Consider the following 144,179-nt stretch of genomic DNA (forward strand, 5'->3'; position numbering starts at 1 on the left):
CCCTTGTGGAGGGCCGCTAATCTCCCCGAAATTCCATCCCACCAGCTGGCATATAAATCGCTGGTGGGATGGCATATGTGGTGGCGCGATTTGCCGAAGTCGCAGAAGTTTCCACTCAAGGCGACTTTGGCAAATCTAGATGGCATTTCGGGGAGATTAGTGGCCCTCCACAAGGGAGATTTGTCGCAGAGCGACTAATCTCCCCGTGTATCACAACCCTTAGTCACCAACCTCATTCATGTCATCTAAAAAACTGCCACCATTGGCAATGTCATTTGCCACTCTGCCAAATAGCATGGTTGAGCAGCCTAGAAAGGGTTGCACACACAGATAAAAAAAACAAATCCCAATTGTAAATGAATTACAATTTTTGAGGTTTGCATTTCTGAAAAGCCTGAAGGAACATGTGTCTATAGGTGGCCATACACGGGCAGATTTAAGATGCTGATTCGGGTCTTTTAAAATGATTTGGAAGTTTATCTGCCTGTTTGAGGAGTTCCAAGTGATATCTGGCCTAAAATTGGCCAGATCTCGATCAGGCAAGTTTGATTTTGTCTGATCAGGGACTGCATTTGCTTATTGATGTTGTCCTTGCTCAGACAGGTCCTGTCATTGTAATTCGATGGTTTGGCCACCTTAAATTGTGTGTAAGATCACATCCTCAAGGGAGATCTTGTTCTTGCTCTTAGGGTGAAGACACACAGAGCTACTAGTAGCAGCTACTTTTTCACCGCTACTAAACACCAGAAAAAACCCTGCCATAAACAATACTGAGAATTACCGCCGCTAAAACACACGCAGAGACAATTATCAGTAAATGATCAGCTGCTAGTAGTAGCTCAGTGTGTCTTCACTCTTACTTTTCCTAATTTGAATATCTAAACATTCTCTTTACAAAACAGATTATAAATATAGAGAGAGCCTGGTATTCTTTCCATACTGTTGGTGTGAAATCTGAATTTTCATATTCTCTGTGATTTCCTCCAGATACTCAAGTTTCCTCCCACACACTAAAAACATACAGATTAATTGGTTCTAAATTATAAAAAAAAATATGATAGGGACCTTATGATAGGAGTGCGCCTTAACATTCTTGGAAACAAAAAGATAATTACCTGACCCGGGGGCAGGTAAAATATGTGTAGAAAAATGTACAATAAAGATTGAAATCTGATCTGTATTGTCTTTTTAAAATGCTTATAGGAAATGTAAACTTTACATTTTCCTACCATGTATATAAGTTGGGCACATCACCCCCGCCCCAAACCGCATAATTTGTACTGCATATATCCCCTCTGATCACCAGAACCATCACACTTTCCTAAACCAAATAGCAGCTTTCACTTGGTGGCCATTTTCCCTCCGACATCAGTAGCGATGAACAAATCTGTTCCATTTCACTTTGTTGAATAAACGTCAAATTCAGGAAATGCCAAAAATGACTCGCATCAAAAAAATTCCATGCGCAACAGTTTTTGTCACGCACTAATTTTTGCACCCGTTTTGTGAAAAAATCTGCCAATGGCAAAATGCAGAAATTCGCAATGAATGTTTACTAGGGATGCACTGAACCCACCGTGATGGATTCAGCCGAATACAGAACTGAAAATTTGTTCCCCCCCTAACATTTAACCCTTCCATATGCTAATTAGCATATGCTAATTCGGATTCGGTTCGGCCAGGACCGTGGATTCAGCCGAAACGGAACCCTGCCCAAAAAGGCTGAATCCTATCCGAATACTGAACTGAATTCTGGATTCGGTGCATCCCTAATGTTTATGTCAGAAAACAGTACATGTTCAGTATAAACTTCAGCAATCAAGAATGCAGGCTTACACCGGCATAATTTACATTAACAAAGTCCTAAGCACTGTAAGGGCTCTGGCACACGGGGGAGATTAGTCGCCCGCGACAAAACTCCCTGTTCGTGGGCGACTTATCTCCCCTAGTTGCCTTCCCCCTGCCATCCCACCGGCGAACATGTAAGTCGCCGGCGGGATGATTTGTGCGAAATCGTGCCGCCGCGTCTGCCATCCCGCCGGCGACTTACATGTTCGCCGGTGGGATGGCAGGGGGAAGGCAACTCGGGGAGATTAGTCGCCCGCGAACAGGGAGTTTTGCCGCGGGCGACTAATCTCCCCGTGTGCCAGAGCCCTAATAGTTAAGCTGAGCTAAGGAGAGCAGGTTGGGAGAAAAAATTGTAACAGACAGCTAGAGCAGAGTTTCTTTGGGAAACAGCAGTGCCATCTCTTCATTAACTGCTAGACTGAAGGGCGTGTCTGGTTCCTGGCTAACTGAGCATGCACAGTTCTTCTCAACTCAGGTTATCAAAGTTAATTCCTAAGGGAGGGGCCCAAGTGGGTTAGAAGAGGATAAAGAATCCTAAGTAGTTAAGGGCATGCTGCAGCCTTACTATGAATCTTTTAACAACCAGAGTGGTAGGTGTTAACATTTTTCAAAGAGGCTGTTCAATGATTATATTTTTTGTGGTGGATTTACATGGTTTATTACATGATCAGTCACACACAACATATCAGGAATAGCATGCCATCAGATCACTGAGCCGGTCATACCATTCATAATAATAAATTCAGTTAAGTCAGTTTTTAATATAAAAGCCTTTATTTTAAAAGTATTACATATTTTACTATATTGTTGATTTTCCAACATTTATTTTATGGATTCCTGATTGTTTTCCCCGATTTAAAAAAGTACAGCTTTAATATTAAATTTCGAAATAAGCACAGAACCCCACATGTATTAAGCCTTAAAGTTTGCCTTGGTACAGTAACCTATAATAACTAATAAGATGTTTTCTTTTAAACAGGTGGCGAAGAAATGCTAATTGGCTGGCATAGTTCATAAGAACTGTAGCTAACTTTGCACCTTGAATTACATAACCCCCAGAACTCTAGCAACCGTAAAGCCTAAATTCCAATCTGTCTAAATGAAAACTGCAGGATAAAAACAGTAAAATCATTTAAACAAAGCTAAAAAGCTTTGCCCTGAGAATGCATTTTTGCAAATAGAGTGACTTGTACTATCATTTTAACAATCAACACACCTTGTAAGAAAACATGAACAGCGCAAAAATAAAACCAAAACACATTGCTAAATTCAGAAACCGTGGATCGTGGAATATCAGTTTTATTGTTGGTCTCTTTCTATAGCTCTTAAAAGAAGCTAAGTAACACAGTTCTTCATGTCCACTACTTTTACAACTGGCACAGGACAAATTCGGTGACATCATATTATGGGCAAATAAATAGTACAGCAATGGTTAGTCTAGTGCAATGAGGCCTGAATAAGAAATCATATACAGATCATTAATTCAAGAAAGCTTCAGCCAGTTTGGTCCCCTTTTCTTTCAGTTTGAATGTGTTTAGCAACATCTTCACAAGTCCAGATATGTCTTTTTAATCCAGCTCAATATTATGGAAACCTAACATGTCAAGTCAGAAACCTATATAGCAATATTTTGTGCAAGAGAGATTTGTCTTTAAGAAAAAGGTCTATATTCTGTGCTTCAGAGCATTACCTAAAGTGGTACAGGTATGGAACCCATTATCCAGAATGCTCGGGACCTGGGGTTTACTGGAAAAGGGGTCTTTATGCAATTTGGATCTCTGTATCTTAAGGACTGTGGCACATGGGAGGAAAAGGTGAATTATTTCATTAAAATAGAGTCTATGAGAGACAGCCTTTCCATAATTCGTAACTTTCTGAATAACGGGTCCCATAACAGAACTATTAAAAGTTAAGTATTTTAAGTTTTATCCTTCATTTAACAATATCCAAAAAGTATATACATACAAAAAATACTTTTTTCATACTTGAAGGGGTGGGATTTCCAAGGCAACAACCCAGCTACCTTTGAAGACATAAGCCGGGTCTATGTAAATATTTTCCTCCTCAATTCAGAAATTCTGTTTTTTATAGCTCAGTAGATGGGAGAAAGCAGAAGAAATCGCTCCTCTTCAATTTAAACCCAAATTGCCTGTAATCTTTCAAAAAGCAACAACATGGAGTAAAGGCTTAGAATTTTCTCACCTAGCTTTCCCCCCCAAGTTGTTAATAGTCCACACTATTGTTGCCTATATAAGAGTGAGTTCGGAATACTAAGAAGGGTATTGTTTCAGTGTGGTTTAAAGCCTCTGCTACAATGCCATTTTAAAAGATATTAGAAGATGTTCTCTGAAAAAGCATAATTTGTATAAAATATTCACAAGTTATGGATTTGGCTAAAAATGTACTAGTGAATACAGGTAACTCTAAATAGCAAAGAAAATGAATGAGGAAAAAAATAAAACTCCCCTTTAAGCTGGGTACAGAATGCAATGTACAATTTGTTTACATTCCTTTTACCTGGACTGGTGGAGGCAGTATAGTAAGGAATAAACTGGTATGGACCCATACTATAAAATATGAAATTGGTGTTGCTGGCCTAACAATCTATGGATTTTTTTATTTTTTTTTTTAGCTATGATCTAATGCCATGTCAGATTATCCTTAAAGGGGACCTGTCACCCACACATACAAAGCTGTATAATAAAAGTCCTTTAAAAATTAAACATGAAACCCACATTAATTTTTTAATTTAATCATCCATACCTGTTATAAACATATTTACAAATCAGAGCTCTCGATCATATATTGCCTGCCCTGCCTCTATGCCTGAGGAGGCAGGCAATATATGACTGACAGCTCAGATTACAATTACTTTAAAGGAAAAGTAGCACTAAATTTTTTAAGTACAAAATCTACTCTACTCTGCTCCAATAATTGCCCTATCCTGCACACCATTTATTATTTTGAATGCTTTATTAGAAAATACCTGCTAAAACTTGGCTTCCGGTCATTTGAGATAGGGCAATACGGCGATGCAGGGCAGAAGCCACTATGTGACGATCGATTGATCGATCCTAGCCTTCCTTCTGTATAGGAAGGAGTCAGGCTAGGCTCAATCAACCGATCGTCGCATAGTGTCGCTTAGTGTTACTTTTCCTTTAACTTTCCATTCATCACTTTTAGTTATCACGTTGATGGCAAGTGCATAAGATTTTGGGGTGATACAAAGTTTGCCTTATTAACAGTGTACATAAGTGCCTGCTTGCTGTGACTGTAAATTCCATGACTAAAATGAAAAAAAAAATATATAGTGAAGTTTATTTTGCTCAACTAGTATGACTCAGGGTGACAGGTCCCCTTTAAAAAGAGGAGCAGCAATATTACAATAATTATATAAAAATACATTAACTGCTGTCATGAAAGTTCTTGCAGAGAATCAGATAGCTAATCTTTAGTTTTTAATAGCAGGCATCACATGCCTAGATAGCGAAGTACAAAGCATTTACATGCCTTAATACACAAATACATATTAAATTGCCTATTTTATAAGCACGATGAGCAAAAAGCCTTTTCTGAAAACTCTAATTACATAATTCATTTATCAGCACTGTATAATACAGGTGGTGCTATATTAGTATAGTATTTCTGAAAAAAATAATCACAAAATAATTTAGTTACAAAGGCACATTGAGGAGAAATATTCAAGGATACCACCAGGATATAAGTTATTATAACAAATACAAAGATGGGCATGAACTGTATTCAAAGCTCTGGAATCATCAAGAAACTCCTAAATTGGTTGGAATGGTTTCCTCCAGAAGACTCTCTGTATGTGTAGTTTTATAGTGGCCTGTAAAAACAGCACTATGTCTTGGAGAAGAAGAGACACAAAACATTGTTTTTAGGTGCTCAAGCGTCTTTCTGGTCTTGGAACACATTTGGTAATGGCAACCCTCCACAGTGCAGGAGCTAGCAAAAGGCTTAAGGTCGTCACACTCAAGATCAGCAGGTAGACCTAAAAAATATGACAATCATTTACTGTTCTCAATAGTTAAAATAATAATTATAAAGTGGAGGGCAAAAACGCTCTCTCCTGTGTACCCTTTTCTTCTATTCAGCAAATGGCACAAGACATCTTTCCACTGGAGGAAAAAGCTGATCCTATCCACAGTGATGTGTTTGTCACTGCATATGCAAGGCAAATTTCAGTCGCAAAATGCCCCATTTGCCTAGTGACAGGCAGATCACATTTATTTGTCATTTATTATAAAGGGTGGCTGCTGACAGGATAGGACTTTATTTTTCTGCTGGTGGATGCATCCATTCATTCAGACAGAAGACAAAGCAATAACACATTTCCATTTAAAACTTTCAGTATTATCAAAAAATAAAGTGCTTGGTACTTGCATTAGAAATGTTTCAGCTTAAATCCCCTTCAGCCCAGTAAGAGCTGCTCTAATGTTTGAGACACCAGTGTGACAGATGCAACTGGCTCTTGCGTCCAGGTGCATTCATCTGAAATCTACAATAATCTTCTTTCTTAATAATTCTCAATCTTTTCATTTTCGTGCTTTGAGATATTAACAGTTTTATCTAAAAGCTACACTTTCATCTCAAAAACTCCTCAGTTTGGGTCAGTGGCCCTATATTTAACTAAATAGTTCCCTGTGGCATTAGCCTAACACACATGTTGGGTTTGTGATCAGATCTGCTATACTAAGTATCTTATGATCTGTTCCGCAATACTCTTTCAATAAACTGCAGGTTCTTTAATAGTAAACAAAATACAATAACCCACACATAGGGGCACATTTATCAAAGTACGACTGATTCCGAATACAAAAAAATCATATTTTTTCCAAGTTTTGGATTCATTAAAGCTTCGTTATTGTGACTTTTCTTTGGCCAGGTTGGAGCTGCAGAGTGCCATATAGTCCTATGGGAGGCTTCCAAAAAATTGCACAGAAGGATCACAGTCAGAAAGGTTTTCCTGCTGTTTACATGAAAATTTTGTGACTTTCGGATCGCCAATACGATATCGTGACTATTACGATTTTTTCGTAAGCATTTTCGTGACATTTCCAATCATCATATCTAATCCGAATTTTACCCAATTTGGGATTCGAACTCGTACTTTTATGAATCTGCCCCACAATGTTAGACTAAATTAAACAATTAAGCATTGTTGTTACTACTAAAAACAAATATAAAAAGATACCATGGTTCAGAGTACAAGATGTTTGAAGGAAGCACTGACCTCTCGGGATATTATCCCTGATCTACGCGCCCTGCTTCCTAGTACAAATGAGAATTCACTGACTTGAGCCAGACCAGCAGATACAATCCATTTAATATACTGACTGTTTTTTGGCAGAATCAATGACAGTACAAGTACAGCCAATACAAACTGTTGGAAAATAAAAGAAGAGCTCTGTGTTTAAACATGCTGTTTACTGCATTTTACTCTCAAATTACTAAACTATTTGCAAACAATACTATAGTTAGTCCAAAAATTTCCATACAAAATAGAAAGGCTAATTTCCTTCATGGTCAACTAGATTATTCTTTTTTAGTTAAAAAAAAAAAAACATTAGTGTAAAGCATAAAGCTCATATATGGGTAAAAAACTGGATAATTTTGTGACCAATGATTGGTTTATTTGGGGCCCCTCTACAAAATGACTGGTGTCTGTTACTATGTAACTATGAAGATGTAATTCTTGACCAAGCCAAGAAGGGGATGAATAAATTGCTACAACACTGGCAATTTACTAAAGACAAGTACAACAACTTTTGGTTAATTATCTTCGCACTTGTGAGAATTTTCTTTGCTTTGGTTTGAATTCACATCTTTTTGCCATTTTTAGTAAAAGCAAAAGAATCAATTGTTGCTAAAAATTTCTCTACGTCGAGGCTGGCAAAAGATAGAGCAGACACTTTTGCATCTCATTATCTAAGTCAACGCCTTCATTTCACACATCCATTTTCTTCATAATGGAAATTCTCTAGTTTCACGTACTAAAATTGTTCGGGGAAAATACACTAATGAATTTTCACAGAGAATTTATGCCAGGTGAAAATTTGGCACATTTCTCTCAGTACTTTTTTTTTTCTAAATTAGATGTATTGTAAAAATGCAACTAGCGAATCGAGGTGAGCATTGGTGAAGTTAGAGAGGGAGAAAATTCATACATTAGTAAATATGACCCTAAGTTGTATAATTACTGCAGGGTCACAGTCAGTAATCCTTACTGAATAAAAGCATATAGATACTAAAATGTTTACACATTTTATACATACAGAAAAAAAACTAACCTTCAAGATCACCACAAACAGGGTCAGGAACAACAGTATTGTTAATTCATATACTACAAATGTGGGGAACACGTGAAGTCCTGTGGGGAAAAAAAAGTAATTAAGCATTCTTGAGTAGTGGATGAGCAATTTTTTTTGCCAGGCATGGATTCGCAGCAACTTTCCACATTTCGCCATTGGCGAATTGTTTCACAAAACAGGAGTAATTCACTCATCACTATTCTTAAACCAATACAGAACAATGGAACAGAAAAACAAGTCATAAATTAAATGTGTATTGTTAAGTAAGTCTAGATAACATTTCTACTAATCTATTATAACATGGCATGTAAAATTATAAGACTGCACTCTCAGGAATGGTCAGTTCCTCTATGAAGTGCCCAAATGCTTTGCAGACACACAGAGAAATATTTTATCGTACAGTGAGGTGGAACATGTTGGTGCTTTGGTGGATCTGATTTTCAAACAGATCCACAAGGAGCAACAACAGCAGCAAGGAATACAAGTGAATCAATAGGTGGAATTTCAAATTCAAACCGCTTTCCTTTCTCTGTATATCAGCACAGCAGCTCATTTGGATCAGACCTCAGTCTGATCCAACTGTGATGCTTTGTTGATATCCGGAGAAGATGAAAATGTGTGCACCACAAAGATATGTCTCATTCTCTATCACATTCTAACCATTTACTATACTTCATATGGAACTGAGCATCTCTCTTCTTCTAATTTAAACTTTAAAATAACTTGAGAAATTTGCCAAATAAAAGTGAGAAATGGCAGGAAGGTATGAAAAAATATTTCAATCTAGTGTACTTTACGTATGTGTACTACACTAGCGTGTGTGCTGAAATTCTTGTCTGATTAGACAATGTCTTGCACAATAAATGCAGAGGAAAGTGGATTCATTGGTAAATTATTTAAACCTTATGGTCAAAATGTTCCAATAGTTTAGTTGTGGAAAAGCTGGTGGTGCAAACTAGTCTAAACATGTATGGGATTGTGGTAATAGATAGATTAGGCTAAAAGGTATAGTTTGTATTGTTTATTACCTATAGACGCAAAGAAAATTATAGCTAGAAAATCACGTATAGGTTCAATGACGGACATAATTTCCTCTGTGATCATATGCCCTTGAGATGAGATCAGAGCTCCAGCTAAAAAGCACCCCAATTCCATAGACACATCCAGTAACTCTGTAAGCTGTTGAACAAACACAGATTATAAAATGTTGCATCAAATCTTGCTAAATCATAAATTGTGTCCCATTTTTATTTAAAATGGAAATACAAAGTTACAATTACAATTTAATGCAATGCTAATGTAAAATGGATTAATACATCTCCATTAAAGCACTATAGTTTTGATGATAGGTCTTATCACAATGGATATGTAAAATATACCCCCATTTTGGCCCTCTTAATCCCTTGTATCAGTTATTGATTGCTTTGTATGTTAATTTGTATGTAATTCTATGGGGCACATTCATTAAAGTACGAATCCGAATCACGAAATCCAATAATTTCTGAACATCGCAAAAGTCACGAAAATTCCTTTCGTTTTAATACGAAGATTTCGTACTTATGATCCGAAATTTTCGTGTTGAAACGATCGTTTACGACTGGCAATCCGAAAGTCGCTAAATTATCGTATCCAAACGATCGGAAACTGTGGGAAAACCTTTCTGACTTTGAACCTTCTGTGCATGATTTTAGAATCCTCCCATAGGACTCAACTGCACTCTTCAGCTCCAACCTGGCCCAAGGAAAGTCAAGATAATGAAGCTTAAATGAATCCGAAACTTTCATACTCGTTGCGACAAATACGATTTTGTCACAAAAATTGTTGCGCAAATTGTTGCAAATTACAAAAAAGTCACGCAAATTGTCAAAAATATGCAAAAGTTGTAAACTTAAGAAAAAATACGAATTTTTTGTAATCGGACCTGTCGTACTTTAATGAATGTGCCCCTAAATGTATAAATGCTATTATTGTACAGTGCTATTGGCGCTTTCTAAATACATGCTTCATAATAGTAATACATTTCTAAAATAACAAATATATATATATATATATATATATATATACACACATTAAGGGGCACATATACAAAGTAATAATTTCGAAATTTATGAATGGGTTTTTACCAGAACTCAATTTTTTCATTATTGTTCCAAGAAAAATTAGAGTTTTTCGAAAACAACTCCCATAATTCGTGATTTATTAATGTTAACTTTTTTTTGGAAAAAAAAAATTTGGAAGGTTTGATCTGTAAAGGACAATTGAGTCCTATTGAGGTGTAGAATAGTAGAGGAATCGAATAGTCAGCGACAGCCTGTCCTTGACACATTTTCAAGGACAAGGTAATCCCCTCATTGTTTTCAGTTTCACACTTTTCCCACCATTGCTTTCTATTTCACCAGTTTCAAGTGGAACGTCCATTTAAACTCAAATTTTTCGAGTTTTAGCAATGCTTTCAACTAAAAAAAAATTTGGGATTTTTTAATGTAAACTCGAAATGTTCGTACGAACAATTCAAGCATTATCGTGACATTTTATAAATACAGCAATGATAGAGTTTAATTCAAATTTATACCATGTCAAGTTTATACGACTTTTAAAGCCAGAAAAAAATTGAATTTTAGTAATTGTGCCCAATATTGTTGTTTTAAACAGACATCTGATTCCACAGACTGAAAGGAAACCATGATAGTCTAGTCCCAATACTCATCAATTCACAATGGAACAAAGTGAGGGAAGGGCTGCATTACACTGAGACCTAAGATACCTAAGGGGTACCAGTCCCAGTGAGTACACAGACAGCCCTTTAGATTGTAAACTCTTTTGAGCAGGGCCCTCTTAATCTCTTGTATCAGTTATTGGTTGCTTTGTATATATATATATCTGTATGTTCAATGTATACAACCATTTATTGTACAGTGCTGTGGAATATGTTGGCGATTTATGAGTGCATGTTAATAATGCTAATTACGATTTCCTTTTGATCTGTGAAATCAGGTAGATTTAGATTTATATTAAATACACTTAATTTATTTTTTGGACCTTCATATAGGTAAAAAAGATGGATAAATACTATTTCTAGGTGATATAGTTTGCCTTTAAATTTTCAAAACCATTTTTAAGCACATATAAATTCACAGTTGTTAGTGACTTTAATTTTTTAAAGACGGACGTGAAGCATAAGATAGTTTTCTATGTTAATATATTCCATATTTTATAAAGGGTTGAAAAAGACATGAACTTAATGACTTGAATGACTTCATGATAGTGGCAGCACTGGACAGCAGTGTTATAAGAGACAGAAACACAACTGTTCACTGTAATTTATTCAACACAAGCTGTAAATTATGCAAATCCCTGCATATTTGCTCCAAAACTGATCTATGGGAATAACTGAATAGGAAATTTTAGGAGTTCTCTACATGCAGAAAAATTCACTAAGCTTTTAACATTGTGACCACAATTCTGTACAATGTGATCATGTCAAACACTGAATTAAATGTTTTAAAGAAAAAGGCTGAACTTTTTTTTTTGGTTGAATTTTAGAACATTTAAAAAAAAACTTTAAGTTTTATTTAAACAGAAAATAATAAGACCCTTTATTAAAACCTTTTTGGAGGATAACCTTCTATATAAAATACACTCATGTGATAGTTAAAATTACCGTTAACATTAGAAAGATGAATGCTGATACTCCCATAACAAGAATTTCTTTGTTCCCTTTGCTTTCTGTATGCAATTTACGATAATATGGTCCAATAAGATAGGTCTTCATAATGACACATACAAGAAAAGTAGCGACCAAGGAAAAGAGGATTTGTCCAGTAAGTGAAAGGATTCTCAGTATTTCCAGGAAAATACTAGTGGAAAAATAAAATGAAATCTTAGAAGTATAACACATAAAAAAAAAAAAAGGCAACCTCATAACACATGCAGTCTCAATAAAGGATACACAAATGTATGTTGATTATGGCAAATATGATGTTACTTCAGAGTTTGCAGGAATGCTGCTGGGAACTGCAAATAAATGCTCACACCATCAAAACAGATTATTTGGCCATCTACTTTGTCTGCGATCAGGTTGTACTTGACTAGGACAACATGGCTCTGGCAGGTGAGGATGACCAAGGAATGCAAGTTCTCTAAAGCTGTCATTGCCATCACTGGCATACAGCAACAAGTTCTACTGCCAAGTATGACAGGCAGGTGCTGATCTATATTATGCTTACTAATGTTACTAGTGTTGTTGAGTGACTTGCAACCTTCACATTGGAAATGTCATCATTAATGTGTCAGGTGACGTCCGTTACACTGCAGGGTCCGACTCCAGTACCCAGTGGCCCCAGCCTAATAAAGATCAACTGATGGACTTTTACCCGAACATCTAAAGCAATCATAAAATGAAATATATTTACATCTTACAAAATAGGTTTCAGAAGTATTACCTTGAATAGGTGTTTCCACTGGCTTGAATTAGCATTGGCATAACAGCAATGAATAAGCTAAGTTGAACATCCTGCATTACTAGCATGCCAAGTAACACACTACTGTAGTCAATTTCACCTGCATAAGTAAAATAATCAAGAATTATTTGGTTTGTAATACATATCCAACCAGCAAAACACATTCCTGCATCTCAAAATCTAGCTTGGTGTCATCAGTTAAAAACCATGTGCAGCCAATTAATCAGAAAGTTGTTCAGAGCGTAGGAGCTATGGGCTTACACCTGGTGTCACTGTGGCTAAGTGCAGGAACCAGAAAGTTAGAATGAAAATGGCAGCAGGCAATTAGCAGTAAGTGGACAAACAAATATGGATCAGCATAAAATGTTAGGAAAGGCCAGTGCAGATATCTTACAACCAAAACACAAACACATTAGGCATAAGCAATTTATATAACCCTACTAAAATTAAAAAATATAAGGCAGACACAAAAATTTACTTAAAGACAGTCAAATCAACTATAGAAATATAGTAATTCAGCTCCAGGTTTCCAAAAACACTTTATTTCAGTGTAAAGTTAGAAGTCTACAGTCTTTAGCAGAAAAGCTGCAGCAACTGTCTTGCAGCATGATGCTGAAAAAAGTAAGAGACATATTTATCAAAAGGTGATAAACAGCATTTTGCTGGAAGAAACATCAAAAGTCTCTATTCAATTCTCTAGGCTTTTTTTTGTCATGAAGTGTGAACATATTTTCATAAAACATTTTAGGTAAATTGGGTGTACAATTATTTCCCTTAGGAACATATGAATAATTAAATTATGTGTACATATGGAGGGACCAATTTATTGTTGCAATGTACATTCCTACTTTTGTGCAGTTCCATACAGATTACTGTTTTCTTCTATGAACATACCATCTTTATCTCCACGAGACCCTCCGCCAAGGAATCTGGATACCAAAGGTGTGCTCGACAATGATAAACAAGCTGAGATAAAGACACTCTGTGTTAGTCTGATTCTCAGTAAGTGTCCCCAAAGTAAGCCAAATGCAATCATTAGGACAGTCATATAGCAAGGTCCTTGAAGAGCTATTTTCCATACCTGAAGGAACAGAAGCACATAGTAAAAGAGACCTTGAAATGCTGTTGACAGCTTTTTATACTCACTCTCATCACAATTATTTTTATATATGTATTAATAACTTTATTAATTTACACATTTTTACCTAAACCATAATTTAAAATATTTACAAAAAGGTTGTTCACTTGAAAATTAAATTGTAAAATAATTTGCAGTTGGTCTTTTTTTTTTTTTTTTTGTTCTGCAGTTCTTAGGTATGGAAAACTCCATCTAGTTTCTAGGTCTTAATTATCTAACTGAAATAGAATTAGTAAACTAAAGCATCACACAGTCAGTCAATCTGTTTGTTTGGGTCAGTGAACCACTGACCACCAGACAGCATTTTCAGCTGCAGGCTAGAAAAATATGGATGACAATTTAAAACAATTCAAAACCATACAAAATAAATTAGTGCTGGGCGGTATACCGATAAAAACCGAACACCGGTTTTTTTAAAAAAAAATGATATAAATTTTTAGCATACCGCCATACCGGTGTCAAGTATTTCCGGGTTGCGCGCGCATTCAATACAGCAATTCCGGTTTCTTTGAGCGCCAGGAAGAAAATTAGAAAAAAGCCGCTAGCGAAGAAAAGAATTCAGGAGTAGCGAACACAGCTACCTATACCTTAGAGCGCCAGGAAGAAATACGGAAGAAGCCGCATGCAAGTAACTTGCGGTCGCTATGTGACGTCACTTCCGAAGAACTGAAGACCAGGAAGTGACTGAAGGCAGCGCGTACTTAGGGAGGAAGCAGGAGCTGTCAGGTTGTAAGATGGCAAATCAAAGTCTCTCTCTGTATGTTTTCTTTATTTTTATCAGTATAATAAATTGCTTTCTTTCCCTCCCCTTTTGCTATCAGTTTCATCATTTCCCCTCCTCTCTGTATCCCCCCACGCCCCTTCAGAAACTCCACCCACATTTTTGCCTAATAAGAAAATTGAATTCTAACCACTTGTCTAATACACTACAATTAACCAATTTAAATAGTTTTAAAGTTCTATTTCAGCATTATCTTTCTGGGGGGGGTTGGGGCCCTGGCCACCAATATTTATTATTTATTTTTTATTTATATACCGTCAAATACCGTGATACCGATATAATTTTGAAAAATACCGTGATATAAATTTTTGGTCATACCGCCCAGCTCTAAAATAAATCATGGGAACCAATTACAGGCCCATCTAGAACACTAAAAGCTAATATAAAAGGTGAAGTATAGCAGAGGTAGCCCTCTGTATTTCTGTAGAGCACCTTCCCCTGACACAAGTTCCTCACTTTTTGGGTCAGCCTGCAATGCTCTTCATGAAAAATATCACTCTCACAATTTAGTTCTCTAGTAGACTGGTATCAGGGAAGAGAAGAAGAAAATTGTTGCATGTAATAAAGATCCCCAAAATACTACTGCCTAACATTAGAATCACTGCAAGTAAAAGATTACCCAGGGTGATCCAGCTTAATAACGGAAAAAAAAATCAAAAGACGACATTATTCCGCAATTAAGCTGGATTGACGGAATGTTTTACCTGCAGCGATCCTAATGTTATGCAATGGCAAGGCATTCTCTGGAGATTTGTTATACAACAGTGCACCCTGAGGAGGTAAGAAAGGGTAAAGCAATGCTGTCATTTCTAATCTCAATCTATAAACCACGTACAATGGTTCCAGGAAAAAGTTAACCTTTTTAAAAAGTGATGAATGTGATCCTTAACATACACATAGATAGAGAATGTGTGTATGAGTGAATGTGAGTGTAATACTGCAGCATTTACCTTTCTGAGCCGTTCAGGAGAAAACTCCAAGCCAACAACAAAAAGGGTAAAGAATACACCAAACTCCCCCAAGGTCTCCACTTGTACAATAGACTGTGAGACAAAGACAAAGAAATAGAGGGGTAAGAGTTACATATTAGAAAACTTGGAAAGTTAACCAAAAATCTGTGACCATACAGAAGAAACCTACAACACACTGCTTTGCTGCACAATAAAGGAAGTGCATATAAAAACAACAGTGTAAGTTTCATACTAGTAATTTCACCTTGATGCTGTTTAGTCCAGAAGGGCCCATCAGTACTCCACACACAATATATCCAAACATGGTTGGAAGGCCAATCATTGTACATACCCATCCACATGGAAGAGACAGCATAACAATGGTAACAATGTCCTAGAGAGAAATAAGTTTTAATTGTAGCAGGGCCGTTATTATCAAACAAAATTAAATTTAAATGTAACTTGCCAATACAATCTGGAAAGGTATTATACTATATTTAAGAACAACTGCCAATGCACCATACACTGGCCAACATGGTGCCTACATGATCCATGTTTCAAGGATAGTACATGCTTGATGGATATGCTATCAAAACCATTGCAATAACTTTCATTTAATATAGAGAATTTATATTTCTTTCAAGTATGTGATCAGTAACTATATTGAAATTATTTGAAATAATTCAGGAAAAACCTGGGTTATGGTTACAACAATACAGTCTTATTTGATATAGTTTCCACAATGCAATAAGCTTTTTTGAGGTGCTAAAAACATCATAGAAATACTTGGGTACTAACTCAGATTAAATTAAGTGTATGAATATGGATACACATTTGAAAAATAAAGTAGAGAATATTTATGCACAGTATTTCAGTACATAAGGGTGACGACTGTTGGTCCACTAAAACAGGACTGCTGGCAACAGAGAACAATGAGGAAGTAAATAATTAGCTAAATAATTTCCTCATTATTTACAGCGAAAAATCAATAGCAGAATAGAGGGCTTACCATAGAGAAGGATTTAATTTATTTGACAAAAATTTTACTTTGTGTAGAGATGCAGCAAACAAACATACCTTTATAAAGTGGTGGTCTGCACGGGGAATGGTAGAATCCCTTGGTTTTGTCAGAATATATTGGTTATTCTGAGAGTCGATTAACATACTAAGCCCCAAATCATCCTCTACTTGTCGTTGAGATGTATTTCTTTTGACTTCATCCTCTTCCACTCTGAGGACTGCCTCCACATTCACGCCTCTAATCTGACACGCAAAAAAATTCAGAATTAATAAGAAAAAATAAAAACCCGATTACAATATACTGAAAACTCCATTTGTAGCATCGTTTACAGGGGTGTGAGTTTTCTTTTTTCTGAGCGCAATATTGTAGTAGACAGTCTAGGCCCAAAGGATAGCCAGTTTGTTTTTTTTACTTCACAGTTCAAAAAGTTACCTTTTACATTTAGTAAAGTCTGAAAAGCAATCTGTATGTAAGTTCATGAATATACAGTGGATATAAAAAGTCTACACTCAGTACACAAAAATGAGACAAAGATAAATCATTTCAGAACTTTTTCCACCTTTAATGTGACCTATAAACTGTACCACAAACTGAAATCTTTTAGGTGGAGGGAAGAAAAAAAAAACTAAAATAATGTGGTTGCATAAGTGTGCACACCCTCTTCTAACTGGGGATGTAGCTGTGTTCAGAATTAAGCAATCACATTCAAAATTCATGTTAAATAGGAGTCAGCATACACCTGCCATCATTTAAAGGGCCTCTGATTAACCCCAAATAAAGTTTAGCTGCTCTAGTTTGTCTTTCCTGATATTTTTTTAGTCGCATCCCACAGCAAAAGCCTTGGTCCACAGTGAGCTTCCAAAGCATCAGAGGGATCTCACTGTTAAAAGATATCAGTCAGGAGAAGGGTACAAAAAAATTTCCAAGGCATTAGATATACCATGGAACACAGTGAAGACAGTCATCATCAAGTGGAAAAAATATGGCACAACAGTGACATTACCAAGAACTGGTCGTCCCTCCGAAATTGATGAAAAGACAAGAAGAAAACTGGTCAGGGAGGCTACAAAGAGGCCTACAGCAACATTAAAGGAGCTGCAGGAAAATCTGGCAAGTACTGGCTGTGTGGTACATGTGACAACAATCTCCCGTATTCTTCATATGTCTGGGCTATGGGGTAGAGTGGCAAGACGAAAGCCTTTTCTTACAATGAAAAACATCCAAGTCAGGCTACATTTTGCAAAAACACATCTGAAGTCTCCCAAAAGCATGTGGGAAAAGGTGTTATGGTCTGATGAAACCAAGGTTGAACTTTTTGGCCATAATTCCAAAAAATATGTTTGGCACAAAAACAATACTGCACATCACCAAAAGAACCCCATACCCACAGTGAAGCATGGGGCTGTTTTTCTTCAGCTGGAACTGGGGCCTTAGTTAAGATGGGGGGATTATGAGGGAATTATGAACAGTTCCAAATACCAGTCAATATTGGCACAAAACCTTCAGGCTTCTGCTAGAAAGCTGAACATGAGGAGGAACTTCATCTTTCAGCATCACAACGAGCCAAAGCATACATCCAAATCAACAAAGGAATGGCTTCACCGGAAGAAGATTAACGTTTTGGAATGGCCCAGCCAGAGCCAAGACCTGAATCCGATTGAAAATCTGTGGGGTGATCTGAAGAGGGCTGTGCACAGGAGATACCCTCGCAATCTGGAGTGTTTCTGCAAAGAAGAGTGGGCAAATCTTGCAAAGTCAAAATGTGCCATGCTGATAGACTCATGTAATAAAATCAAAAGGTGCTTCAACAAAGTATTAGTTTAAGGGTGTGCTTAAACTTATGCAACCACATTATTTTAGTTTTTTTGGTTTTCTTCCCTCCACCTAAAAGATTTCAGTTTGTTTTTCAATTGAGTGGTACAGTTTATAGGTCACATTAAAAGGTGGAAAAAGTTCTGAAATGATTAACTGTATATACTCGAGTATAAGCCTAGTTTTTCAGCACCCAAAATGTGCTAAAAAAAGACACCCTTGGCTTATGCTCGAGTCGGGTGCCATGGGTCCCTCCAGACTAGCACCCTCTGTCCTTTGTGTGCAAATTAGGTCACCCACAACCAGACCCTCCAGTACCCTGGCCCTCTCCCAAATTCATCTTCATCTACCATCCTCACCTGTCCCATTTTGCACTAGACATTGCACTTTATATTCTATATAAACTATACATAGTTTTGAAGGATTGTAACTCTTTGTGTTTTAGCTTGGTTGCTGATTGAGCTAGTTTACTGTATTTCTTTTAAATAAATATTTAAAAACATATACCCCACTGATACCTCAATTAATGTAATTGTATTGGTATTTATTTTGACTATTGAAACTTAGCGGTAGCTGCTGCATTTCCCACCCTAGGCCTATACTCGAGTCAATAAGTCTTTCCAGTTTTCTTAGGTAAAGTTACGTACCTCGGCTTATATTCGGATCAGCTTATACTCTAGTATATACGGTATCTTTGTCTCATTTTTTACAGCACAGGAACCTGACATTTTATCAGGGGTGTGTAGACTTTTTATATCCCCTGTAAGTGTGCCCATAGCCAAACAAAAGAAAACCTTTATGTGAAATTCCCAAGTTCTGTTTTTTAAACCAATACTTAAGGGGAAATTAGAACACAAAACTTTGCTTGCTAGATATGACTATGCTTTTTTGCATGTTACTTCAATCCAGTGTATCACATTATAGTCACTGCTTCCTATTAAGAACATGTCTGTTAATTTTTTATCACTGTGTACTTTAGCCTACTGATAAAAACTGGGTGGACCTGCTAAACTGTGATCATATATCATTATTACTATTTACACTGAGTAATGCATAAACATAAAAACAGTGTAACAGCTGTTTCAGTCCTTGATTACCTTGGCCTGTAAACATTGCACAGGTCATTTCTCCTGGGAGAGTGAAATAACTAAATTGTTCTAAGATAGCCAATTTCCTTTAGGCTAGGCACTTGTCTGCACAGATGGATAGGTGCCATGATTGCCATTACTTACCAAGGGGTGCTTCGGACTGCAGTGGCATTTTCTTCACCTGTGGCCTCACATCCAAAAAAATAATGTGCCATGGCTTGCACTGTCACATTTGTAACTAACTGTCCTGTTAAATTGTTCAATTTATTCTTTCCATAAATTAATGGTAAGTCCAAAAGGGTGAGGCTTAGTCTTAAGGGTATTCCGTGGCTTCCTTCTCAGAATTACTTCTGCTTTGCATACAAATGAGAAACTCTCCTTATCCAAAACACTTTTCTATTGGATCCTTTCTATTTATAATTACATGGTAATTATAAATTAAACATATAGATCATATATTATATATATATATATATATATATATATATATATATATATATGTGTGCCTCTCGAGGAAACTTCAGAAAATGAAGAGACGCGTATGCCATCCCACTGGCGATTTACATTCTTGCCGGTGGGATGGCACTGCATGGAGATTAATCGCCAGCGGTAATGAAGATTTGTCACAGGACGACTAATCGCCTGTTTGCCACTGCCTTAAGTCATTAGCCTCTTTATTCTACTATTTTTGTTCTTGCTTTTAAATGCTTTTATTTTTATTTGAGCCCTCTATTATATTCCATTTGGTCTAATGAAACAAAACTACTCCTTTATTAGGCTTGCAGGGCAATCAAATTACATGATATAATATTGTGCAAAACTTAATAGGTTTTGCAGAAAAGCAAGATATTAACTTTGAAGAACTATCCAGATATTTGGTAAAGTACCTGAACTGAACAACAGAAGTAATCAGTAGTGACTTACAGACTTATTATCATCAAAAGCATGGTCTTCTATCTCCTCCTCTAGTCGATCAGCAGCCTTTCTTACATCTTCAAGTATCTCATCTAGCATGGACAGACTTTTATTCTGATGCTGCATGTTCTTGAGTGCTTCGACTTGGTGTTTTTCAGCTGCCAAAAGCTCTACATATTCTTTTTCCTCCTAAAAACAAAAAAAAATTACACAGATATTCTGAGTTACAGCTGCTATACCATTTGAAACTACTAACCCTCCAATTAAATCATAAATTTAATGTATAATATTTTATTTGTGTGCAAGTTTGCTTTGGTGTGTTGGTCACATATGTAAAATGTTTTGTTAATATGGAAGGCTGACCAATCCCATCTGGCTTCACGCACACTGTAGGTACACTGGTGTTCCTGAGTTCTCCTGCGGTGTATTTTTAGTTACAGTTAATACTGTCATGGGAAAACACATTTTTTTCAAAACACATCAGTTAATTGAGCTTCTTCAACAGAATCCTGCATTGAAATCTGTTTTTTAAAAGTGCAAACAGATTTTATGTTTAATTTTGAAATTTCACATGGGGCTAGCAATATTCTTCATTTCCCAAGGTGCCACAGCCATGTGACCTATGCTCTGATAAACTTCAGTCACGCTTTACTGCTGTAAAGAGGCCTTCGGTGGTGCCCCTACACAGGCAGATAAGCTGTCAAATTGTTCTAAAAGGACAGATATCAGCAGCTGAAATGGCGCCGTGTATAGCCACCTTTAGGCTGCCTTTAACTTACCTTGAAACCAACACAGGAAATGCAGATAGACATGCAAAACTAAAAAAAAGACTTGCATAAGCATGCACATGTAAAAAGTGATTCCAATTCAAATTCACCTTAATGAGGCAGTAAGCATAAATTCTCTATGGACATATGGTAAAACTAAAAACAGGTCATGCAGCAAGACAATGATCTTAAACACACAAGTTGTTCTACCAAATAATGGTTAAAGAAGATTAAAGTGAATGTTCTGGAATTTATTTTTCAATAAATATAATAATTTTTGTTTCACTAGGTTTTTTTCATCTAATTTTAGGACTTGTTTGAAAATGTTATGTTTTAGGTCACATTCATATAAAAATACAGAAAATTTTAAAGGGTTCACAAGCTGTCAAGCACCAATGTACAAACTAACTGCATTCACAGTTTGGAGTCATGTCTGCTTCAGTGAAACACAACCCAATCACCACACCAGTTTGGCCTGGTTGAAGTAGGTCACTGTGCCAGTTTGCACTGTGATTGTCATTGTGCCTGTTCGTGTCAGGCTATTATTTCTCTGGGCTGGAAGGGGGTGGGAGTCACTACACCAGTATAGCTGGTGTTTCAATGCCAGTGGGCTACTGCTCATGTATAATCTGGTGCTCATGTCTCCAGTAGAAGCTGGGGGTCACTGTGCCAGTACTGGACGGTTGCTTACTGCAACAAAAGCAGCACTTCATTGTATGTGTGCCAGTTTAAGAAATAAAGGTTCATAATCCCAACTTGTTACCACAGGCAGTTAAAAAAGCATATGTACTACAAACAAAACACTGATGTTTGAAATAATACATTTTAAAGAAATATATAGAAATAATGGAAGAATATCTTACTGAAAACATATACACCATATACTCTTAAAGCCACAACAACAAAGATATTTATGGTGGAACATACACTATGACAAACTCTGTTTTTATGCATCATTTATTTAATCCCCGTAGGGCATGGAGTGTTCCAACAAACATTCTTATGCCAAAAGGGAAGATGTTAAAATCAGCACTAACCTTAATTGCTGCTTCTCTTAAAGCTTCCAACCGCTGCCTACTGCTTTCCTTCATGTTTACTACATCCTTGTAATCACCCTGCAGAGCTCTGCGCAACCCATGAACTGCCTGAAATACAGAGTTCTCACTTTCATTTAGTTCTTTCTGGAAAATTTCAAAAGTGTGTACTTGAAACAACTTCTCTTCAGATGACAACCCTGGATCTTTCTCTACAGCTTTAATAGCATTATTCAGCTTGTTCAGCACCACATTCTTCTGATGAAGGAGGCCAGACAGCTTTCGGCAGTTGTTAAGAAGCCATTCCTTTCGCTGGCTGACTGTGGCTCCTTTGCCTCGATGTAGCTTTATAGCATGCTGAGCTACTCCATCATGCTCTGCAGTGTGTACTAGGTGGTATGACACCTGTAATGCAAGAATCCATAGGATGTTGGTAGGCATGGTTGGTTTCATCACAGGGGGCAGAACTGAACAAAATAAGTGTCTGGATACATGAATTACTCAAGTCCCTTTGTCAAACATTGCTGATGTTTCCACAGCACATTTAAGCTGTAAGAGAAAGTTTGTAAAGAGGTTCAGAAGAATAGATAATGAGTCTTTAAAATATTAAAAGAGAAGAATGCATTAGCCTGTTTGCCTGCAAAATATTAAAAATTATTCTGCAATACTTTCTTACTTTACTAAAACAAAAGCTATTTAAATGTTGTTAATATGAAATCATCAGAAATATTAGTAGCAAGTATCTCTTATACACGTTCCTCTTCCCATAGTGAATAATGTTGCGCACACTTGTATTTATGTATTTACTTCCCTTACAATTCTAGTGTTAATAAATCATTTGTATGTCTGTCTATTCTTCCCTACTTATTCCCATGTGTTTAGCACAGTTCCACAGGTATGTACCAAAGTAACAATGGATTTATAGATCTCTGTCCATATAAAGTCATTTCTGAATATTCTACAAATTAAAAATTCTGTTTCTGACAGGCCAGGTAGCAAACAGCATCATGCCATTTAGCAATTATGACAGTATCCTGATGGAGTAAAAACAATGGCAGGTATTTGCCACCATAGTGACCTCCAGCTTGTGGATGTGCTGCACTAAATTGCCCTGTTCCGCCCTGGTTATCAACGTCAGCATTCGATAATTGATATCTCTGCCTTCCCAGCAGCTGTCAGGACCGAATGTTAACAGGAATTAGCAATAAGCGAGACTATATAACCACACCTATATATAGAACCACCCAGGAATGTCTTTTTTTAAAGCGGATAGGTGTGACTGTTTTCAGGCTTTAGTTATTTTTTATGCTTATCTGGCCCCATTATGTCACATTTACCAGAGAAAGTTCAGCCTTAAGAACATGCATTATGCACTGCAGAGCAACTTACAACCCTGTTTGGGAGCCAGGAACGGATATGTTTCAGTGCAGTTCAGCAGTAAAGAGTGAGTGAAGTTTATCAGAGCACAACTCACATGGCTGTTGCACCCTGGGAAATGAAGAATATGGCTAGCCCTATGAGAAATTTCATAATTAAATATAAAAAAAATCTGTGTTTTTGAAAAAGAGATTCAGTGAAAGATTCTGCTGGAGAAGCTCTATTAACTGATGCATTTGAATAAAAAAAAAAAGAAACATGTTTTCCCTTGACAGTATTCCTTTATTTATACAGGGGTGTAAGCAAAGGGTATAGCTTAAATCAAATTCCAGTAATTAAAAGTGGTATCTGGATTCTTTTGGCTGCATATTGTCATAAGTTACCCAGCACTCAGGAAAGGAGACAGTGTGAACCATGGGGGGGGGGGGGGCCCAGGTTGCATGTAAAGCACAGTGGAGCAATTTGCTGTGGGGACCAATAATATTCATTTAAAGGAACAGTAACACCAAAAAATGAAAGTGTATAAAAATAATTACGACATTATGTACTGTTGCCCTGTGCTGGTACAGCTGGTGTGTTTGCCTCAGAAAGACTACTATAGTTTATATAAATAAGCTGCTATGTAGCCATGGGGGCAGCCATTCAAAGGAGAAAAGGCACAGGCACGTAGCAGATAAAAGATAAAGCCCCATTATATTCTACAGAGCTTATCTGTTATCTGCTATGTAACCTGTGCCTTTTCTTTTTTCCAGGTTGAATGGCTGCCCCCATGGCTACACAGCAGCTTATTTATATTAGCTATAGTACTGTTACTTTAGCAAATACACAACTTTACCTGTGCAGGGTAACAGTACATTATATTTTAAATACTTTAATACACTTTCATTTTTGGCGTTACTGTTCCTTTAAGCCAATGCCACCAAACAGATATAAATTAAAGGGTCGGCAGCAACAACAACAACAATTTTACATGCAATTAAATACAATGTATCGTTACCCTGCACTGAAAAAACTTGTGCGTTTGCTTCTGAAACCCTATTAAATGTTTATATAAATAATTTGCTTTATAGCATAAGGCAGCCATTCAAGTAGAGTGGGGGAAAAGGCTCATATTTACACAATAGATAACATATTAGCTTTAAAAGGGTAATGGCACACAGCGCTTATGTAAGCAGCTACTTGCCCTGGCTACAAAATGGACAATACTGGCTGGCTAATAGTAACACCATGGGGCACATTTACTAATCCACGAATCTGAATCCGGAATGGGAAAAAATCGAATTGGAAACGAAAATTTTGCGACTTTTTCGTCGCTGTCGTGTTTTTTTCATATTTTGCGCAATTTTTTCGTCGCCGTCATGACTTTATCGTATTTTGCGCAACTTTTTAGTCGCCGTTGCAATTTTTTCGTATTGAGCAATTGTAAACGGCGGAAAAACCAATCCGATGTTTTCGCGTCGGCGACGAAAAAGTTGCGGAAAATATACAATAAAGTCGTAACGGCGACGAAAAAATTACGGGACATACGAAAAAGTCGCAGCGGCAATGAAAAAGACGCAAAAATACTGATCGTTACGAAAAAACGTGTTCGGACGCTTTCGGTCCGTTCGTGGATTAGTAAATGTGCCCCCATGTGTCACGCAGAAAGACGAACGCCATTAATGGCTCGCTGCAGGATATCAGAAAAAAAACCTGTCACGAAAAATAATTTGTTGCCAAGAAATATTGAAGTTTCTTTGTAGGTGCTGGAAGAACAGATACTAACTTTAAACACACACACACATATATATATATATATATATATATGACAATAAGCAAAGTAGAAAAATGTTGTCCCATTAGCATTTTAGCAATATTCCCTAAGAGGGGATAGTCATTTACTTTAGAAAAAGATGCCCCACAAATTAGACATAGTGTTTTTTTTGTTTTTTTTACTAGGGGACCTAGTCCCCTTCAGAATGGACATGCGGGAAGGTCTGCGAAAAAGCTAACTACCACACATTGTATAAAAACAAATATTCATACCTGATATCTAAGGAACACCGTTATATAACTTTAAATATATTGGCATCAGCGCAACAGAGCAGCTATGAGTCATATGGAAGCATTTCCTTCATACTATCGTTTCACTACTGCCAACAACAAGGCGCCATTCCAGGCTGAATCCTTCATGGTTAAGAAGAAATATCACAGAAAATTCTGCTAGTCCGACATACTCTCTCATATGCCCCAGCAGCAGCTTCTACGCTGAACTGCCAGCGTCACCAGGCGGGGCCACCGCTAATCAAAACTCAGCGCACCTCAGTGTGCCCATACTGTCTCGACTTCTCGTCTTTGTCATCGGGATGCGCGTCGCAAGGTATTTTGGGAAATGTAGTTTTAGTCGGAGCTGTAACTGCTGAATAAAAACTGGCGCCAGATTGTAGTATGCATAAACAAAATCTGTTTATACTCTGTTTACTAATGTTCAGTGAGTTTGTTCATAACAGCATAATTTGTGTATCGCCTGTGCATGCTGGTATAACGATACTGTTAGAAATGTTTCCGTAAATGCTAACAAGCGGGGCTCTGTCTTTTAGGAACGCATCTTGTCAATTGCGTCCAAATGCTGGGGAAGGCGTTTACTCTAGGTATAGACTCTCAAGCAACAACAACACGGAAAAGACCTACAACTCCCGGCATCCCCCGGGGCACTTCGGGTCCATGGAAGGAGGAGGGAGCGATGAATTGGGTTGCTGTTGCGCATGCGTGGCCGCCTGCTCCGGGCTGAGAAGTGGTGCAAGCTGCTAGGGATAAAATGGTAAGGTGGGGGTAGGAATCTAAAGGATTTAACTAGGTTAGGGTAAGACTTAGACCGAGACACTCCAGGGGGGTAGGACAAAGGGGGGCGAGAGAAAGGGTGGGAATACTATGTGCGCAGGAGAAAGGTCAATTCCAGGGACACCGGTGATACAAGGACCAAACCGGGAAAGGAGGCAGCTAACTTTGTGCTCTGGTACAACAGCCTCCCTCTCCCCCTAAGTATATGTGCTGTCACAGTGGGCGGCGGGCTGACCCTCTGAGTTCTCCCCACGGCGGTCCTCCGGCTGCTGTTGGAAGATTACAAGCAGTGTATGAAGTTGTAGTTCTGCAACTGCTGTTACGCTACAGGTTGGACTGTATTATCCGGTTATAAAGCACAGAGCTGGATATGAAAGGCCGGCTCACTAGTGCATGGGAGCAGGATGAGTTGCTATAAAGTTTGGCTTGGCAGGGGCTGTGACAGCAAGAGACGCAGGCACAGGGGGACTGACAGGCTGGAGGAGGGGATTTGCTGGTATTTTGAGAGCTGTCACATGCAGCTTCCACCATTGCCTTTTTTGGCCTGCCCTTTAGTTGTATTGCTATGGTAGTTCCAGGGCCTCTTGACTCCAGTCCCACTCCTTGAGAGGCCCAAGATTCACAACACTGTTTGGGGGGATTCTGCTCTTGTAAATTAGAGGAAACAGGTAGGGCTTGAGGGATCATCTTTGCTTTTCAAGGGGTGTGGGGGTTTGTAGGGTTGTTACCACCAACATGGATGCAACTATTGTTTGCATTCTTTCATTTTCAAAAATATTGAATCTTGATAGCTGCTCTATAGTTATGTTTTTCACTTCTCAGTCATTCAAAGTAAAAACACTCTTCCAAATATCTTCTTTTATCTAAGGGCTGGTCCCACATGCAAAATATTACATATCTGCTTCATTTATCTTTTTTTGATGTTGTGTTTCCAAAATGGCTTACCCATTTTACTATGTCCCGTTTCATTTTGTGTCATGGTTGCATATTTAGGCCCTTAACCTTATTCACAATCTTATTTTAGTACATCAGCCCTCACATTTGGTCATGGGTCCAAATTTCCTCATATCAAGGTTACATGTATTTGAGAATACTGTATGTCACCCCACAGTATTTGAAAGAACTTCAAAATATCACCCTATTTATTTGTCAGACCGGGCCCCCCATCACCTGGTTTTGATCCTTGTATGGTATAAAACATAGGTTAGTCAGACTTGATTCAAGCTTTCCAGTGCTTTCTTTTATTGATGCAGCTAAACTCCAAAAGGTTTAGTCTGAAGCATTGCTGAGGGTTCAGCGAAAGAAATGTGAGGTAGATGATTTTAAAAGGGGCAGTAAATGTTGCTTTTGAACAAATATTTAGAAACCGCTGTACCTCCAAGTGTGCATGCATGTAAGCAGTCACACGCCAAATTACATATCTACACTGATGACCTAACAAATGAGTTGTTTCATATTGAAATTATTCACTATATTTCTACAGAATCTTTCCCTTATAAGAATAGTCATGGCTGTTACATTTATTTTAAAGTTATTTTTGAAATTACTGGCCAAATATTCCAAATTTATAAACATTCCTTGGAAGCTCAATTGTGAACAAAGTATACATCTTTTACATTTGTGACTATATTTCTTTGGAAGCTACCATGTTTGCCTTGTCTGATGTATTCTTTCAAGGCAGAAATGGCAAACACACCATTTTTGTCAGTTAGCGATTTTGCATTAACCGTGTGAAAGTCCATTTGGCCTGCAATGCATTTCGTTTTTGCTACTTGCACATAGAAGAGAGATTATATTTTTGCACATTTTTTTAAACTTCTTTTTCCATCCTGTGGAGAATGCCACAACAAGCAATATGGCTGTTTTCACTGAAGCAGATATGTAAAAGAGATATGTTTGTGCAGGTGGTAGGCTCGCCTTACCAAATATATAAAAGAAAATAAATGAAAGGTTAGCCCTCATTTGCAAAATTGTAGGGCTTACCCTACTTTTCTTAGGATTGTGATACCAGTAGGAAAACTCATTCGTCATACTTGAGTGCAGCATTACTACTGTATCCCCTCTTATTCTAAACCCTCCTACCAGCAGTCTCGAGTGTGGCATATATGATCCTAAATTTCAGAGTTGACCTTAAATCTTCTCCTATTAATATAGGATAAGAAGGTATATGTGAAAGTACATGTGATCTAAGTACTGTATATTTTTTTCTATTATATAGTAGTAGTGAAAACACTTAACATGATTTAACCCTGTAGTTTACATGCTAGTTTAATGAATTCTTACTTGCAGAGTTACTGGTGTTTGGAAATATTGCAATAGTTAGTGTGTAGCAATCTCTTTTTTTATGTTTTAGTTTAGAATTAAATTGTATAGTATTTTTTGAAGCAAGAGTCAAATCTGTACAGGTATGGGATACCTTATCCAAAAACCCATTATCCAGAAAGTTCCGAATAATGGAAAGGCCATCTCCCATAGACTCCATTATTAGCAAATAATTCTAATTTTAAAAAAATATTTCCTTTTTCTCTGTAATAATAAAACAGTACCTTGTACTTGATCCCAACTAAGATATAATTAATCCTTATTGGAGGCAAAACAACCCTATTGGGTTTATTCAATATTTAAATTATTTTTAGCTGATTTAAGTTATGAAGATCCAAAATACAGAAAGACCCCTTATCTGGAAAACCCCAGGTCCCAAGCATTCTGTATAACAGGTCCCATACCTTTACAGGAAAAAGATTAGTATTTTAGGCTGTCTGGAGAAGTAGCAACTTATTGCCATTCATGGGGCTCAAGGATTTGATGCATGCTTTACAAGTAAGGATTTACTTTAGCTCCTTATTATATGTGTGTGCAAATTTAGTTAAGCATCATTTGAGGACCAGGAGTAAAGGAAAAAATTAGTGGAGGGCACTGCCAAAAAAAGCAACTCATTAACAGTATATGCTGCTCTGATAAGGTCAGTCATGTGACTTATATCCCAAACCAGTATGTAAACACTCCCATGTGAAAACAAATCCATGGGCACAAGATGTGCATAGTTATATATAGTTACCAGGTCACAAGTAATAAGAAATAGGAATAACATATAAGATAGGAGCACAGGATTCCCTTCTATTTTGGGACTCTACCCTTTATTATAGATTAAGCGTACATTTGCTGTTAACCTGGTGTCATACGAAAATGATGTTGTATACATATACCAGTAACCATAGAAAGGAATGTTTATAGACTATGGGAATACCTGGATTTGTGTTTATAAGGCTCACAGTTGAGAAACCTTTACAGTGTTTTGTTATTATGCCCACAACACTACAGTGAAATGACCCAAGGATCCATAACAATTGCATGGAGACCTCAGCATAAACATCCAGTGTAAGATCATTCCAAAAAGTCATAGTCATATAGCTTTTGTCTTCTTTCATAAAATAATACACAGGTGCAGCATGTAGCAGAAGAGCATTTAACAATATTTTAATAGAATAAAGCCCATTTTTAATTAAAGCGAAAGTAGAGGGTTTTATTACTACCAGTCCTATTCGTATTTCTTAGACCTCACCACATCTGACAGTGTGATCTTTGACCCTGTAGAATGAGAAGCACATTTTGCTAAATAGATTTAGGTAAGGAGAAGATCCAGAAAACTTCCGCTTAGAGGAAACATAGCTAACATTAAAGTTGTGCAATAAGTTGATGTCTGTTTAAAGGATACTGAAATACACCCAAAATAACTTTAAATTATTACATTTTGTATATATTAAAATAAGAAGGTAACCTTAAAATGAATGTCCTGTATGAGTTATACAGAATAAACAATAAATTATAGTTATGTAAGGCAATAAAGCAGTAGGCATTTTTGTGATTTTTCTTTTAATCATTTCCATTTTTTTTCCTCTGTAGCCCTCGGATTTAGCATTTGAACTGGTATTGGTTTCATTTTTTTATGAACATTTACGGCAAGTTAAGTAGAGATGGTGCATTTTGTAATAGAAGAGACTGACTGACTGCTGTAAATTTTTATAAAGGCTCACCTGGGAATAGCAGGCCCCTAATTCTAGGCAAGGGCCATATGAAAGAAGTTTGCATAAAACCAAATTGCTTTCAGGAAAGTACTCCGCAGAGTTACCCTATAGCTGCAGCCAAATATATGAGTCTCATTGGAGACTGCTGAATGTAGACACTTTAAAATGTAAAACAAACTTTTATGTAGTTGCTAACAAAATTTCAGCAATTTTGTTGTTGGAACTCGAAAACCAATGATGTTTTTAAAGCTGTATGTTTGCAATGCATGGGATTAAAATTAAAAATGTTACTCATTCATGAAATATGTTTATACTATATATAAAAATTATTTTTTATCATTTGTAATCGTACCTACCAGAGCAATACATAAAATGTGTAATTAAGGGATGCTTATTTTAGGAATCTGAAGTCTGTTGTTTGATATTACACTTTTTCAGGAGCCTGATTTTACGAAGTTCTGATTTGTTTTTAATAGATATATATAGAGGCTTTCTTTTGAGTTTGCTTTGTCGTCTTATGCTGTTATAAGAGATGATAGTGACATGAAGCATATACTGTATATACGTCAAGAGACCTAAGTCTTGTTTATGAGTAAGCTAAACCTAAAACAACTTGAGTCAACTGAAACAACTTCTGCTGCTTCTTTTGCATTCTTAAGCATAAACTTAAATCGTCCCAGAAGGACAAGGTGCGTCAGTTTATGGCATTTACCCAAGCTGGGGAAAGGACTGCAATATATTGTTTAACGCAGAATGACTGGAAATTAGAACTGGCAACTGACAACTACTTCCAGAACACATCGTTGTACTGCAAAGAATCAATGAAAAGTACAGTAGACAAAAAGAAATTGGAGCAATTGTATAACAGGTACAAAGGTAAGAATTCTTAACTGTTCATCAGCATGCATGTGTAAACCTTGTAATTCCTGTGCCTCTTGCAGGAAAAGTCTATAAAATTTACTATGTGTAAGCATATGGCATGCCTGTATAAACGCATTTACTCCATATGGCACACCATGCAATTTGGGTGGTTTGACTGCAGAAGGAATTTGGGGAAGAAGGCCCAGGATTGCTCCTACAAATTTCATTTCGATGGAATACCCTAGAGACTGAGCCTCACTCACTGGGTTTTAAAGCACAGCCAGGGCAGTATGCTAATCTGATTCCCACCTGCAAACTGGTTTCCACCTTGTTGAGAAGTGCAATGTAGAGTTTTCCAATCAGCATTTGTAGAGCCAAGGATATGGCAGGTTTTACAGCCATGTTTTTCACGATCAAAATATCAGCACGTTACCTCCTCTTGCTTCCTGTTGTCAGTAGAAATCACATGAAAATTATCAGTGTTAACCTTTTTACAATTTCATTTGATAGTGATGTGGAGCTTCGGGGTGGTTCAACACTTGAGAAATCAGCAACTTGAAATGTGTCTTTAGGCCTTTTCTATACCTGAAAACTGAAAGACAAAAGTAATCTCTCTCTCTCTCTCTCTCTCTCTCTCTCTATCTCTCTCTATCATCTCTATCTCTCTCTATCATCTCTATCGCTCTCTATCTCTATCTATCTCTCTCTCTATCTCTCTCTCTCAGATGTTATAAGGAAGATGCCAGTTTGGGAAGTCTGAACAGGAATGGGTTCAGCAGTGGTGTTAGGGCAATATCAGTGGGATAGCAAAGTCTGAAATGTGGATGAAAAGCTTGAAGTGAACTGTCTGTCATATAAAAATATTTTAGAACTACTGCACTGTGTTACTGACTTACCATATGGGTGAATTTACTAACAGGTGCTAAATTGCACCAGTGCTACCAGATCTTTGCTTTACATTTTTGACCAATCAAACCTATCTGCTTATTAGAGTAATTATTGAGGCTAATGAGACTTCTTCTTGTTTGTTGTTACAGATCCCCAAGATGAGAATAAAATAGGTATAGATGGAATTCAATTGTTTTGTGATGATTTGCACCTGGATCCAGCAAGTACCAGCGTATTAGTTATTGCTTGGAAGTTTAGAGCGGCCACACAGTGTGAATTTAGTAAAAAGGAGTTTATTGATGGGATGACAGAGCTTGGGTAAGTATGAAAGGCAAATTAGGCAAATTGGTTTTCAGCTTTTCAGTTGTATCTCACTCGACCATATGATTATAATGTTGTGTACCTTCCTCATAAAATGTTTATATTTTGGTATGAATATTTGATTAAAAAGTAAAAGTAAATAGGTAAAATTACTGAGTTTTTTCTTCATCTAAATGTGTGTTGCTATCAACAGGTGTGTTTGTGTGTTTTGCAGCAAAATATTTGACTGACAGACTAAAGACCAAAGCCTACTCTCCACATTACTGTACAATAAAACATATATTGCACACTGTCGGCGACATCATATAAAGCAGAGATAACAATGCAGGTATGGGATCTATTAACCGCAAGGCCTAACAATTGGTGTATCACATATTAGGGTGAAGACACATGCGGGGTTTAAAAAAAAAAAAGTCACGGCGACTATTCCGTGCTGGCGATTAGTCGAAGCAACTTATATCGTAACCCATGGCAGGTAAGCCTCGACCGGCTTTTTAAAAAATTGCGGTAACTAATCGCCACATGTGTCCTCGCCCTTAAGGCTTTTTCCAGATAATATATCCCATACCTGTATTTTAATGCATTTCCTATGTGTGAGCTACAAATAAAAATGGTCAGTAGGCAAATAGTTTTAAAATTCCATTTACTTTTATGTATTTTTCTTATCTTGTATTTAAGTATTGAAGGTGTGCATATTATTGGTAAAGTTAAATGTGCCATTCTTCTACGGCAGGTGTGACAGCACAGATAAATTAAGGGCTCAGCTACCTCGGCTAGAACAAGATCTCAAAGACCCCCTCAAATTCAAAGACTTTTATCAGTTTACATTTAATTTTGCAAAGAATCCTGGGCAAAAGGGACTAGGTATGTAATTATACCACTATACTAATGCTAGAAATGAAAATATGATGATTTGTTGAAACTGTTAATTCATGTGGAACCACACAACCATAATGCTTTGGTGACACATTGTCAGATATAGCCATTTGACTTCACAAACAATAGAGTGGATTTGTAGCCAGCTTGGCCATGCAGGTAAGCTAGAAAACCGGAGGTACCTGTTTGGTGCAAGTATACTTTTACTGTTGTTAGAGCAGTTTAGCACAGCTGTTTACTCAAATGTTTCTTAGATTAACCCCCTTCACTGCCTGGTTTTGTTAGGTTAAATTGGCAGTAGAGGTAACATACTTTTAGTAACTAACAGAGGTACTGGATGAAAGTGACGTATTTAAAACTAAATTTTAAATTCTAATCTAACCGAACCCTTGTGGAGTATTTGTGACCATTATGCTACCCCCACACCCCTTTTAAACCAAGCAATCCTTTAGGGCTCTGGTACACGGGGAGATTAGTCGCCCGCGGCAAAACTCCCTGCTCGCGGGCGACTAATCTCCCCGTGTACCAGAGCCCTAAATTAACAACTAATTAGGTCATCTGCTCTCTCCAAATTCCAGAAATAATCCTACTCTCCAATACCTGATCTGCAAAAACAGAAATTTGTAGCAGGTTTGGAAGCCATCATGTTTGGCTTCAGTTCTGGTCCCAGGCTCCCGGTGCTTGCATGGTAGTAGCCAGTGTAGTAGTAGTGGTACAGGCAAACATGAAGGACGCTAACCCCACTGTACAGCTTTACATTTTTAAATAAATACAGCAAGTGATTGGTTTATGTGCTCAGTTGCAAATCTATAATTTGCTTGTTAGGAATAGCTGTGCAGATCAGCAAAATTGGGGGTCTTAATAAAAAAAATCCATTCAGATTGCTGGGTTTACTAAATTTAGCAGATAAACTGCCAACAATTTTTACTAAAAAAAAGTACAGGTATGGGACCCTTTATCCAGAATGCTTGGGTTTTGCGGATTAGGGGTCTTTCAAATTCAGCTCTCCTACTTTAGGCTGATGCCACACGTGGCATTTTTACTCTGGGTATTTTCTAATTTTCTCGGCGGCTGAAAAACGCACATTATCATCATCCTTAGAAATAACTTGAAATGACTCGAAGCAAACCACACAATGCGTAAATACGCTAGAAAACGCCTTACCACGGATTTTCAAGCATTTGCCTAAATACGCCAGTATTTGCACAGCAAGCTATTCCTATGTATACACAAAGGCAACTGCCAGACCTAGCAGAAATACACAGCGTTTTTTACTATTTCGCACTATTAGCACCATGGAAACGGGATTTGCTACGTCACCAGTACTAGGCTGAAAAACGCTATAGTCAGGGGCTGTGTGGCTTGTGCGGCATTTTTAGGCTGAGAAAATACGCAGCATAAAAACGCCACGTGTGGCATCAGCCTTAAGTCTGCTAAAAAAAATTATTTAAACAGTAATTAAACCCAATAAGATTGTTTTGGCTCCAATAAGGATTAATTATTAAAACGGTGGTTCATCTTTAAATTAACTTTTAGTAAGTTATAGAATGTCCAATTCTTAAAGGGGAAGGAAAGGCTAAGTCACTTGGGGGTGCTAAAATGTTAAGCACCCCCAAATGACTTGAATCGCTTACCTTGTACCCCAGGCTGGTGCCCCTGTTAGGAGAAAACCACACCAGCCCGGGGCACCTGGGGCGATGCGCTTCCTCCTTCCTGCTCCGTTCAGCCTTGACTGTGAGTCAGGTGCATGCGCAGTAGAGTGAAAAAGCCGACTTATCTGTTAAAGTTCGGCTTTTCACTCTACTGCGCACGCGCGCGCGGCAAAGAAGGAAGGAGGAAGCGCTGCAGGTACCCCGGGCTGGTACTGTTCTCTCGGTACAGGGGCACCAGCCCGGGGTACGGGGTAAGCGATTCAAGTCACTTGGGGGTGCCTAACATTTTGGCTTTTCCTTCTCCTTTAAGCAACTTTTCCATTGGTCTTCATTATTTATATTTTATAGTTTGTAAATTATTTCAATCCTTCTTCTGATTATTTCCAGATTTCAAAGGGGGGTCACTGATCCTGGCAGCCAAAAAAGTATTGTTCTTTACTGCTAAGATTTTATTGTTATTGCTACTTTTTATAACTTATCTTTCTATACAAGCCCCTCTCCTGTTCACATATCGGGCAATCACTCAAACCATTTCCTGGTTACAAAGGTAAATTGGACCCTAGCAACCAGATAACTGCTGAAATTCCAAACTGGAGAGCTGTGGAACAAAAAGAAAAATCATTAAAAAACTACCAATAATAAAAAACGAAGACCAATTGCAAATTGTCTCAGAATAACACTGTCTACATGATACTAAAAGTTAACTTAGAGATGAACAACCCCTTTAAGTTATACAGTAATTTTTAACTACCATCATTGTTCCTCACAGCCAGAATACGAACTAATGGCGTGGCAGGTTTTGATTATTTCAGGGTAACATTTTAAGTTTCATTTTAGATTTGTATTTACGTTTACATAAGAAAAAAGAAGAGAAAGAGCAGAGAAAAGGTTGGGAATAGATTTAAGTTTAATGTCTATCTTGGGTCACACACCCATGACAGATAGTGACTTCTTTAGTTATTCACATCAAGCATATGGTTCAGTCAGTGATTTTCCTTGAAATGCAGTGATCAGATGCTCCATTATAATTATATTGTAGCTAGAATGTTGGCTATAAAACATGGCAGAACTGCTGCTTTGGGAGAAAAGGGAAGAACACCAAACCAACAGATTACAAATACAAACTGGTCAGGTCTTTACTAGACATTATTAAACAGTGTTTTCTGCCACAAATTAAAACTTCATTCTTTGATTTTATGGGTTTCTTACATAAAATGTATAATCCAACTACAATAATTTTTGTGTGTTTATATTCAGATTTGGATATGGCAGTTGCTTATTGGAATCTAGTGTTGTCTGGAAGATTCAAATTTTTAGATCTTTGGAATACATTTTTGTTGGTAAGTTGGTCATCTAGCATATTTTTTATGATTTCATATTGTCTTTTTCTTAATAATTAGTGGTAATAAATTTTTTTATTCACACAACAAGAGGTGATGCAGGATGAACACATGCTATGTTACATTCAGTGGTGCTAAAAGCCAAGCGCAATAGCTAATAACTAATTAGTATGGGGCCCACGGATTTCTGATGTAGGCCCTAATAGGGTGGATCACAGGAATCTTCTGTTCCAAGCAGTCCCATTTCATAATCATGACTCCTTCTGGAGTTTGTGCCTGCTGAGAGTGTGATTTCAAACAAGTAACAAAATGGCCCATGTGCTTTTACCCTCTCTAAAAAATATCCCCCTTTTTTATTTAATGTCTTTTGGTTGGGTTTATTTAAAAAAAATATATAAATAAGCACTGAATTACCAAAATCTATCACTTCACAGGGGAAGAAGGGGTTTAATGTCTAAGAGGGGTTGTCAAATGCTTCCTATGATTTTTATAGGTAAAAAACAATACATACATAATTTTACTTTTGCCAGTTCATTTGCTTATGTGCAGGTCAGAGTGCAAAAAAACGTGCACAATCTACTACGTTTTTGTTCCCTGTCCGGCACATAGAAAAATTGCTTCAGGTCTCTGTGCGCATGTGTTCCCATGAATACAAAGCAGTGTATTTAGCTCCAACCTGTCCATAAACTCTTTTTTTGTGTTTTTTTTTTTATTTATTTTTTTGTTTTTACTTAAGCCCGAGTGAGCTAATGTCAAAAAGGTTTGTATTTTTTCTCTCTAAAGGGGGGGATTCACCTGCAAGTTAACTTTTAGTATGTTATAGAACGGACAGTAATTAGCAACTTTTCAGTTGGTCTTCATTTTTTAGTGTTTTTAAATTATTTGCTTTCCTATTCTGATTCTATCCAACTCTAAAAAAGGGGTCACCCCGGCAGCCAAAAGACTTTTGCTCTTTGTGGCTGCAATGTTATTGTTATTATTTCTTATTACTTATCTTTCTATGCAGGCCCTCTTCTATTCATATTCCAGTTTTTTCATTCAAACCACTCCCTAGCTGCCAAGGTCATTTTAACCCTAGCAACCATATAGCTGCTAAAATTCCAAACTGAGGATGTTTGAATATAAAGCTAAATAATTAAAAAATTTGCAAATATTAAAAAAATTAAGACCTATTGTTTCAGAGTAGCACTTTATAAAGCATACTAAAAGTTCATTTTAAGACGAACAACTACTTTTAATTCTCCTTTGGGAAAGTTCCAGCTTCTGTTCATCATTTTAATTCATAAATCAAGTTACTGAACTTTTTTTTTGGTTTGTTTGTTTTTCTGAAAAATGCTAAAGCACGCTTTATATGCATTTTGCTGGGTTAGTCATAAACACCCTCTTTAGCTCTTTATTTGGGTTTGGTGGTTCACTAAATTCTAAATTCTAAAATTCTAAAAGACTAACATAGTCTTGTCAATTATTTGATTGCCACTGTGCTGTAACAGAGAAACTTATCCCTGTAGGAGAATAGTTTTGCAGGTACCACTTACTTTTTTTATTCCAAAGCAACACTGGCCTACATGCTTGGAGAACTAAATGAACAGTGATCTCTGTGGAAAAGTAGAAATGGCACTAAACCTGGGCAGAGGCGGCAGTTCCAGTTTGCCTACTGCTTTTTTCATATAAAAGATATGGCATAAACCGTGCATTAAACAGGAGCTGATATGTCTGAAAATTTAGCTCCTCTCAAAATTAGTGTTTTGTATGGGGAAATAATAGTGTGCATGTTTCACTAGACAACAGTGCTATGTCCTTACAGAAAGGTTCTGCATTGTATTAGTAACTAGTGCATTTAACTGGAAATTCGGCTTGTTGCAATTGTCCTTTTCCCTTTTTATATTCTGTATGTGTTTTGCACTTAAAAAGTTTCAGAACTGACTCATGGCCAGGATTGGTACCAATCTAACTACTTCATGTATATGTCTCACAGACTTCAGGTTTTATTACTGGATTACTCAGTACTATTCCTCATTGTTATTTGTCATTTTTGTGTATATTCCCATACATTATTATGTTTATTTGTTTAGGAACATCATAAAAGGTCAATTCCAAAGGATACATGGAACCTTCTCTTGGATTTTGGCAATATGATTGCAGATGATATGTCTAACTATGACGAAGAAGGTATTATATTCCATTAACATATATGCATTTGATTTGTGGTATTTATTTTAAAAGGTTTGCATACATAGGACAGCTGTTCTGTATTTAGTGGCATAATGCTTTAAATTCATAATGTTATAATTGTTATTCTTTATTTGTTATATAATTTTATCTTATGTGCATCATTGATTATTTTCTAAAATAACAACTTAAAGATAAAATGCTACAATTTTAATTACTGAATCTTATTTTCCTCTGCTGTAGCAATAAAGTTAAGGGGCACTGGGGTATTCAACCCAATCTCTAACTGCTTTAAGATCCTGGGGCTGGGCAAGCTTGTCCTCTGCAGGAGCCTTTAAATAGTTAGAGGCTGCCATGAGTTGGTGTGCCAGTAGTTTTGTATTCTTAATCTAAGGTGTGCAAACCAGGACGGAAAGGTATAAAAACATAACAGAGGAAGCAGACAACTGTGGCCATATTTCTACCACATAAAAGGAAGGTTAGCATAGGTAGGTAATACAGCTTTTCTAAATTAAAAAGCTCTGTATTTGTAGTTTATTGGAAACCTATCTTATTAGAAAACATAATTAGTATTAGTTTCACAAACCAACAACATAAAAAAACAGGGTTTAAGGCAGTCAGTCCAGTTATCCAAAAGTATTTCATATGGTTCAAATGATTTTAACCAAAATATATTTGGGAGGGACTCCACTGAGCAATGTATTGTGCAATATATGTCTTAACTGTTTACATTCTCTGCACTCCTACCTCAGACTTGTAACAATGCTGCAAGCATTAACTGTTTAAAAGACCTAGAGAAGTGCTGTTACATTGTTTTTAGAGCCAGACCCAGAAAATGTTTACATTTATAAATAAAGCTATTGAAAATGTTTTAATAAATCTATATCAGAAAGTTGCCCAGAATTACATTTTTTTTCTCTTCTAAGCCACTTTTAAATGAGGAGGTATATAAATAAATGGCATGCTTGCCTTTCTGTATTACAATATGATAAGTATAGTTAATATATCTGATACAAAAGCAGAAATCAAATTCACAACCAAATGGGAAAGATCTCCAGTGCATGGGAATATTCGTGACCTATTTTGACATCAAAATAACTATTACGACAATATGATCATCAGTGCTTAGAGCAAGGTGAATCTTAAATGTTTTCTTATAGAAGTTAAGCCTTCTCCTGTAACTATTAGATAGGATTTTATTTTTTTTATAGCTAGAACTCACAGAAGGGATTCTTTGTATTTGCGTAGCACAAAACCTATCCTACCATGATATATATATCATGTAACAAGCAGGGCCAGTGAGAATGTGGGCGTGGGCTCATAGCACTTGACTTATTCATTAAGCTCTTGTACATTTGGTGACCTCAATAAGCAAACTGCACTGGGACATTGAGAACACAGAGCGTATGCTTAAGGTGTTTCATAGACTGAATCATAAGTACATTTTTCCTTGATAGAAATGCATTCAGCTCCTTTTAAAATTTTAATAAGAAATCAGTTCTGTGCACACAAACGTGCACATCTTCTAAAACTGTAAATAAAAGAGACTCACTTTCTTTTTCAGGGGCATGGCCTGTTCTTATAGATGATTTTGTAGAGTATGCAAGACCATTAGTCACAGGGGGAAAACGTAAACCTCTTTAGCTAAAGGCTGCTAAGAAGGACTAATGATGCTTCGCCATTTCATTGGATAATGAAGACTTTATTTGGTTAATGGCCGAGACCGAGAAGACCTTGTGGCAGATAATTCTGGCCCAACAGAAAATCCTTGTCAGAATTCTGCCTGAACCATGTTGGTGGGCTGCTCTTGGACAGGAATTTGCCCTAGTGAAGGGCACTGGCAGTTTGTGGGATGCTGGCTTCATATCTTATATTGGTTGTATCATATAGGATGTAGAGAATGCATGATTTTTTACTTTGGAGCAATTAAAATAGAGGCCATTTTATTAAAAGAAGAAAATATTTAATGAGCATGCCATTCCGTTTATGAGCCAGAAGTAAACACCAGCAATTACTTATCAGCTGTATTATATTGTAACTATATAAAAAGCAGTATTTGTGGTATAAATTCTATCCGATGAGAACTTGTATGGCATGTTGTATTTTTTATCACTAACCCTTTGATACAATAATAAAATAATATACAAAAGGCCAGGTGACCCTTACAAAGCAAAACCGGAACAGACCTTAATTTGGCATTATAAAGCTCTTGTTCAAAACCAGGTCCACTGTATCTTCAGTAAGCCCTCTCATGTACCTAGGCCTTGGGTACAGAAATGAAGTTGTAAGCTCTTCGGGGCAGGGATTCATTCTGACTATGTCAATGTACAATAAACATAAATTATAGTGTTAACTAGCTTTAATGTATAACTCATGCCTTTGTTTTTTATTTAAATTGATATCTAATTAAATAATATTTAAACTCTATTTTGTATGTTTTATTGCAAAGTTATTAGGCATAGTTTGTTTACTCCTAAGGTAAATATGTGAAAAAAGTGCATAACAAAATTTAGTCGACTAATACAATCAAGTACTACTTGCAGAGTCGGCTTTACTTTAAAATATGGATCTAAATATGTTACATGAAAAAACATGCTATCACATGATACATCAAAACTGGTTTTCAAAACTGCAGCCGAGGACCGAATATCGTCGAGGTCTGTTGATACATCTCTGCCAGCCAGCATCATCTAGACAAGTTACTACCCACAAGTTACTACCTACCCATATGTAATATAAGGCACTATATTTGCCGAGTTTGCTGCCTCCTTTCCCAGGCTGTGCAGGGGGGCCAGTAGCACTTAGCACACTGCACTGCACAACAGCTAGGCTGACCTGAAGCTTGTCTTTGCTTGTGTGACTGCAGGGTTGTGATCGGCTTTCCCCCTACTACTGTGCTTCTGTTGGTACCGTTAGGACACACCTGCTCCTCATTTGAAACACAGACAGGGACCTGATAGGATCTATAGGGAGCTCCAATAAAGGGGCCATTTTAACAGATAGTATTAATTTTTAGACCAAAGTGAAACTGGCACTATATATATATATATATATATATATATATATATATATATATATATATATATATATATATATATATATATATATATATATATATATATATATATTCATAATTGCCTGCAAGATTAGAGGTTTTTTGTTTATCCTATATGTCCCCTTTAATTCATCACTTATTTTCCATATGCACTATGGTGTCCCATGCAATGTTAAATACAACAAGCAGTGAAAACAGCAAGCACCATTTGGGAAGGGGCACAAATAGGGTGACTCCTGGAAAACATTGCTCGAGTCTAAATAACATATTTATAAAACGTGGTTGAAGCCCTCACAGCAGGTGCTTTCTCCTAAATTGAGATTGACACGTGAGGTAATTGTTCTTAAATTATTCCCAGGAGTCAATGGCCTGGACTAGGCAACCCTTTCAAATACAGTCATCAGAGCAGCACAGCTACTCAGAATAGCTTATCTATCATTACCAGCTCATTATGCACATACATGCAAACTAGTTCCCAAGGGGATTTTTGTTTGGTTTCTTTTTTGTATGAAAACTTCCATGAAATACAGGAAAAAGTTTTTTGTTTTTTTTAATTTCTTGTGCTCTAAGCAATATTTTTGATAGTCCTTTATCAAAGCCTTTTCTTCTCTGTCAATTCTCCAGAACTGGCAAATTCTATATTATGGGTCTTTTCAAAAAAAGAAATGCATGAGCATTTGTCAAAGTGTCAGATGCTGTCTCTGTCAGTGTCATTGTCTAGCAGTTTCAGTTGGAATAAAAGATGAAACAGCAGTGATGGTTTTGGGTGACTCTCAGCCAGCTGATAGTATACCTGCGGAGAAAACATTTCATGTGCCATCAGCCTTTACGTTTATTTCCATTGACTTCGCTGCCATGAAACCATGTACATTCCCTTCTATGTGAACAAGAAATATTTACATATGAGTTTACATGGTTTTTTTTTCCTATCTTTAACTCTTAAATATTTCTCAATGCGGAAACAGGCTTGCTAAGCTTAACATGTAAGTGCCATGAATCTTAAAGGTTAAACCTTGTTTTTAAGGGTGATGGCTCTCCTTCTGCATTAGGAACAATGCCAGGAAAAAAATGCAATATTTAAATTCCTATTTTAGTAGAATATCATTAATGACTTACTATTTTTATCTTGCTGTTTGGAAGCATCAACAAGAATTAAAATCCATCAGAATGCCTTGCTCTCATTCTAGTTCACTAGGTAATCCCTGGTGGTATTGCATTTCTTGATTAAGGTCATAGAAGCTCCTGTAGCTAACACATGCTTTACCATTGCCCTGTGAGGAAAGCAGCATGTTGCTATACAAAGAAAAAGGCTGCAAATGGTAAACATGTATTGTCATTGCCTTTGTTGAAACTACATTCCGACATTTTATTTTTTTTTAAATACATATTTTTTTGCCATTATAAAGCACTCATTTGAATGTTGAGCTATTTTCATTGAATATACACATTCTATTATAAACAGGTCAATTTGTTCAGAGCTCCCTATCTACCTTTGAACAAGTAAACCCCTCCTTTCTTTAAACTGCAACTATTGAACAGCTCATCAGAGGCTTCTCAGTGGACCAGTAATTAGTTTTATCAACTCCTCTGGGAACAGGAAGTGCTGTAACTGGTGTTATATTTGTTTCCAGAAATAACAGAAACCATAAATAGTTCCTAGTTAAGACAGTAGGCAAAAAGTATTTTCAGCACAAGCCCTATTAATTGAGCTCATGTTGAAAAGGGGTGTATACTGTTCCTTTATAATGATACATAATCCACATAACAGCTCCATACTGCTGTCTCTTTATGCTCCTCAAATGAACTCCTCCTATGACCTGGCTTGCCCCAGCCACTGCAGCTGTACAGATGGAGCAGTTCTAAACATTTGATTTACATGACTCACCATGCTTAATATGTTTCTAAATTAGAAAAAAAGTTATAACTCATTGTAATAATTCAAAAGAAAACCCTCTTTAACCCCACTTTCAGCACCAAAACCTTGGTCAAGGAGCAGTTTCAGGTGGCACAGACTGGTGTGTTGTATAGCTGTCCAAAAATGCCAAAGCAAGTGGATACTTTCGAAAAAGTTTCACCAATGTGTTGGGCCTATTAATTGGGCAGATCTCGATCGGGCAGGTTTGATTTTTTGTTAAATCGGGACTGTATCACCTCGTTTAAGTGGTCCCAGAACCAATGGGTGCCTATACCCACCGTTATAATTCGATTGTTTGGCCCCAGGTAGGATCGTTTGGCCCCATAGGTGGGGATACCGGGAGAAGCGTGTATGGCCACCATTACACTGGCATCCTTTTTTAATGTGATTTGGGCTTCTTTATAATTTTTCCACTATAACAAAAAATGCATTATGTTAGAGAGGGAGCAGTAGTTTATATTACCAAGAGCAGGCAACATTTAAGATGTTTGTGAATTACAAATCCCAGAATCCTTCAACCTGCTGACCCATTGTGGGATGCTAGTAGTTGGAAGATTTAAAGGAACAGTAACACCAAAAAATAAAAATGTTTTTAAGTAATCATAATACAATGCACTGTTGCCCTGCACTGGTAAAATTTGCACATTTGCTTCAGAAACACTTCTATAGTTTATATAAAAAGCTGCTGTGTAGCCATGGGGGCAGCCATTCAATCTGGAAAAAGGAGAAAAGGCACAGGTTACATAGCAGATAACAGATAAAACACCCTTGTATTGTACAGAACTTATCTGTTTTCTGCTATGTAACCTGTGCCTTTTCTCTTTTAAATGGCTGCCCCCATGGCTACACAGCAGCTTCATTTACTAAACTATAGTAATGTTCTAAAGCAAATACACCAGTTGCACCAGTGCAGGGCAACAGTACATTATACTGTAGTTCCTTTTATACACTTTGATTTTTTGGTGTTACTGTTCCTTTAAGCACTGAAGTTTGCATGTCTCTATCCTAGAATTTTACTACAGGTATGCAACCTTTTATCCAAGATGCTTGGGACATGGGACATGTTTTCCAGATAAGGGGTCTTTTTGTAATTTGTATCTCCATAAAGTTGGCTAAAAATCATTTAAACATTAATTAAACTCAAAAGTATTGTTTTGTCTCTAATAAGAATTTATTATAGGATTGTGTACATTGTTCTGTGTTATTATTACAAAGAAAAAGGAAATTATTTTTAAAAATTTGAATTATTGGATTAAAATGGACTCTATGGCAAATGAATGTATTAATCACATTTTGTGCATGCAGCGCTGTACACTAGAATAATACATTCATAAAACAAACAGGGTAGTACAATTATACAATAAAAGATATATACAAAATATAGTTACATTTAAGTGCCAAGTGTTAAAGAGACAAAAGGAAGAGAAAAAAAGGTGATCCTTGTTCTAGAGCTTACAATTTAAGAGCTACAATCTGAGTGATATAAAACCTTTTAGAGAGAAAACCTGATAAAACAAAAGCAGTCTACTAAAAACCAAGTGTCTGGAATATATGTTGATTTCACATGAGGCTGGTAGAAAAAGCATTAGTAGTTGTGATTAGGCAGTGTACAAGTGGAGGATGTGTCTCAGATAAGAATAGCTTTGCCTTTTATAGCAAGTAAGATTAAAGGGTTCCTACAACCCATAGTGACACTAAAGTTAGACCTGGCTATTCTCAAACAAAAGCGAAGTTGGACCCTGCACAAGCTCTTGCCCTCGCCATGGAGAAGTTTAAGGCTGCAATGATTCTAGCTGGGACAGGGGATGCTTTGGGCTATAAGAACTTCAGCTGGGAAATGTGTGCTTCAGGTGTAAAGATCCAAGAAGAGCTAAAACAACTTGGAGGATTGGAAAATTTGGTTCTGCCAGCAGACAAATGGCCAGTGAGTAACAATACTCTAATGCACATAGCCACGGCAGAATCACTGGTCTCAGGTATGACTTCTATTTGGTACTTATTTTACACACAAATACAGTTATAGGATCTGTTATCTAGAAAGCTCTGAATACGGGAAAGCCACCATCTCCCATAGAGTCCATTAAAAGCAAATAAAATTATTTCCTTTTTATCTGTAATAATAAAACAGTGCCATGTACTTGATGGAAACTAAGTGGCAAACCAATCCTGTTGGTTTATGTAATGTTTAAATGATTTTTAGTAGACTAAAGGCATGGTATCCAAATTACAGAAAGATCCCTTATCTGAAAAACCCCAGGTCCCAAGCATTCTGGATAATAGATCCTATACATACATGTATATATATACATGTGTGTATAGGATCTATATACAAACAATATTAGCTGTTCAAAAAAAAAAAATGCTTGTAGCATTCTAAACAACCAATTTGTGCCAAATTGGTTGTCAAATGGTTGGTTGCCATTTCCAAGATTTGGTCCCTAAAGATTTAGTCCTAACAGGAATTGTAAATAGCACAGAACTGGGTTTAACAATATATAATTAAAATAAACATAGGATTCTTTATGTATGTAGTTATTGATTTTAATATGCATGTACATGCATACTTTGGTCATAGGGGAACGCAAATACAGTCTGATCTGTATGGCAACCTTATATAGTGCCATAATCCGAATAGCTTTGGGTGTTGTACCATTTGTTATAGACTCTAGATGAATGTACCACTGTGATCCCTGGGAACTGAACTAGTTTGTTACAGCACAGTGCTTGATTAGGAATTTCACTTGGAGAAGTCCATTGGAGGGTACAGAGCAGAGGTGATAGCAATGAATCTTATGTCCTCAGATATGTTGTTGACCAGTCTTCTAACATTTATAATTTGACTTTATATTATATAAGACATTGAAATAAGGGAAGCGAGAGATTAGCAAAGTGATCTAACAACATAGAAATGTAGTTGGTGAACGCAGCTGATATAAATAGTTAGAAGCGAAATCTAAAGTAATTGTTTCATTCTCTGTTCAGATTAGGGCTATATTTGGCTATCACCAGACTTGCATACGGTAACATGGATAGCATGGATTCCAACAGCTAAATGGTGTTTACTAAAATGTATTGTTAGATGGAAGAGGAGTGAATTGAAAAGGAACCCAGGATTGGTTGCCAGGGTGAGGGGAGGGCCATAAAAAACTTGTATTAAGAAATTTGCTTGATGGGTCAAGAAAAATTTCAAAATTTGGATACAGCACAGGAGAAGTCTTTAAATAGGTTAGTGCAATGATCCCCAACCAGTGGCTTGTGAGCAACATGTTGCTCACCAACTCCTTTGATGTTGCTCCCAGTGGCTTCAAAGTTGGCACCCATTATTAAATTTCTGACTTGCAGGTATGATTTGGAGGCATAAAGACCATGTGTACTGCTAGAGCCTCCAGTAGTCTGGCAGTCCACATTGAGCCACTAATTAACCAATCCGAGTCCTTATTGGTCACCTACTAGGAAAAGGTTGCGGATCCCTGGGTTAGTGTGATGTTAGTTGGTACCAATAAATTACATACAGAAGGAGCTGGTCTGATGTAGTTAAGTAAAAAGATCATTTATGGAACAAGATGGAACAAGGGATGTGTGAGGTATGTTAGAATTGGTAACAGTCAAGGTGGAAAATATGATGGAAAGATGATGGTTTCAGCTCTCTGAAGCTATAAGACATTGGATGAAGCAGTGATGTAAAGGCAATAAGATCTGGAAAGAACACAAATATAGCAAACAAGAAATCAGAAAAAAATGTTATTCCAAAACAGCAAGCTTGGATGTCAGTGCTGGTATTGGTGACACTGAGGTTGTGTGGAGGGTGTTAAAATGAAGAAGATTGGGATATTAATGGGGATATTAAGAATTTAATTTTAGCAAGGTTTCAATTTAATTCAAATAATAAAAGGACATAGAGGAAAAAATGACAGAAAGGCAGAAAGAATATGAGATTTGGTATCATTGGAACAGAATGAATGAACTGATACATGCCCAGATTTGACCAGGCAATCCTATTGGATCAAAGTCACTATGTCCAGATTTAAAATGTCATCTTTATATACATTCTGAACAACAACACTCCTGTTTTGTGACATGGCAGAGATGCCATCTGCCCATACACCTTCTTGGCAGATGCATGGAGCATGGAAAAATGTGGATGAGAAAGAAACTGCAGTCTCTCCTCATCTCTTTGAAGATTTCTCCATTCTGGTTGACAGGCCAGATGAGCAGAACAATAGTATTTGGCCAACCCTGTGTACGGCCACCCATGGGCAAGTCAGTCAGAATGCCTAAAGGTTCACCAGTATATTACTTATATATTACAGTATATTAATTATCGAGAAAGCTCCGAATTAAGGGAAGCCTGTCTCCCATAGACTCCATTTTAATCAAGTAATTCAGATTTTTAAAATTGATTTCCTTTTTCTCTGTAATAACAAAACAGTACCTTGTAGTTGATCCCAACTAAGATATAAATCATCCTTATTGGATGCAAAACAATCCTATTGGGTTTAATTAATGTTTTATTGATTTTTTAGTAGACAACATATGGAGATCCAAATTACAGAAAGACCCCTTATCCGGAATACCCTTGGTCCCAAGCATTCTGGATAACGAGTCCAATACCTTTGTAACATTTGATAAGATTCAGCAGGTTAAAGCAGGAGAGCTGGTACCTATTCAAATATTCAACTTTTTCAGGACAGCTGACCTCTATTGTCTAAAACCAATATGGATGAGTAATAGGAATAATAACATTTTAGCTAGAAATGTTTGATCTTTTGTAAATCTTGCGCAAGACATAGTGACAAATAACTGACATGAAAGTGACTTTGCCCTCTGGCAGCACATTATGTGATGATGAATTCATGTCAGCTTGTCTTTTAACCTTCACAAGTAGCTAAGAACTGGTTTTACTGTTTATCTTCACAGAGGCAAAAAAAGCAGTTTAGCCATTAATATTTTTTACATTTAGAAAACACATTTCACACAATTTAATGCTGAAAACATAATGGACAATAAAGCAGTGTTGGACAGATATAGCACTGACAGTCATCAAGCAGGACCATGACATTTGCTTAGCGTAAAGGGTTTTGTTATCTCATATAGCAATGTATATACACATATAGGGAGAGAGCAGAATGGAATGTCCTCCCTCTTTTGTTTGATAAGTTGTGGCATTTGTTTTAGTGCCACTGTTTAATCCTCAGCCAAGAATGACCTAAATTTAGCACCAATATTCAGTAAGAGGGAATGTTAGCTATCTAAATAAAGCTCAGTCAAGCATAAAAAGATAAAAAGTCTTTCTCTTACAATATGAATAAAATCACAAAGAAACATTCTTGTCCTCAGAATACAGTCATTTATGTAAATGATATACTTGTCATAGGAACTGATGTATGGATAGGAGTTTTTTTTTTTTAATTTTTATCCTCCTTCAAAACTCCTTCAAAAATTTTTTAGCTCTAAAACTTCAGAATTCAAATGTTCTGTATGTATTAAGCAAAAAAATGTTAGAAACTTGAATGTAAACCATTGACATCTAAAAGCTTTGAGTCAATGTAGAAGTCAGTGGGAGCTGTCGTAGGCAAAAAGTGTTTCCATTTTTTCAGCATTTTTAGACTTATAGAAATCAATGAGTATAATATGAATTTGATACATTTGAGTTTTTTAGGGTTTAATTTAATTTATGTTTTTAATAAATACCACACATTTGAGTCCAGTTAATTTAATTTTTTTTTTTTAATAAATAAGCCTATGACTGTAGACTAAAATAAGTGTTTGATATAACCTAATATATACCATTTTGACCTTCCTATACTTCAGTGTATATCCAAATAAATAGCATTAGTCCACTGGCAATTTCACATACTCAGTTTCCTTAGGTTGTCAAGGGGTCCCTGTCCCGCCTAAATAGGTAATAGGTGTGTTCTTGTGTTTCATTATTACTTATTTAATATCGGCATATCATTTTGTTGCTTTACACAAACTTTCCTATAGGCATTGACTTCCTTGTGGTATTCCTTGGCTTTTCTGATTATATAGTACAGGTATGGGACCTGTTAACCAGAATGCTCGAGACCTGGAGATTTCCACATAAGGGATCTTTCCATAATTTGGATCTCTATAACTTAAGTTTGTTAAAAATCATTTAAATATTGAATAAACCCAATAGGCTTGTTTTACTTCTAATAAGGATTAATTATGTCTTAGTTGGGATCAAGTACAAGATAGTGTTTTATTATTACAGAGAAAAAGGAAATAATTTTTAAAAAGTATAAATATTTGCTTATAATGGAGTCTATAGGAGATGGCCTTTCAGTAATTCAGAACTTTCTGGATAACAGGTTTACGAATAAGGGATCCCATACCTGTAATAATGTCTCTTGTTCCTCTGCCTTCTCTAAATCCAACTGATATGTCTGGCAGTTTTCTTTTTGTAGGGCTGGTTCAATGATTAGTCTAATTTTTAAGATATATAATTGCATTCCCTGTGAACAGAACAACTAGAATACAGTGGTTTAGTACTTTGTGTTTTAAGCATAATTAGTACAGTGTTTTAAGCTTAAAAGAGAAGAAACTAAAGACATTCAGGGAAGTAAGGAGTGGCGATAGGGCTTTCTACTGAACTCACAGTCTCACTCTAATTCAGTGTTCAGGGCTTGTTTGCAAGCCAATTCTAAGAGGGATTTTAAAAGATTTAAAAGATTTTAAAAGGTTATTATAAAAGAATAAAAAGTCTTTAAGAGATAACATTTACATAATGAGCAAACTGTGAATTTAGAGTTTAGTCATAAATTTACAGCAACTCCAAGGGACCGATATCCGCAGCTACAATCGGCCCGTGTATGGCCACCTTTACAAGATTAATAAGCATGGTGAGCGAGGTTAGAAAATGATTGCTGCCTTTACATGGGGCAACTTTGCCTAATATCCAATTGATTGACCAACAGGAAAAATTAGCTCCTTGGTACCTTTAAAATCTGTAGTTTTATAAAGACTTAATATATATTTAGTAATAGAAAATGCCCAATTATTATTATTATTATAAATATAGCGTCATCAATTTACGCAGCGCTTTACAGAATAGAGGGGTACAAAAGACATAACAGTTAACATGTACATATAAACAATTCACAAAAATGGTTTGCAGTTACATTTGGATGAGGATCAGAGACACTAGGGGGAGGGCCCTGCTCGCAAGAGCTTACATTCTAAAAGGGGGGGCTGAGACATAAGGTCAGGGTAACTAGCATGGTGTTAGAGTTCCTGTAGGTGTGTAAAGTGACAGTAAGTGCAGAGTGAGAGGTTAAAACTAGTGGTTAGTGAATGTTTGGGGGGGGTTAGGCTATAGGCTTGAGTGAAAAGGTGAGTTTTAAGAGACCGTTTAAAAGCTTGGAGAGTCTGGCAGTGCCTAATGGGATGGGGAAGTGCGTTCCAGAGGATGGGTGCAGCGCACAAATAATAATAAGGGCTCAAAAATCAAATGGAAACAGTGGTCCATACGCCCAGAAATCTGAGAGGATATCTGCAGTTGTTTTGGTTAATTAAGCCATTTGTATTTTTGATGTTTAGTTGTGAATTAAAATGCAAAAGCGGAGGCTTATGGGATGCAATAATGCTCTTGCTGGAAATTAGGAGGCAGTGCTGTAAAAAGAAGGATTTTATGTACAGCTTTAGTGGTCTATGGCTGGAAGGCAGTTGTGGATGCAAATGAATTGTTAAGGACTGCATTTACTTACTGTATTCGTATATACTTTATGTTTATGGTTCACAGAAGTAACTTGGTATCATATGAGGCTGGGTGATTTCAGATGTGTTATTGTTTTTCTTCAAAAGAAAAATAAGAATCAATTTCCACATGTAAGGCTTTGTTAGGAGAAGTGCTGAGGGTTTTTGGAAGATAATAACTGACAGAAATAGTAGCAGAGATATCAATAAAATAGTAAGAGAGGAGGCTTTGTAGTTTGCAACCACCAACGTGTATAGCAGCATTAATGAATGATTAAGAATGAAAAGAGTTTAGGGGTGCTCTCACCTCTGCAATTAAAGGGGTCAGAAAAAAGGCAAAAGAGGAATTAGAGGAGAAACAAAACAAATTAATGGAAGCAGAGAAAGAATTCATTACCCATACAGGCCCAGACACCCTGCGTACTTTTAGGGCGGCACAAACCGCACTAGAAGAAACCAGGATCAAACTAACACAGAAAAAGCTGCTTTATGCTACACAGAGAACATTTGATCAGGGGGAAAAAAATGGTAAGATCCTTGCTTATCTCGCCAAGGCCCAAGCCCCCTCTAACACCATAAATAAGATCACCTCCATGAATGGGGACATAGTCACTAAAGCAGCTCACATAGCCAACATTTTTGCCCAATACTATCAACAGCTTTACACTACTAAAGCTGACTATACCCCACTGCAATTATCTAACTATCTGGACACTATTCCAATCCCCCGGTTATCCCCTCTACTTAGGGCCCAACTCAACAGTCCCATCACACTAGAGGAGGTACAAGAGGCAATAACCTCACTCCAACCTAACAAAACACCAGGCCCAGATGGATTACCCGCTGACTGGTATAAGGCATCTATAGAACTTATTTCCCCCTGGCTTCACAAAACCCTGCTGGATGCGACAGAGAAGAACAAACTCCCTCGCTCCTTTAACACTGCCCTCATTGTAGTCATCCCTAAAGAGGGCAAAGATCCACTGGAGTGCGGCTCCTATAGACCCATCTCTCTCCTCAATGTGGATGCAAAAATCTTTGCGAAAATCCTATCTAACAGACTCAAATCAGTAATCAAAGAACTGATTGAGCCCGATCAAACAGGCTTTATGCCAAACAGATCCACTAATATAAATATTCGCAGGCTATTTACCAATATTCATGCCAACCATACTAATAAAGGTTCACGCACAATAGTCTCACTTGATGCAGCCAAAGCCTTCGACTCTGTCGAATGGCCCTACCTTCTGAAACTTCTTGAGAGGTTTGGCCTTGGCGTACAATTTATTAAATGGGTGGGAATGCTATACGAAGCACCAACAGCTAGAGTTAATGTAAACAGACGTCTATCCCCAGAGTTCTCTCTATCCAGAGGTACACGACAAGGCTGCCCACTGTCACCACTCCTATTTGCTCTAGCAATAGAGCCCCTTGCCATTCTGATCCGACACTCTCCAGCCATAACAGGTCTCAAATTGGGGGCTGTGGAGGAACGTATATCTCTATATGCTGATGATGTCTTACTATATCTGGACTCTCCGGGGGCCTCACTACAGACAGTTTTACGCATAGTGAAACACTTCGGGTACTTCTCTGGTTTGAAAATTAATTGGGACAAATCTAGCATATTCCCCATAGACCCAAATATGGATTCCAGCATGTTCCCTCCTACTCCCCTGCAATGGGTTGATGCATTTAAATACCTGGGCATTCAAGTACGAAGAGAGCTGAGCGACTTTATTCCCAACAATTTAGAACCTATTCTTAAAACCATGAAAGAGAAACTGTTGATATGGGCCAATCTCCCTCTATCTATCTGGGGCAGGATCAACCTGCTAAAGATGATATTTCTCCCTAAATTTCTCTACATTTTCCATAACTCACCTATCTCCATCTCGCCCAAATTTTTCACCTCTCTAGATAAAACACAGACTGCCTTCTTATGGGCCAACAAACCTCCCAGATTCTCCAGAGCCAAACTTAGAGCACCAACTACAGAGGGCGGACTAGGCCTCCCACACTGGCAATTTTACTTCCTAGCCGCACAGGCTTACTATGTCCAGTGGTGGTTCTCTCCTGATCTTACCAACCCCAATGTTCCACTACAGGCAACCCTAGCTAGCTCAATGGAGTCATTGAAATATATCCCATTCCGTAAACTATCAGATATCCAAACCAATCACCCAGTTATTGTGACACCATACAAAGCATGGCAAAAGATACTACACCTATGCATACTGAAGCCCCCAATCCTGTCCCCCGGCCTGCCACTGTGGGGAAACTCCTATTTACCCAACTTTCAAAAAATTGCCCCATACCGAGTGTGGCCTCACTGGGGCATACGTACACTGGGTGATGTGACCAATGCCGGGGCCCTGTTACCTAGGGACCAGATCAAACATACAGACACAGGAGAGTTGCTACCCTGGTTCTCATACCTACAACTCCAACAAGCCTTCCGGCACCAGTTCCAGAGAACCATAGTCCCTTTTGTGCTCACAAAACTTGAAACTACCCTCCGAAACCCCTCTTCCAAAAAACTGACCACCACATTATACTCCCTGCTCCTGTCTACCCTCCAGTCTCCCTTTCTCACTGCTCAAAAAGTCTGGCACCAAGACATACCGGAGCTAGACAGGGAAGATTGGGAGGAAGCGACAGACAGGGCTTACGACTATCTGATCTCTACAAGAGACAGGTTAATCCAGTTCAAAATCATACACAGGCTCCATTTGACCCCTCTACGTCTATATCGTATGGGAATCCGCAACTCATCCCATTGCCCTAAATGTGGTGCCCCTGAGGCCAACTACCTCCATTTAATGTGGTCATGCCCACAAATACATCACTTTTGGAATCAGGTCCTAGACCACATCCAAAACACAACATCCCTACCTAAAATACTCAATCCCAAGGTTTGCCTACTCGGCATTGTGGATAATATAATTCCCCAATCAGCATCTCGCATCCTCTATAGAACATTACTGTTCTATGCCAGAAAAAGTATCCTTCTTCAATGGATGGCACAATCTCCCCCGACAATCGCCAGTTGGCTCAATCTACTTAAAGCTCTTCTGCCACTGATACAACTCACCTATATAGCAAGGGGATGCCCCCAAAAATACGACAAAGTATGGGGAACGTGGGTTGAAGCCATGGAATAATTCCACAGGACCCCCCCGGGAACTTGAACCCTCACCGGTAATCCCAAATCCTCCCCGCCTTTAACAGAACTTGAACATTACCCCGAGTAGGACCACCGACTACCCAAACCAATGTACCGTATATATCCTGAACAAACACGCTTGTAGAACCAATGTCAATGTTTCATGTTGTTATATGTTTTAAATGCATAAATAAACACCTTTGGAAAAAAAAAAAAAAAAAAGAATGAAAAGAGTTTTGCATTCAAAATCCTATGCATATTTTTTTCATGTTTCAGGTTAGCAAAAACATTTAAAAATACACAGATAAATGTGCTGGTAAACCTTTCTAAAACTCTCTCTTGCAACAGATTACTGGAGTTTAGAAGACCTGTACCGTGAGATGGTAAAACATTATGTTGATGTTGTTGACAAACTGCAGGGGAGGCGGCCTGATCCAGCAACTATTGAAGGATGTGCTAACCTTAAACCAGATAACTACCTGCTTGCTTGGCACACCCCATTCAATGAAAAAGGTTTGTAAGGTTGACACAAAGCCTGAACTGGCAAATGCCTGAGGGGCTTCTGTAATATGTAATAGATAGTCACTATGTCTGGAGTCTGTTGGGGCTGTTTGGGCTTTTGTGTACCTTGCCAGGACCTGTTTGGCATCTCAGTATGGACCTGATGTTTGCATGAATGTTTTTTTAAAAAGGAGTTTTTTGGAGCAGGGAACCTTTAGCTGTACACTGTAGTTTGGATAAAATGTCTGTTGTGTCTACAAGTCATGTTTTGGAACATGGTACCCATAACAGTAAGCCATGTATAAATGGGAGGCTTTTATATAAACAATTTTTCCTGATTATTTTGCATCGTCATTTAATCAAAAGGTAAAATGAGTCATAAATTATTGATATTCACTCATAGATTGTTCCACTCTTTCACAGAAAATGTATCCTTGTATATCTCAGCCAAAGATAAACCTGTTCAGTTATTAATCTTACTGTTGTTTTTCATACAGCGTATATGTATTACAGATTTATGGGGAATGTAATAATAGATCGGAAAAATCATAAAAAAATATTTGCAATGCAAATTTTTCTTTTACACATTTTTTTAAGCAAATTTTTCTTTTACAATCCTGGAAAGTATTTTGTGACCTCATCCACCTTTGGAACAAAGATCGCAAATTTTATCGTTTGAACCAATGCGCAGTGTGTGTAATAATTTATTTTTTTTAAATAAAAAGAAAAGACTCCATATAACAATGTAATATCACTCTTTAATCACATTTTTAAGGCCTGACTTTTTACATTTTATTACTTAGATTGAACACTGTTGCAAATTTACAGTCCACTGGTCCATGGAATCACTAAGTACTTTCCAAGTCTCCATAAGTTGTATTAAATTTGTGCAAAAGTATAATTGTCTTGCAAAGGAATAATTTTTCCACATTGTGAATACATTGCTATTAACTTTCATTACATCCCCCCATTAGGATTAAAATTTTGGAATTATACTAAACTAAAAAGAAGGTTCTTTAGAAAGACAGTCAGTGACTCAGTTATTTCTTAGGTTCAGGCTTTGGCGCTGCAACAAAAGCCATGTGTATTGGGATGAAATACTGGAAACCAGGACGATTGGAAACACTGATTGAAGTCAGCATTGAAAGTGGGAGAATGACTCATAATCATCCAACAGGTACAACATACAGAAAATGTCATCAACAGATCATTCATACAACATGTGACCTATCAAACAATGAAACCACCCTATAAAAATCTATAAATATTTCAGTTTTATATCTTTTACCTACAGCCACCATTTCATAATGGTCTGCGTGTTTGCTCATGTAAGTTGATCAACCTACTATAGTGAACTGCATCATAATAGGTAGTGATGAGCGAATCTCCGTTTTACTAATTTTTTTTCAGTTTTGTGAATTTTTCACTGAAACAGCCAAAAATTTGACTTTTTTGACCCGCACAATTTTTTTGCCATTACTGCGCCTTTTTTGACATGGGCACACCCTTTTTTTTATGTGCCCGCGCCTTTATTTGATAGGACCCTGCCTTTTTTGCAGAGGTTTTGTGAAACAATTTGTCAATGGCGAAATTGCGGAATGTCGCTGCGAATCCACACCTGGCGAAAACATTTGATCATGACTAATAATAGGTTAAAATTGAGATTTATTTCAGGGATGTATCTTCTGCTTAGCTAGATATTTTGATTAACTCCTCCCTTGGAAACAGCTAAATATAAAAAAGAGTCTATTATAGATAAAACCAAAAAGGTCTATCAACATATACAAATGTGTTTTTTATTGCACCATTGAGATGTCCATTTTTTATGTATTCTATTCCATATTATAGCATGGCATTAACATTCAAGATGGTGCATGGTTCAGAATGACTGAGATTTTCTTACATTACATCCATCATAAAGCTATGCAAAGGAAAACTTCAGTGATGACAGAATATCTTGCAGCCAAAAACTCTTGGTGGGCGAAGTCACCTGCTAAATAGAGATCTACTGGAAATGTCACAGCAATGCCTGAGTGGAAAACTCAATAACAAATACTTGTATGAGAAAGGCACATACAGCTGTATATATAGCTGATAACATTCAGATTGCTTAAAGGAAAACTATACCCTCAGAATGAATACGTAACCAACACATAGTTTATATTATGCTGAGTGACCTATTAAAGAATCTCGCCAAACTGGAATATAAATATCAATATTGCCCTTTTACATCCTTTCCCTTGAGCCACCATTTAGTGATGGGCTGTGTGCTCCCTCAGAGATCACATGACCGGAAATAATGCAGCTCTAACTGTAACAGGAAGTAGTGTGGGAGTAAAAGCATTCATTGGCTGATGTGATCTAACAGTATGTGTGCCTTGGCTTGTTTGTGTGCACTGTGAATCATATGATCCCAGGAAGCGGGGAGAACCCAATAGCACAATAGCACAACTAAAAAAGTATATTTTTATGAAAATGGAATATTTAGATGAAGCAGGGTTTTACATATGAGCTTGTTTATGCAAATATATTTTTATAGAAACCTACATTGTTTGGGGGTATAGTTTTCCTTTAAGGAATATGTGAGGTATGATTTACAGGGAGTGACAGAGCTGACACTTGCTACAGTTATTGGTGCTTCACACATAAATACCCATAATGCAAATAATTTGTATTCATTGTACTACTGCAACATTTCAGGTAACAATGGGTAGATGTCTTTGGTTAAGGAAAGGGATGTATTAGGAACATCAGTTAAGGTGGCCATACACAGGCAGATTTAAGCTGCTGATTTGAGTCCTTTAGACCAATTTGGCAGCTTATCTGCCCGTGTATCAATCAAACTGGCTGAGTTCGCTCATGCACTTTCGGGGGGGGGGGAATGAACCGGGGTGACCTAGGGGTGCCTGGAAGATAAATCTGGCGCGGGTGATGAGCAAATCTGTCCTGTTAGCTAAACGCATGGAGGTCAATAGGTGGCATTTTTTAGGTGCAACAATTTTTGCGCACAACAAATTTTGAAGGGGGCGACATTTTTTACGCACAGCTTTTTTTCTTTACTCCAAATGCATTAAAGTCAATGGGCATTTTTTTTGGGGGGGGGTGACTTTTTTGTCTCAGTGACAGTTTTGTCTTGGTGACTTTTTTGTATTGGTGACTTTTTTGTCTTGGCGATTTTTTCACCATTAGTGAAATGCTGAATTTCATTGCAAATCCATGCCTGGCAAAAAAAAATCGCTCATAACTATCAGGGGCTGCATCGGCTCATTTATGTGGTCCTCAGTTCAATGGCTCCTATAACCATTGTTGTGATTTCATAACTAAACACTGGTTTAATGAATAGAGCCCTAGTGGCAGTTGATGGGATTCTCCTACGATGTGACCCTGCAATGTGACTGATATTCTGGCTGGCTAGTCTGAACCTGGCACATAAAACATGTAAAGCTTCTGCCATTAGACAATATACTGTAAGAACCTTGCATCAGGCAGCATTTTACCAAGGCCAGGAAAAGTCTGCCTCTAGACAGTTTAAAAGCAGGATTTTTATTTTATAAGGAAATTTCCATGCTTTTAGGAAAAAAACACTGCAAGGAATGGTATGCAGAATAGTTCCTCTTTGAAAAATACCAATTAATATCTTGAAAAAGGCATTATATAGGTTATATATAATATAGCAATATAAGTAATAGCTAAATATAAAGCCTTATTAGTGGAACGGGCAAAAACAGACAAGATTATGTTTTATATGCTAATAGGGTCTTAGTCAAATCAACTAGACTTGCAGTGTTTTTCTTGAAGTGGTTTCGCCAGTTATCTGACTGGCTTTCTCAGTTCAGAATGACTGTACAAAGATCTGCCTGGAATTAAATACCCTTGAATATGGAGAATTAAATTGAGAAAGCCAGTCGGATGGCTGGAGGAACATATTCAAGAAAAACACAGCAAGTCCAGTTGATTTGACTTGTTACTACAGATATACTATGACCTGGATAAATAAGGACTTTCACAGACATCTTATTTACTATGTTTCTATACTTTCTATTTTTAAGGGTTCCTTGGGTCCCTGTGCACGGCCCTGTTCACTTCCTATGCAATTCAAGAGAAGCCAGTTGTTCAGTGGGGAAGAGACATGATGAAGGTGCTACCTATGGCTGAAGAGTACTGTAAGAAGACTATACGGCACATGGCAGGTACATTTATTAAATTGATTTCGTTTTAGATTTTTTTCTTTTAATAACCATGTGATTAGGTTTACAACAAGTAGTGATATTATAAGAAATCGTACATTGTAGATGTCAAATGAATCCTGGAAAGTACTGTTATAATTATATACACTTCCTTCAAAATCACATTTGTAGATGTTTGCTGTAATGCCTCTCGCACTTGATAAAATACTCAGTATATAGAAATATCATAAACCATGGTACCGCAACACTTAAACAAGTGCTGCAAAATAATATATGTGAATCCATTTATAAGGTTCTATTCTTGTCTGTTTGCAAGTTCAAATACCATCCTCATCAGTTGACAAGTATTGTTGTGTGCAGTATTCTATAAGTGCAAAATAATTTGTCCCTTTTAGAATATCAGGAGCATTGGTTTTATTTTGAGGCTAAGTGGCAATTTTACCTGGAAGAAAGAGAAATTGCAGAAGAGAATGAGAATAAGCCTAAATTTCCTGATAAGTATGATGCAGAAGAAAGAGACAAGGTAATCATATTCATAATTTTGTAGTATCTTCATGCTGTGTAGAAAATTGTAGAAAATTTACAGATGTTAGAGATGTCTAGTGTTAGGTCATTCAAGTGATACAAATGTTACAGTTAAGGTGCATTCTTTTCCCCCCGCCTATCCAACAGACATACAGGAAATGGAGCTCAGAGGGAAGAGGGGGAAGAAGAGGACATGATGCCCCTATGATTGCATATGATGCTCTTCTAGGGGCAGGGGATGACTGGAAAGAACTTTGTAATAGAGCAACGTTTCATGGAGGTATGTGGATGTGTCTGTGAAATCTGATAGTTGTAAAGATAAACTTACCCAGCAGAAATCTCTCTTTTATTAGCCTACAAGTATCCTAAAGTACCTATGTAAAATCCAAGAACTGCCTTTAGTTTAATAGACAACTATAAATATGGTCCCTAAGCACATTACTGTGCTTTCATAGCTCCACTGGGCAATTACAAGTCTGAAGAGGCTACTTGATACAGTTAAACCCTAGATTGCAATAGCAGCGGAGTTATCCTGTCTGTATTTGCCCTGTTTAGCTTAAAGAGATACTGACATCTCAAATTCAGCTTTTAAAAAAATATATCATAACATTGTCTTTGAGTGCGAGTTATAATTTTACCATAAAAATATTTGCCCAATGCTTTTACGTTCCCTATCATATTCCCCATGTTCCTGTATGAGGGGGCTGCCATATTGTGCAGCAGTAATACGTTAGCATTAGAAGCTATGACTGACAGGCTAAGAAGGGACAGTCAGGTTGTCAAAACAGTCAGGTTTAGGGACTTCAAGTAACAATTACTTACAAAAGCAGCTCTATCAGTGCAAAATGATCAACATGACCTATAGGTAACTTTTTATGTAGATTCATATTTTGAAAAGAAGTTTTTTAGTGTCAGTATCACTTTAAGAAATAAAATAAACCATAGTATTTTTTATAATGATTAAAACAATGGACAGCACAAGCATTATTCATTAAAATGGAGGTGTGCTGCCCAATAGAGCACTGACTGAACTTAATCATAACTGCTTCTTCCCAGTCTTCTTTACCATGGGATTTTAAAGATTCTCTGCTATTACTCTGGCAGTTTAAGCAACTAGATGGATCATTTCTGTCCGAACAATGAAAATACAAAGATTTTTGTATTAGTTTTAGGTACAATGGAATTGTGCTACATTTAAATCTCTACATTCTAGTAAATGGTTTTAATTGTGTTGCAGGAGAAGGTGGTGCCACTGGGTCCATAGCAGGGTGTCTTTATGGATTGCTCTATGGTATAAGTAAAGTGCCTAAGAACTTATACGAGCAGCTAGAGATGAAGGAAAGACTTGAAACCCTTGGCGAGAAGCTCTATCAAGTAGCTACAGTGGAAAAGTAAAGCAGTTTCTACTAATTTATGTTTCCTATATCTAACTTCCAAATACTATGGACAGAAATTGACTGTTGTCATTAGCTTTCTTTTAAAAGATTTGTTTTCATTTTTCTTTAGAGAAAACTTGACATTATTCTTTAAATATTTTTAATACAGTGAGGATACTGGATACAGTGCATCTAACATGATGCCTAATGCCACACTAACATTACATTAAAGGGGCACATTTATAAAGGTAAATAAGGTTACACAGCATTTAACATCACTTTTCACTCCAGAAATTCTTGGCTGCCTAAAATTGTCCTATGGGAATTTGTTATTAGTTCGCTGTAAAACAAAAATTCACATCTTTATAATGGTAGTTAGCTTTTTTATATGAACTATTTCTGTGATTATGATGCATGGTGGTATCTAACACATAGGTACTACACTGGAGCATTTATATTTTCTTGGTGTAAAATATTTTACTCACTTGTATAAATGTGCCCTAAACCTGTTGTTTGTCGCTGAATTCAAAGGCAAAGATTTGAGGAGTTTTCACTTTAATTTGACCAGTTAATGCATTTAGTATAGGGAATAATTGTAGTTAAACCCCTGGCATAAATCAAACGATTCAATTCTCTGATCTTGAAATAAAGTGTGCCATTACAAATGCCTTTTAAATTACTCATTAACCATCCTATGGTTTTCTTCCTTATACCTTTACACTTTTCCTTTCTTTCACAAATTGACAAAAATTAGCCTACTTTGTAAAATTCACTGTAAGGAATACATAAAAGAAAAGAAGGAAAAAAACAAATACATATACAATATATCAGGACTGAATGAATGAAAATCTGCATAGCTGCAGACCAATACAAAATCTCAGCAGGGACTGAGAACTTTATTTTTTATTTTAGATATATTTTACAGGTTTAATTAACCAAGAAATTTAGGTCAGCTCTATTCTAACTGTAACTGCAGTTACCTACTTTTCTTATGCAAAATGTTAAACTTTAAAATAAGTCCCTATCTTTTCATGCTTATGGCCTACAAAAAGTTCCATAATTGATGTACTTCCCACTAAGTTTGCTCAGGTGTAGTAACCTATAGTAACCAATCAGCAGGTGGAATTTATTGGTCACCTGTTTCAAAGCAAACATCTTATTGGTTGCTATAAGTTACTGCTACTGGGCAAATTTTGTACCTTTTATTACATATAGGGTTAAGTCATGTTTGTTTTGTTGGGAATTTTTCCTTGGATAAACAGTGTAAAGAAATAAGAACATTTACCCGTCCTGAACATTTTTAAGGGCACAGGTCAAGTGTATTTATACAGATCAGTCCGACCTTTTTTTATGTAGCGGGAAGATTGTTTGTTATACCACATACTAAAAAAACAGATTATATTAAAACAGTGATGTCCAACAAAAGAATTCAGTGGCGCTCTTAAGCAGGCTGGGGGGCCTTGTAGCCACTTGGATATGAAGCCCAAGGGCTTCCAACTAGACTGAGCGTTAAATGTTAAAACACCAATAAATACTGTGGCTACATTATATAGAACTGTCACTCTAGTAATGACTGTAATTGTGACTGGAACTTAGTAATGCTTGTGTACTGCTAAATATTTGTGTCTTTTGAAGTGCAACTATGTTTTTACTTATCTTTCTTCTTAAATCAGCTTGTGATTTTTCTGCTTCTGCCTTAAGTACTTGTATATAACTGAGATTTATATATATATATCAGAACTTTAGTACTTTAAACTCAGGTTGGGTGATGCTCTTACTTTAAGGTGCATATCAGCACATGCAAATGTTTATTCAAAATAAATCTGTTTCCTTTGTCTATGCTTTCATCTCTTTTAATCCAAGCAAAATAATAATATTTTTAATTATGAACTGTGCCTTTTGAGTTTTGCTTCTGAGTTTTATTGATAACAATGAAAGATTTAGAATTGGTTTGTATGATTTTATTATAAAATAAATACAGTACTATTAGCAGCTATGTTGTTTCTTTAGCATGGTGTTAAGATTTGAAATTGTGCCAGGTACCTTAATAGTCAGTCTCTGGGAGATAAAGCAGAGCCATTGGTGCCTTGGTACAAACAAGTGGAGTCTGCGAGGGACTGGCAAAATATTATTATATTGATATATAATGTATATTGTAAATATAATTCTTTTGCCACAAATCACAAAAAATTAGGCATAACATTTAGGGGGCCATTTACAAATGGTCTGATTTTGTTCTGATTAGGATTTTTTTGTGTTAAAAGTTGCAGGGAAAAGTCTCAAATTTTTCGATTTTTACTATGCGTCAAAACAGCTAAAAAGCCAAATCCAACAATTCACCAGATAAAACCTGCTGAGATCAAGAAGTCAATATTAGATGCCCCTTCCCTGGAGGAACCTTCTTTTCCTTTCGAAACTTTAGAAGTTTCAGATTCTTGACACAGATTTTTTGTGCAACAGTTCGAAAAAGTAGAGGTTTGGGTGCAACAATTTAAAAAAAAAAATGTATCTTTTTTCAGTTCAGACTTAAGTAAATTTCAGACATCCGTGGAAATGAGATAACTTAAAACTTTAAATGTGCCCCTAAGTACCATATCTAAATCAAAGTGAAATTAAAGCTCACTACAGAAAAATTCCACCACTCTCAATTTAACAATGGGTATAAGTTAGAGTTCATCATTTGATAAATATGCCTCTAAAAATCCTATAGAAATGAATAGAGAGCAGTGGAATCTTACTGTGTTGAGCTCATTTCACACTTTGATAAATTTGCCCCTATATGTAAAGGCTTTGGGGTGCTATTTAGGAAAGGGCATACACCCGAGTTAAGCCAGAATTTAAGCTAAAATAATACACTTTACTGAACTTGGCAAAATACTTTCAAGTTTTAGAAAAAAAGATGCCCAACTCTAGTACACCTGGGTAGAAGCCACCATAGTTAGAAGCCACCATAGTTAGTGTAAATGCCTAAGAACTTATACAAGTTACATAATCTAATTATCTGCACCAGTTTCTATGTAGGTTTACTATCCACCTAATTTTACAAAAGCAGAAGCTTTAAGGCTGTGTTTTCATGGTAAGGACGCAGCAAAAATGAGAAAAGAAGGGGGAGCACTCACTAGGATAGCCTGCTATCCGTGCTACTACACTTTATGCCGCCCCCGATAGGGCCAAAATTTCCAAAGAGAATTTATAGAAAAGCGGAGCACAGGATAGCTTATAAATAAAAACATAAATTTATTTCCATCAATTAAAAATAGGTCAGAGCATATTCACCTCTTGGCTTAACGCGTTTTCGTGGGGCTTCTGAGTAAGTGGTTTAACCACGAAACGCGTTAAGCCAAGAGGTGAATATGCTCTGACCTATTTTTAATTGATGGAAATACATTTATGTTTTTATTTATAAGCTATCCTGTGCTCCGCTTTTCTATAAATTCTTCATGGTAAGGACGCTATGTAAAAAATTAGGACAGAAAGTTGTATTCCCGAAACACTTGTTGCATACTTTTATAAATATGCTCCTAGTTTACAAAGAGATGACATGGGAATTGAACTCAGGCCAACCCAGGGCAGTGGGTTAATCCAGTCATCACTTACACTAGTGTAAGTATATGGCAAATTAAATCTTACTGCTATATAGGAGGACAGGAACCTTCTAGGGCAGGGATCCCCAACCAGTGGCTCATAAGCAACATGTTGCTCACCAAGTCCTTTAAAGTTGCTCCCAGTGGCCTCAAAGCAGGTGCTTCTTTTTTTTATAGATACACAGTTTTACTCCAAGCTGAGCCTCCTGCAGGCTAGCAGTCCACATAGGGCTACTAATAGCCAATCACAGCCTTTATTTAGCATGCCTACTAATTATCTGTCCTATACACTGTCTGTAGACAGTGGCAGTGTAAAATACAAACCAGGTAAGGCTATGGCACATTCTCCCCCACATACCACCCCCCCCATGTGTAATAAAAAGCACTAACTGCCCAGTGCAGTAACCTTTAGAAACTAATAGGATCCTTGCTTCTAAACAGGTGGCTAGTAAATGCTACCTGCTGATCGGTTGCTACAGGTGGTTAGAACTGTAACAAAGCTGCACGTTCTATTACATAACTCCCATATGTCTATTATCAATGATCAAAACACACTACAGACTACTTCCTACTGATGGCAAAAAGAATGGGTAATTTGAGTAGTCCCTGACTCCTGTAACTTTGTATTCTTAGTTGGCGTCAGGTTCTTGCATATCAATATCTATTTTATATGGGATACTATCATTCTAATCATTTGAATTGAAATAGTAAATGAGAGCCATTGCTTCTCATCTTATATTCAATATGGATCTGGATATCCTGCTACTATAATTCTATAGAGTTAGTAATGGCTGTTCCTACTGTTCAACAGGGGGCACTTTACACATATGGGTATCAGAGAAGTAATATAACAAGTTGTTTGGAGTCCTAGGGCCCACTGATTTTGATAAAAGTACAGTGCCCTACCTTCCCCCTTGGAATACTGAAAAGATTGTGCCAGACCTAACATTTCTTCTTTAGAGTTGGTTAATAAAGTCTTTTGTTTACACAACATGAAAACTAGAAAGCTATTCTGTCTGAAATAATTGTAATTTTTCACTTTATATAATATATTGATATACAGATATACACCTGATAAAAAACTGCATAATTTTTCACTGAAATATATTTTATTGAATGTGTATGTAAGCACTAGTATGCATCTTACCTGCTACATTTACTAATACATATCATTTTTAGATTTGCTCAAAGTAGTATGTCATTAATGTCAACAAGGGTCCTCCATTTTCTTTTATACAGTGCCATAAAGTCAGTGCTTCATGGTGGTAAGATGTTATTAGATCCACTGTTCCTGAAGAAGAAGATTAACAAGCGGTTGGACCTGGGAGTATGTATTGTTCTCAGTAGTCTGCTAGATTACATTACAAGCCTGAATGATGGGGGTTCCATGAAAGAAAACAATCACGAGCAACCCATTCAAGCTCAAGAAAAAATGATTAGACACAGCAAGCAGGATGAGGCCCTGTCAAAAAGTAGCAGGAGTCCCACTCGATTTCAGCTTCTGCAGTCAAAGTTTATGAACCCAAACCATGAGCCTCCAATAAAAAAGCCTAGAGACATAGGAAAATTAACATCCGATGAAAGCCCATTTACTGTTCGATCAACAAGTAGTCTCATTAAAAAATTTAATTGTGTAAAAGACAAAAATGAGAAAGAAAGGAAGGAGTTAGCATTGCGTAATGAAAAATCCATAGGCAATAAATTCACTGGAAAAAATACAGTGAAATCGGTTTTGCAGAAATTTATAGCTGCAGAGGAAAAGGAAAATGATTCAAAATCTCAAGTGGCAAATCTTGTGAAGATGAAGAGCAAATCAGCAAAAATACTCAATAAAAATTCTGTTTCTGCTTTAAAATTAAAGTTTGAAGAAAATCCCCAAATCTGTTCAGTGAAGTCTTCTTTAAAAAAAGTGAACAGAACCAAATCTTCCTGCAGAACAATGAATGAAATAGAAGTAAAGTTGTTAGACACCCCAACAATTGCTGTAACCATTCTGGAGAATCCAGTTCCTGAACATGCATTGGTAGCAGAACAGGCCAGTCTTATCACTGGTATTGCGAGTGTCGGTACCCGTCAGGGAGTGTGGATGGCCTGTGATCACAACAAGCCTCAAACCTGCAACACTGAGATCTCTGGGTTCAACTGTGACAATCTGAATATTGATAAGAGTGAAGCTGTAGATTATGCAGATAAGCATAGTTGTCCTCTTGATAAAGAGAAACCATTATATTCAAGCAAGGAAATATTAGATCCAAAATCAGAAAGTTCTAACCATTCTTTATACTCTAAGGAAGAGATACTAGTATGTATGGATGATAAACAGATTGGTGGTCAGTGGGCTATGCAACAATCACAGGATCCTTCAGGACTTTCAGAAGAAGACAGGACAGAAAATATAAAGAATGGACTGACTACAGTTGTTAATGGACATACACCAGAAAGGACAAATCATGAAAATCTTTCTAATACCTTGAAAATGAAAGATGTTGAAGCTAATAATATAGCAACCAAGACAGAGAAGAATCATATTTCTCATGTTACGCTACACAACAGTGAAGAATCTCAAGTATTCAATACGATTACTAAAAACCCTTGCTGTACAATGAACAATAGCAAAGATAACAGTGACATCAAGCAACCAACAAGCAATGATGGAAATAATGCAAAAACAGATCTTTCTACTAAGGAGTCAAGAGCTACAGAACAAAAAGAGTCATATCTGATAAACAAATTAAATATGGAGGAAAACCAAGTGTCTACTAATGGGACCACTCCTGTTGTGCCAGTTTCTGAAACAACCAATTCTTTGCACAATCCCAAAAAAACAGGAATTAGAGAGAGCAATGACATTTCCAAATGTAAAAAAGTAAAGGGCAGAGGCTTAGGTATTAAATTGGAAATTAAATATGCTAAGTACTTGCCAGTAGATGATTTTTTTACAATAGAGCTTAAAGACATTCCTTCAATTATCCCTTTAACTAGAAATGGTGTATGTAGCACCGAATCTAGCTTTCAGATTGAATGGGCAACATGTAATACTCCAGTCTTGTATGAAAGCCCTGCTGTGCATTCTTCCTGTGCAGAGGCTGTGAATAATCACCCACCAGAGACTGGAAGGAAAAGAAATAGCCCTTGTCAGAGAAGTGAGCCTCAATATCAAGATTCCAAAGAAAACTGTTCTTTGCACGCAACCCCAAAAGATACATTTGTGGTCAAGAACACAGAGGTCAAGTTGCCAAACCCCAACAAGGCAGCTGGCAAAAAGGTGCTTTCCAAGTATCATATCCCATCAGCAAGAGATATGCCCAGCAGTGAAGATCACACAAAACTGAGTGGCAGCAGGGGGCAATCCTCAGATTACACAAAGATGGCTGATCTGTCCAAATATAAAGCACAAAGTTATCAGGACATTGAAATGTCACAGAAACAGTCATTCAAACCTCTAGTGATTACAGCAAGTGACACATTTTAATGCCACGCGTGATTTTCCTTTTTTAAATATTTTACATTTTCAATTCATATGTCCCCTGCTAAAATAATTGTTTCCTTTAGCTTGATCACATTATATAAGATACAATTTACCACAGAAACCTGGTAAAGCAAAGATCTTTCAGTGCCTCATATTTTGTAAATAGTTGGGGGGGGGATTCAGTCAAAACCTCACCCTCCATAAAACAGTCAGCCAAGACTTTAATCCAACCCCTAAAGGCAAAAAGAGATGGATCACCTTCAACTGGCCAATGCTTTAAAGGCATAAAACATTAATGGGGTTATGTAATAAATGGCACTACCTAATCGGCATACCTGCTTATTAGTTAGTGACATTTATTACATAACCCCATTAATGTTCTCCTGGTCACCTGTCTAAAAGTAAACATCTTATTTTTTGCTATGGGTTACTGCTTCTGGGCAAACTAGAGCATAACATAGAGCAAACATATGGGGGTAAGACTGGATTTATAGGCTGGGAAATGCAAATCCTACTAAAATTGCTGAAATTCAGACTAATGGCTGAAATGCTTGCCTGGCTTTAAGTGGTAAAGGCATATGAATAACTGTGTATCATATTTAGTGCAATGTTTTGTAATGAAGCTTTTAGTAAATATGTATTTGTGTGTGTGTGCTGTTTTTTCCCATAATGTCAGTATCTTCCAACATGAATATTAACTTTATTATACTTTGTGATAAAAATCTATAAATATATATATAGAAATATATATATATTTTTTTTATTGAAAATAAAATAAACTGTTGATGCAGTTTTCACCCCAAGAGCCTGCATCCCAAAGGATGCTAAATGATTGAAGCAATCCGATATACCCAAATGTGCTTATCTTTCAGTGTATGGCCAAATTTAGATATCCTCTTCTATACATATACAATGTATATACATAGAAAAGGATATCTGATGAGGATATCAGAAGAGGATATCTTTGATTTTCATGACAATATATGTAGAAGAGTTGAAGACAAACCATAAGATTTTCCTATTTATGCTGTAAGAAGTGCTTTTTTCCCAAAACGCAAGTGTCATTGTGGCCACATGTGGGCATTGCGCCTGACATTTGCGCTGCATCTAGTAAAATTACATCCAATTCTCAAAATGAACACAACTGCAAACGTGTTTCCTTACAAATAGGACACAATTGCATGTCGATCTGGTGTCATTTCTGGTGTTTGGTGTGAGAGTGACGTCTGTACCCAATTCTTTAGGTGCAAGTGAACAGTGCTTATTGACAAAAGGGAGCCCTGGAGCTACTGCCACATCCTGACCAGGCGATTCTCCTGAGTCAATGGGCGCAGCAGCGCCTGATTCGGAACAGAAGGCAGTGCCCAGCACAGCTATAGGGAAATGTGACACAAGTAACTTTAATAAAATTGGTTTTACATGCAGCCAATTGTGGAGAAAAGTGCAAGTTGCTGACTGTGTTTTGGGCACAAATAAGTCCTAAACATTAGTGACAGGCAGGAAGCATGTGTACAATTGGAGAGAGAATGATTGGTGGTAAGCGAAAAAATAGAGAGTGTCAGGGTGAGTTTGGGGCCATGGGGACTGAGGATCAGTAGTGGGGGCTGGGGCTTTCCTGTGGATGAAATAGGGGGAAAGGGGGTTGGCTGAGTGTGGGACAGGGGTAGACAGGGTACCACCAGGCCAAGTAGCATTGCCTTGGACACCTATACTTTTTGGCTGAGACACAGCATCAGTAAAACGTAACCATTTATTGGACCTGTGGTGGGCTCTTTGGGCCTCTGTGTACTTAGAATTCCAGGATCCCAGTAAGGCCTGCTAACAGCTCTCTATCTCTGGTTAGAGAGTTGTTGGCCCTGATGCCAAATTATTATACTGATGTGGTCCAGCATTTTGGTGGCCAAAAGCATAAAGATTTGTTGTTTTGGCAATTTGCTAAACTAGCAGAACTTACAGCATATGTTCAGCATAAGACCTATCAGAATCATCACAACAAAGTAAAGGGGGCAAGTACAGGTAGAAGAGGCTCCTTTGTTCCTTATGTTCCGCCTAGGTTAGAGTATCATCACATGACATTGTGCTACTACTGGCCACATTGGGAGGTTTATTTATCAAAATTCAAATCTGTGAATTTTATCATTTTTTTTAAATTCAAATAAACTTGAATTTTACTGGACTCAAATGTTTTGTTGTTTATTAAAAATGTTGAATTATAAAGACCGCGAAAAATACATCAAATATGCATACTAATCATCATTTTCAATGGGTCTACAAACTTTTTTGGATCTGAGGGCCCAAACATGTTTTTCTATAGAATAAGTACAAACAAATGCTGTGCAATCCACAAATCCAAAACATGTTACTTTTAAAACTGAAAACATTCACTAGCTCATTGGCTCCCCCCAGTGGCATGACTTAAGTTTACAGCAGCAGAAGCAGATTGTGTTACTGTTTGTTGGAAAACTACTGTAATATTGGTAAGAATGCAAAAAAATGAAAAATTACATCTCTAGGCATTTTCATGATGCTACCTGTAACCACTGGCATAACTACAGAGGAAGCAAGGGCCCGGGTCTGCTTGCTCTGTATGGGAACCTATGCACATGGCCAAACCTGTTTTAAAGTATTTGGTTCAATTTAAATGTTATGGATTCTGGGAATTCCTACACCTTCTCTAGTTCTCTGTGCTCCAGTGTAGGGATTTCTTAAACAATGTTTGTATCTGTATTCCGTTCTTTACTGAAGTATATTGCTGCTACACAGGAACATTACATTATACTTACAGAATGACCTGTGTTATACTGAACTTTATGAACAACAAACAATGGCATCTAGTGACAGCACTATTTAACATATAAACAGTGACGTGACTCTGCTGAGCACTAACAGTGCGTGTTTGAGTTATCCAGCTGGAACGTCCCATAACAGCTATAAAAATGACATACTTCAGTTCACTTGTCTGAGATATATGCTTAAAATTCATCCAGGTACTAAGCAACCTTAGTGTGCAAATATTGATGCTGGGGGAACCATGAAGGCAAAGCCATCCAGAACCTGGCTACATCTCCAGGGTCCCCACAGTGGGTTGCCCCAATATGCACATCAGACTTACTTCCCGGTGACCTGGATGTAAATATCTTATAAACACACACACCAGAGGTAATATAACCCCCAAATGTGTATGAAACAGCAAATTGAATCCAGAATTGCATTTTGGGCACTGCACTTGTGTTCATTAATGACCCCTTATATTTAGCAATTCTAAATGGGAGTGAAAATGTGTGGAGATTTATAAGTTTTATTTATGGGAACAGAGAAAACTACAACTCAAACAGATAGTAAATTGACTCATAATCAGAAACTTGGTTAAAGAAAGTTACAGTAGCTAGGCAACATAGGGGGATGATGATTTGCTTTGTTGAGGAACTGCACATGTATTTGACATAATCTACGCAGGTAAAACAGTGTATTTGCTACAGTTAATGAATATAAGCTGCTGTTTAGCCATATGATCCAGACATTTAAGCTTAAATTGGTCTAAAGGACATGTAGTTATATAGCAGATAACAGCTCAGCTGTGTAGAGTAGAATTATTGAATTCTTACAATTCTCATTACTCATAATAATAATTCATTGCTTTGTAAAAAACTATAGAATGAAAACCTCTCAAATAAAATAAGATATCTGTTGCTAACAGAGCTAAGTGTAAGCTAAGTGCTTCACTGGCATCAACTTTTATAACTCCTAATGTAACGTGCCACACTGGCTGCACATCAGGAAATTGGTACATTTTGTACAATTTTCACTGAATGGAGAGCATTGGGTGTTGTTTATAAATGAAGATTAATGTTTATAATAATAAAATGAGCCCCATATTTGTCTGAGAAGCGCATAGTAGATTAGACATTGATCCTGAATGTATTGCACTGTTCTTCAAAATATTTCTTAAAAATACAATTGGGGGTGGGGGATAAAGCTGATTTCTGTTATGCAGTGTGCTGGCTCCTCACTCCAGATCAGGGAGAGCAGCAGTGCATCGTGGATTATCCTTGTGTTTGTAGCCTGTGGCTCCTTTTTACCCTCTTTTCCCTGTTATTTTACATGGCAGAGAGCTCCAACATTGTAGCCTCTCCTCTGCTATGGACAGACAGAAACAAGCCAAAGTACTTATAGAAAGTCATAATATCCATGAAATAATGAACTTGCTTGGTATGAGTCTTTTTCACTCCAAATAAAAATATAAAAGCTATGTAGAATTAGTTATAGGCACTTGCACCAATAGAAAGGCATTATGGGGAACTACTTTGTGCATTGTGATCCACCTTAACACTAGCATTGTGAGTTTCATGATATTCAAACCAACTTCAGAAGAGAACATTAGGGGGCTGAATGACAGCAAAATAAACAGCAGGTTGAAAGAGGATGGCGAACAAGCAGATAAAACTGGCACCTGCCATGTAAGGGGTGGCACATGGGCAGCCTACAAGCTTATAAATTATGGCTCTTGTTTTTCAGACATGTAAATAAACTGATTTTTTATGCCTAAGTAAATAGGTGTTTCTGTCATTTATCTGTCCTTGCTGAATAGGGTCTTGAGCAGAGCGCACTGCCTACCGCAGATTAGAGATGTAGCAAACTGTTCGCAAGTTCGCAAGTTCGCGAACTTTTAGCGATGTTCGCAATTTTGGGTTCACCTTAGCTGGAGCCAAATTTTGACCTCTCACCCCAGAGCCAGCAGATACATGGCAGCCAATCAAGCAGCTCTCCCTCCTGGACCACCCCCGGACCACTCCCTTCCATATATAAACCGAAGCCCAGCAGCCATTTTACATTCTGTCTGTGTGTGCTTGATGAGTTAGCATAGGGAGAGAGCTGTGCAGGGGTTTGAGGGGCAGTTTAGGTAGCTTTGCTGACTAGAAATCTACTTTCTACTGCTCTGTATGTAGCTGCTGGGGACAGCTGTCCTGCTGATCATCTGCTGTAACCCAATAGTCCTTGTAAAAGCAGTTTATTACACAAGTTTAGAAATGTAGTGTGATTTCTGCCCTTTACAGCACAAAACGCAACGCTGTGTCAATAATGTATTTTTCAGAGAAATTTTTGCCCTTGATCCCCCTCCTGCATGCCAATGTCCAGGTCGTGGCACCCTTTAAACAACTTTAAAATCAGTTTTCTGGCCAGAAATGGCTTTTCTAGGTTTTAAAGTTCGCAAACTTTTTTTGCTACATCTCTACCGCAGATGCAGGAGCACAAGTGCAAGGTGTATGGCATGCTAACAGCTGCAGTTTGAGCCCAGCTTTTCGTAAATGAGCCCTTAGAACCACTTTCTACCATTGGGAAGGTGATGCTACAGAATCATATTAGATGAAATGAGTAAGTACTTAGTTGCCTGAATGAATGAATGAATGAATGAGGGCTCATATATCACAGGCACAAGTGCAGAAACAGTAAGAAGTGCAAAGGGAGCTCACACAGTGACAGATATTTAACTGCAATTTGTGCTTCTTTGTGGCTCTTTTGCCTCCCTCCACAATGGCCAGGACTGATGTAAATAATGAATTAGCTCTGTAAAGTGCTGCAGAAATGTGTCGGCACTATATAAATAAAAAGAAAAAAAAATAAAATACTTGGACTATTGAACCTGCTCAGTCTTGCATGCAGTTCTGACAGCTGAGCACTAAATAATGACTGGTATGTGCATTGGGTGTATATAACAAATTCTACATAGCTTTTATATTTATTTGGAGTGAAAAAGACTCATACTAAGCAAGTTCATTATTTCATGGATATTATGACTTTCTATAAGTGCTTTGGCTTGTTTCTGTCTGTCCATAGCAGAGGAGAGGCTACAATGTTGCAGCTCTCTGCTATGTAAAATAACAGGGAAAAGAGAGTAAAAAGGAGCCAGAGGCTACAAACACGGGATTTTCCTTCTTTACTCTGAGCAGCACAGCCCCTGGGCACAGTCACTCAGCTGAGCATTATAGCTTGGCACTGCCTATAGATGAGCTAGAGAGCAGCACAGTCACACAGCTGAGCACTATAGCTTGGCACTGCCTATAGATGAGCTAGAGAGCAGCACAGTCACACACCTGAGCACTATAGCTTGGCACTGCCTATAGATCAGCTAGAGAGCAGCACAGTCCCTGGGCACAGTCACACAGCTGAGCACTATAGCTTGGCACTGCCTATAGATCAGCTAGAGAGCAGCACAGTCCCTGGGCACAGTCACACAGCTGAGCACTATAGCTTGGCACTGCCTATAGATGAGCTAGAGAGCAGCACAGCCCCTGGGCACAGTCACTCAGCTGAGCACTATAGCTTGGCACTGCCTATAGATGAGCTAGAGAGCAGCACAGTCACACAGCTGAGCACTATAGCTTGGCACTGCCTATAGATCAGCTAGAGAGCAGCACAGCCCCTGGGCACAGTCACACAACTGAGCACTATAGCTTGGCACTGCCTATAGATGAGCTAGAGAGCAGCACAGCCCCTGGACACAGTCACACAGCTGAGCACTATAGCTTGGCACTGCCTATAGATGAGCTAGAGAGCAGCACAGCCCCTGGACACAGTCACACAGCTGAGCACTATAGCTTTGTTACTTTCGAAAATGCTGGAAAGAGACAGGGAGTCAAATTACAAGCAAGGAGCCTGACCCCGCCCCAGGGGGATGGATTCACAACTCACGTCTCCTGAAACGGATTGGGATTAAAGTACAGGGCGCTGGAGTGGAAATGGACAGAGAAGCGAGCACTTCGTTCCTGAGCCCTTGAAACTAGTTTGGGTGTCACAATCCCAGGTAAGTGTGTGTTAGGCGCACAGCCCACTGGCGGTAGGAAGGCTGCAAAGTAGTTGGAAGTGACAGGGACTGGGGGGCGGGTTTGTGTGTTGGAGACAGGTGCAAGGGCAGCTTCCCCGCTGCTAAATCGGCCGGCTCTGAACTCAGCCTGCCCTGCTGCTCTCTATATAGCTCATCTATAGGCAGTGCCAAGCTATAGTGCTCAGCTGTGTGACTGTGCCCAGGGGCTATGCTGCTCTCTAGCTCATCTATAGGCAGTGCCAAGCTATAGTGCTCAGCTGTGTGACTGTGCCCAGGGGCTATGCTGCTCTCTAGCTCATCTATAGGCAGTGCCAAGCTATAGTGCTCTGCTGTGTGACTGTGCTGCTCTCTAGCTTATCTATAGGCAGTGCCAAGCTATAGTGCTCAGCTGTGTGACTGTGCCCAGGGGCTATGCTACTCTCTAGCTCCTCTATAGGCAGTGCCAAGCTATAGTGCTCTGCTGTGTGACTGTGCTGCTCTCTAGCTTATCTATAGGCAGTGCCAAGCTATAGTGCTCAGCTGTGTGACTGTGCCCAGGGGCTATGCTACTCTCTAGCTCCTCTATAGGCAGTGGCAAGCTATAGTGCTCAGCTGTGTGACTGTGCTACTCTCTAGGTCATCTATAGGCAGTGCCAAGCTATAGTGCTCAGCTGTGTGACTGTGCTGCTCTCTAGCACATCTATAGGCAGTGCCAAGCTATAGTACTCAGCTGTGTGACTGTGCCCAGGGGCTGTGCTGCTCTCTAGATCATCTATAGGCAGTGCCAAGCTATAGTGCTCAGCTGTGTGACTGTGCCCAGGGGCTGTGCTGCTCTCTAGCTCATCTATAGGCAGTGCAAAGCTATAGTGCTCAGCTGTGTGACTGTGCTACTCTCTAGCTCATCTATAGGCAGTGCCAAGCTATAGTGCTCAGCTGTGTGACTGTGCTGCTCTCTAGCTCATCTATAGGCAGTGCCAAGCTATAGTGCTCAGCTGTGTGACTGTGCCCTGGGGCTGTGCTGCTCTCTAGTAGAGATGTAGCGAACTGTTCGCCGGCGAACTAATTCGCGAGTTCGCAAGTTCGCGAACTTTTCACGTATGTTTGCAATTTGGGTTCGCGTGGCGTATTTCCGTTGCGTTTTTTCTCGGCCTAAAAATGCCCTACAAGCCACACGTGGCATTTTTCACCAAATCCCGTTTCCATGGTGCTAATAGTGCGCAATAGCAAAAAACGCGTATTTCCGCTAGGTCTACCAGCTGCCTTTGCGGTTTTACGCAATGCTGTGTCAACAAAGTATTTTTCAGAGAAATGTTTGCCCTTGATCCCCCTCCTGCATGCCACTGTCCAGGTCGTGGCACCCTTTAAACAACTTTAAAATCAGTTTTCTGGCCAGAAATGGCTTTTCTAGGTTTTAAAGTTCGCCTTCCCATTGAATTCTATGGGGTTTGCAAAGTTCGCGAATATTCGCACTTTTTGGCGTAAGTTTCGCGAACTTTTTTTTTTGAGGTTCGCTACATCCCTACTCTCTAGCTCATCTATAGGCAGTGCCAAGCTATAGTGCTCAGCTGTGTGACTGTGCCCAGGGGCTGTGCTGCTCTCTAGCTCATCTATAGGCAGTGCCAAGCTATAGTGCTCAGCTGTGTGACTGTGCCCAGGGGCTATGCTGCTCTCTAGCTCATCTATAGGCAGTGCCAAGCTATAGTGCTCAGCTGTGTGACTATGCTGCTCTCTAGCTCATCTATAGGCAGTGCCAAGCTATAGTGCTCAGCTGTGTGACTATGCTGCTCTCTAGCTCATCTATAGGCAGTGCCAAGCTATAGTGCTCAGCTGTGAGACTGTGCTGCTCTCTAGCTCATCTATAGGCAGTGCCAAGCTATAGTGCTCAGCTGTGAGACTGTGCTACTCTCTAGCTCATCTATAGGCAGTGCAAGCTATAGTGCTCAGCTGTGTGACTGTGCCCAGGGGCTATGCTGCTCTCTAGCTCATCTATAGGCAGTGCCAAGCTATAGTGCTCAGCTGTGTGACTATGCTGCTCTCTAGCTCATCTATAGGCAGTGCCAAGCTATAGTGCTCAGCTGTGTGACTATGCTACTCTCTAGCTCATCTATAGGCAGTGCAAGCTATAGTGCTCAGCTGTGTGACTGTGCCCAGGGGCTATGCTGCTCTCTAGCTCATCTATAGGCAGTGCCAAGCTATAGTGCTTGTTATAAATATCCTTTCTCTAATATATTTGTGTAAGTACTATGGTCAACAAACACCACTCACCAAGGTGATATTTAAAGTATATTTAATGTATGGAAAAGAGTTACAGAAGTTACATACAAATTACCAATGATTAAGCCAGTCAAAAACAATATTGACAGCTTCCCAATACAATACAAAGTATGTATTCATTTAAAGTAGTAAAAATGTATGCATGTGTGTGAGAGTGAATGTGTGTAAGTGAGAGCATGTGTGAGTGTGTGTGTGTAAGGGTATGTGAGAATATGTGTGGGACCAGCCTTTTGTTGCTGATATATATCCCTGTTGGAAAACCCTCCCCCACTGTATTACCCCTAAGACCATATGTTTCCAATCAAATACATTCCAGACTTAGGGAATAATGGTATACAGTATGTGAGGGATAGTGTATGTATGGCAAGTCAGTTGCATACTTGAAACATTTTAATCCATTCAGGCCTGGGATACAACTTATTTTGCAATACCCAATATTTAACAGTGCTCAGCTGTGTGACTGTGCTGCTCTCTAGCTCATCTATAGGCAGTGCCAAGCTATAGTGCTCAGCTGTGTGACTGTGCCAAGGGGCTATGCTGCTCTCTAGCTCATCTATAGGCAGTGCCAAGCTATAGTGCTCAGCTGTGTGACTGTGCTGCTCTCTAGCTCATCTATAGGCAGTGCCAAGCTATAGTGCTCAGCTGTGTGACTGTGCCCAGGGGCTATGCTGCTCTCTAGCTCATCTATAGGCAGTGCCAAGCTATAGTGCTCAGCTGTGTGACTGTGCCCAGGGGCTATGCTGCTCTCTAGCTCATCTATAGGCAGTGCCAAACTATAGTGCTCAGCTGTGTGACTGTGCCCAGGGGCTATGCTGCTCTCTAGCTCATCTATAGGCAGTGCCAAGCTATAGTGCTCAGCTGTGTGACTGTGCCCAGGGGCTATGCTGCTCTCTAGCTCATCTATAGGCAGTGCCAAGCTATAGTGCTCAGCTGTGTGACTGTGCTGCTCTCTAGCTCATCTATAGGCAGTGCCAAGCTATAGTGCTCAGCTGTGTGACTGTGCTGCTCTCTAGCTCATCTATAGGCAGTGCCAAGCTATAGTGCTCAGCTGTGTGACTGTGCTACTCTCTAGCTCATCTATAGGCAGTGCCAAGCTATAGTGCTCAGCTGTGTGACTGTGCTGCTCTCTAGCTCATCTATAGGCAGCAGGGCAGCCATCAGGGGGGCACAGGGGGGAGAGTTGTCCCAGGCCCGGACGATCGTTGCTTTAAAGGGGGCCCGGCCGTGATACAGTTTTTAAGCACGGGCCCCCTTTAAAGAGTTACGGGCCCTTGTTTCATTGGTGGTCAGCGGGTACTTTTAGTGGGTGCGCCCCGTGTGCGTGACGTCAGCACGCACGGGACGCAACATATAAAAGAGTTGAGAAGAACTAAGAAGAGGCAGGGATGCAAGCAAGCAGGCTAGTATGCAGGGAGGCAGGTGAGCAGGAGGAGTGGGGGAGGAAGCTGAGGGGAGCTGGAGGATGTTAGGGAGGACGCTGGGGCAGCTGGAGGATGTTGGGGGGGATGCTGGGGGGAGCTTAAGGATGCTAGGGGGGAGCTGGAGGATGTTGGGGAGGACGCTGCGGGGGAGCAGGAGGATGCTGGGGAGGACGCTGCGGGGGAGCTGGAGGATGTTGGGGAGGATGCTAGGGGGGAGCTGAAGGATGTTGGGGAGGAAGCTGGGGGGAGCTGAAGGATGTTGGGGAGGATGCTGTAGGGGAGCTGGAGGATGCTGGGGAGGACGCTGTGGGGGAGCTGAAGGATGTTGGGGAGGACACTGGGAGGGAGCTGGAGGATGTTGGGGAGGATGCTAGAAGGGAGCTGGAGGATGTTGGGGAGGATGCTAAGAGGGAGCTGAAGGATGCTAGGGGGGAGCTGGAGGATGTTGGGGAGGACGATGGGGGAGCTGAAAGATGTTGGGGAGGATGCTGTAGGGGAGCTGGAGGATGCCGGGGAGGACGCTGCGGGGGAGCTGGAGGATGTTGGGGAGGATGCCAGGAGGAGCTGAAGGATGCTAGGGGGGAGCTGGAGGATGTTGGGGAGGAAGCTGGGGGGAGCTGAAGGATGTTTGGGAGGAAGCTGAAGGATGTTTGGGAGGACGCTGGGGGGAGCTGAAGGATGTTGGGGAGGATGCTGGGGAGGACGCTGTGGGGGAGCTGAAGGATGTTGGGGAGGACACTGGGAGGGAGCTGGAGGATGTTGGGGAGGATGCTAGAGGGGAGATGGAGGATGTTGGGGAGGCTGCTGGGAGGGAGCTGGAGGATGCTGCAGTGGGGAGTGGCCCATAGTATGGGGACACTGGGGGTCCATGCCCTGGCACCAATGCAAAATGTAACCAATGTCTGTGTGTGCTTTGTACTGATGGGAGGGGTCACTGGGGGAGGGGCCATTGGGGGATGGGGCATAGGAGGAGGGGGCCCAGAAAATTTTGTTGTGAGGGGCCCCGTGATTTCTGATGGCGGCCCTGATAGGCAGTGCCAAGCTATAGTGCTCAGCTGTGTGACAGTGCTGCTCTCTAGCTCATCTATAGGCAGTGCCAAGCTATAGTGCTCAGCTGTGTGACTGTGCCCAGGGGCTGTGCTGCTCTCTAGCTCATCTATAGGCAGTGCCAAGCTATAGTGCTCAGCTGTGTGACTGTGCCCAGGGGCTATGCTGCCCGTGAAAATCCCGTGTTTGGTGCCACTGGCTGGCCACCTTTTGTTATACGGGATCTCCACCCAAACACTGCCTCTTGCCTAAAGAAAGAAAATGCACTTCTAACCAACTTTCCAATATACATTCAATATTTCGAATGCTTTTAAAGGAATTTGCAAATGTAAATGACTATTTAAAACAATATCTGTCTGGCTGTTTATATTCTCTGTAACCCACAAACCAGCTGATCTGACCTGATTTGACTACATTGACATTAAAACCATTGACATTATTTAATGTCTTTTGGGAAATTGATTAGAATTAAAAGTTACCGTATTTAGGTGGAAATCGCCTTTACCTAGACTAGTTAGAAAAGACACCAGTGGGGAGTAAGCAGCAGTAATGCAAATGCAGCAGTGATTGTATTGCATGTGCTTGTTAGGATGTGGAACATATAACTGTGTGCATGATAAACCCTGTTTCTGTTGGTCTTTATTACTTGCTTATGGCCCTGGGCACCTTAAAGCTAGGCACTCAGCAACGTTTTGTTCAGCATTTCTCATAAAAAGGATCAGTTTACTAAATTGCAAAGGATGGCAGATTGAACTAAGGTGTGTTTATGTATATTTGCAAGGTTTGCAGTGCTTCACCTACATTGTAAACATAAAGCCAGAATTGCCTTATACCCAATATATTTCAGTAGCAGTGCTGGTTCTGTTCATGTGCAGGTTTCCTGAATGCTAATATAATAAGTTAACACATACTTGCCTACTATAGAGTGTTATCCACTGAGCATTTGTGTTAAAGAAAATTAAATAAACAGAACATCCCTTTAAAAGGTTTACGTGTTATGGTGACTAGCTCTTGTTCTTTGAGGCCTATTTATCAAAGGGGGGGGGGGGGGGCGAAATAGAGTTTACCAGAGGGGGACTAAATAGTTCTCAGATATATGATTTTAATGGTATATTTATCAAAAGGTGGCAACAGAGTAAGCTCTTTGCACAATTTGATAAATATGCCACTGAAATTCTATACACTGTGCTGTAAAATTTACTGATGGGGAACTGTGGTGAGCTTTGCTTTCACCATTTGATAAATATGCCCCTTTGTGTGCCCCTGATTCTTCTTTCCTTGCTGCCACTTAAAGACCCTGGGGGTGTGCTTGTGCTCTGTGTAGCATCTGCACTGCAATGTCTAATTTTCCCAAATGGCTAGCTAGGGGTGAAGCTTTAGGCCTTCACACAGCACTGTGATTGGATAAAAGTCTCATAGTACAATGCAATTTCTGGTGTGGCTTACATTGTATATAATTTGGGCCCATATGAAATAAGTATTTAGTCACTGGGGTTTAATGCTGTTTGGGCTGTTGGAGTGTGTGCAGTGCATCAAGGGCATGGGGCACTGGAGGATGTGAAAAATATAAATATGTTAATAAATTATGCTTATTATAAGGTTATGTTTTAATGCAGCCATCCCAACAGAGCAGCATAAGTAGACTGAGCAATAGCATAAAAATAATGTAACACAGTTATGGTAACAAAACAATGGATATGTAGAGCATGTAAAAGACAGGTGGGGTTTATGCAGGCACTAAATCAAATATGGGTAGAAAGTCCTTATTTTATATACTGAACATACTGCACCAGCATAAAGTTTCATAATCTCTATAACAGCAATGATTAAGGCATTCAAAGTTGTGTATGGTGGGGTCACCATCTTGGATTTTGCTAGGAGTGTCAGCTACTCTGCACATGCTCAATGTGCTCTGGGCAGCTGTTGCAAGTCATCAAGCAAAAATGAGAGTCACCTGTCATAGAATCTTAGGACTGTGGTTGCCTTGGGCTGGTACAGAACCACAAAACATAATGTGCAACATTTCTGCCCTATTTCTTTAGTTAAGCTTTAGTTCTCCTTTGTTGAATACAGTTAATGGGCCTACAATTAGAGCTTTTCATGCTAAAGATTGTATGGAAATGGATATACACTGCCTATAACTGCACCTATAATTGCAGCTTTCACTGACCCTGAGACTGTAACAGGATCTTAAAGCAGCTTTGCAACCAGTTCTGTGCAAACAATTACAGGTGTCACAAAGCGATGGACCATTACAGGGCCATGCAGCATAAGTGAACCTTGCTTACAACAATTTAATGTGTTGTACAACGTGTCATTTAGCTTGTATTAAACCATAAGTTTAAATGTACTATGGGGTACATTTGGTGGATTTTTATCTCTTCTAGTGCACGGCAATATAAGTGTTAGAGGAAAAGTAAAGCTTAACAAAGAAGTAGGATACAAACGCTCTACTTTAACTGATTTCAGTCTGCTTTGCGGGTCAGTTCCAATAATTAAGATTATTTATCCACCACTGAAGTTTTATCTGCATTCCTGTGGGTACCTGACATATTAACTCGCATGGATTCTTTGGGGGTCACTCTGTTTTGCCTCCTCTGAACCTCGCCTACAGTAACAGTCCAAATACATGTACCCTGTAATTTGCAGCCAAAAAGCAGTTTAACCTTTCTACCCCCAGAAAACCATATATTTTTGGAAAGTACACATTCTGACAAAACCAACATGGGTAAAGAGTCCTTTCTACACCAAAGTACCAATCTGCAAAGCTTTCCTAAAGTTAGTGGTTTTTATGATATTTCAGAAAATCGCATTAAAATGTTGCAATTTGCCGCATTTATCTCACACAATTTCTTGCATACAAAGGCAAGTCACCCCAAATAGGAACACCTAAGGTCTACTGAACAGTTTGATGCCCAATATGCATAGATATACCAAAGTCTGTGGTATGTACTGACCCCAAAATGAAAATAGCGCATAAGGATTTCTCCCCTGCCAAATCAACTTTTGCACACAGAGCCCCCTGTCAGCATATTATGTGCCGTAACACCCCCTACCTATACAGAGACCCCCAGAAAACCATAGCGAAAAGAAACTAAAAACAAAGTGTTTGTGTATACATGTGTGTACATGTGTAAGTTGTATGACAGTGTGTAAGTGTGTATATGAGTGTATATGAGTGTATATAAGTGTGCAAAATGAAAAAAAAACAAATCTGCTAAATTGTGTGCTGTAAGTGTGTGTAAATGTATGTAAGTGTGTATAAATGTATGTAAGTGTGTGTAAGTGCAAGAAAAAAAACAACTTATCTGTTCTGAAGATCAGTTCGTTGCTTTGTTGTCCATCTGCAGTCCTGGGAGCAGGAAGTCGCTGGGCTGTCACGTCTGCTTGTAGGTCGGTCCTGCGACAATCGCGTTGCAGGACCGGCATGATAGCCCCCCCGCTGCAGAGAGAATCCTTTATATGCCAACGATGTATGAGACACGTATATGCCACAATGTATCCTATACGTCGTTGGTAGTAAAACGGTTAAACCTGCAACTGCAAAGAATTGAAAAAACACAGGGGTGACTTCAGGAAACAGACAACATAGGACAGAGCTGGGAATATAATCAAAGGCCTGGCCTAGGTGTAAACAGGTATGGCTGGTGACTAACGGAATATGGAATCTTTGTAATGGGCTACTAATGTATTTTTTTTTTAGGAAGTGGGACATTTTGTCTCTTTAAAATGCAACCTATATAAAATACTCGTTCTGCAGTGCTCATTAGTAACTTATTCAGATGCATGCTGCATAGATGCTTCAGAACAAGTGCAGCATTACTCTGTGGTGATACTCTAACTAAAAAGCAGGGCTGCATGTTTATTTACGAGTTGTGTATTTTTAGTCAGAAGAAACGACAGCCTTAAGCACTGCTCCGGGTAAGCAAGGCTTCACTGTATAGTTTTAGCAAGAATCAGCATCTTCATCTTCTACACATGTAAATTACCCCACGCATTAATCTAATACATGAGTTTCTTTTCCAGCTCATACCTTTATACATAGTAGATACTTTGTTATTTGGAAACCCCCTATCCAGAAAGCTCCTATTTATGGGATGGCCATGTCCCCTAGACTCTATTTTAATCAAATAATTCCTATAATAAAACATTACCTTGTACATGAACTAAGCTGCATGCATACATATTGGTTGCAAAACAATCCTAATGGGTTTATTTAAGGTTTTAATGTTTTATTTTTTTTAACAGACTAAAGGAATTAAGATCCAAATTAATGAAAAAGACCCCTATCCAGAAAATCCTGAGCATTCTAAATAACAGGCCCTATACCTATATTTGTTGTATTTATTAAGGGGTCAAGCATGTTTGCCTTATATACACATGGGTAAAAGTGGTTGAAATGCAGTAAAACCAAGGATATAATAATGTCTAATTCTTATAATGTATGAAATAGCTCCTGTGAAACAAGGAGGTGACTATTTATATAATATATATATATATATATATGATGTATTGTTTGCCTAAATAGGTGTTTCTCCACGTCTTCCAAAGAACTTCTTTGTGCTTCTCTGGAACTTTATGGCTTTCAATAATAACTGCTGTCATTAAGGTTTTTCTTCTCAAAGCCAGGGATTAAATGAACAAACAGTGTATTTCATATCTCATCAGGCAAAGCTGTGCATACCAAGCCTGAATAATCTGCTCTGTCCCAATGGATGAAGCGAATGAGACTGCACAGGACTCCGTACCCAGGTAAGATATATTTTAGCTATATTTTAGCTGCTGGATGACTAAACAGAGATAGCCAAGCCACATCTGGATCTTGTAGAGTTCATATACAGCTACAAAAAGACAACTATAAGTAAAATGCAAATTGCTAAATCAAAAGAACTACTTATAAAACATAAACCAACATTAACCAATATATTAGACAAGAAGTAAAAATGAAAATATCATACAGAGTCTATTTAATAGGGGAGCAGTTTTTACTGTATGCGCTGATTACATAACATTACATATTCCACATTTATTAACACTGGGTACATTTGCACTAGTGGAGTATGCCATAGCAACTAATCAAATATTTGCTTTAATTGCAGGCTATTGTTTGTGTTTAATGCATAAAGTTTAGAGCAGTTATTAGAAACCTGTATCCCTTCAGATGCTGTGGATATACTTACTATAATTACTGTGTGTGTTTGCAGTTTATATTTTTAGCTCTTTCGTTTTTTTTCCCCATGCTACTGGACTCTTGAAGCAGCAACAGGATTCTGCTAATTGTATTCTTAGCTATTATCACAGACCTTTGCCCTTCCTTCAAGCAGTCTAAACTTAGGTGGAATTAAGGCTTGCTGCAATCTGTTGGCTGGAGTGACCACAAGTTATGAAAGCCAAACATCGGGCTAATGACAAAAAACCACATTTGAATTTTGTCACAGATATCAAAATATTTTGATTAGAAAATTCCTTCATATTTATATGCATAAGGATAGATAGACAGCAACATTACCAGGGTAACCCAATTCAGGTAGCTATTTGTGGCTTATTCATGATCTGAGAGCATTTAGCATCATGCGAGCAGGAAGCAAGAGCTTTAGTGATGAAGTCATTTAGTGGCTGCAAAGGTTGCAGGGTTTGAGATGACTACCAGATTAGTGACATGGCTTGCACATCAACGAGTGCACAATAATGAACAGGTTGGTAGCTTCCTGGTTCTGTTTGAGAAGGGGATGGGCTGCCTCGCCCATGCTTGGGTGTTCAGGAAAGCACCTGTGCTGTAATGCTGATATAAGTAAATGACTTATTATTATCTCATTATTATTGTGTGTTTACAAAGAGAGAAAAATTGTTTTCTGTTGTAAATTGTTAATAGTTGACTTCATAGATTTATAAACTAAAGATCATGTCTCTTTATAGATTTATAAACTAGAGATTATACCTCTTTATGAGGCAAAATATTCAAAGAGAGATTTCCAGCAGCCTTGTACAGTATACTGCCATAGTATGCAGCTAACCAGTCAAAGGAGTCTCTGGCTGTCCAGTCACATACTCTTCAGCTTTCAGTTTACAATAACAGGTGATTATGGGAGTTGTAGTTCAGCAATAGAGCCAGAGGATGCATAACACTGCTTTAGAGCAAGGTGAGGTAATCAAGGTATCCGTGTAGGAATTACCTCCACCCACACCTCTCCCCGATTAATCATTTCATAAATGTCATCACTAAGCAAGTATGCTGTCAGGCAAGCTTTGCCATAAGAGTGTCTCCCGCTAACACGGAATCCCCTTGCATCATTGCTTCTAGTTCCGGCAACTGTTTAAGGTGGAATCCTGCACTAATGTGTAATGCTTCAAGGAGCAGTGTTCTTTGAAGACAGTATACTGTATTTAGATGTTAGTTCACCCTTCTGCTGTGTATGTAGCAGGAAACTTATGGTTTACAAGGATTTGCACTTTGTAGCCCCTGGGTGATTCCCAGTCAGCATTTACTACTTGCAGAAGCTGGCCCTGCTCCCTGCCCAGGGCTGAGCCATCCATTTAGTAACAGGTAAGAAATCTTAAAGGAACAGTAACACCAAAAAATGAAAGTGTATAAAAGTAACTAAAATATAATGTGCTGCTGCCCTGCACTGGTAAAAGTTGTGTGTTTACTTCAGAAAGTCTACTATAATTTATATAAATAAGCTGCTATGTAGTATGGGGGCAGCCATTCGAAGGAGAAAAGGCACAGGCACATAGCAGATAACGGATAAAACACTATTGTATTCTACAGAACTTATCTGTTATCTGCTATGTAACCTGTGCCTTTTCTTTTCAGCTTGAATGGCTGCCCCCGTGGCTACACAGCAGCTTATTATATAAATTATAGTAGTGTTACTGTAGCAAACACACCAGTTTTACCAGTGCAGGGCAACAGTGCATTATATTTTTATTACTTTAAAGTACTTTTATATTTTGGTGTTACTGTTCCTTTAAAGTGAGCTATATTTGTAAAGTCAATGGCCAGTCATGCACCAATAAAACCATATGTGGTGGGTATCTTTACAAGATTAAAAGTACAAGTGTACATATATAAAAGGAAATATATATATAAATACAGGAAATACAGGAAATTCACTTTTCCTATTGTTATACTGTAAAAAGATATGAATTGTTTTTATTTTATTATTATAAATACTGGTCATTTGTTATGTAATGTGAAACTAAAGCAGTGGGAAAGCTCTTGATGACGTTAGTGTTCTGGTTCAGTAGCAATCTTGTACTTCTCGGTAGCTTCATGTCTACAGTTGCGGAAAACTTTGTTGTTGCAGTTCCTTTATCCTTTGGAAATATTCAGTAACCACTTTCTAGCTGAGAGGTTAACCTTTGTGCATGCCATATTCAAGACTGCCTTAAAAAACGAATGAATAAATGAAACAAAAGTTGCTCCCTTATTACTGTTCCACACTACTTTCTCCTTTACAGCTATCTAAGCTGTTAGCAGTCAGTAACCAACTAGAATCAGTGGCTTCAGGGGGTGGCCATATAGGACATAACTGTTCAGTTAGTTTGTGAGAACACAGGTCAGACTTGCATGCTCACAGACAGTAATCTCCCATGTGGGCCCCCACTAAAGTCACTGACTAGAGAGTTAGAGAGATGAAAGCAGGAACTAGTGTTCTGGCTATTATGTTAGATATCTGCTCACTCCAGCCTTTATAGATCACATTTTTGCCTAACTAACTATATTAGAATTATATATATATATATATATATGTATTTTTTTTTTTTGTGCGCAGTCTATCCATTTTAACCAGTTTCATTTTTACATTGAACTGTTCCTTTAACCTCTAGTCCCGGTGTCTGTACAATTGTACTTACACTATGATCTACTACAGTATCAGTACACAATGCTTTTGTAGCTCTCTCTAGGCAAACTTACTTTTAAACCCCTACAAAAATGTATGTATTTGCAGCATGTAGACTGTTGTATTGTGTGTAACAATAAAGGGCAATGGCTGAATATACATTGTTGCCTTAGCTAATGCATTTATGTCAATGTTTGTTCTCTTAGAATTGATGGGTATGGATTTGTAAGACCAGCAGAATTTGACTATGCATTTTATGAAGAGTTCATTGCCAGATATCATGTGGTCCTTACGAGGAGAGCAATAAAATGGTCTAAACTTCTTCAGCAGTCAGCAGCGGTAGAGAAAAATATGAAAGGTACTATATCTATTCATATTCCACAGCACTGTACATTAAATGGGTGTATATATCATTGTACCAACCCACACATCGCTTGTGCCCAGGCCTAACCAGACATTTGGATCACTTTTTCTTACTTTCTGGGTTGTCAATAACTGGTATAAGTAGTGTCCGAAGAGACAGTTACAAAAGCTATAAAGCTTTAAAAAGCACGAGAGAAAAACTCCCTAAACATTGATTTCACATTTTTCACCTATATATTTGTTTTCATGTTAAAAGACAAATGAAGGGGCAAGCTGTACAGCAGTGATCCCCAAAGAGTGGTTCAACAGCAACATGTTGCTCACCAGCCCCTTGAATTTTGATCCAGTGGCCTTAAAACCGGAACTAATTTTTGAATTTTGGCTTAGAGGCAAGTTTTGGTTGCATAAAAACAGGTGTACTGCAAAATAGAGCCTCATATAGGCTGGCAGTCCACACAGAGGCTGCCAAATAGCCAATCCTAGATCTTATTTGGCACCCCAGGAACATTTGTCATGCTTGTATTGCTCCCCATCTCTTTTTACATTGGAATGTGGCCCACAGGTAAAAAACAAGGTTGGGGATCCCAGCTGTAGAGGAGATTTGGATATCTGTGTGCTTGACAAACATAACATCCAACTTTCCTGCATATAACTAACCACAAACTGGTTGCAAACAATCAAGGTACACACTCCTTTTTCAAGGCACCTAGCAAAAAAACCTGAAACACTGTAATTGTAGTCACTCTGACATCAGTCACTATAGTGCTGTGTTCTTTTAAGGGGGTGGCTCACCTTTAAGTTACTTATTAGTATGTTATAGAACAATTCTAAGCAACTTTGCAATAGGTTTTCATTATTTAATTTTTTACAGTGTGCACGATAACAGGTTTTTGTGTTTACTTCCTGCAAGAAATTAGGGGTAACATTGTTTATTACCAGAGAGGGCCTATAATTAGTAAATGGAGGAGGTAAAGTACCTTTCCAGTGCAGTACTGCTTTGAAGAGCCACTCTCATTCCAGCTTTGAGTGCCATTTGCAAAAGCTTTATTTTCTTTCAGTGAAGAGGTACATAAGGAAAGGCATCCCTAATGAGCATCGCTCTCACGTGTGGATGGTCGTGAGTGGCGCTCAGGCCCAAATGGACATGAATACAGGCTATTTTCGACGTATGTTTACAGAGGGAGAAAAAAATCCAAAGTTGCTGGATCTTGTTATTACAGGTAAGGATGCTTGCATATTATTCTTTAAGGTTTACTGTTACCCCTTAGGCTAGTTAGATCTTTTAGCACATTGATCTACTGTGCCAATGGTATACAGTGGTGCTTGAAAGTTTATGTATATGAATGTGACCTAAAACGTCATCTGAGTTTCAAACCAGTCCTAAAAATAGATGAAGAAAACCTAGTGAAACGAACTAAACAAATTATTATATTTGGCCAGTATCTATTAAAATAAAAAATGATCTGATAACATGTGTGCATGTGGGAAAAGAAAGTAAATCGTGCTCTCAGTATATGGTGTGACCCTCGTGCAGCAATAATTGCAACTAAACGTTTGTGGTAACTGTTGATCAGTCTACATGTTGATTCGGAGGAGTTTTAGCTCATTCCTACATACTTGGCTATCCCAGAACATTCACTTTAATCTATCCTTAACCATTCTTAGGTAGAACGACTTATGTGTTTAGGATCCTTGTCTTGCTGCATGACCCACTGTCTCTTAAGATTCAGCTCATGGACAGATGTCTTGACATTTTCCTTTTTAAATTCTCTGGTATAGTTCAGAATTCATTGTTCCATTTGTAACCTTTTGGACTATTAGATGCCTTGCAGTTGGAGTTATCTTTGATAGTCGACCACTTCTGGGTACACAGTTTGTCTGACTGTTGATTGGTGGAGTCCAAACTCTTTAGAGCTAGTCTTGTAGCCTTTTCTAGCTTTATGGGCATCAACAACTCCTTTTCTGTGGTCTTTGGACACCTCCTCCAAGACTTTGCTGGATGCCTGGTTTTTTAATAAAATTTTAAAATAAGAATTCACTTCTGCCACACACAGATATGTTGTTGGATAATTTTTTTCATTACCAAATATAATTTAATTCAACTAGGTTTTCTTCATCTTTTTTGAGAACCACTGTATCCACTCATCTGTAACTGTAAATAATACACGAGCCATGAATGTACTGTAAATTATATCCTTATAAATGGTGCTTCCTGAGGTTATAATTGGCACTTGGTGATGGAATTTCTGTCATGTCTCACTAAGACTTGTGTGTTATAATAAAAAATGTACGTCCTGTTGTAAAATATGAGAACACTAGAGGGATGATTTATCAAAGTCCGAATTTCGAGTACAAGTGGGAACAAATGGTATTAGATCCGAAAATTTTGGATCACATCGTGGTCATATGAAAATATCGTAGTACAATCCGAAAGTTCCGAAATCATCTTATCCGAACGATCGTAAATGACACGAAAAACTTGATTTTGGAAGTCTGCCAGAGGACTAAATGGCACTCTGCAGCTCCAACCTGGCCCAAAGAAAGTCACGATACCGAAGCTTGAATGAATCCGAAACTTTCGTACTCGTTGCGACAAATACTTGAATGAATCCAAAACTTTCGTACTCGTTGCGACAAATACTCTGTGCTTATTCCTCACTGTAGTAGGTTACATCAGACAGGGCCTCTGTGGTTTCATGTAGTCCCCTCCTTACATATTTGTTTTTTTAATATCCTTATAACTGAGGAGTTTTAAAACATAAAAAGTCAAAAAATTGCTTTGGTAACAGTACCAAATCACAAAGAACCACTGGATTCTGTTACTGAAAACACATATACTTAAAGGAGAAGGATAGGTAAAAACTAAGTAAGCTTTATCAGAAAGATCTACTGTATGTAAATACAGCCATAAGCACTAACAGAAATTTGATTTCTGTTTTTGAGTCTGATTTGAGTCCTCTATCAAAAGAAACACAGGATGTATCATCTCCTTTTTTTGTAAAGATGTTGTTCGGGTGTCTGACTTCCTCTCTCAGAAAAATCATTAATTCCTGTGGCCAGAGTTTCCACAGTTCTCTCCTCTCTCCTGCTTGCCCCTCCCATAAGAATGCTAAGAATTCCCCCCCCCCTTAGGAATGTGTGACCTGAGCTATAATGGCTAGACTGCAAACAGATGCAGATGCTATCTTAACCAAATGGAGAAAGCTAGGGCACTTTACTCAGGTATGGCAATGCTTTCTGCAGAATAAATATATTGTTCTAGGTGGTAATAATGTGGTGAATCTATTGGCAGTTAAATGCCAAAATGACTTTCCTTCTGCTTTAAAGCATTTTATCAATATGGAGTAATATGGCATTTTTATATTGAAATTTAGGACCATTATATTTTTGGCAAACCCATAAAAATATTCATCTTAATAGGGTTTTCATTTTTGCAGATCTCAATCGAACATTTCCTGACAATGTCCTGTTTCAGAAAAATGCGAACCCTTCTTTGCAAAAAGACTTGTACAATGTGTTGGTGGCTTATGGGCAGCATAATAAAACTGTGGGCTATTGTCAGGTAAGTTCCATTACTCTGAGGCAGATCTCGAATTTTCATTCCTTGGACATGAGAAGAGCATCTTTATGCACTGTTTTAACAGGAATGTTAAAAGTCTTTAATTATATCAATATTCACAAAGATCTCTGTGTGTAAAGAAAAAAAAAATCCATAGGTTACTAGATCACATTGTATAGACCAGGAATAATATCCGGAGCTCTCCTGCTCTCGGTTGCTTCTAGAAGTTAATGTAACATTTTTTCTGGGCTAGATCAGTGCCAATAGCCTTATAATCTCAATAGTGGTATTGTAATATAATATATCATATTAGTGTTCTGGCTACACTGAGGTTAACTGAGCAGTACCTGGTGATGTCAGTAAAGGCAACACTATATGAGCATTGTGCAGTGCCCGTATGGTGATGGAATGCAGCTGAATGCCTGGTGATGGAATGCTTCATGAATATTCTGCCATGTCCTCATGCTTTTGTGCCCCCTTTTCTGAGAGATCCCTAACAATTGGTCGCTATGGCTGCAGCTGTAAAGCTGGCAGGCAGTGAGAGATGGAATTCACAACAGAATAAAAACCATGAAAAGTGACCCCGCTGGGCTTAGTTGAGGGAAACATGAACAAAGCATTGAAACCTGAAGAACATTTCATGGGCAGCTACAAGTACATCTGTGTGTTACTGAATAATGATTGTCAGCTTAGTTTAAGGGTGGAGTTCAGCTAATGGAAAAAAATGATTATATCTAGTTTATTATTTAAAAAAATCATAAGATTTCTATATTATCTATTTTTTGTTTTACTAAACTTTAGGTTTTAAAAGTGAGTTTGTTTCATCTTCCATATCATAAAATCTGTAAGCCAGGTCAACAGCCTTCTAAACTATTACCTTTTGATTCATACACTGGTTATTTTAATGTGTCAATTGTAACCGTTGCTGTGACAAACAATATTGAGGCCTAGGGTGGGAGCATGCTCAGTAGGGGTTGACGCACCAGCAGCTGCTGATTAATATATTAACTAATCAAATTGTAACATTTTTAAAGAGGCAACAATCTCACTTACTAGGCTTGGGGGGGGGTGTTAATTAAAAACAAACAAAAAAAACTGTTGAAAAAAATAATATACATAACCCTCTTCCCCTAGAAAGAATCATTACCTATCACTGCTGATGGGCTGTGTGTTAACTACCTATGCACAAAGCTTCTTTAGGCAGTTGCCTACTCTCTGCAGGGCTCTAGGAGGGAAGGGTGAAGTTACCATGTCCATCGTGGCGATTCAGTATAAACTTGTTTTGCATTAGTTTATCTCTGCCGCATTGCAGCTTACCTGGAGTCCACTCAGAAAAACAGAGCTAAAACAATTTCCTCTCGTGAGCACAGCAATATCACTACATGGTTATTGGCGGTATTTCCAGGAAACCTTCATATCAGAACAGGAAAAAGGAAATCCTTCTTCGATTAAACCGCTTTGGAAGGCTCATATTTCTACTTGAATATTTTAAGAGTTTGAAACAAGAGCTGTAAACACCTTGGTGTACTTTCTCTTTCATTTTAGAACTGTCAGGAATTGTTCCTATAACTTGGAGTACTTCTATTCCATCTATATAGCATTGTCATAAATCAAGGTAGAATAATGTTTTTCAGACCTAATGGGACTTTTGGTAATAAAGTTTTCAAACTGGTCATTTTGCAGCTGTGTAATGAAGTGAGCTCCATTTCTCTGTTTGTATGCAGGGCATGAATTTTATAGCTGGATATCTGATTCTGGTGACAAAAGACGAGGAGAAAGCATTTTGGTTGATGGATGCTCTCATTGGACAAATTTTGCCAGGTATGTGACAAAGCAACAGGCTGTTTGATATGGATTCACGTGTAGGCAGAAGGGGGGCATTTGGAAAAGCTAATTAAAATGTTTTCTGCAGGTTTCTTCATTGTATCCCAGGACCAATTACATGGGTAATACCCCTGTATACAGGGCAGGATAAAACATTGGTAAATTGATACATCTTAGAACACATGGTCAGATAAAGTTGGCAATTCCACTTATAATACCCTCAGAACACTGGTAGTATAAATGCAGTGTCAATATCATGTAAAATTACCCCTGATCACATGGCAGGATAAATGTGGCCACAAAGGCCCGGGCCTAGGGCTGCTCAAATTTAGGGGCGGCATGCCGCCCAGCCGCATGTAATTTTGGTCACATTCGGAGCACTGGGGATGGGACGCACAGAAAACTTCAGCTCGTCCTGTCCCCTGTGCTCCGTATGTCAGGGGGGGGGGGGGAATGGGGCACCAGTAATAAGGTGAAGGAAAAGGGAATAATTAGAATAGGTTAAGAAAGGGAAAAATACAAAGTTGGAATATGCAGTGGGTGGGGTATGGAAATATGGTAATGCTGGATTAGACAGGGGTCCCCAACCTTTCTTACTCATGAGCCACAGTCAAGTTCATGGAGGTGCCAAATAAGCTAAGCTAAGCTAAGATTGGCTATTAGGCAGCCTCTATGCACACTGTCAGCCTACAGGGGGCTTTATTTGGTAGTAAATCTTGTTTTTATTCAACCAAAACTTGCCACCAAATCAAGAATTCAGATATAACTAATCACTGAATTAGAGGGATGGAGCAAGGAATGTTTAAGTGAGGCACAGCTGAGTAAGAAGAGAGTGGGTAAGACTGTGAATGAATCCCTTTCATTTCCAAGGAAATTCCTAAATGTTATATTACCAACATTTTCTTTAAACAGTGAGTATAAAATGCATTTGCATTTTGTTCTGTATATATTCAGTCAGTTAGCATATCTGCTGCCCTTCTTACCAGATGCTACTGTGAGAAACAACCTCCTCCTTGACTAGAATGAAAGAGTGTTCTGTTCCTAAGCCTGTTAGACCTGCTTTCCCTATTACCAGGGGAATGTGGGGAATGAAATGGTGTATCAATAGGATATGCTTCTTAATTCTGTTTATTTATCATTGAGAGTGGTCCTACTTGTGTAGATATTGCTGTCACACAGTAGGTGGTTAAGAGCAGAGCGGGTAAAAAAAAATGAAAAAATTAAATACAATCATTAAAACTTCATTCATTGTTTAGGCATAGGATATTTTATCCAGATTCTGGGATCCTGTACTTCTAGCTGCCTTTTTAATCATGTGCATAAAGCTTGTGTGCATCTTCCTTGTATGCCAAATTCAATTCATAAATAATGTAAAAATGTCATTATACTTTAGGAGATCAGAGATTCACTCATTTCACATAGTGCACAAAAAGTCCCTGGCAAGCTGTTCACTTAGGGCAATGGACCATGGGAGTTTTAGTTTAGCTACCGCAGACAACTAATCTCCCCAAAATGCCTTCCCACTGGCAATAAAGTGAATCACCAGGGGGAAGGCATACACGGCACTTTGTTTTCTGAAGCTACAAAGTTTTCTGCAGAAGCCATTGCTATTATGTGTGCAAGGGTTCCCCTCACAGAGAACTTACTTTAAAGATGGCCAAAGATCTGCTTGTTTGGTGAAGTCATCAAATGAGTGGATCCTCTGCTGATATGCCCACATATGGTGTGCAATATTGGGGTAATTTGATCGTTTGGCCCTAGTGCCAAACAATCTAATTGCAGTGGCGGGTATAGTGCTATTGGATCGAGGACCACATCAATGAGCCAATGCAGCCAATCGAACGGAAAAATCAAACCTGCCCGATCAACAAATGCCCGATTTTTTTCAGTGAGATATCGGTTGGGGAGTCCCAGATAAACTGCCGAATTGGTCTTAAAGATTCCAATCAGCAGCTGAAATCTTCCCCTGCATGGCCACCTTTACTCAGTTGAGTTGCTGTACACCATAGCAATAGTTGCCAGCAGATCACAGTACTATCTACCTGCGAGTTTAAGCCTAAGCTGCAATGGGATTGGCTAAAAAACCTGGTAGTGAACTTTGAGAGAGAGAGAGAGAGAGAGATGGGTCTTAAACTTTGTGGGTAGATAGTATAACACAGTTAAACAATTAGCATCTGCAGACTGCCAGCAATTAGTAAAAGAAGTGGTTGCGCTTTCACCTCTGCATTGTCTAAGATACTTGGAAAGGGCACTCAATTGTGGCTATGGCTAATGGCAGCTAGGTCTTAAACTCTAGAGAGTAAAATAAAAAGCCTATCTAAGGGTAAAAAAGCACGGATTATTAGCAAAGTTCAAGCATAATTGTCAGGGCGATTTGTGTGGAAACTTTGCATCAGACTCTCTGGTTGGCTCAATATGCCTCAGTCCCATCCCACAATAAAACACAAAAATCTTAAGGAGAAATGTAAAATTATCACTAACACCTAGCAAAAAGATCAACAAACATACAAAAATAAAACACACAATAATATTTATAAAATTGTTTGTACTGTTACCAATGCATTTTGACCCGCAGTTAAACATCTATATAGTCACTTGCATGGGAAGCTTTTCATTCATCCAAATCCATGATATACAGTATAATGTATTTAAAGTGACAAGTCTAAAGCCGCTGGCCTTGCTGAGTAACATTTCTTAAAAAATGTCACCATCTGAGTAGTTTCTTCAGTAGAAAATGTTAGGCACCCCCAAGTGACTTTAATCGCTTACCTTGTACCCCGAGCTGGTGCCCCTGTTAAGAGAAAACAGCACCAGCCCGGGGTAGCTGCGAGCGCTTCCTTCTTCCGCGTTGGCGCACTGCGCATGCGCATTAGAGTGAAAAGCCGAACTTTAACAAGAAAGTTGGCTTTTCACTCTAATGTGCATGTGCCGGCCCAGGGAATTTGCTTGCTACAGATACCCTGGGCTGGTGCATTTTCTCCTAACAGGGGCACCAGCCCGGGGTACAAGGTAAGCGGTTTAAGTCTAATATTTTGGCACCCCCAAGTGACTTAGCCTTTTCTTCTCCTTTAATCTCATTTATACAGTATACTTATGGGCAGCATGGGGTCTCCATGAGTAGTACTTATGCCTTGCAGCTCTGGGGTCCTGAGTTTGATTGCATCTTGGCCTGTACCTGCAAGGAATCTGTGTACATAAGTTTTGGGGTACTTTGGTTTCCAACCACACTCCAAAAACATACAGGCAAGTTAATTGGCTTTTGATTAAATTGACCATAGTATGTGTCAATGTGCTAGGGACCAAAGATGGGAATGAAGTATAATATCCTCAGAGTACGGTGTAAATGTGTTGGCACACATGGAACACAATACAGACATATACGATTGCAGTAAAACTAATAAGTGTCTAATTTCTTTACACGTGTTGCTGATGGGCTTCGAATGTCCTTACTGTTACCTGAACCTGAGCTACACTGTAAGTCCCTTTCATATTGCAGTCAGTCCCTCTGCACAATGTGTGAAGTGAGTGAGGAAGTGCTACAGCAACTGAGATCAATACTAAACCACACTCTGCAGGAATGACCAGTTTGCTGCTCAAAAGAGACATTCATATTTTCCATTCTGAAGCTTCCATTTAGGCAATTGGCTCATCTCTATAAGAGGGATAGCGTGCACTCTTTAATTGGGCAGGGTGCCAGGTAGATTTGTTTTGTTGCATATTACCCATAACTGCTCCCATATCGGTAATTAGTCCTTTGTTTAAAAACTATTCAGAAGGCATTGTACAAAGTGCAGAGACCTGTGGGTACCCACACAAATACAACTCTGCTTTTAGTCAGTACTGTATTGGGTTGGGGTTGCATAGGCATCCCACCTCTAGCCCATCCTCTAGCTAGCACCTCATGCAGTGGTGCAAGTTAGGAAGTGGCAGAAGATGCAGAATGCAATGAGGGGCCTCGCCTGTGCCTCCTGGCACTGTGGTCTGCTTCTTGTGTCGTATTTTTAATCTGGTGCAAGGTGAACAACACAGCACTTGTGCCCTGGGAAAAAGTAAATAAGCCCTATGATGTTTTGAAAATTACCTAGATGTATGCAACCCCCTTTAAAGTGACTATTGTCACTTACACAGTACTGATAAAACTGAAATTATAATAGAACAGGGCTTTCAAACTGAAGCCCCATGAACTGGATGTAGCCAGGCCCAGACTGGCAGTCTGTGGGTTCTGGCAAATACCAGAGGGGCTGCTGAATAATGTTTTAGACAGTCACTATTTATTGGCTGGTACAGGGCTGTTTGGACTGCTGTGTATTTTAAATCCCAGTCCAGGTCTGAATGTAGCCCTCCAAAGTATTTTCAAATGCCCCTCCCCCCACCAGCCTTGATATAATCTGGACCACAAACCTATAGCATATCCACTAATTGGCACACTACATAGAAAGTATTGATTGGTGCTGTTGTAAAGCAATTTGTTGGAAGTACGTACATCATTCATAGGCTTTTCCACAGGGCTATTAGTGATTACCTTGTCACTTGCAGTACCACCCTTCACCAGAATCCTTTTCATTTACTACAGCAGAAAATAAACCATCACCTATGAATTACATATCATGGTTTTATCAGAAAAAAACAGTAAACTTTTAACTTCACAATTTCTTGTCCCCCCAAGTCCATAGCTTGAAAAGAGCTACATATAAATGACAACTCAACTCAGAGCTGGGTCACAAACAACACAAATAGATGTAAATATTACACTGGCTTTAGCTTCCTCTGCAACAAATTAGCCCAAATAATTTCCCATGGTTTATGAAGCCAAAGTGTGTTTGATTTTCACAAAGTGAGGAGCTACATTGTTATTTACTGCCATATATATCTTGTGTGAAATTAGTTATTCCTGGAAAAACTATTTAACAGTGTAAAATAAATGACAAGTTTATAAATATACAGGTATGGGATCAGTTATCCAGAAAGCTCTGAATTATGGGAAGGCCATGTTCCCTAGACTCAATTTTAATAAAAAGGAGATCAATACCTTGTACTTAATTCTAACTAATAAATATAATTCATCCTCATCAGAGACAAAACAGTACTATTGGGTTTAATTAATGTTGAAATTATTTTTTAGTAGGCTTACTAGTAGGCTGATCCATATTGCAGAAAGATCTCTTATCTAGAAAAGTCCAGGCCCTGAGCATCTGGATAACAGGTCTCATACCTGTATTTACTTTTACACTGACCATATTTACCATTGTAATTTAATATCATTATTTTCACAACATAATATATGCAAAAAAAATGCAGTACACAGTACAGTGTTTATTTAGAACAGTTTATATTACAAATGTTTATTTATTGTATCAAGAAGATTAGATAGGGAGTACAGAAAGAAAAGGGGGAGTGAAAAAATAGTATAGTAATATCTGTTATTAACTGGCAACATATTTAAATACTGTATTATAGCATACAGTGTGTTACTGCAGTAAAGAGACATACTGTAGTTAATACTATATATAACAAATGTTCATGTTATGTATATAGCAGATACTTATAGATATATTTCTTGCCTCAATTAGTAATCATAAGTAGTCAATTTGCTGTATATCAATAGTAATATTGTTTGGAGGTGCAACCTATGAGAGAGTGATTTGATTGCTTTATTTGTCTTAGTCTATTTTCTTTTTATTCATCATTGATCAGACTGTGATGTATAGTGTATTTAATCGCCATGTCTTTACACCATTTGATAAATAGGCCATATTTATGTCCTTTTAAACCTCTGGTCTTTTTATTTATTTATTTGTAGCAGAAATAGAACCAGGCAGTTTCAGGCATTTTGTCTATTTCATTATTTTATAGCCCAGATACCCAAGACTGCCTTAGGGCAATTCTCATAGGGCAACAAAAGATGACATTTTCAGGTGTTCTGACCCCACTTGTTTGGACAATTCAACAAAAAAAGGGCAATATGCTGAAATCATTTTATGTCTGTATAATAAAAATTGCTGTAGTGAGGCAAAGATATAGCCTATGTACAAAGCTATACATGCAGTGCAAGGGATGTTCTTAGCATAAGAAACTGGGCACTAATAAGGTAGATTTCACTTGTACTACAGTTAATACCCATGTACCTTTATGATACGTCTCTGAAACTATGGTGTTTTTCTGCTCCTAGAAAGTTGTAAGAAACACAATAAGGACAAATGAAATGAAAAGGCGAATGTTCTGCGCTTGATCCATGTGTAAAGCAGTAAATGCCAGGAAATTAGGAATTTAGAGATTAACATTTTATTTCTGGATACCACTGATCTGGATATTACAATAAGGAGATTACATGTATTAATGTAAAGTGATGGTCTTATTTTTGGCAGCGTGTTCTTAAGCTACTAGTTGCTAAGTCCCAAGGTCACATGTGGCTAACTCCTTTATCACAGTGATAAGCTCCTAGCCAGAGAAGGAAGGCAGTGTTGTGTGACTGGGTGTCTGTGCATCACATTCCTTAACTAGGCTGAATATTTACAACTATTTACTGGTTAGGTTTGTGCACCAAGGATCATGCAGATCTTTTTAGGACTTTTATTTTTCTATGTATAAATTGAATATAGGTTTATATTAACCCTGTTGGTACATGGTGACCAGGAGCCTCCTCACATCTAATTAATCTCAATTTTATTACTTGACATTAATTCCCAGTATGTTATTTTAGGGTTAACCCTATCAGCTGCGTACAAGGATTCTCTTAGCACAGATACTTCGTTCTTGGCAAATTTAATTACATTCATGCATTTGTCAAAGGGAAAAATTCAGACACCAAGTAAATTCTGGTGGCATTCACTGTGTAAAAACCATAAATGGATAATCAGCATTTTCAAGATCTTTGGGTCTTCTTCATTTTGATTTCTCCATATGCACAGTTACAGCTAGCCCAGACCTTGCTTTAACTGCACATGTTCCGTGTTGGCAATCACAGTAAGGAGGACCCGGGGCTTTAAATCCTTTTTGAATAAGCTCCTCTCACTAATTTCCTAGAGTTTGGATGCATCACATGATATAGCTGAATTAGTGAAGGCAAAGTCCCCTGTGGGTTCAGGCATACATGTGTTCCAGCGTCTCCAACTTTTAGTTGGATAGTTAATAATAAATTTGTTTTCTGGACACAGTGGATACACATTAGTTATCTAGTGCTTGAGGTTTGGTTTTCTTCCAGTTACTCTGTGTTCCTGTTAGATCATAAGATTGTTCTGCAAGGTTGCACCCTGCCTGCCTCCAAGCTTGTCTCCAAAGTAATTTACTTTGCTTTATCTGTGGGTATTTATCATTATTCTGAAAATACTTGATTTTTTTTCTGAACCTTGTTTCTTGCTGGTTGTAGTTTATTAGTAAATGTTCACAGTTTTTGGAACTTTTTCAAAGTTTAGGACAAGGTGCGCCTGGATTCATAGCTTACATGATATTTTATAAAAGATGCATCACTTATACAGAATACAGGAAAGAGGGGTGTTCTTTAGGCCACAAAGGCCAGGCCAAGTTGTTAGGGGCAGAAAGCTGTTCCTATACTCTGCAGCATACAGGCTACATCTGGCAGATAATACATGTTATAAGGGGAGGAGACAGCCTAGCATTGGGGTGCAGTAATTTGAATTCTGTATATGGGGCCACAGGTGAAGACAAGCTATGACCCACATCTAAGGTGGGTTAGAAATAGTATATAAATCAGGGGTGTTCCACATTTAGCTATCAGAGGCTTTCGAACTGCCGACCAGTGTTGTACATCATACTATTGTATGTGCCATGCTATTGGCACTTTAAAACTGCAGTCAGACATATAACTTAAAATGTTTACACAATATAATATATCTAACCCTTCCAAATGAACCCTAATACACATATAACACATACTATACTATATAGCCACCAGTCTATACACTAAGGGGCACATTTACTAATCCACGAATCTGAATGGGAAAAATTTGCGATTTTTTTCGTCGCCGTTACGACTTTTTCATAAATTGTTGCGACTTTTTCATAGCCGTTACGACTTGCGCGAATTGTTGTGACTTTTTCGTAGCCCTTATGATTTGCTCGTATATTGTCGCGACTTTTTCTTATTGAGCGCTCGTAAACGGCGGGCAAAACTTTCAGACTTTGCATGATTTTGGAAGCCTCCCATAGGACTCAATGGCACTCTGCAGCTCCAACCTGGCCCAAGGAAAGCATCCCATAGGGCTCAATGGCACTCTGCAGCTCCAACCTGGCCCAAGGAAAGCCTCCCATAGGGCTCAATGGCACTCTGCAGCTCCAACCTGGCCCAAGGAAAGTCACGATACCGAAGCATGAATGAATCCGAAACTTTCGTACTTGGCGCAACGGCTACGAAAAAAATCGCAAAATACCGATCATTACGATCAAACGCATTCGGACGCTTTTCGGACATTCGTGGATTAGTAAATGTGCCCCTAACTGTAGATCTTAAGATCACTGCAGCTTTTGATATTATGCTGGTTCATGAAATCATCCAAGTCCCTCTTTAAAGGCACTAACAGAATATGCCAACACTAGGAAGGGCATTCCCCAACCTCCACTGCCCTCACCATGAAAAACCCCACTATGCTGCTTCAATTAAAAGTTCTGTTTCTCGAATCTAAAGAGGTGGTCTCTGGTGCACCCCCCGCTGTTTGTCTATAATGCCCTATAATATAATTGTACATTCGTTTAAAACTTCCATCCCTCATACCAGTTTAGTTGCACATCTCTGCAGCTCATTATCCTTCTCATGGTCTGGAGCCCAAAACTGCACTGCATACTCCAGGTGAGGCCTTACCAGAGACCTATAAAGAGGCATAATTTAATCCTTTAAGTTAATGCCCTTTTTTATGCAAGCCGGTACTTTCCTACAGTTACACATCCCCCCAACTCACTTCCATTTAGTGTATAACTCACATTTGTATTATTTCTACCAAACTGCACAAGGCCGTGTGATACCAGAGAAGTATTGTAATGACATTATAAGGGTTAACACTGGAAACATTTGGTCTTAGGCACACAAAGAGGCCCTTAATTAGATATTCCAGCAGGAGGCTGTGGAAAGGTGTCATACTTACTGGTGTATAGGACTATTCGAAGCCAGACCATTTTGGCAAAAGAAGCTGGGACAATTGGTTCCTTTGATCTGGATCTTGATATGGAACTAGCTGTGGACTTAGAGCTGCAAGGAGGAACAGCTATGAGAAAATATGGATTATAGGAAATGATCCATATCCTCTCTGCTATATGGTTCACACCCTCATAAGTCACATATTGGTTATGAGGAGATCACATGTTTCCTATTGGTACCAAACAGGGCCAGACCTGCCAATTAGGAGGGATAATTTCTAGAGGATTTGGAACATGAGACACCTCAAATGTTTGGTATCATTCTGATGGCCTACATCACATGGATCACCACATGCCACTATTTTAAATATGATATTGGGTACTGGCAAGTACCAATATTATATTACAGAAAACTGGCCTGAAACCAACAACGACCCACAAGGGGTTGTTAATGACAGGGGCGCTCCCACCTCATGCATAAGGTTATGAGGCTGAGGGGAGAATGTCCCAGCAGACCATAAAAAAGGGTGACACCTAACCATGATAGCTCATACCTGAGGACCCAGTTCTGTTGTAGGCATGTGCCCAGGTTTTCAGCTCTTGCCTCAGAAGGACACAAAGGAAATTCCTAATTTGGTAATGAACCTAGGGTTTTTCTGTGTTTTATTCCCCTTTTATGTTATTTACTGTTTGCAATTGTATGTATCTTTGTATCTGTAAATGCACTGTTAGTCTTGTAATGTTAAATATAAAATTTAATAAGTTTTGTCCTTTTGCTCTAAAATAGCTCATTGGCTATATTAAATGTGTGTGCCTCTGTGTGGGTTGAAAGGTTACCTATTTATATGCAAATTAACTAGTTGACTGTTAACCCTTTGGCTGCTAGAGTATTTGATGAATTAGTGAAAGCTAACCCTAACTACAGTGGGAAAGAGAGTTTGATGCATTGGAGTATTACTGAGTTACTACCTGTTATAGAGAGTAAGGAATTATTCACATTAGGTTTCTGTCACCTGTTATCGATAGATAGTGGCAGCGATTGAATGTTCTGGGTATTGGTATGTTTTGGGGTGTCTGATGTTAGTCTAACCTGTGTTTAAGGTGACTATTACCCCTTGTAGCAAAGTCCCAGAGTCATGTGCAGCTAAGAGTCATTTTCATGACTAGGGGTAGGCAGAAGAGGCAGCTGCCTAGGGCGCTAAACATAGGGGGTGCAGTCAGCATTGCCTTTCTTGCCTACCCCTTCAGCCACTGATTTTTATTTATCCTTACCCAGAACTTCTCTTTGGGACCGAAGGGACATACTTCTTCCTTTGCCTACTTTTAGTCTGGGCCCCATTCCTTTCCATCTTTCTTACAGATTACTACAGCCCCGCAATGACTGGACTGAAAACTGACCAGGAGGTTCTGGGGGATCTAGTGAAAAAGAAGATACCATCAGTGGCACAATTGATAGAAACTCATGGGGTGATGTGGACCTTATTGGTTTCCCGCTGGTTTATTTGCTTGTTCATTGACATCCTTCCTGTAGAGGTAGGTACCTTTTTAGTATGTTATAGAATGTTCCAGAGCTGGGCCAAGTTGGTGCCGCTACAGTGCACACTCCACCCTTACCACCCCCCTGCAGTGTCACCACACGTGCAAAAAAAACAGGCATAATGATGCTGCAGGGAGGTGGGGGAAGCGGAGTGCATATTGGAGTGATGCCAGGCTGGCTTGTGGGGATGAGGCAGTGGGGAATGGGGCCCCAGACTAGGAGCAGGCAAAGGCAGAATTACGTGCCTAGTGTCTCCCCCCATTGTTGCGCCCTAGGCACATGTCTCTTCTGCCTACCCCAAGTTTTGGCCCTGGAATGTATTGTCCTCTATTGGTCTACATTATTATTTTATACTTTTTGAGTCATTTGCTTTTCTTTTCTGCCTCCTGTCAGCTTCCAAATGTGGATCACTGACCCTGAACCTAAAAAACTCATTGCTATGCTACTTTAAAAAACAATATTTACATATGCAGAGCAGTTATGTTACAACTGCCTGTGATATGTGAGTGATACATAAAATAACAGTTAATGTCTCTTTATATTAGAATTAGACTTAAAATGTTGGGAAACAGCAAATTTTCAAGCATTTTTTTTCCTATTTTTCCAGGTACATTTCTTTAACTATTGCACCAGGGTGGTTTGTTAGACCCTTTGTTCAGTGGCCATTGCACTACTTTTAACACATTTTAACACATTTGATTGGGTCTTGGGCGATCTTTCAAAGTCCTTTTTTGTCTGTAAAGGTTTTCATTCATCCAGGCCATGGTAATAAGTCAAATTAAGTGTAATTATTTTTTTTCTTAAAGACCTTTTGCTAGTCATCTGACTGATTTTCTTGATTGCAAATGACTTATACAAAGGTCCTTTTGGAGTTAAATACTCTGGATTCTTGATTCAATCAGCATAATCAGCATGGGGTCAGAGACCTCATGGAGGTAAAGTGTTAATTGTATTAGTATGATTGAGCTATGACACAGGAAAACAAAATAAAATGGGTAAAGAAACCAATGGTTTGAACTTTGCGATTGTCCCCAATACCATCCCAGTGATAGATATTATGGAAATTGACTTGAATATCATCATCCTGCCTGCTGATAAAGCAAGATGTACTAGGTGATGCAAAGGTAACCACACATCTGAGCAACAACAACAACCCATATGAAGCTCTGAAAAAGGACACAACCACCAGTCATAGACACCCCTCCACCCCATAAACACCCGTGTATATGGACTTTGTACGATTCACATGGAAGGGGACTGCTTGGTAAGAGTCAGAGATAGTAGAAAGATGAAAACAGAGGTCTACAGGAAACCAACCAACATGAACCAGTACCTGCTGTTTAAATACCCCCATTCACTACATCACAAACTGGGGGTTATCGGAACCCTATACAGAGGATCCCCACAAGCACAGAGGCTAAGGTGAAAGAGGTGGAACATCTCAAAGGGGCCTTTAAAACATGCGGGTATCCAGATTGAGCCATTGTTGAAACCGGTAGAAAGAGAAACAATAAACAGTAAAACTACTGAGACAAAAGAATTTGACCCTCCCATTTGTAGCTGGGGTGTCCGAAAATCTTCAGAGGATTTTTAATAAACACTGCATCCCTGTCTGCTTGAAACCCAGAAACACACTAAGGCAGCAACTGGTTCACCAAAAAGCCCCAATCCCAAAGCAAAAGAATAATAACATTGTGTTTGCAGTGCAGTAACAACAGTTAAACCAGTGAATGGCTCAGCACAGAATGGCCAGCTCCTTGGGTCAGGACACACGTTTGAAGCCAAGTTCACATTCTGGACAGGGAGGATGACTGGTAAAAAAGAGGTGTTAAAGAAACCATATATGTGAAAACAGAAAAACCAAGTTTGAGAGGGACATTTATTTTTATCCTACCTTCATAAGATCCCTGACCCCAAGCTAGTTATGATAAACAGATTTTGCTGATTGGAGCAAGATTCCAGGGTTATTTATTTTAGAAAGATTTTTGTACCAGTCATTCTGAATTGAGAAAGCCAGTCGTCTTCAAGGGGAAAGAAAAATACAGTAAGTCCAGTTGATTTGACTATACTATTACTATAGATCAGCCATTTTATCCACTTTTCTATGCCTGTGTTTTAATGCCACCTAGTGCTCAAACTTATACAGTGCTATGGGACCTAAATGTATGTATGTTGCTGTGCTGTACATATTGTTGTTTCCGATATTCCACAACTCCATATTTTTTCCTGGACTTGTTAGCCAATGTGCTAACTAGAATGCAATCTATAATGTGTGTTTTCCCTGCTTACTTTTTCTGTCGCTGCAATGTAGAGGTGTTATAGTAATATTTATTTATTCCAGGAGTTGTTTTGCATTTACATTTCCCCTTTAAATCCAGTCTTGGGTAGCAAAACTTTTTTTTTAATTTAACCTGAAAGATAGAGTTCAGTTAACAGTATTGTGGTTTATTAGAATGCAATGTCAAAGGGTTAACCAGTGCCTTAACTACATTTTTTATATTTGATGCAGATAAATATAGTTATGGCTTTATTTCTGTCTTAAAGGAGAACTATACCCCCAGGCACAAAAAGCACCCATAACTATCACTGCCTAGACCTCACCTCTCCCTTTTAGCATTGTTTTTAAGTTTAATGTCTGTCCCTATCGCTAACCGCTAACTAAAAATGCAGAGAAGCACAGGCGCGTACCTCGCCGACATCTTCCATCTGAAGACACTTTGGGTCTCTCCGCTGATACGAACCTGCTTGCGCGTGCGCAGTTTGAGGTAGCAGGAAATCCGCTTCAACTGTGCATGCCCAAGCAGGTTAGGTGTCAGCGGTGAGACCAGAAGTGTCTTCAGTCAGTAAGAAGATGTCGGGCAGGTAGGGGGCTGCGCTCCTCTGCATTATTAGCTAGCAGTTAGCGATAAGGACAGTCATTAACTTAAAAACAATGCGATAAGGAAGAAGTGAGGGGGGTCTAGGCAGTGAAAGTTATGGGTGCTTTTTGTGCTTGGGAGTATAGTTCTCCTTTAAGGTTGCCATACAGGGGCTGATTCTAGCTGCTGATATTGGTCCTTTAGACCGGATTCAGCAGCTTCTTACCCCATGTATGGGCATGAACGACGGGTCTGCTCTTGAATGGGCAGGTTTGATTTTTTCCGTCCGTTTGGGGACCACATGGGCTCATTGAGGCAGTCCCTGAACCGACAGCACCGTGCAAATTTAATTGTTTGGCTCCAGGGCCAAACAACCGTATTAGCCTGATATTGCCCACCTGTAGTTGGGAATATCAGGAGAAGATCCGCTCGCTTGGCAACCTCACCAAGCGAGCAGATCTTGCCGTGTATGGCCACCTTTAAACTTTGCTTTCCCTTATCTTACCATAGTTGGGTACCAAACCATATCACTAATTGGTGTAGCAGCTAATGTACCAATGCATAATATGACAGATGGACATTTCCCAATAGATCATTACATATTTGTTGTTGAGAAAATGATTTACAGGTTCATTTTTCAGTGAAGTTATATTGAGATCCTTATAAATGACCGTGCAGTGTACTGTGATTTAATACTTGTTCCATGCTGAGGAATACTTTACATTAAAAATCATGAAATAGCTGCATATTTTTTAATTGATGTATACTGCAAAGTTGCTTGAAATTATGTTTACTTTTCAAAAAGTTTTAGTTGTATTTAGGTGGAGTTCCCTTTTAAGCTTAAATAATCGGTTTCAAGTGCTATGTGCTGAGTCAGAACAATCCTGTCTCCAGAAGCAATGTCAGAACTTTTTAAAGGGAGTGTAGGTTTTGTGTGGGTGATCCGAAGCGTTTGTCTTTTTTCAACCCAACTTACTATGTTACTATCCCCAAGTGCTAAGTGCCAGGAGTTCAATTCCCTGGGCTACAGACAGATACGTAGTCTATGGGACAGACTATACAGATATGCACAATACACATCATCCAGCTAAGATAAGAATGCCTGTATTACACACACTGCCAGGTGAGCTGTGGAAGTGAAGACCATACAGTCGTTTTTTTGGGCTGTTAAAGGTTCCACTCATTTCACAGGGTGCCTTTTTATCAACTGCCAATGAACTGGGGACTGGTGCAGCCCAAGCTGGCTCTTTTTAAAGACAACTAAATTTATAAGTCTTTAGTTTCTCCCCTAACACTAATACCCCAGCTGTTATAGAGCTAGAAATGCAAAATACAGACTTGAGCTGGTCGGTTGCCTTCATGCATAGATTTCATTCTAGTTTCCCATCACAGGGCCAGAAAGGATAGTAAACTCCTCCCACTACATCTGCGCATCTTGTATTCTTTGGGGGGAAATTCATAAAAATGTTGGTAAGGAAAAATGTTGTATTTGTGCCGATATATTCACAGACCAATTTTCCATCATTTTTCCACTTCTAATGACAATTTAAAAAAACAATGTTAAAATGTTAAAACAACAATGTTGTTTAAAAATGAGCGTGGCTATTTTTCTGCTCTAACCGTAACAAAAATGTGGGGGAAAAATGTAGATAGGTTAATTTGAGCATTTTCTGGTGCACAGATGTCATTTTCACAGCACAATAACAACATTTTTTAAAATTTGCCATTGTTACAGTAAATCCATAAAACTTTGAGATACCTTTTGTCAATGTTAAGAATAGTGTATGTGTATATTATACTTCCTGCTGTGCTGTTTGTACCAGAGGGAAGAGATGCAAGCCAGGCATGTGGAATCTCCTCTTTCTGTTTGTTACCTGAAAAGATCTTTTATTTCTGCAGACGGTTTTGAGAATATGGGACTGTTTGTTCTTCGAAGGATCAAAAGTTATCTTCCGTGTGGCCTTAACACTAATCAAACAATCTCAAGCTTCCATAATGGAAGCAAGAAACTTTCCAGATATCTGCGATAAATTTAAAGAGATCACAAAGGGGGAGTTTGTTACAGATTGTCACTATTTTATGCAGGTAAGATGTGTGTGCTTTATATGCTGCTTCTGCTTCTTTCTGTCCATCTGTCAGTGTTCTTGCTCCATCCTGTTAATTATTGTTCAGTAAATGGACTGTATATGCCTGCTATTGCCTTCTAAGTATCAACAAATTCAGCAATAAAATTTTAAAAGAACAGTTCAGTGTAAAAATGAAACAGGGTAAAATAGATAGACTGTGCAAAATAAAAATGTTTTCAATATAGTTAGTTAGCAGTTAGAGTGAGCAGTCTGACATAATGGCCAGAACTCTACTTCCTGCTTTCAGCTGTCTAAATAACCAATCAGTGACTTGAGGGAGGCCATATGGGACAGATAGTTTGTTTTTGAATCTGAACTGTCTGCTCACAAACTAACTGAACAGTTATGTCCTATGTGGCCCCTCACTGTTCCTTTAAATACTAAATGCATACCTCCCAACATTTGAAAAATGAAAAGAGGGACAAAAACATTTGGCGCGCGCAGCGTGGCAAATTCTTTTGACCACGTCCACTTTTGTGGCCACGCCCCAATTACCACACCCCATTTTTAAAAAAATACTCCCTTTATATAGATGAAATGGCGGGATCAGACACAAATGTGCTATACCCTCATACTGAACGGCCTAAGGAAAACCATATAGCAACTCCTACATTAAAATACAAATATAGAGAGAAGGCAGTTAGTTATAAGTGAGTTATAACTATGTACCAGTTTTGCCCCCCCATACACAGTAGCTCCCATACACAGTAGCTCCCATACACTGTACCCCCCACACACAGTAGCCCCCCATACACAGTAGCCCCCTATACACAGGGCTCCGCCTTCGTCTTCTCTCCTTATGCGGCGGCGACAGGCCCTTTTATAAGGTTGTGCCCGTGCATAATGACGTCACACGTACCCAGGGGCTCAACCTTATAAAAGGGCCTGTCGCGCTGTATAAGGAGCCGCATAAGGAGAGAAGCCGGAGAGAAGTCGGAACGTCCGGCTCCAGCCAGTGCATCCCGCTGTGCTGGATAGTTCAATGAATGTCCTGCAACGTGGGACATTCATGGAACTATCCGGGACAGCGGGATGTGCCATAAAAATCGGGACTGTCCTGCGAAAAGTGGGACAGTTGGGGGGTATGCCTAATGGCACTTTCAGAGCTAAATCAAAGCAACCTCCAGCCTTTATGAGATAAATATTAATGTGCACTAAATGCACCCATAAGGCATTTTCTGACTAGAACTTGATGAGGCAGTTGTTGGTGAGATTATAACAACTGTGGCTCCAGACAAGCAGTGGCTCTATCAGGGAAGCACTGCTTTAGTGTAAAGGGCACCTATCACAATGAAATTGCTTTCCCCACCAAAGGTGTGGGCTAATAAAGCCTGAACTTCAGTTGTGGGAAACAATATCTTTTTTTAAAAATAGAACAGCCCCTGCCGGCGCTAGGCTATCTGCACTGGGAGGGTGCTCCTGATGGGGGCAGCCATGTTACTAAGCGTGAATGTGTATAATGGGCAAGGCTCCCTGCTCACTCATTATGCGCATACATGTGACATAGGAGCAAACATGCTGTGGGGAGCTTTTCTTTTTTTTTTTGTTTCCCCAACCTGAATGCAGGCTGTATTAGCCCACACCTCTGGTGGGGGAAGCAATTTCCTTTAAAGGACCTTAAAAGACATCTAAATTAAAATAACTGAGCAATTTTGTAACTTACATTCATTTTCTATTTTTAGTGGTTCCTGAGATATCAGCAGATTTAGACGATTTCCTATTGATAGGCAGGCTTGTTATAAGGGCCCAGAGTTCACTTTAAATGCACTTCCTGGATTCGGTTAACTATCAGGTTGCTGGCTCTTCAGCTGAGCCAACAACCACGTATTGAAAATCTAAAATAGCTAATATCGCAGCAGTAAAAATAATGAAGTGAAATTGCAGAAGTGCTCAGAAGACCCCAGAGTAAGTTGACATCAATTCATTTTTTTCAGTTTACACTCTCTTTAAAGGAGCAGTGCAACAACTTCCTTGCCTTAAACAGAAGATTAGTGTTTTGGCCCATTGGGGCCAAAAAAAAAAAATTGGAGTGGTTGATGCTTAAAAGTTTTCACCCCCAGTGACTGCCAAAAAATTGAAATGTTTTTTATATCAGTAAAAATACATTGTGAAAATACCTGCTCTGCTCAGCTCACCTTTATCCTGGCTTTTTATGGTCACAGTTCTACCACATCCCCCACCTCATCAGAGATATACGAGACTAATATTACCACATTTTGTTTGCACATCTGTGCATTTGCCAGGTTGTCAGCTTGCAGGGAGTAGGGAAAACTCATATAATCAAGTTTTATGGTATTAGCCCAAGAGACGTCATGACAGTTGCACAGAGCACTTATACATTTATTAAACCTGCCCTTTTCTATGAATCTTTGATGCAAATCCCCTTTACTTCTCCTTTAAACTGCAAACCAGCATGGTTTCTCTGTACCTTCACCCCTTTCCTTAGAATTCTCAGCCAGTAAAACTTGAGCTTTTTATAGAGAAAGTGAACACACATGGTTATTAATGCACTAAACTTCATATGCACCAAAATGCACAAAGTAGGCCCAGGTGTAGTAACCCATAGCAACCAGTAAGATGTTTGCTTTTAGACAGGTGCCTTGGTTGCTGTTAGGTGACTAGACCAGTAACAAACTTTGCACATTTTATTACATTGATGTCCCACTCTAACTCCAAAGGGACAGAAAAAGAAGTGTACCGGTAAGTACGTTGTATTCTTCTCTCTCTGCAGAAAATCTTTGCGGAACCTGGCAGCTTATCCAAAACTACCATTGACAAGCTGAGAGAGAAGCAGAGACTCAAGTTGATCAGTGAGGAGAAGTGAACTGACTGCAGAACAAGCTGTGACACATTCCGGCCGTGGAACCATTGCACTGAGCCCCTTGCACGCCAGTTGCAGTTCCAGCACAGCCAGTCTGGCACTAAGTGCTGAACAGAAGGCAAATGACTGTTATTTAGACCAAGATACCTGCCCTTAAGTGCTTCAAACACTTTGTACTGTTATTTCAAATGTCTGAATCTGACCAAATGGAATATGTGAGTTTTTGTACATGTATAAAATACACAGAACCCCGCAAGTCAAGTGGAATAAAATATTTATTTCTAGAGTGTCTGTTGGAAATGCAGTCTCTCCCATTCACCCAGCTTTTAGATCACAAAACAATGGAATGTCTGTTCTGTAAAGGTTGCATGCTCAGTTAATGGGACTAAAACACAAATTTTCAATTCCCAATTTTCAATTGGACATTACTGTTACAGGGTCATGTCTAACCGGAGCTAGGCGCAAAGCACCCCAGGATCTGTGCCCATTGGTGCAAAGTAACCCATAGCAACCAGTAAGATGTTACTTTTGTCTGTCCCCACAGTAAATGTAAATTCATTTTTAACATCAGCAACTGAATTTCTACAAGGGGCTATGGACTTAAGAGCAGTGGTGATGGTAACAGTTTGAAATTGATTTTTTTTATTGGTCAAATTCATCAAAGGGGTAGCTGACATACTTTTAGAATCATACAAAAAAAAAATCACTTAAAAAAAAAAAGAAAAATCAGATGGAAACTGACCAATGACAATAAACACAGTCCTGTGCTTTTTTTCCAAGTCTGGTGTCCCTGCTTTTTTTTTTTTTTTTCTCTCAAGTCTGGTACAGAGCAGCCCCCTGCTTTTTTCACATCAGGACAGCCACTGGCCCTGTAGGTTTCCAGGAGTTGTGATCAGAGCTCATTTCGGGGAATAGCATAAGATGTAAAATACAAAGAAAGTTTAATGGTTTAAATCAATTTTTTTTTTCATTTGGTCTTAATAAAGCACACAAGGATTATGATTGACTATACATCCCCTTTAATTTAAAGGTTACCTCAAATAGCCTTTATGTAGCATGGTAACTTTTTTGTTACCAATAGTATGTGAAAAACAACTGAGCCAAAATGCCCCCTTAGGCTAATGGAACATGGGTTTGTTTTTTTTTTCGTTCAGCTCCAGTTTGAATGGTTCAAAACATATGGGAACTACACCACTTAGGGCTCTTACACAGGCATTTTTGTGCATGCCAAGAGCATAAAAATGCAAATATTCAGTTTATAAAGTTTTTTTTTTTTTTTTTTTTTAATGCAACTGTGTTTTTGCAAGTTCCAAACACAACCCTCTGTTTTGTTTTTTTTTGGAGTGCATGTCAAGCACAGAAATAATCCAATGAAAAACAAATGCAACCCTGATTGCTTATTAGTACAACCAGGCAAAATGTCATTGAATCAGTTAAAATATGCACAAAGAAATGCTCCACCCTGGATCTCAAACACACAATATAACGCTCGTGCCCTAAGCAAACGTATTCATGATACTGCAATATGTGCTTTAGCCCTTTTTTAAAACTGAGCTAATATTTAGGGGTTGTATAGTCCATAATGAATGGGTAAAACTGGGAATAGGACATCAGTAGCAGAGAAATTAGTTCTGCAGTATCACATGCTTTGGAAAGAATTTACTATAGTTTAATGTACATAAGATTTTCTCGTAATAAAGGCAAAACTTGCCACCGAGTCAGGAATTCAAATATAACTCCCTGGTTTGGGGGCACTGAGAGCAACATCCAAGGGGTTGGTGAGCAACTGGTTGGGGATCACTGCTTTAGGGGTTAGTAGAAAATACACACAGGGGGGATGAACACTATTGTATAGAACTAAAAAAAAAATTACATTTATACCACCAAAATAAGTGAACTGATCTTTTAGGAACCACTTCCAGGTGATTATGGCACAAACCAGTATAGAAAAATAAAAAAAATAAATAAAAATGCATATGTATCAAACAGTGCATTTTAACCAACCAAAGCTGGTTGGTTTATACCTCTAAACACTACAGGTCTGTAAAAATACATCTTATAAAACCACTTACTGTAAAAGTATGTGCCATTGGATAATCCTAAATAGAAAAAAATCAATTTTAAAGGGGTGGTTTGCCTTAATGTTTATTTTTATTATGTTATAAAATGCCCTATTCCTAACAACTTTGCAATTGGTTTTCATTAATGGTTATAGTTTGAATTCTTTGCTTTCCTCTCCTACATGCTTCCATATTTTAAAAGGGACTCAGGCAGCCAAAAAAACATTTCTTTGTGAGGCTTCACATATTGTTACTTTTTATTACTTTATCTTTCTATTCAGTCCCTTTCCTATTTATATTCCAGCCTCTCATTCAAACCACTGTCTGGTTGCTAAGGTAAACAAGAAACCATCTGCAGAAATTCCAAACTGGAAAAATGCTAAGCAAATATAAAAAAATAATAAATGAAAACCAATTGCAAATTGTCTCAGAATACAACAATGTCATGGGGGAACAAGCCCTTTAGGTACCCGCCTCCTTGTTCATATGGGTACTGTGCTCAGTTACATCAGCCAATGTATGGATAGCCTCCTTTTCACTTATTATTAAATCAGCAGCATAGTAAATGTTCATGTGCCTTTCAGAGACTCGGCATCTGAGGTTTCAAAAGGAGAAGTGCACAATGACAACGAGACAATAAAGAAAACAAAGTATTTTATTAGCATTGTTAAGGCAATGCAAACACACACACTTCTTAAAGAGAACAACCCCAACCAAAGAATGAAGCTAGGCATCTGCATATACAAATCTGTACTGTACATATGTGCAGAAAAAACAAACAAAGACACTGTGTATAGCAGAAAGAAATGGAAAAGGGAAACCATAAGTTACACTCATTTTAGAAAAGTAATGAGTACCTAGAATAGCAAACCAGATTTAGAATCAATTGAGTACTGCGGCGTTAATGCCCTGCAACCTTGTGGCATTGGCTTTTGTTTTAAAAGAAAGTTATGAGCAGCTGAACCCCAATAATGTTACATCAGTCGTGTTCTGCGGATTATAAAATGCAGAGGAATCTGCAGGATTTCACTCTAGTCGTTACATTTCCCTTTAAAAGTGAGAATTCTGCAGGAAGTTGATTACTTGACTGAGCACTTCTGTAAAAAAGACTTCACCCAAATCTACGAATTCTTGTTTTGCTTTATTAAAAAGTGCTTGCAGCTATGTCTCCTACACTGGGAAAGAATCGCTTCTAAAAAATAAAAATAAATCATTAATTCAATCATGGATCTTCAGTGCATAGTCATCATATGCAGTGCCAGCGAGTTCACATTAAAATAGCAGTTGGTGTGAATACGTGCTCACACTGATAGGAATCCTCATCCAAACAAAAGATTAGCTCACTGCAATTCTATGTTGCTCCTCAGTGGTACAACGACACTTGGTGGCCATTATATTGTTTGATATCCAGCATGACTTCTCTTTCGGCCAATCAGATAAGCAATGAGAACAATTAAAACAAGTCCAGCGAGAGCAGCTCCCACCACAATGGGCACCAGCATCCCATTTTCATCCAGAGAGCATTCTACAGCTAAGGGGGAGAGGAAGAGAACAGCAGAGATTCAGTATTTACCAGTGGCACCAATAAAACTACTTAGGATTTCCATGCTGCATTTTTAGGAAAAAAAAACAAAACCCAAAACGCCCTATGTATCATTAATCTAAAGCAGTGGTACTCAACCTTCCTAATGCCGCCACCCTTTAATACAGTTCCTCATGTTGTGGTGACCCCCAACCATAAAATTATTCCTAAAACCATCGGAAATGTGTGTTTTCCAATGGTCTTAAGCAACCCCTCTGAAAGGGCCGTTCGACCCCCAAAGGGGTCCCGACCCACAGGTTGAGAACCGCTGACCTAAAGGAAAAAGTACTTACGAGTTGCAAACTTGGTGCCATCGATATTAAAAGCCTGGACTTGAAGATTGTATGTGTTAACAGTAAAATTGCTTGTGATCTGGAGAGGCTGCTTGGAGTTGCACTTGAAGGATTTATGCGCATTAGTCTGCATGTAATTCAGGCTGCTGTTCTCTGCATGAAAACTACGTGTATCTATGAAGAAAAACAACTGTGTAAGAATCATATTTCTCATGTAACAAACAGGAACTGGTTAAAAAAAACTAGTTCAGGGTATAGACAAATAGACCTTAAAGGGATGGCACTCTGGGTCTTTGTGTGTCAACATCACCTGGAATAGCCTCCTAATCTAAACTGGTACACCGCCATTTCCCCATCCATACATTCTTGTAATTACTGGAAAGACCATTCTATGGACTTCCCACAGACAGGCACTAAAAAGAACATTTACAGTACTTTGGTGAATTGTAGAATCAATATTTTGTACAATGTAACAACATAAGTTTTTAGGGTGCATGATCCTTAAAGGCAAGGCTACACTTTTAAGGCAAAAAATAAAAAGAAAGGAAGAAAATATCATTTTAGTCATGTGTAATGTAGTCCGTAAGTTTGAGCGTACAATACTGCAGAGGTCTCCCCAAGGAAATGCTGCTGATCAGAATCCTGTAAGCAAGGAATCAGCATGTTGTGCATTATTCCTGAGAAACAGCTGCCAGTTGGTAAAGAATTTAAATGACAAGGTTTATATAGGAAAAATCATAACATCCAGCAAGACATGGACACAAACTCATTGTAAATAAATCAGCAAATAATTAATGAATATATCAAGTCTTTACCATTGGCGTCTGCAGGCAAGTCTGTGTTTAAGCTCACGCCATCAAGGTAAAACACATCCAGGCTGTTATTCTGTAAAGCAGAGAAAACAATTAATTCAAACCCAATCTCAAAAATACTCTGACTATTTCAACTTTTTGGCACACCCTTCAGATATCGATATGAAGAGTAGAAATGATAAAATATTACCACATTTTAAAGGCCAACAGTCATTAGGGCTCCTCCAAGTTTCCCCGCAGTGGGTTGCACCTAAAATCACTTTCATTAAAAGGTACTTGCATGTATGTATGTATGTATGTATGTATGTATGTATGTATGTATGTATGTATGTGTAACTTTACTTATAAAGCGCTGTACAGTAGAATACATTAATACAAACGGGATTATGAAGTTAATAGATAAATACAAGATACAGTTGCAATAAGTTAAGAGTCAAAGACACAAGAGGATGGAGGTCCCTGCCCCATAGAGCCTACAATCTATATGGGAGGGTAACTTACAGACACAAGTAGGCAAATATAAGTGCTGTAGGTCACAGTGGGTGACACTACAATAATAAGTGCCAGTTTCCAGATCAGGTGCTATGCGAGTGCTCCACGTAAAAATGTGATATGTGCACTTCCATATAATCGGACACAACTGTGCCAGATGCATATAACTGCTTCAGACACAATGCCCACAATGACTAATTCTTGGAAAAAAATGCTGCATTGTGGGGGAATAAAAAATACGGTGATTGCAGATCAACACTGCACTTTGCTCACTGCATCTGTGAATATAAATGAGCCCTTGTGTCTCTGCTAGCATATCTATACCAGAGAAGAAGACTTCAGAGTGGTAAGATGAAAGTATGCATTCTTTTGCTGAAGTGTGCCCAGCATGTTAGCTCACAGGCCTATGCTGTACCTGCTGGGGCAGAACAAAGTTGGTTGGTGCACCTATGGCAGCTGATAAAATGCTTGGTCTGATATGTCTCTTACAGAACTGACTAGCTGAATTCACTACTTCTGAGAGTAATTATTCCATCTTTCTCTTTAGAAATATATTTATACAGAGTCATATACAAGCCTAGAGACAGTAGATATACTGGTCATCTATTTGAAATGTAATAGTTGGCTAACACTGGACACATGACAGGTACCTAAAAAAAATAAAGGCTTTAATAAAGCAGCAAAATATCTGGCCTGCAGTTAAAACCCTTAACACCACAACAAAATACATTTATCATCCTCATCATTTATATATATTTTTTTAAATATATTAAAAGTTTTTTAGGCTTCTAATAAGAGGTCATTACAGACTGTTCTGTTTTATTAGTAACGTAAGAAATGGAAAGGTACGTGGAGATCTCAAGTTTCTGTTGTGCCCCAATGTACTCACCAAGGTAAAATTAAATGTAAGATGCACTGAACCAGAAGAGAGAAATAGGGATGCGGTTGTATTAGTGCAGTTTCCATCAACAGCCACACCTTTTGAATCGATATTAAACACGTAAGTTCCATTCTGAGAAACAAAACAGAAAAGATTTCCATTCAGTTGCTTTAAAGGGAAGAGAAGAAAATATGCAGTTTCCTTCCTTTTAATGCCACTTGGAGGGGAAAGCTGCCCTGGATATTTTCAGATAACATAAGTCATTTGTGAAACACACTCTAAGGGGCACATTTACTAAGACACGAATTCGAAAAATCAGTTTGGAGAACGAACATTTTGTGACTTTTTCGTATTTTTTCGCCGCCTTTACGACTTTTTCAGAAATTGTCGCGACTTTTTCGTTACTAATACGATTTGCGCGAAAAAACGCGAGTTTTTCGTAGCCATTACGATGCGCTCGTATCTTGTCGCTACTTTTTCGTATTGAGCGCTCGTAAGCGGCGGGCGAAACTTTCAGACTTAGCATGATTTTGGAAGCCTCCCATAGGACTCAATGGCACCCTGCAGCTCCAACCTGGCCCAAGTAAAGTCACCATACTGAAGCTTGAATGAATCCGAATCTTTCCTACTCGGCAGGAAGGCTACGAAAAAGTCGCGACAAAATACGAGCGCATCATAGCGGCTACGAAAAACTCGCGTTTTTTCGCGCAAATCGTATTGGTAACGAAAAAGTCGCGACAATTTTCCGAAAAAATCGGCAAATACCGATCATTACGAAAAAAAACGCAATCGGACGCATTCGGCCGGTTCGTGAGTAAGTAAATGGGCCCCTAAGAGAAAAAGGCTTAATATGAAAGTGTTCCTTCTGGACAAATTTGTGGAGACACAAAAGATTGAAAAAAAAGGTACACACACAATGCAGAAGTAGTGCAACAACTGATCTGCCCCCTGGGCCCAGACAGACCAACTCTACCTGCTCCTGTGCCAAGCTTGCAGAGAAGAGGGCATGAAGCAGCACCTCTGCATTGGGAAAAGGCACAGGTTACATAGCAGATAACAGATAAGCTCTGTAAACAACAATGGTATTTTACCTGTTATTTGCTATGTAACCCGTGTCTTTTCTCCTTTTTCCCCAGCTTGAATGGCTACCCCCATGGCTACGGGGTTTCTGAAGCAAACACACAACTTTTGCCAGTGCAGAGCAACAGTACAATATGTTCAAATTACTTTGAAACATTTTCATATTTTGGTGTTACTGTTCCTTTAATCTAAAGGCATCCTGCTCTGAGTTAATGCTGTGTGCTGGCTGTAATTCCCTAGGAAACGCTCTGTCACTAGAAAGCAATGCCTGGAGCTAGCTGATGTTGCCTAGATCTCCTTGCACCTAAGGAAGGGGGTGTTTCCCCGAAATCTTGCGCTACATTTCTGCTGAAATAAATGACTTAAAGGCATTTGCTGGAGTACAGAGATGTGTTTCTCCCAATACAAGGTATAACTGGATGTTGTTTGGCTTGAAAGCAGCAGGGAAGTGAATGCACCTTTGAAATATTTAAGTCATGTGCTGAAAATATAGTTTTCTTTTGTCACCTAGATCTCCAGTCAGCTACAGCTCCACTGCCCCGGGCAATCTTTATGCACATTTGCCAAGATTTTTAAAGTTAGCATACTTTAAATAGGAATATTTCTTTCTCCTGCTCGGATGACATGCTAGTGAGGGGAGGGATTTTTTAGCACATGCCTAGTAACAGATTACAGCAAAAGGAAGTTGTAGTAAAATGGCAGCAGCGTTCACAGAGAAGGGAAGTAAATACGGAAAGGCAAATGTGACTTCTAAACTGTAAACATGGAGATCTGATATGTAAACTACTGTAGGAGTAAGTGGTGTATGGTTACCTTTCGTTCTCCTTTAAATGTGAATGTCAAGTCAACTAACAAATAGTATTGCAGTCCACAAACCTGGATTTTTAATAAATTCAGACTTACTGTGTGTGGTGTGTTTTATGCAAAGTGCATTTGTGTACTAGGCTACCTTCAACATTTCCACCTTTTCCAGCCTTAGGGTTATTTATAACAAAGAAGAGCATACCTTGCCATCTTTAGTGATGTAAGTGACATTCATCTGCAAGCCCACTTTAGCCAAAAGGCAAGGTCCTGAGCTTCCATTTACCACATACTGCACCACAGGGGGATCTGAAGGTGGTGCTGGTGCATGGGTTGGTGTTGGTGCAGGGGTTGGGGCTGATGTAGGGGTAACATCCTCACTGCATGTGCTTACTAAGAGGAAGATAAAATAATACATACATTTAATAACTGTGAAAAATGTAATCAAACTTAAATTGTTGCTATGTTTTAAACAATAGTGATTGGCTGCAATGATTTTCATTTGAATTTTCTTACCTTTCTGACTGAAGTTACCCTGCTTTAGGTATGCTTCAAGCTGTATATCATGAAATGTTGCACTGACATTATCCATTCTAATAAGATGTGGATTAATGCATTTGTACACAGTGCCATTCTCAGCTGATACGGCAGTATTGTTTGTGGATACAGTTTTGGTTCCTGGAAGAACAAAAGAACATAATTGTGCAATGACAAATAACTCAAGCGCAAAGTCAAAAAGAGCCTACATTGATGACACCTGATGGGAAACCATCACTTTCTCATTTACAGACTACATTTAAAGGGGACCTGTCACCTTAGAAATAATTCCAAATTTATGTCTACCATGTTAGTTGAGCAAAATAAACTTCACTTACACTATATCAAATTTAAAACTCTTGTTTCCTTTAGTCTTGGAATTACATTATTATAACAAGCAGGCAGGCACCATTTTGGGGACACTGTTATTATGACAAGCTTTGCATCATGCTAAAATCTTGTTTATTTGATAGAATGGAGGCCCATACTCATGCACTGCCTACACAATTAGATGGTGAGGAGGGAGGAAGAAAGTGAGAATTACAGTGACATCTAGGTAGTGCTGAATGGAAAGTTAAAGTTATTGTCTGCTCCACCTCTATGCATAGAGGTGGGGCAGGCAATATATGATTGACAGCTGGGATTTTAAATGCCTTTATAATGGGTATGGATGTGTTAATAAAAAAGGAATTTGGTTTTCTTGTTTAATTTTAAATTTACTTTTATTATACAGCTTTTTATGTCTGGGTGACCCTGGGTCTCCTTTAATAGTGATGGGGGGTGTTGCTCTCAGGATAAAAGATGGCAGGACATCACAAGGATGCTCCATTACACAGGCTTCATATTTTATTCCTTTGTTCTCCTTTTATAACATGTACATGTATTATTGGCTCCACCTTGAGTCACCTGACTAGCTGGGAAGGGTGGCCACTGCTCCTATATAAACTATAACAAAAAAAAAAAAATTGTATGCATGTATTGTAATGCACAGAATGTGTTAATGTCCTATATATATTGATAGTGGGTGATTGCAGAGGATCTCTTTTTGCTGTCTATAGGAATTTTTGTGGCCTTATTGAAACCCCTAAGTGTCTTCCTGTCATTGTATCTAATATAAGCAGCTTACCGTTCTCAGATGCATCTGGGAATAAGATTTTGTCAGACAAATTGTAGGACATAACCAGTTCAGCAACTTGATACTTTGTATTGGTCCTTCCAAAAGTAATATTCAGTGAGTGACCAGATCCAAACTGAATAGCTAAAACTGGCACAGTGTTATTTACATCACCACAAGAGCTTTTGTTAACATCTGCAACGGCATTCGATGGCAACACAAATGTAGCCAGTTCCTGAAAACAAAGATAAAAACAAGTTGCAAATTTCATGACTGAAAATAGCTACCCTAAAGCACCAAGTACACCCCCAGACATAACCTTCGGTCTGCACATGGCCTCCTTCTCTCCTCCACACTCATATCACTCCTGCATCTAACACTTTTCACCTGCTGCACCCATCCTCTGGAACTTTCTGCCATGTCCCATTAGACACTCTTTAGAGCCTCCAAGCTTCCAAATGGAAACTTGAAAAAACTCACATTTTCATTCAAGCTTTTCATTCAAGCTTTTCATTCAACTTCCCTCATCAACTGGACCAACCACCAATTCTATGCTCAAATACTCATGAACTGCTGGGATTCATCTCTTACTCTGCACTTAGCATCACTTTACTAACAAACAGGAACTCTATATCCCTCAGGAACTCTATATCACCCTCACAGTACCTGCTACTACCTGTTCCTCTTAGAATGTATGTGTAGTTACCTCATCCTCTTAGAATGTAAGCTCTGGTGAGCAGGGCCCTCCCACTATTGTCTTCTAACAATATTAAATTATAACTGTGACAAATAATAATTTAATACTGCTTTTAGTTTTAATAATATTAAAGGGGAAGTCCACCCAAATAATGATTTTCATTTTTTCTGAAAGAAATGTATACCTGTATTTGATAATTGCTTAGAATTCAATTAATGATTTTAAAGTTATCTGAAAATAAAACGGACAGCAGTTTCTGATAGCCCTTTGATATTGCCAGCCTACAGAGACAACTCTTACAGCCAAGATTTCAGTTCCCACATTGCTTCGCATACACTTCTGCCATTACCTTCCCAGGTCTGTTAATCACAGATCATGCAAGGTATTATGGCAGTTATCAATCTTGGCTGGAGGAGAGCTGATTCAGAGGTCTATCAGAAGACAAATAGCAAAGGACAAATAGATACCGCATCCTATAGCATTTACAAATAACTTTAATAGCACTAAAGCATTACTATGACTGAGTATGTATTGGAAAGTTGGTAAATATAATACTTTTTAGAAAAACATTTGTGTGTACAGTTCCCCTTCAATTATGGCTATAAACTCCTTGCCTAATATAAAAAAAAACTAATTTATAAAGAAATGATGATTAGCAATGAATATACTTGGGCTGCTGCTCAATATACCCCAAAAGATGGTTAACTGAGCAAACAGCGCCTGCTAAGATATATAACTTATTTTTAATTTTCAGCAGTTAACTTCTAAACAAATGGCTGACAGGACAACAAGAGAGTAAAACACCAAATACTGATTACTTAGAAGTCTACAAAATTTATATAAAAAAAAACAAACAACTGGGCTCTATTATGCAGTATGGTACTGTTGTGACTAACTGCATGTAATATTTATACTTAAAGATATACCGTCCTAAAATCTCAAAACTGTTTAGTTCTGTATAAGGGATCCCATCCCATATTAGTTATCCAGAAAGCTCTGAATTATGGGAAGGCCATCTTCTATAAAGTCCATTTTAAGCAATTCATTCTAATTTTTTAAAACAATTTCCTTTTTCTGTAATAATAAAACAGTACCTTGTACTTGATCCTAACTAAGCTATAATTAATCCTTATTAGAGGCAAAACAATCCCATTGGGGTTATTTAATGTTTAAATAATTTGTTAGAAGACTTATGGTATAGTGATACAAATTACAAAAAAGACCCTTGATAACTTGCTAAGACAGTTATTTCCCAGTAAGAAGTTATATGATCACATTCCTTCAAAGTAGCTGAATATGAAGTGCAAATATGGCCCACCAAAGAAAAAAAATTGCAAATACCAGTAAACAGGCATAAAGTAACATTCCATTAAGCATTACCGTTTTTGAAGCTTTGCTGTATGGCACAGTAAAATTGATGGACAAATCAGCCAATATGCATGTTATACTTGTTTTATCTTTTACTTCAAATGGAACAGCAGCAGCAATCGGAACAAAACCTGTAAAATATACAGAATAAGATTTATATGTTTTAGAAGCACAAACATAGGACAGATTTCAGTATTATTTAATAAGCAGCTCCTTGCATACACAATAACATTATGCCTAAGGAGGTTGTTGCCAGTGTCATGGACAACTAGCCAACAGAATGATGATTAATCCTAAAACAAGATTTATATTGTAATTAATGTTTGTATCACTAATATTTATTTTTAGACCAAGCCCTATCTATGTTCCCTAAGTTACAACAAACATGAGTTAATATAGGCTTGCTATTCATTGTGCCACCTATTTAATTTACGATTCCATATATTTGACAGATTTTACACATTACTCCTTTCAAAAATCAAAAAGTAGCAGCACGGTTTGAGTGTACCAAGCAAAAACATTAAAAAATAATTTAAAGATATATATTATGATGCAATGTTTGTTGAACATAATAACACCCTTAAAATATCAGGAGGATAGGGCTGAAAGGAAAAAAAGTGCCTTCACCCTATACCAATTCACAAATACTTTGTGTTTTTTGGCACCCAGGAGGAGGACAGCAATTTTGGGCACCTTAAGGTGGCCACATACATGTCCTTGCCAAACGAGTGGATCTTCTCCCAATATGTGCTCACCTAAGGTGGGCTATTTCTGGCTAATTAAAACGGCGGGTATAGGCACCATCGGACCAAACAAGCTGATGCGATCCAAAGGAAAATTAAACCGCCCAGATTGAGATCTGCCCAATTTCAGGCCAGATGCCAGGCAGGGAGGCCCATAAGGGGTGCTCATACATGGGAAGATAAGCTGCTGAATCGGTCTAAGGCTGATGCCACACCAGGCGTAGGGCTGATTTTTTCGGCAAGCGGAAAAACGCTTGCCGAAAATTCAGCCCTACGCCTGCTACTTGTGCCTGCACCCGAATGAATGGGATACGCTCGGGTGCAGGCACATGTAGCCGGTATACGCATGAAAACGCGAGAGAATGCAAAGTCTCGCGTTTTTGTGCGTATATCGGCTACATGTGCCTGCACCCGAGCGTATCCCATTCATTCGGGTGCAGGCACAAGTAGCAGGCGTAGGGCTGAATTTTCGGCAAGCGTTTTTCCGCTTGCCGAAAAAATCAGCCCTACGCCTGGTGTGGCATCAGCCTAAAAGACTCGAATCGACAGCTGAAATTGGCCTGTGTACGGCCACATTTAGTCTATCACCTTTAATAGCAATCACCTGAAAGTAGTGTCAAACGGACAATATGGATTGACTTTGCCTGGGACAACTCCCATTGACTTCTATAGAAACTCGCACTCACAGTATTGTTGCACTTAATAAATACCAGACATTTGATCCCTAACTCGAATTCGAGTTTTTTAAGCCCCAAAAAAATTGAATCAAAATAAAAAACCAAACTCGACCGTTGATAAATCACCCCCCTTACTATTCTTCCAAAAAGATAACAAATCCTTCATTGCACTCATTTCTGATTAGTGCTGGACAAAGAGCACTGAAGGTAGCAAAAGAAATACGATAGCAATTCTACATAAACTATTGACAAAAGCATATTAACATGGGTCCTCAACATTTAAATGTGGCAGGTAAAAGCTACTAGAAGTAAAAGGTCTCTACTTATATGCAGCAAAGATCCAGATTACTCGAACCATCAGAACACATTTAGCATTTACATATTTATGTACCCAATTTTCACAGGTAGTAAGAAAATAAAAAAATGTGGCCTTTATAAAACTCACAACTTAAAAATATTTATACCACATAGTACTGTGTAATTTACAAAGAATGTATCTAAATGCAGGCCTACTAGCATAGGAAGTATGAGATTGGCTACAGGACTGCTAAAGCTAACCACTATAATTCTCCTATGCAATAGCCATTTGGTCTACTGGTCTCTCCTACACTATCTGCCCTGCCCATCTGCCAAATCCTTAATTTCCTGCCTGCCAGGGAGCAGGGAATTATAGGAGAGCACAAACCTGACAGCTGACAGTTTCCTTTCTGCTGCTACATCTGCCATAACAGCAATTACCAGTTCTGATTTATGGTTTTTTTTCTAAATAAAAATTGTTTATTTTCCTGTGCAGCAAACTAAAGCATGCATTTGCTGACTCATGCTGGCATTTAGTTGTTAGAGCAGGCAATCTCTGACAGCAACATGCCAGTAGTTTGCTTCTGAAAAATCTATTGGGAAGTATTAGGAAATCCTGAATGAAATGAGTGGCACATTTGCCCTTTGCATACCATCTGTACATAGTACATGGCTCTGACAGACATGTTTGTTACATGCTTGGTGATCACCTAAGGGCAGCTAGCACTAAACTTATATTGTTTAGAATATTGTGTAGAATATGTTTTCTTTTCACCTTTTTTCTTACACACACTGCGCTAATAATAATTTGTTGTGTTAACCAGAAGCCACACTTGTCTGAGCACCAGCATACTGCTAGAAAGTAGCTAAGGAAGACGCCAGTGTTACTAGGGCTTCAAAAGTTTGTCTGGGGCTTGCAAACAGAAAAAGACCCAAATACTGCAGTTACTGTCAAGCTATATGCCCCATTTCAAAATATTCTGTGACATTTTCATTGAAATGGAACCAAATTTCATTTTTTGTCCCACCCTTTTGCCAGGAGCCACTATTTAGTTGTGCCAGTACAGTAGAGAGAATTAATTGGTCAATTCAGCAGGGGACAAAGGACACAAAACTAAAAGCATTATCCCATCTTCCATCGAACAACACTAGCAATGTTTTTGAGGCTCTAAATGCCTCCTGATAGAATTCTCTGCAATCACTGGCCTTTGCTGCTCTAGAAGTCACTTGAAGCAAAACATTACTCCTGATGAAGGGTATTGTTATAAATACATTAGTACCATTCAGAACTGCCTACAGTCCAGTTGGTCAGAAATAACATACCCCGCAATCTATGTAAAGCCAACTAGTCAGAGATGGTGTACCATCTAAGGTACAAAACACACTGAGGGAGTAACAGTAGGGCGCCTTTAATGACTCAAAGTACGCACAACATGTTGTCTTTGCATGATAAAGAATCAACACAGATATTCTCCTTCTGTAGCAGTGCTAAACCCAAATTCCAGAGAAATGCTGCTTTGGGAAATAGTGGAATAATCTACAATCACTTTATAATAAACTGACATTGCCATTCAGTGCAACGTCAGCAATGTTTTCAAATGTTTATTGGTATCTAATAAGTCATTATTTGGTGTTAGTAATTGAGAACCTAGCAGGAAAGAGCAGTTAGATAATGGGCTAGGATCCAAACAGTATGACAAGTGCCTCCCAGGCTGCCAGGCAGTTACACATTTGATACTATTAGTAGAAAGTAGTAGTGTACATAACAGTGTGGAAAACAAACTTGGGGACAGATGACTGTGTAGGTACACTTTAATCAAGCCTGAATCCCATTTAACTCCAGCTTATTACCCTCCCACAATTCAAGCAGCATGCAAAAATCATACTCCTTAAAGGGGACCTGTCACCCTAAGAAATAACTCCAAATGATTTTCTATATTGTTAGCAAAATAAACTTTACTTACTCTATATAAATAATATAAATGCTGTTTCCTTCCATCTTGGAATTACTCAATCAAAGCAAGCAGGCAGGCAGACACCATTTTGTGGACACTGTTATGAAGGCAAGCTTGGTATCATACCAAAATCTTGTTTATGTGACTGACTGGGGGGCCAGATGCCCTGGCCCATGCACTGGCTACACAGTTAGATGAGGAGGAGGGAGGGGAGAAGCGAGATGTGCAGTGACATCTAGGTAGTGCTGAATGGAAAACTAAAGTTATTGTCTGCCCCGCCTCTATGCCTAAGGCATAAAGGCGGGGCAAACAATATATGATTGACAGCTGGGATTTTTAAATGCCTTTATAATGGGTATGGATATGTTAATATAAAAATGAATTTGGGTTTCATGTTTAATTTGAAAAGGACTTTTACTATACAGCTTTTTATGTCTGGGTGACAGGTCCCCTTTAAAGGGCTTGTTCACCTTCAAATAAACTTTTAGTCTTATGTAGAGAGTGCTATTCTGAGACAGTTTGCTATTGGTCTTCATTTCTTACTATTTGCGATTCTTTATGTTCAGCAGCTCTCCAGTCATTTCAAAAAGAGACAGAGATATTAATAGTGGAGGGCTTAAATAGAAAAATAATAAAAAGTAACAATAATAAAACTGTAGCCCCACAGAACAATAGTTTTGTGGCTGCCAGGGTCAGTGACCCCATTTGAAAGCTGGAAAGAGTATGAAGAGAAAGTCAATAATTCAAAATCTAAAAAATAAAATATGATGGTCAATTGAAAACTTGCTAAGAAAAGGCCAATCTATAAAACAGTAAAAGTTAACCTGAAGGTGAACCACCCCTTTAAACTTCGCTCCCTGCACTTCGGGGAGATTAGTCGCCTATGGTAGCGAGATTTAACAGCCATAGCCCTTGCTGATCTAACAGCTAGTTAGTCTCTTCCTTACACCAGATCAGTTTTTTTGGAAATCTTTTCAACAGCCTTAACGGACTTAACTTCTTCTTGCCATGTAATATATACAAATAGATATGCAGAATAATGACTATACACATGATCCACAGTCCAACAGGAAGTGATAAATGATAAGTTTAGCAGCTACAGAATAGCGCCATAACCACAAGATGATCACCATGACCAGTCTTTATCAGGGAACTGACCTGCCTTGTTAATGTTTTACTGATGCCTCAATTTTGCCTATATCAGTTTACAAAAAATGCTCATATTATTTGTTTTGTTTACTTTGACATACAGGCATGGGATATCTTATCTGGAAACCTGTTATCAAGAAAATTCCAAATTACAGGATGGCCATCTCCCACAGACTACATTTTAATCACATAACAGAAAATTTTAAAAAATGGTTTCCTTTTTCTCTGTAATAATAAAACAGTAACTAAGCTGCACGAATCCATTTTGGAGGCAAAACAATCCTATTGGATCTATTTAAGGTTTAAATTATTTTTTGTAGATCTTAAAGGAACAGTAACACCAAAAAATGAAAGAGCTTTAAAGTAATAAAAATATAATGCACTGTTGCCCTGCACTGGTAAAACTGGTGTGTTTGCTACAGTAACACTACTATAATTTATATAATAAGCTGCTGTGTAGCCACGGGGGCAGCCATTCAAGCTGGAAAAAAAGGAGAAAAGGCACAGGTTACATAGCAGATAACAGATAAGTTCTGTAGACTACAATAATGTTTTATCTGTTATCTGCTATGTGCCTGTGCCTTTTCTCCTTTGAATGGCTGCCTCCATGGCTACATAGCAGCTTATTTATATAAATTATAGTAGACTTTCTGAAGTAAACACACAACTTTTACCAGTGCAGGGCAGCAGCACATTATATTTTAGTTACTTTTATACACTTTCATTTTTTGGTGTTACTGTTCCTTTAAGGTGGCCATACACGCACCGATATTATCGTATGAAACCTTGTTTCGTACGATATTTGGTGCGTGTATGGTATGTCGGCGAGTCGACCGATATCGCAGGAAGCTGCTGATATCGGCCGACTCGCCGATCGGACCAGTTTGAAAATTTTGATCGGGCGCCATAGAAGGCGCCTGACCAAAATCTCCCTTCAGCGCTGAATCGGCAGAAGGAGGTAGAAATCCTATTGTTTCTACCTCCTTACCTGCCGATTCAGCCCTGAATGGTGTGTGGCGGATTTGACGATGTTTCGTGCGACCGATGGTCGCACAAAACATTGTCAGATCGTCACGTGTATGGCCAGCTTTAGGTATGGTGATCCAAATAAAGGAAAAACCCTTTATCAAGAAAACCCCAGGTACCAAGCATACAAGGTAATAGCTTCCATACCTGTTATTGCTCTTATTTCATTTAACAGGCCTCTATGGTTCAAGACATGATAAAAATGTATTATTTATTTTACTGTCCAATAAAGGTCAACTGAAAAGAAATGGACCTAAAACAGAATATGTTTTGAAAAAGGATGTCTGCAAGAGGGCAAAAATCCACAAAGTACTACAAAAAGCAAATCTGGCACGTGGGAGGAACCCGTGTGATTTATGGTGTCAAAAATCTATTTAGTACCAGGACAGCAGATTGCGGTCAGCACCACCAGAGCATTATTTGTACAGCATTCAAAGAAATGAAAGTGAAAGGAAACCTAGAAGGTGGCTCAGTGGGTGGCACTCCTACCTTGCAGTGCTGGGCCCTGATATAATCCCAGCCAGGGCACTATCTGCAGGGAATTTGTATGTTCTTCCCATGTCTGTTTCAACCCACACTCCTAAAATATACAAGCAGGTTAACTGCCTTCTGACTAAATGTGCCACAGTGTTTGAATGTGATAGGGACCTTAGATTGTAAGCTCCTCTTGGGCAGGGTCTGATGTGAACGATTAATAAGCACTTTGGAAATGTGTTGGTGCTATAATTAGAGATGCACTGAATTTGGGATTTGGTCAGGATTCGCCAAATTGAATCCTTAAAATCCCGTGACTTTGGCACATAAACAAGGAAGTTGAAAATGTTTCCCCATGCGCACTCTTTAACCCTTCCATATCTTAATTTACATATGCAAATGAGGATTCAGTTTCCTGCGGAATCTTTAAGGAAGGATTTAGGAGTTGAGCGGAATCTGAGAATAGTGGATTGTGTGCACCCATCAGGTACAGTGCTTGGCAGTGAGGCCCCTGACCGCCTGTAGAGCTGAAGGAAAAACATATATCCACTTTGTACAAAGGGCATCTGATGAAATAACTTGTCCCCCTCCCATAATTGTCTGAAGAGCCAAAGGGGTGGGACAAAGCACAACTTTATTGGCCTTTACTATTTGCTCCAACATATAAAGAGCAGCACAGCTACCTGCAGACTACATACGCAGAACAATCCCTATATATTGGGCCCCTGCAGAACACAACGTTATAGTGTCCATTTGAAAAGATATAAAAGCGTAATTGAAGCCAGCGCATTCCGTCCAACTACAGCCGCACACTATCCCGGCCCGATATCGGGACAGACCATGTTTATGTGCAGCAGGGGTTCTGCGCTCTCTGCCCCGGTTCCCCCAAGCCACACAGAGGCATTGTTCTCCCTTCACAATACAGCCTCCCTGCCTGTCACTTGTGCCTGGGCTAGGCTCACATGACCAGCGCCCCCATCCTCCCAGTGACACTGATACAACTATTTCGCAATGCCCAACACCCGGAAACTGTGGCTTAAACCATATTCACTTCATTAGCGGGGATCCACTCCCTGCTGCACACAGCGCACCCACATTCTACTTACCGACAAGCAGCAGCACCGCCACCCCGAACACTGGCACCTTGACTTGCCTCCAACTACTCTTGGCAGTATCCGATTCCACTCTTCGTGTCATGGTTACAAAGAACGTCAGCCTCCCCCCAGACTCAAAGTGAGCACCTCGATGTTGCGCTGCGCAGACGGTGGGTCTAGCGGGCTGATAGGAAGGCGTACAGGGAGCTGGGGGTCCAGCCAAACAGCCGCACAGTCCCGAGCGAAACACCTAGCACTTAGAAGTCACATGAAAATACGTCATTCGCCACTCCCCTCCGGGTTGATAGGCACCTCATCAATTCAATAAAAAAACTTTATTTGTTCTTAACATAACGCTATATGGCTAATGAGGCTCTGTAGTTTGTTAGGCTGCTGAGCAATGGCAGTAAAAAAAAAAAAGTTGCTCTGAATGACTTTTCTAGATAATCTAAGCCTCTTCATCAAGCTCAATGCGTGGCCCCAGCTATAATTTAAGGAATAAACATTTTTTGTCAAGAAATAGAGGTGTATGGCATGTCTTCTTTTGAGGCTTTCTTAATAAATGTAATAGGGTGATGGGGCCTAGTTACAAGCAAGCTGCATTAACCTGTTACCATGTATCAACAGCCATGCCATAGGTTGCTATTGGTTACTAGACCTTGTTCAAATTTTGTGATACTGATTACTTTAAGCCTGTGATCCCCAGTGGCTCCTGAGCAACATGTTGCTCCCCAACCCCTTGGATGTTGCTCCCAGTGGCCTCAAAGTAGGTGCTTATTTTTAAATTCCTGGATTGGAGGCAAGGTTTGATTGCATAAAAACCAATTGTACTGCTGAACAGAGCCTCAGTTAGGCTGCCAGTACACATAGGAGCTATCAAATAGCCAATCACAGCCCTTATTTGGACCCCTGTGAACATGTTTCATGCTTGTGTTGCTCCCCAACTCTTTTTACATTTGAGTGTGGTTCATGGGTAAAAAAGGTTGGGGATCCCTGCCTTAAGCCATAAGGTAAAGAATGACTGACCCATGTCAGCGAGATGTAATCACTGATGGGTAGCAGGCCTTTGTTGACAGCTTTATGGTCCACCTTACTGCTGCCTGTTTTAATATTCCTATTTAAGAGAGAAGCTGCTTCCATGCAGAAGCCGCAACAATAGAGGGCTCATTTAGGAGCACAAGGGGCAGTGTATTAAAACAAACATAGATGTGTGTACAATTACATTAAAAATCTTAGGCGTTCAGATGTAATCATTTCAATGTCGTATGCACCTGATTTTTTAAGCACAAGTTTGCTGCATCATTTTTCACAGGCCACTGCTGTGAAAACCATAGAACTATTTGAACCTTTAAGGGTGGTGGTAGCTCCAGGATTCCCATGGTAGCTCCAGGATTCTTCAGGATACATGGATTCCCATGTGTCACTAGGTGCAAGGAGAATGTAGCGTCGCCAAACGTAACTAGTTTTAAGCGAAAGGGGCAGCTTTAGCATTTTTTCTCACAATGCCAACAAAATACCTAAAGTTGCACAACTTCAATTGTGCCCCTTAGGTCTCTTCCTGTAACAGAGATGTCAGCCAAATGAATTGATATTCAAAGAAGTGTACTGCTAGAAGATGGGGGTGTGGTCTAACTGTCAAGGGGGCATGGCCTTTTGTGCTCATCACAAACTGACCATTTCTCACAGCAGAATACGCTCACTGTGGGCACACACATTGAATATTAAGGGGACATTTGACATCTCTGCTGTAAAAGAGGCATTTTACCATCTTTTTAACTTGACTTTAATGAATATGATTTGGTATGAATATTCATCTGCTGTTCTTGGAACACTCATAAGGGTGCTTGTTTTGACAGTCTATAACCTTGTTAGCTGGGGGGGGCAAAAATGCTTAACTACAAAAGGGGCTTAGGGATCATGAGAATAAGCACTAAGGAAGCTCATATAAATAAACTTAAGTGCAGAGGTTAAGCAAATAACAGTATTGCAAAACTGTGCTCAGGGTTGCAGATTACATTTTTCCCAAGAACTTGCATCCCCTTTAAAAATGGCAAAGTAAAAAAAATGAATTGAATTTAGGAAGAAAATACATCAGTTCAATGATAAGGGCACCTAATCAACATTATTATTTTGATGCTCTCATGAACTGCCTTCTGTTCTATGTAGAGACTAATTTTGTAGACCATCTTTTCCCCTTCTGATATTTAACTTATATAACAATTGTGTGCCTTTTCTACACTTTTTAGGAACCAATGGTGTTATTGCAGATTGCACACCACATAGAGGAAGCTGAGAAACACACAAAGAAATAAAGCTAGACAAAGGACACTCAAAACGTAACTTGCTGGCATTACTAGGTGATATAATACCATTATGTATTACAGTATGACATTACACTTTCCACAATTCTCTTTTGCCATACTTTATTACTGTAGCCTGCTGTATTCAAACTTTAAGAATTTTATATCAGTTCTACAAATACAGGAAATTCTAAGTTCCTAATATGTATTTTCTTAAATGCCTGTGCTTACAGGTAATCAGAGGTTTGAATTCTTGTTATCTGTCAATCCCATTTTGCCTTATTTAGGTACATTCAAGTAACATGCTACAGCACCCCCATATTTACATTTTTACTATTATTGTTAATGTGTACTTTCTTGCTTGTTGTTTGTAACCAGCCCCTCTATGTATATTGTCATAGACTTTGCTCACTTACTATGCTGATAAACCCAAGCGCAACTATTTAGCCCGAGATGCCACATTTACTACATCTATATGAAAGATTAATCCAATCACCAGTTCATCACAGCCTTTCGTTGAATTGAAATATTTGTATTACTTCTCTTACTCAAATCTCCAAAGAGATCTAAAGTTGCTTTACTATTGAATTTTAAGTGAACCTTGCACAGCTGAGAAAAATGTTCTTGGACTTTCTTGTGCCCAATAGTATGCAAGCCTCAAATGATAAATACCCTAGAACAAGGGAAGACTTGAGAAATATTCTTAAATATTAGCAGTTCCCTCCTCCATGGCTACTGCAAATGAGTTTTTTAAAGAAGTAAATTCAAAATCACTGAGTCACCTCCCAGTGATTATAATCACTTGCCTGATAAATTGGGCAGGCACTCCAGTTAGCAGAAAACAGCACCATCCTGGGATACTTCGATAGAACACCACATTGTGACCTTCTTTGCCTATTCTTCTTCAGGTAAGCTATTATAATCACTGGAGGGTGCCTAATATTTGGCACCTCCCAGTGATTTTTACTTTCCTTCATCCTTTAATATATACTTAAGAGCAAATATTTTATGAACTCAAATAGAACTAAATCACATTTTAGTCAGAGGTCCCCTTTATTAACCATCCTCCCCTCTCACCAACTGCAACCTCCCCATGAAGACCATGCTTACTTACCTATCTTGAAAATGAGTTGTGCAGTTTGTCTTCCGATTCTCTGCTCTCTGACAGCAATAGCCAACCAGATGCTTGCACACTTGAAGCAAATAACGTATTGAGGGTCATTTATAAAATTTACACCTGAACAGTAGTTCATAACAATTAATCAGATGTTTGCTTTCATTTTTCTACTTGCAACTGGCTGAGAAAAGCTAATTCACTTAGTAACCCCCATTCTCTGAGCCTAAAAAGCCACAAAAGTATATTACAGTGTTACGGCTATGACACACTGTGCTACTTGTAGAGGCTACAAAATGCCAGAAAAAAACTCTGCCATAGTCAATACCGAGAATTGTCTCTGTTAAAACACACGTAGAGACAGTTATCAGTATTGACTTTTTTATAGCCACAATGAGTAGCTGGCTACAAGTAGCTCTGTGTGTCATTTATAGAAGCAAAAGTTACCTAATCCTTATTGTAACACTTTGGACAATTTGCAGACATGGTAATAAAAGCAACCAAGCAGTTTTAAAAGTTTGACGCTTCACTGTTAATTTTCCTATAAAAGGTAACATAAAAAAGGGCAGCATACTACTACAAAATGGAATATCCATTTGCACATCTAATGGGCTGTATTTATAAAGTAAAATATTTTATGCCAAAATAGTGTAAAATAAATGGGGTATTTATGTAGCTCTGTTCTCCTTACACATGAATTAACACCACACAACAACACAAAATCATTGAGAGCTAATTAGCATAATTATAGAGATGTGTGGTTTTTTTTATGCCAGACTACTACCTACACCATTATTTTACACCACTCTTGATGTGGTGTAAATCATTGAAGTCAGTTGGAGAAATTCAAGTAGCAAAGAGTTTATGGCATGTAATCTTGTATAAAATGCAATGTAAAAGAGGCACCGCTCAACACTTTTACAAAGCTGTTTTCAAGCTAACGCCTCTTATTATTCCAGAATTTTACACTCAGCTACACATTCACACAAAATCATTACACAGATTTGTAAATACAGGTATGGGACCTATTATCCAGCGTGCTCAGTAACTGGGGATCTTTCCATAATTTGGATTACCATACTGTTAAATCTACTAAAAATAATTTACAATAAATAATTATTAATTTAACATGACATAAACCTGATTGGATTTTTTATATCTTAGTTGAGATTAAGTACAAGCTGCTGTTTTATTATTACAGAGAAAAAGGAGATAATTGAAAAATTCATAATTATTTGATTAAAATGGAGTCTATAGGAGATAGGCTTCCCATAATTTTGAACTTTCTGGATAATGTGTTTTCTGATAACAGATCCTATACCTGTACATGTGATTTTACAAGATGTTCCATGGAATTAAAGCACCAAAGTTTCAATGCAATTTTTATGAGTGATAATTTAGAGTGAGTATGATATATGTTTCATGTATTAGTTCCACTATACAGACCTGAAAAGCATGAGTTGTTTAGGCAAATAATCTGACACCAGCACAGAGAAGAAAAAGTAAATTTTATAAAATACACTTTAATGAAAACATTTTGTAATGTTCTGGATAAATATAACTTCAGTTCAAAGGAATATTTATCATTTATATTGTACTGGTTCCTTTATTATGCACTTCATTTACTAATAAAGGAAAAATGTCATTGCTAGCAGCAATTCTGACTGCCTCTTGGTCAATAATTTACCTGGCTGATATTATACATGCTACATTAATAGCAATGTTATTAATAGGAAAAAATAGTAACAAAGATAAGAAAGACAGAGCAGGCAGCAACCCTACCCCAGTGCTCATTTCCTTACTAAAGGCATGTACAATGCTGTTGCAAAAGCAGAAAGTATCACAAGTGTTCACCCAATGTGACTGTAACTTTGCCAAGTATGGTACAAGCTCACAAAGAGGGTAAAGCTGGCCCTACACGTACTAATAATATCTTACAATATAACATAGATAAATTACAGTTAATTGACATGCTGCAAATTTCACACAATTATTTTGAGAGCAGAGGGAAGTCACATATTTGTCTGTAAAATCTGTATTGCCATCTGTATTGCCATTAGCACACTTTTCTAAAATAGCAATCCAGGCCAAGACATCCCTGCCTGTTTATGAGTCTTGCCTAATGCCAGTTTACCTTCAAGCTAAGAGTAAAAGTTAAAGACAAAATACAACATACAGAATTTGAGAATGCTAGAGGAAAACATCCCTTTGTGTTCCTAGGACTTAAGTTACAGTAGAACCTCTATTTTATGTTTTTTAATGGCTATGTTCCTAGGACTTAAGTCACAGTAGAACCTCTATTTTGATTATAAATGTATTGTGCATTATATGTTGGTAGGACACCAGAAAACAAGTTGAAAATGCGGGAAAACCTAAAATCAGAGTATGTAAAATCAAGGTTTCACTGTATTTACATTAATTCATGAAAATGTTAGCTAGCATTACCTGGACAGTGATATGCTATCTACCAATTATATGCGAAAATCCAAATAAATAAAGAAGAAGAATTTGTGGGCACACACATAAGCTACTGTTTTGCTTATTCTTTACTCGATAGCCATGGGAAAATACACGATAAGAACATGATGCTGATCTTTGTTATCTTTTTTATGACACTTTTTACTTTAAAAGAGACTAGCCATACTTATTTAATAACACTGAAATCTGAAATAGCTACATTTTCAATCAGTCACGATTGTCAGACATGAAAATGTTTTAAAAATTCAGCGCACTGTATAAAGGTTATACTGTATATACTTTTTATCAGTAAGAAACCCTAATCAGGCAGAAATCACATGACAGAATAAAGTTGGAAGGAAAAGCATGTGATGTGGTTAATGTGTGTCAGCCTCCTTGTTATGTGGAATGCTGGATAGTGCATATTGTCCTTTAAATAAGGCTCACCCATGAGTGTGAAAGCTCACTAGTGTAAACTGTGCCCTGTCTGAACTAAGCCTAAAGGGGAATTTTTGACCAAAAGTTCATTACAAGAGATTTTCAAAATGAGGCAAACAAAAACATACAAAATGTGCTTTAATCATCATTATATCATGAAAAGCCCTAGAAATAATGTCAACTGTAATAAATAATAAAAGGTACAAAAGTTGAAATCTGTACATAATATGCTGACGTGACTCCTTTGTCAGCTAGTTTCACTTCACAAATTGTCCTATTGCCTTTTCCATAAGAAAAATTCAGCCATCATGAAAACACTTCTCTCTGCAAGTAGAAAAGGTGCTAATATTCTTTTTTTTCTGGTAATAGTCTGCTTTTCTCAACATTTACATAATATTGTCAGGTACAGATTAAACACTGTATCTCTATTACATGATATCTTCAAAAACAAGCATGTGATGAGTCAAAGTCTTTAACACAACACGAGGTGATCAGGCTTGTTTTACAGGTGTTACATCATTGTGTACCTCTCTGTTTATTTATTTTTATTTAAACAAAACACAGTCTGTATTTTAAGGTCTGCACTAGAACAAGCAATATAATCTGTAAATTTACTAAGGAGGAAGGAAAAGAGAATGGGTAGGGTGGTTATTTATCAAAATTATTATTTTCTTATTTGTGATTCAAGTTTTTTTTATGCTTAATATCATAAATTTGATACAAGGATATACATTTCCGATATAGTCAATCTACAAACTCCCAGTACAGGATATACTTGGAATTTCTGCACCTTACAATTCTAAAGTTCCAATCTATTGGACCAACTGTCTTACTGAACACAAGCATGGATAAATAGATTTTTGTATAATCAAATTTGGGTCATATATAATTCATCTGGGTGAGGGTACGGCCAAGATTTAAGATGCCAATGCTTCAAAACTCAGTTAAGAAAGGAGGATTAGCCCTCCCTAACTTCTTGATATATTTTTATGCTAGTCAGCTGGTGTATGCATGATGGTGGCTCAATCCAGACCGCCAATAACTAAGCCACTGTATTGGAAGCCGCAGTAATCTCCTTGTTTGAAGCCTTGGCAAACCAGCTATATAGAGGGCTACCGTCAATATACCTCTTAACACCTCCCATGAAAACTGTAACCCAAGTGTTTTCCAGAACAGTAGGAACTGCCCATCAAAAAGCAACTAGCTGGTCCAAATGGACACCACTCTGGGGTATTAACACCCTTATGCAATTTAGGTCTTTCCCAGATGCTAACCTCTGGGCTGCTGCAGGGGTAAAACGCTTAGGTGATGTGGTTGAATCAGGAGTTATTAAGCAATATGCTCAACTAAAAGAGGAGTTTGACCTGCAAAATCACATGTTCTTTAGGTACTCCCAGGAGCCACACTATTACGGAAAGTACCCATGAACGCTATCTCCAAAGGCTCAATCTCTCCAAACCCCTCAGCTGGTTTTATGCTATTCTATTACAAGTAAACTTTGATTCCATAAACCATATCAGACTAAAATGGGCCCATGACTTCCCTCAGCTAGGCGAGGAAACCTGGGAACATATACTTGAACAAATAACTGAAACTAAAATAGCTACAAGAGACTGCTACATTCACATTAAATTCCTAAACAGAGTGTACCTAGCCCCCCTCAGGCTGGTGCAAATATATCAGGGCTATCCAGATGTGTGTGTGAAATGTAACCTAGACCAGGGCAATTATTTTCATGTATTCTGGGACTGTCCCAAAATCCAGCAGTTCTGGGCCACAATACTCACCTATATCAACTGCTCATTGGGATTCCCAAATATTCGGACACCTGCATATTGCTTACTGGGATACACCGACGGCCTTCTCTATCCTCCAGCGACAGGTTCTGCCTGCTACAACTCCTGCACTATGCCAAAAAGGCCATTCTATTGACTTGGAAAGCCACAGAACCACCTACTCTGGGATTCTGGATCAAGTTGGTGGATGACACACTCCACGGCAGAAACTCACTTACTTGGCACAAGGGTGTCCTGCCAGGTTTGAGAAGATATGGAACCGTTGGCTGGCAAACCCACGAATGAGTAGTACAGTACACTAACATAGCCCAGGTGGTTGCCTAAGAAACTTTAGTTATGTAGCCATGTAATGTTAAGTTTGGATCTACTTGTGAAATAAGAATGCCCACCACCGCTTTCTACCATCTTTCCTCTCTTTTCTATTCTCTTTCATTTCCTACTTTATTTCTTTGTTTGCATAAAATCAATAAAAAAAATTGGGTTATATACAGTATAATCTAGAGTTCCCATTCTACAAGAGGAGGCAAAGTGGTGGCTTATCCAGGTGATACAACTTGTCTGCAGTTGTGAAATGTAGCACTACCCAGCTTGTATTTTGTATCACCAAAGTACCAGATTTTTACAGCAGCAAACTATACAAACGATATACAGTTGCTATGAATAATCATCCTAATTAGCAAACTGCCCATAATTATTGCAGGGGCGACTTCTTCCATATGACTCACTGAAAGCCATGCGTGTTGTCCTTATTTCAACTCACACTATCAGAAGCAGAAGCTTATTTGCTTCTGCACAATTTCCTCTCCTCTAGTAAAGCATAAGTAACAACTAGGGCACCATTCGTTGGTTTAAGTTTTGAGTTTGATATAAAATATTTACCACTGTTACTAACATTTCAGACTGACAGCTTCAGTGTAAACCCCATATTTCTCTATAGGTGGCCATACACAGGCTGATTTAAAGAAGAACTAAACCCCTAGATGTGTGCACTATTTCAGACAGATAGTTTAACACAATTACATCTGATCCCTTCCGACCTTTAAATACCTCAGCCAAAAACTCTAGTCTGCCCCTGACTGAATCACATGTCACAGAGCAGCATTAATCTATGGCAGCTCTCCCCTCCCTTCACTTCATTGCAGCAGCGATACTGACGTGCAATAAATCCTTTCAATAAGCAGGCACATGTGCAGAGGCTGTCAGGAAGCACAGGTGAATGTGAGCAAAAGACAGACAGGAAGGACAAGCAACAAGAGCGGCATCTGTGAAGAGCTGTGGTCTGTGAGACAAACATCTCCATGTATGGGGCCCTCCGATCAGACAGGCTTGATTTTCCCATCGGATTGAGCCTCCGAAGCTCCTATCCCCCCTAGGGCCAACCAATCAGATTAGAACAATATTGCCCACCTTAGGTGGACATACCAGGGGAAAGAGGCGCTCATTTAGGGACCTCACCAAATGAGCAGATCTCATAGGGGCACATTTACTAACCCACGAACGGGTCGAAATGAGTCCGATTGCGTTTTTTTCGTAATGATCGGTATTTTGCGATTTTTTCTTATTTTTTGCGATTTTTTCGGCGTCTTTACGAATTTTTTGTTACCAATACGATTTTTGCATAAAAACGCGAGTTTTTCGTAGCCATTACGAAAGTTGCGTAAAATCTGGCGATTTTTCGTAGCGTTAAAACTTGCGCAAAAAGTTGCGCTTTTTTCGTAGCGTTAAAACTTACGCGAAACTTCGCACCTTTTAAGTTTTAACGCTACGAAAAAGGCGCAACTTTTCGCGTAAGTTTTAACGCTACGAAAAAATCGGGCGATTTTACGCAACTTTCGTAATGGCTACGAAAAAGTCGCGTTTTTACGCAAAAATCGTATTGGTAACGAAAAATTCGTAAAGACGCCGAAAAAAATCGCAAAAAATACGAAAAAGTCGCAAAATGTTCGTTTTCAAGTCGGAACTTTTCCAATTCGGGTCGGATTCGTGGGTTAGTAAATCAGCCCCATAGTGTATGGCCACCTTTAGTGATTGGGAGTTGTGAGTTCCCAACATGCACCAATATATTCATGCCAATGAACAAAATAGCATCATGTCACTGGAAGACTTTTTATGGGTAGAACAGCCTACATTTTACTTGTGGAGTGAAAGCCCATAGCTTAAAGTTCTGCTGTAAAGACATGGAGCACTGAGTTGACTACATCAGAAAAGTTGCTTGCTACAGAGCTCTGTAAGGGGAAATGACATGTGGAGATATCATCAGTCTATCTATTCACACATATATACTGTATGACTGTGGTTAAACTGTTGTGAAGCTCCAGTTAAAATCATCAGCTGCATGTGATGTACAGACAAACAGCACAAGGACAGGGACCCTACTTACTCACAGTGGAATAAATGTTCCCAACTCACTAATTAACTCAGAGGTGCATTTTTAATAAAAGCAAATATCTGTATAATACATTCTAGCCAGATATTAACACATTTACCGCCCACAAGTGCATTTTGTCCTCCTATTTTAAATTTTCTGTTTGTATTGTCTAATGCTATGTAAATAGAATATACATTTTTTCAGTATTTAAGTTCATTTTTTATCAGTGATAGTTTTGTCACCCATCACGTACATACACCACACATAACATGGAAATGATTCTACAGACACATATTAGCCAACATCAAGAATTTGGTTAGAATTTTTTTTGCAACATAACTATTGCTCAATAAAAAGGGTGACCAGTTATGCTGACCAGAAGGCTTTAAATTAGTGTAGATGACCACAATTCAAGGGTGGTTTTAAAAAGAGTTGGCAGATAATTGCCAATTTTGTTAAAGTGCATTATTAGAGTATAAAGACAAATACTGTCTGTGGTGTCCAAGATTTCTGATATATAATTTATGACATTTAAGATACTTATTAAAGGGGACCTGTCACCCTAAGAAATAATTCCAAACTGTTTTCTATTGTGTTCATCAAGCAAAATAAACTTCACTTACACTATATAAATTATTTAAATCTCATTTAGTTCAGCCTAGGAATTCACAATTGCAGCAAGCAGGAAGGTGCCATTTTGTTGACACTGTTATTAAGGCAAGCCTTGCATCCTGCAAAAATCTTGTTTTGTTTTTAGATGGTGAGGAGGGAGGGGAAATGTGAGGAGTGCAGCAATATCTAAGAAGTTCTGAATTGAAAGTGAAAGTAACCTAAGGCATAGAGGCATGGCAGGCAATATATGATTGACAGCTGGGATTTTTAAATACTTTTTATAATGGGTATGGATGTCAATAAGAAATGAGTTTGGGTTTCATGTTTAATTTGAAAAGGGCTTTATTATACAGCTTTTTCTGCCTGGGTGACAGGTCCACTTTAAATAAAATATGTGTTCAAATCGGTTTTCCTGATTTTTGAACCATGTTTGTTGCTAGTCTATTGAAAGATTTTATAGTACATGTAGCTAAAGGGACAATGTATACCTATATTCAAAATAAATCCAATAAAGAAGATGTGTGCTGCATTGTGCCTGTTTGACTAAAGGTGGCCACACACGTGGACAAACACTCCTACTCATAAGGATGGCCACTTTCTGGATTTAGTCTTTACTAAAAATCTGTCCCTTTCTGATTTTAACAGTGTCCCCTTCCCCTTCTCTGACCATCACCTGGTTACATTTTCTGTCTCTCACTCTCCTTCCCAACCTGCTCCTTCCCCTGCTGTATTAATTAGAAATACACGTGATGTAGATCTCCCGGCCTTAGCTCGCTCTTTCAGGTCCAGTCTCTCCTCCTTTGACGAGAGGTCTGACCCTGATACCCTGGTTAGCGAGTACAACAGCATTCTAGCCTCCACAATTGACTTACTTGCACCCCTTCAGCCTAAGCGTACTCGGGTTCAAAACCCACGCCCCTGGCTGAATGTGAGCACCAAATTCTTATGCTCCTGTGCGAGGTCTGCGGAATGTATGTGGAGGAAATCCCGTACGCAAGCGGACTTTATCCATTATAAATTCCTATTGGCCTGCCTCAATTCTGCCCTGTCGAAGGCTAAACAGGAATACTACAACACCCTCATAAATAACAATAAATCCAACCCGTGACGCCTGTTTTCTATATTTAATACCCTTCTGCGTCCCTCGCAGACCCCATTACCTCACTTTATGCACTCTCCCCAGGACTTTGCTGATTTCTTCATGAACAAAGTGGAGTCCATTCACAATCAGATTCCCCCCTCTACTAATACGAACCAGCTCCTCCTTCCTCAGCCCCCTTCCACATGTCTTAGCTCTTTTGGTCCCGTAACTGTCTCCGAAGTCTCTCGGCTTCTTTTGTCTGTTCCCCTCACCACTTGCTCTCTTGACCCTATGCCTTCTTCTCTGCTCAAACACTGTGCTGCTGAACTTACTCCGGCTCTTACTCACATCTTCAACTCTTCTCTGACCTCTGGAAGTGTCCCCTCTTCCTTCAAACAGGCCTGTGTCAAGCCTATCCTAAAAAAGGCCACTCTGGACCAGTCCTGTCTCTCTAACTACCATCCTGTCTCGCTCCTACTGCTTGCCTCCAAAATCTTAGAGCGTATTGTCTCCCGTATAACTAACTTCCTTAACGCCCATAATTTATTAGACCCGCTGCAATCTGGTTTTCGGCCTGCGCACTCTACTGAGACAGCATTGTGCGGAGTTACAAACGATCTTCAGATTGCCAAAACCAAAGGTCACTTCTCTATACTAATCCTCCTAGATCTATCGACTGCGTTTGATACGGTTGACCACTCCCTCCTGATGCAAATTCTGCATTCGATTGGTCTCCGTAGTCAGGCTGCATCCTGGGTCTCTTCTTACCTCTCTAACTGTTCATTCACTGTCTCCTATGCTAATAAAACCTCATCTCCAGTTCCTCTTAATGTGGGGGTACCCAAGGCTCTGTACTTGGCCCGTTGTTGTTCTCCCTTTACACGCTGTCCTTGGGAGATCTTATCCGTTCATTTGGCTTCAAATACCATCTGTATGCTGATGATATCCAAATTTATTTGTCGCCCCCTTTGTTAACAGTTGAAACTGAGACTCAAATCTCTAACTGCCTCCTGGCTATCTCTAATTGGATGAATCAACGCCACCTCAAACTGAACCTAACAAAAACTGAACTAATGATCTTTCCGCCTAAGCCTGGTCCTACCCCCCCCTTTTCTATCTCTATTGATGGCACCCTCATCAACCCTGTCAATTCGGCGCGTTGTTTGGGGGTGATCTTTGACTCCAGTCTCTCCTTTTCTGACCACATTAACTCCACTGTTAAAACCTGTCACTTTTTCTTACGCAATATTGCCAAAACCCGTCCCTTTCTCTCTACTGCAACAGCTAAGCTGCTCATGCATGCTCTCATCCTATCCCAACTGGACTACTGTAACCTGCTACTAACCG

The 144,179-nt window shown here is 38.6% G+C and overlaps 5 protein-coding genes across 8 annotated transcripts; 3 read left to right on the plus strand and 2 right to left on the minus strand.

Annotated features, from left to right (window-relative positions):
- Positions 1-2,603: 2,603 nt before the first annotated feature.
- On the minus strand, positions 2,604-25,680 carry tmco3 (transmembrane and coiled-coil domains 3). Its single transcript, XM_002936981.5, has 13 exons — positions 25,552-25,680; positions 22,153-22,698; positions 20,358-20,537; positions 16,590-16,775; positions 15,778-15,906; positions 15,513-15,605; positions 13,538-13,724; positions 12,626-12,743; positions 11,845-12,040; positions 9,212-9,362; positions 8,163-8,242; positions 7,106-7,255; positions 2,604-5,863 (listed from the first exon to the last, which is right to left on the minus strand). Exons 2-13 carry the CDS (start codon positions 22,600-22,602, stop codon positions 5,750-5,752), a joined length of 2,034 nt encoding a protein of 677 aa, XP_002937027.1. The 5' UTR covers positions 22,603-22,698; positions 25,552-25,680; the 3' UTR covers positions 2,604-5,749.
- A 588-nt stretch (positions 25,681-26,268) lies between these two features.
- Positions 26,269-40,905, plus strand: dcun1d2 (DCN1, defective in cullin neddylation 1, domain containing 2). Of its 2 annotated transcripts, none has more exons than NM_001126565.1 (7): positions 26,269-26,326; positions 31,031-31,247; positions 32,270-32,438; positions 33,175-33,305; positions 36,227-36,309; positions 38,382-38,478; positions 40,043-40,905. In NM_001126565.1, exons 1-7 carry the CDS (start codon positions 26,324-26,326, stop codon positions 40,120-40,122), a joined length of 780 nt encoding a protein of 259 aa, NP_001120037.1. In that variant the 5' UTR covers positions 26,269-26,323; the 3' UTR covers positions 40,123-40,905. The 2 variants fall into 2 exon arrangements, with proteins under 2 accessions (NP_001120037.1, XP_012811892.1); XM_012956438.3 differs by lacking the exon at positions 26,269-26,326 and adding an exon at positions 26,379-27,014.
- A 4,233-nt stretch (positions 40,906-45,138) lies between these two features.
- On the plus strand, positions 45,139-70,148 carry adprhl1 (ADP-ribosylhydrolase like 1). Its single transcript, XM_002944826.5, has 8 exons — positions 45,139-45,424; positions 54,679-54,843; positions 55,883-56,008; positions 58,881-59,021; positions 59,414-59,541; positions 59,691-59,823; positions 60,781-60,934; positions 65,743-70,148. The coding sequence occupies exons 1-8, from the start codon at positions 45,211-45,213 to the stop codon at positions 67,973-67,975; spliced, it is 3,294 nt and encodes a 1,097-aa protein (XP_002944872.2). The 5' UTR covers positions 45,139-45,210; the 3' UTR covers positions 67,976-70,148.
- Positions 70,149-74,640: 4,492 nt separating this feature from the next.
- Positions 74,641-112,065, plus strand: grtp1 (growth hormone regulated TBC protein 1). 2 transcript variants are annotated; one of them, NM_001005632.1, is made up of 9 exons: positions 74,707-74,774; positions 84,185-84,268; positions 87,567-87,718; positions 88,782-88,943; positions 91,161-91,285; positions 93,007-93,103; positions 103,554-103,726; positions 108,488-108,673; positions 111,446-111,819. In NM_001005632.1, exons 2-9 carry the CDS (start codon positions 84,228-84,230, stop codon positions 111,536-111,538), a joined length of 1,029 nt encoding a protein of 342 aa, NP_001005632.1. In that variant the 5' UTR covers positions 74,707-74,774; positions 84,185-84,227; the 3' UTR covers positions 111,539-111,819. The 2 variants fall into 2 exon arrangements, with proteins under 2 accessions (XP_012812169.1, NP_001005632.1); XM_012956715.3 differs by lacking the exon at positions 87,567-87,718 and having other exon boundaries at positions 74,641-74,774; positions 111,446-112,065.
- Positions 112,066-114,232: 2,167 nt separating this feature from the next.
- Positions 114,233-130,963, minus strand: lamp1 (lysosomal-associated membrane protein 1). Of its 2 annotated transcripts, XM_012956584.3 has the most exons (9): positions 130,679-130,963; positions 123,264-123,382; positions 121,199-121,421; positions 120,052-120,213; positions 119,741-119,928; positions 117,664-117,786; positions 116,286-116,355; positions 115,471-115,644; positions 114,233-115,126 (listed from the first exon to the last, which is right to left on the minus strand). In XM_012956584.3, exons 1-9 carry the CDS (start codon positions 130,767-130,769, stop codon positions 114,987-114,989), a joined length of 1,290 nt encoding a protein of 429 aa, XP_012812038.1. In that variant the 5' UTR covers positions 130,770-130,963; the 3' UTR covers positions 114,233-114,986.
- Between the last annotated feature and the right edge of the window lie 13,216 nt (positions 130,964-144,179).

Source organism: Xenopus tropicalis, chromosome 2 (assembly GCF_000004195.4).
Source record: "Xenopus tropicalis strain Nigerian chromosome 2, UCB_Xtro_10.0, whole genome shotgun sequence".
NCBI classification, from domain to species: domain Eukaryota; kingdom Metazoa; phylum Chordata; class Amphibia; order Anura; family Pipidae; genus Xenopus; species Xenopus tropicalis.

Excerpts from the sequence above, each read along its gene's own strand:
- tmco3 (XM_002936981.5), bottom strand. The coding sequence starts at position 22,602 with ATGAAACCAACCATGCCTACCAACATCCTATGGATTCTTGCATTACAG. Across the intron at positions 13,725-15,512 it reads CTCCTGAACGGCTCAGAAAG|GTATGGAAAATAGCTCTTCA; the intron begins GTAAATGCTGCA and ends CTGTTCCTTCAG. Across the intron at positions 7,256-8,162 it reads TGTTTGTGGTGATCTTGAAG|TTTGTATTGGCTGTACTTGT; the intron begins GTTAGTTTTTTT and ends ATTTTCCAACAG.
- dcun1d2 (NM_001126565.1), top strand. Across the intron at positions 31,248-32,269 it reads ATTGTATAACAGGTACAAAG|ATCCCCAAGATGAGAATAAA; the intron begins GTAAGAATTCTT and ends TTGTTGTTACAG. Across the intron at positions 32,439-33,174 it reads GATGGGATGACAGAGCTTGG|GTGTGACAGCACAGATAAAT; the intron begins GTAAGTATGAAA and ends CTTCTACGGCAG.
- adprhl1 (XM_002944826.5), top strand. The coding sequence starts at position 45,211 with ATGGAGAAGTTTAAGGCTGCAATGATTCTAGCTGGGACAGGGGATGCT. Across the intron at positions 56,009-58,880 it reads GACTCATAATCATCCAACAG|GGTTCCTTGGGTCCCTGTGC; the intron begins GTACAACATACA and ends TCTATTTTTAAG. Across the intron at positions 60,935-65,742 it reads CAAGTAGCTACAGTGGAAAA|TGCCATAAAGTCAGTGCTTC; the intron begins GTAAAGCAGTTT and ends TCTTTTATACAG.
- grtp1 (NM_001005632.1), top strand. The coding sequence starts at position 84,228 with ATGGATGAAGCGAATGAGACTGCACAGGACTCCGTACCCAG. Across the intron at positions 93,104-103,553 it reads CATTGGACAAATTTTGCCAG|ATTACTACAGCCCCGCAATG; the intron begins GTATGTGACAAA and ends TCTTTCTTACAG. Across the intron at positions 108,674-111,445 it reads ATTGTCACTATTTTATGCAG|AAAATCTTTGCGGAACCTGG; the intron begins GTAAGATGTGTG and ends CTCTCTCTGCAG.
- lamp1 (XM_012956584.3), bottom strand. The coding sequence starts at position 130,769 with ATGACACGAAGAGTGGAATCGGATACTGCCAAGAGTAGTTGGAGGCAA. Across the intron at positions 121,422-123,263 it reads ACAGCAAAGCTTCAAAAACG|GAACTGGCTACATTTGTGTT; the intron begins GTAATGCTTAAT and ends CTTTGTTTTCAG. Across the intron at positions 120,214-121,198 it reads CCCAGATGCATCTGAGAACG|GAACCAAAACTGTATCCACA; the intron begins GTAAGCTGCTTA and ends TTGTTCTTCCAG.